At 43.7% G+C, this 104,871-nt stretch overlaps 5 protein-coding genes across 7 annotated transcripts; 2 read left to right on the top strand and 3 right to left on the bottom strand.

Moving 5' to 3' along the window:
- The first annotated feature begins 2,460 nt into the window (after positions 1–2,460).
- On the top strand, positions 2,461–42,353 carry CRAMP1 (cramped chromatin regulator 1). Of its 2 annotated transcripts, none has more exons than XM_088523001.1 (21): positions 2,461–2,587; positions 3,082–3,431; positions 12,099–12,292; positions 14,366–14,519; positions 16,641–16,724; positions 18,439–18,487; positions 24,095–24,180; positions 24,989–25,112; positions 26,181–26,262; positions 27,026–28,294; positions 30,639–30,816; positions 33,555–33,736; positions 34,540–34,614; positions 35,611–35,692; positions 36,426–36,530; positions 36,909–37,087; positions 37,641–37,724; positions 39,089–39,323; positions 39,541–39,705; positions 40,321–40,466; positions 42,175–42,353. In XM_088523001.1, the coding sequence occupies exons 1-21, from the start codon at positions 2,544–2,546 to the stop codon at positions 42,340–42,342; spliced, it is 4,035 nt and encodes a 1,344-aa protein (XP_088379127.1). In that variant the 5' UTR covers positions 2,461–2,543; the 3' UTR covers positions 42,343–42,353. The 2 variants fall into 2 exon arrangements, with proteins under 2 accessions (XP_088379127.1, XP_088379126.1); XM_088523000.1 differs by having other exon boundaries at positions 2,461–2,634.
- A 5,571-nt stretch (positions 42,354–47,924) lies between these two features.
- On the top strand, positions 47,925–54,569 carry JPT2 (Jupiter microtubule associated homolog 2). Of its 2 annotated transcripts, none has more exons than XM_088523065.1 (5): positions 47,925–48,041; positions 51,264–51,412; positions 51,891–52,033; positions 53,553–53,598; positions 54,222–54,569. In XM_088523065.1, exons 1-5 carry the CDS (start codon positions 47,998–48,000, stop codon positions 54,404–54,406), a joined length of 567 nt encoding a protein of 188 aa, XP_088379191.1. In that variant the 5' UTR covers positions 47,925–47,997; the 3' UTR covers positions 54,407–54,569. The 2 variants fall into 2 exon arrangements, with proteins under 2 accessions (XP_088379191.1, XP_088379192.1); XM_088523066.1 differs by having other exon boundaries at positions 53,553–53,619; positions 54,246–54,569.
- A 5,803-nt stretch (positions 54,570–60,372) lies between these two features.
- On the bottom strand, positions 60,373–69,489 carry LOC104567996 (lysosomal dipeptide transporter MFSD1-like). Its single transcript, XM_088522999.1, has 13 exons — positions 69,447–69,489; positions 69,227–69,327; positions 67,795–67,919; positions 67,632–67,687; positions 66,746–66,889; positions 66,425–66,583; positions 65,335–65,450; positions 64,361–64,461; positions 62,308–62,419; positions 61,674–61,811; positions 61,268–61,407; positions 60,998–61,109; positions 60,373–60,723 (listed from the first exon to the last, which is right to left on the bottom strand). The coding sequence occupies exons 1-13, from the start codon at positions 69,466–69,468 to the stop codon at positions 60,607–60,609; spliced, it is 1,443 nt and encodes a 480-aa protein (XP_088379125.1). The 5' UTR covers positions 69,469–69,489; the 3' UTR covers positions 60,373–60,606.
- Positions 69,490–75,207: 5,718 nt separating this feature from the next.
- On the bottom strand, positions 75,208–79,100 carry RSL1D1 (ribosomal L1 domain containing 1). Its single transcript, XM_088522998.1, has 9 exons — positions 79,074–79,100; positions 78,863–78,993; positions 78,641–78,779; positions 78,179–78,327; positions 77,983–78,084; positions 77,289–77,382; positions 77,071–77,199; positions 76,102–76,317; positions 75,208–75,588 (listed from the first exon to the last, which is right to left on the bottom strand). Exons 1-9 carry the CDS (start codon positions 79,098–79,100, stop codon positions 75,277–75,279), a joined length of 1,299 nt encoding a protein of 432 aa, XP_088379124.1. The 3' UTR covers positions 75,208–75,276.
- A 2,544-nt stretch (positions 79,101–81,644) lies between these two features.
- GSPT1 (G1 to S phase transition 1) lies at positions 81,645–104,319 on the bottom strand. Its single transcript, XM_088523028.1, has 15 exons — positions 103,901–104,319; positions 96,227–96,274; positions 95,855–95,896; positions 94,902–95,126; positions 93,871–93,904; positions 92,271–92,348; positions 90,085–90,265; positions 89,620–89,774; positions 88,028–88,168; positions 87,240–87,333; positions 86,807–86,887; positions 85,137–85,310; positions 84,612–84,701; positions 84,155–84,323; positions 81,645–83,362 (listed from the first exon to the last, which is right to left on the bottom strand). The coding sequence occupies exons 1-15, from the start codon at positions 104,190–104,192 to the stop codon at positions 83,310–83,312; spliced, it is 1,857 nt and encodes a 618-aa protein (XP_088379154.1). The 5' UTR covers positions 104,193–104,319; the 3' UTR covers positions 81,645–83,309.
- Positions 104,320–104,871: the final 552 nt, after the last annotated feature.

Here is a 104,871-nt window from a genome sequence, read left to right as displayed (position 1 = left end):
CATTTCCTGACAGCGTCAGTAGCTAGGCAGCCCCCAGGGCACAAAGCACTACCCAACAGCCTGTATGTCTGAAAAAACTCAGGGTAAACAAAGGGCAGCAAGCATTAGCAGGTCCCTTAGTCAATGCCACACAGGTATTAACTGCAAACACTGAGACAGACACTGAGAAGACTTCTTATACCAGTGTTTGAGCTCTCATAGCTAAATGGGTCTCCTCCTCCTCATCCAGTCAGGCTACGCAGCTTTGAGGTGCCAGAACCCCAGTCTTTTAGTCAAACTTACACCTAGGGTCTGGCCCATGAAACTGTAGGCAATTAGAGGGGAAAGCAGCCCCGACACTGTCGCCCCCCTCCCTGAGGGTGCGGGAGGCAAGAGGGACACAGGTCCCAGAGCCGCCACCGCCTCCCTTCCTCCCCCGCAGGCAGCCACCACTGAGTGAGCACACCACGCAAAGGGACATATAAATACAGCACCGCATGCAAATGAACACCTCTTGACCAATGAGAGCCTGGAGCAGGGCCACGAGCCCCGCCCACACGGTGCTCCATTGGCTCTTCCCTTGCGCCAATCAGCAGCGAGTGCTGGCGTTTCGTCTTGCTCCTCCCCTCCATCCCCTCCATCCCCCCGACGGGCGCGCGGCTGCCTCCTCTTCCTCTGCGTCATGCTGGCGTCACCCTCCGCGCGCCGCACGGGGATTGGCCAGGGCCAGGGCGACGGCCCCGCCTCCGCGGCGGTGCCAGCCGGCCGCCGGCCAATGGCGCTCTTTGTTTGGGGCGGCGGGGCGGGCTGTGCGGCGCGCGCTCCGCCGGGCCCGCGCGCGCCCCGCCCCGCCCGGCGCAGGGCGACGAGGAAGCGGAACCGCGCGGCGGGAGCGCCGCCGCCGCCGAGGCCCCGCGGGAGCGGCGGGCGGGCGGCCGCGCTGGGTCCCGCCTCGCCCCGCCGAGCTGGCGCGGGGAGGAGCCGCCGCGGGAGCGGGAGCGCCAAGGCTGCGGGGCGCCCTTGATGCGGCAGGTAACGGCCGCGAACGCGCGGGGGGGTCGCGCGCTGCAGCCGCTGCGCCCGCGCGCGGAGCAGCTCCCGCGGCGGCAGCGCGGCGAGGCCGGCGGGGCTCTGGCCTCGCGGGAGAGTCAACGGAAGCAGCGGGACGGGGCAGCCGGGGCCGCGCGGCGAGGGGCGCAGAGCGGCTCTGGCTCTCCCCTGTAGCCGCCACCGCGACCTGCTCCGGGGGGCAGGAGTTACTGCTGCTCTGTCACCGGGGCTGCTGGGGAGGCAGGAGGTGCAGGGCTTAATTTGCGGCGAGAAGACTCAAATCGAGCCCAAGGAGGTTTACATTCCCCGTGACTGAAGCCTGCGAGCACGAGCCCTGGGGTTCGTGCACTCGGGGTAGCGCCCAGGCTGCGTCTCCCGCGAGCTGCCGGTCACAGCGAGCCTAGCGTCCGTGTGACCCAAGAGTCCCTGTCGCAGGCAGCCCTTGGGCTGCCCCAGGGGACCGCGGCCACCTCGCCGCCCTCCCCGACAACTAGGCGAGGCAAAAGGCTCCTTCCAATAGCAGCAATACAGGTCGTGAGCAAACTCACCCGGAACGACACGCCGCACAACGCCGATGCGCCTGGGGTGTTTCAGAATGCGCTGTTTTGGTGTCCGCCTTATCTGTGGCAATTCTGGCATTTTAGTTGCGATATTGGGAATTTCCTTCTCCTGTTGGTATTTATCTTTTCCCCCTAATTAAAGTTGGACTGTGGCTTCTGCTGTGGTGATAAGGCGTCGCGACTGCTCCCGCTTGCTGGTTTGCTGCAGAAAGGTTTCCTCCTTGGCTTCTTTCAGGTGTGGTGTCAGTAATGTTCTTGCACTTTTTAACAAGAAAGGAGTCATTGGCCTTTAGCAAGTAGTGTGATTTAGTGCCCTAAGCTTTTTGTGTGTGTCTGGTATTTTTTTTTTAAAATGCCATATCGAGCAGGTTGATGTAACAGCACTAGCAGCATGGCATGAGCAGTCCTCCCAGCAGCAGGTCCAGGTGTCAAATTTGGCTTTTATTTGGCTTTTGAGGTGTTCTGAGATGTTTTTGATGTGCTGCAGAGTGTCTGTAAGGGGGTCTTCTAGCAAATAGTGTTTTAAAACTTCTCTTTGACTTGGCGAAGTGGTCGCAGTGCCCCTTGAAGCTGTGCTGAGCTGAGCAGGGAAAATCCGCTGCAGATGCTTGCGGACTTTAAAATAATAATACTAATAATAAAGAATTGGGGGCAGGTTGATTTTGAGGGGTGCCGGGAGGTGCTGCAGCGGCCCCGGGCTGGGGTCCGCGGCGGCCCCGGCGCCGTGCGGAGGCAGTGGGCGGCCCGGGCGCGAGGCCGCTCCGGGGAGGCTCCCGGGGACCCAAAGGGCTGCCCGGGACGAGGCACGGAGGTGCCGGGCCCTCCGCAGGGGGCGAGGGTGCCGGCCTGGGGGGGGAGGCTGGAAATCTTTGTAGCCTCGGCCAGCCCCAGAGAGAGAGACACACGCACAGAGAGAGAGGAGGAGAGGCTGCGGCGGCGGCTGCATCTAGGAATATGAATTTCCCCCCCTCGGCAGGTCGGATCACCTCGGCTCCATGGTGAGGAGAAAGAAGAGCCCCCCTGGGCCCCAGGAGCCGCGCAATGGGTAGGCTGGGGTGGGCGCGAGGCACTTTGCGGGCCCCCGGCCCCCTCGGCGCTGCCCTGCTCCGCCGGCGCTTTGGTGGCTGCTTTTTTCTCTCCGTGTGTCTGTCGAGCGCTTCCAACCGCCCGAGTTTGGCTCGGCAATTTCTCTCCCAAAGGTGCCCCGAATTCCTCCGGGAAGGTGCCAGGGGGCTGCCGAGGGAGCCCCGCTGCCTTTTAGGCCCCTTTGGGGGGGTTCCCGCGGGGCTTTCCCCCTCCCGCCCCTCGGCACAGGTTGTTGGGTCGGGACAGCAAACGAAAGGGGATTTAGTAACAAACAACGGCGGCCATGTTGAGAGGAATTTCTGCAGCTAAACTTCTCCCCTCTCAGCCCAGGGATTTTTCTCCCTGGGTGGGGGGGTCCATGGCCTGACTTTGTGCCCCCTCCTTTTCTCTCTCCCCTCCCCAACAGGATGACAGTGAAACTGGGAGAGAGCAGCGGGGAGGAAGGGGTGAAAAAGCTGGGCAAGCGAGCAGGAGGAGATGAGGAGTCCCTGGAAGAAGAAGGGGCAGGAGGAGGAGGAGAGGCAGCTCCAGGCAGCAGCAGCACAAAGAAAGAAGAGAAGATCATTAACAGCAACACTAACGGCAGCCCCTCGGCGACCCCCGCCGCGGCGCAGGCCCCTGCCTCCCTCCAGCCGTCCCACAGCCAGGACCAGCATCATTTTCTCAGATCCAGTGTCAGACCTCAGAGCAAGAGGCTAAAGAAGGATTCTCAGGCATCCTCCTCGGTTGGCAACAGCAGCACTGCGAAAGGCAAAGGTACCGTGTTTTGTCACACACAGGGGGGTCATCTGTGTTTTGAGGGGCTGTCACCCCTGCTCTGGAGATGCCATCTTTTGTTTGCTGTTTGGGAAGGTGTTTGGGGCTCGTTTCTCACAGTGGCTGAAACCTTCTTTGTGTCCCAAGGCTTCATCTTCTCTGCTGCCCACTCTCATGTTTACGCTCACAAAACTGGGGTTTGGGGGGTATATGGGCCTCAGGGGGGTCCCTCTTCATTCCCGAAGAGAGCTTTTAATTCCTGCATTCTGTCGGTCAGGAGTTTTAGGAAATTTCTGTGTTTTGGTTAGGAAATGAGACTCTAGCAAGCTGTGTAATCAGGTGGCTGCACTCAGGCTTCTGACATGGGGTAACAACAAAACATTTGTTGAGTACTAGTTTTAAGAAAAAAAGAACTTTAAAGAAAGGAATCTTCCCCTCATTCATTTCTGTGACCATTTTAGCAAAAGAACTGTTTTGGAAGCAGCTATTAAGTGCACATATTGAAGCATTTGTTATGCAAGGTTTTGCAAGCCCCCAGCACTACATGACTGTTTCAGAAGAGTTGGGGCTTTCACATCCTATTTGAGATTTTTGAATTACGGTTGCTATGTATACATATATGTTTGTATATTTACATACATATATACGTATGCATGTACATATATATTTTTAAAAACTTTAGCATTGTAGATAGGACCTTGATTTTTGTAGGCTGTTCCCTTCTTCTGTAGCTAGAAGAGGGGAGCCAGCGAGGGTGGCAGGCTGTGCTATTGTGTGTGCTCTGCAGTTGCTGGTTGACACCTGGCACTCTAGTTGAGCTTCATTTTAGTTTGGGATCCCTTGTGCAAACATACTGAAACATTATTTTGTATTAAATTTTGAGGAAAACAAAACTTCCTGATTTTTTTTCAACACTCGAAATAACAAAGTTTACCCTTGTCTATCAGAAACTAAATAAAACTCCACAGTGTATCAAGGTGTATTGGAGAATACCTTGCTCCTCTCCATTACAGTGATCTGCATGTGCTGGACATTAGGTAAACTTTTTAAAGAATTATGGTAGCTTAGTGTAACAGTCAGAAAGCAGTCCTTTGCAAATTTGGATACACTAGATATTGCCATGCAAACAAAAAATTATTCAAATCCATTTTTTGGCATATAGTACATATAACTGACTAAAATATTTTTAATACCTTGGTTGATCATGTTTAATCTCTTAAACTTATTTTTTTTTAAAGTGAAAATCTTATATCTGGAATGTTGCAAGGTAAAACTGAAAGATTTTTTTTTCCCAGTTGCATTAAACCGAATAAACAGATGAAATACCCAGGAGTATTTAGCTGTAGATAATGATTTCAAGAACTGTAAATAGTATAAAATGTGAGCAGAGGTGTCTTTGGAATACATGTAATCCATAATTGACATGTAGAAGATATGAGTGTGAAAATATTCCATTGCTTTGAAAGTGTGTGCACATGTGAACAAGTACACGTTGGTATCTGTGCATGTGTGTGTTCATGTTTGCATATTTATAAATAAATACATCTTTACAATTTTAGAGCAGTGGAATAGTCTTAGTGAGGTGCATTGACACTAAATTGAAAGCAAACTTCATTTATTTCGTAATTCAGTCTCTGAAAGGACAAACTATATACATAACAATTTATTATTTTTGTAATCAGTCGTAAAATAGTGTGTAAAATTTCTGTACCTGACTATGCTGTCTGAGTTGGAGAAAATCTTTAAACCGTTGAGAATGACAGTCAGTGGCAAAATTATGATTATGTTTTCACTTTTTCAATTGGAAGACCAGCCACAACTCGGCCTGGCTTGTTTTGCTGTGAATGTATTGGGGCTCATTTCATCATGTGGGAGTGTTCTTGGAGAATGGAGCCATGGAGTAGGATCCCCTTCTATTTAGAGTTCTTTACACTCAGAGATGTTTACTGAGACATTTTCCAGACTTGTCTGAATTCTCCCTCAGAAACGTCTGCTGATTGCAATTCGTGGGATTTACATTCAAAGTATCACAGGGTTGTCTTCCAGTAAGCAGCTAATTAAGTGATGAAGGTGACTAATGAAGGTGGGGCTAAACTCACTGTATTCCCCCTGTAAGTATCAAAATAATAAAAAGCTCAGTTGCATTCACACTCTTTTGGATGAGTCCTGAAATGCAGGACTTTTCCGTTTTGCGGGCCCCAGAGCAGGCGATAACTGCAAAGGTAATGGTGACACTGGCCTGCAGGAGTGTTTAGTGTTGGTTAGTGGGATGATCTTTCAATAATCCCATGTACCCCTTAGAATATTCTTAAAGAAACACTCCTGTCCAGAGCATCTGTGTGCTCCAAAGTAAAATCTCATTGTAAGGAGGATCGGGATGGATATTATTATGGAGAATGATCATGAACTTAATATCTTTCAAAATGTAGTTACTCAGCAGGCATTGGTTGGTCCAAATTAGGTCTGTTTATTACATATTTTTTTATTTTTGGCACTGGTGCTTTTGGGGTGCCTCATTGTAGCAAACAAATTGTTGATAAATATCACTGTAAATGGCAGGATGAGTTGAGCCACTCAGCATCTGCTATCTTTTCTTCTTTACCTTGCTATATAGTTCATGGAACACTTCGATTAATAATTTTCAAATTCTGCCCAGCAAAATGTATATATATGCCCTTAATTTGAGAGCTTGGGGATTCTGGCTCTTCCCTTTTGTGCACTCAGTTGCATTTTGGGTTTAGGGCATAAATGGTGTAAAAATCAGTATAGTAAGATAATGTTTGAAATTTTTCCTTTCCAAAATCCAAATGTTTTGAACTGATGAAAGGTTTATATAAAGTGCCGCACACATGTCTAAATATGTGCATAATTTTCTGAATATCTAATATCATATTTTCAAGTATTCATTGACTTTTATCATATTTCCAAATTTGCATTCTATGTTTTAATGCACAGCTTTAGAAGTAGCAGTGCTGAACATAAGTCTTACACGAGCTTGCACAAAATCAAAGGAGAAATCTGAAGAAGTCGCTGGGTGGAGGCAGTTAAGTACAAGAGTGCAAAAGCATCAAAGTTTCCTGAGAGTGCGGAAGCAGATCGAGATAGAGGGAGGTTGCTGAAGAAGGGAGATTTCTGAGAGTTTATTTCTCATATTAAATACGTTTTTACCCATTTTTCCAAAAGAAGAATAAAGTCAGGGGGAAATAGTAACAAAAACTTTGGTGATGTTCTGAAGCTTGAAGCCTGTCTTTCATGCTGTTATTCTAAATTTATTCACAAAAATTCTAAATTTATTCACAAAATGTGCCAGACAAATCTGAATGCTTTTTTGGAACCATTTTGCTGTAATAAGTAGTTCCTATTAAAGGAAAAAAAAAAAGTTCCTGTGAAAAGTTACAGTGAAAACATTAACTAATATGTTCCATCTTTCTCCATCTTGTAAAACTCATTGGTCAGTAGCCTATAGTTTGGTTCAACCCTTCCAAGTTGCATGTCCTGTAGTATGTGGGGTAGATTAACTACTGAAGAGGACACATGTTCCAAGATACTTGATTCTACTTAATCTATGAAAATTATTCTTATCGCATCTTTCCCAAGCTTGAGTGTTGCAGAATATATTGTGGGCTTGATGTGAAATGTCTTTCCTCCACCATTATATCTCCAGGGAGCGTGTGGCTGATTAAACCACCAGCACTGTCCTTTGTCCTAATATTCTCTTTAGTTCTGCCCGTCTCATTTGCGGTCGTTACTTCTCCCTCTCTCCCAGTCTGACATGGTTTCATTCACTCTGTCCTCCCGTTGATCCAGACTCTCCCCCCCTTCCTTTGAAAGTGCCTGGGGACCAGAACTCTGCAGTACCTTTCACATCACATCCCACCACGAGAGGAGGATTTTGTGCCATGTGCAGTGGGTACTGAATTCGGCAAGGGGCTTGTCTGCAAATCACATGGCTGCACAACCACCCCATTTTGAGGGAACCACAGGCTTTATTTGCTCGGTGATATGTGTTAGTGTTTTAAAATACTTTAAGTGAAGTAGTAAGCAGAGTTACATAGATAGAAATTTAATCGCTGCACCTTTCATGTTGGCTGGCATAGGAAAAATGTCAATTAAGTTACAGCTTTGGTGCAAACTGAACAGTTTCTTCACTTGTCATACACGTAAAAGTGTTTCCCACACAAGGCTGGTCCCTTGTGTCCGAATTTCTTTTTCTCCAGTGCTAAATTACTTAAACAACTTTGTCTATGAGAAACACACCCAGGTTTTTAGCTTTATGTCTAGTACAGGTGCTTATAATGCATCCTTTTTAATGGATGAGCAAGAGGATATTGATTTACTGGAATGGGGGAATGAGTAAACTTATAATGCACCATTTTTATTTAAGATGGTGCACATTTCAGTTACTTTGGGTTAGCTCAGATGTTGCTGCTTTGATAGTTTAGATATGTATTGTCCATAGAAAAATAAACATTCAGTATAGTTTTGTGTATAGACTTCTCCTGATAATCAACACCGTTGGAAGATCTTCAGCTACATCTTGGTTGTTCAAAACTAGTAAATAGTAAGAGCTAGAAGAAGCTGGATGAGCGTGTACCAAACGTTATAAGACGTTTAGCTGTTGTGTTTAAAGCCTTGGATATTAATAATAAAAACCTAATACAGTACAAACATACCAAATGGCTCGTAGTGTTCTAGACTGAGCCTTCTCAGGAGTTCTTGCCTTTTATTGCTGAAGCAAACAAGCTAGGAATTAGTTTTCCAGTTATGTTAGTTCTCAGAATAAAACACGGACTTATTGCAAAGTGTGTCCCTCCCTCTCTCCTCTGTACCTTCTTCTCAGCTAGAGTTTTTGGAGAGGAAAACAGTGCAGGTTTGGAAAGCAATCTTGTTTGGGTTGTCCTTTCACACACTAAATGGCCTGGCTAAATCCTCAAATCTGGACGTTCTAGGGAATCAGCTGGTTCATTTCCTCAGTGATGTATGTGATGGTCGCTGGCTATTGGAAAGATAAATGCCTAAAAAATGGGGCTCACTTGCCAAGCGATCAAGAAGAAAGTTTCAACATTTGTCGTTGGTTGCTTTTTCAGTAAGCAATCAACGTAAGCAGTTGTAAGCAAGTAAGCCAGCTTCAGTAAGCAAGCAAGCAGTGCTTATGGGGTAAAGCTCTGCCGTGAGAAACTTTCTGACATCTTATGATTGGCCATTCACTTGCCCTGCTTGGAGAAGGAGTTTGTGTTTGATGCTCCCGATTTGTCCGTGTTGTGTACGAGGATCAGTGGAAGACCCGTGCCCCTCACCTGGCTGCTCCCTGATGGGTGTTCTGCTTCCAGCTGACACTTTGCGAACGAAGCCTGAGGAACGTCAGTGCCGACATGAGCAGAGCGCTGAGCTGGGTGAGGAGCTGTGTTGCATTGCAGCTCCTGTGTGTGCGGAATACACAAGGTAGAGCAAACACAAAAGTTCTACCTTGAGCCTAGAGGGAAAAAACTTGTCATCACTGTAGGCACGATGAGACGCTCACAGTAGTGAGCTGTAGTCTTTAAACACCTTTATACATATTTTGCAAGGCTTTATATTTCGCTACAAAGCAAAATTAAACTACTAAACTGCAAAGACAGCTTCTTATGCTAGTACAGAAGGGAATAATGAAAATGTGGCACGAGATGCTGCTATCCCAGTCACATATATCTGAAACTCCGATGGGTAGAGAACATGGAATCAATAAGCTTTTTGTGAAACATTGATACTCTGGTCTATGGTTTTGTTAGAAGTTACAGGCAATTAACAAGAACAGAAACCTGATGTCTTGACACTCTGTAGAGTCAAAACTGAGTGAAAATGCCAAGAGCTTAGCTTCCGAAGTTGTTGCTTTGTACCTGCCATGCAGGAAATGCTTCTCCATTGCATCCTGATTGTCACAGCTATAATCACATGGATGGATGTCCAGTCTTGTGAGAGAGAGAGAACAACTGTCCGGCCTGCAGCGATCTCCCTTTACAGACAATTTTACTTAGAGCAGATTCTTGGAGAAAATCCCCTTGCTCTCTCCAGCAATGGCGGGGGTAGGGCTCACCTGAACAGGCAGTTTTGTTTTAATGCATTACTTTAATTCTCAACAAGAGATGCTTTAAAACTTATGATGATGATTATCAATCATTAATTAGACTGGACACAGTCGCTGCTTGTTGCGTATATAAACAAAAGCTTTATAAAACAAGACTGAAACCATGAATTTGATGAGTGAATCGTAACGATGCAGTACCTTTATTCTGAGCTGCTTTATAATACCATGTTTTAGAGTAAATGGTGGTACTTACTGAGATCCAGTGTACACTAGTGTAACTTTTGTTCATCTACTGAAATAGCACTGTGCCCAATAGTAAGTAGTTAGTAAATAGTAGAGATTATGCAAAGGAATGATATAGCAAAGTCCTTGATTTTTAGAAGAGTTAAATGACATCTGAGATGTCTTTAGAGGTGACAGAATATTAGCTTTTCAAAATCTTGACCTGAGATTCAAAGCAGTTGTCTGAATAGCAATTTATTTCTGTTTAAAACTGGAGAGGCTGTGATGAACTTATAAGGACTACAGTGTGTCATTTGGAGAGTTCAGAATAGAACAGATTATCTAAAGAATATTTAACAGAATAGAAAAGAATATCCAAAGGAGAAGGAGAGTGATTTCAAAATATGTCTTTTGTAAAAATTGAAACCATGGAGCCCCTACGGTGTCCTGAGGGGACTTGATAGAACCATTCCGTTCCCTTTGCCTTTTACATGCAACTCAGAAGAAATTACTGAATGCACTTTCTCTTTTAAGATGTTAGAGGCTTCATGACATATTTGCTTCTTACGCTTTCTAACTAGGAAAACCTTAGAAGTACCATGTATGCTGTAGAATCTCTAGGAAATCTGTAATAAACCTGTACGTGGAAGCTGACTACAGGTCTGTACTTCTTTGAACAAATGCGCATACACAGATTAGTTTATTGTGTTTTTTTAATCAATAGTTTTTCTAAATGATTTCGCAGAAAGTTAGAGGTCTGCGATCAGAAGAGTAATTCTTTGGTGTATGCAGGTCCTAGAGCATCTTGGCGCAAGCAAAGGATTTCACTTTGGGAACAAGTAACAGTGAGAGGGATGGTAGACTGAGACTGAAGGCTGGTATGTTTGAATTCCTCTTTCTTGATGTTTAGCAACAAACATTAACCCTGTATTCCCAGGGTGGTTATTGTTATTATTCTTGTATGCAAGTTCCAATATTCTGATCACACATGCTCACTTGTAGAATAAATCTGTGATTCCAGGTCTTAAATATTCTGTTTTTCTTCTCAGACAGCAATTCACCTTCCTTAACCTTTTATAATGATTTAGTTCTTTTGGGGCCTTACCTTCACAGCTTCTGTGTTAAAATTGCTTAACTTTCAGACGCTCTGGAGATGGCTGGTGAAGGCTCAGGAAACGGATAAGCTGTTTATTTGCGAAGTTGTTCTTAGTTGAATTTTCTTTACTTCTAGTTACCTAGAAGACTCTCTCATCCTTTTTTTTTCCCATATGTGCTTCCCTGTGGTGACTACATTTTTCTTTGAAAGAATCAAAGAGCAATTCCTAGAAATAAAAGAAACATTAACCTTAAAACTGATGCTATGTCATATTTCATGCCAAGTAAATATTCATTGCACACTGAAAAAAAAGAAAGTAAGTTTGGGTGTCTTACAAACTCTGCTCTGGATTTCGTTTCAAATGTTAGCTACTAGCTACTTGAACAAACATTTTTCAGGATTCAGAACAGAGTGGGGTTTTTTTATTATTTTTTGTTATCCCAAGGAACCACTTTCAAAATGCAACGGAGTAGTTAAGATTTGCATACAAATCTTGAATCTCTGAGGCATAGTAAGCCATTAGCACTGGATTGTTCTGTTACTCTCGTCATATTAGGATCGGTTTGGATATTCCAAGTCTTGATTGCGATATATATATGCGTGTGTGTGCATATATTTTTTTAACGCAGACTTTGTTAGGTAAGCAAACTACTTCAAATAATTGAATCTTAGAAGGTAACTGACCATTCTTAACTTAAGCGTAAAACAAATAACTGGGTTGATGCACATAAACCTGGAAAGCTGGTTGAGATTGCTGTATTTCACAAGATAGATTTGTAAGCAGGTAAGCTAAGGCAAAACAGCTTATCATAAAATAAAGAATAAGACTTGAAAAATAGTGTGAGAAGGCCAGTAATTGGATAAAAGGTAAGGGTAGTAAGGATGTCTTATAATTAAAAATGTTTAATATTAAAAACCCTCTTTTTTATGAAATACACTGCTGCCTTAATAAGAGCAATCAAATCTTACATAATACATCATTAAACATTTTAAAAATGTATTTTGGAAGTATAAATCACTGAGCATAGTTACTTTTTCGTAGAAGAACGGAGATCATTGTTTGTGAGTTCTCTCAGATCTCTTCATTAACTTTTTTTTTCTTGCTGCTTGAGATGTGTCTTTTTTAAAAAAAACTTGTCACTTGACTATTTCAGGTGACATACCTTGAAACAATGTGATAGAAATGAAGCTGGCAACGGGGAAAATCCTGAATCCCTCCCTATCTTTATCTGTGAATCCTCCTGTTGGTTTAGTATTCGCTTCAGTCTTGTATTTTTTTTTGCAGCAGCAGATAATGGAGGGACTACATCTGGTAGCACCCCAGGAATTCCTCCCAGCACTCCGGCAGCAAATTCCAAGTCAGCAGCAAGAAACCTGGGCTCCTCGGCTGGAGAGAAGGAGGAAGGGAAGAAGGTCAGAAGGCAGTGGGAATCGTGGAGCACCGAGGACAAAAATACATTCTTTGAGGGGCTGTATGAGGTATGTGTAAAGAAAAAAGGCAGCTTAGGCTTCCTTTAGGTATCTGGATGTTGCTAAGAAGGTTGATTTAATTGGGATTTGCAGGAACACTCCCTTATGCATATATTAAATGCAATTTTTTATATGTATATGTGCATATATATAGTGTATGTGTGCATATATACACACACAATATACAGACACATATTTTCATATATATATGAAAAACATATATGAATATATATAAATATTATATATATATATATGAAATATATATGAATATATGTATATATATGAAAATATGTGTGTCTGTACGATTGTCTATAGAACATCTGTGAATCAAAGCCACTTTTAAAAATTTCTCAGCTTCTTTTTCCTGAATATGCAGGAAATATGGATGAGGGTAGATGGAGCTGAATGCCATGTCAGAAGCCTCCGATTATTTTAGCTTTTAGAATATGTATCATAATAAACAGAGAAATGAAATGCACAGGAATGTCTTTCTCTACTAATGAGCTCTTCAAGGAACCTTAAAAACACAAAAAGTATCTCCTGTGAAAATATCTTGACGATTGTCATCATTCAAGGTTTAATGTATTACCATGTAAAGTGAAAATCAGTTCTGTAATATTAATGCTATAGTTTTATTTAAAGATGTTTATAGTAGAAGCATAATTTGAGAAAATAGTGTAAATTATTTCAAATGAGTAGAAAATAGTGCTTCATCTCAACTTCCAAAACGAGTAAAGTCATGCTGTAGTATTATCAAATAAAAAAATAGGTTCAATAATAATAAGAGTTTCAGACACTGGGTTTAGTCTTTGACCATAAACAGATTTGAACCAGGTCAGTACTTGGATGGAAGATGTGGAAAAACTTAAATCATCTTACCCGTTATTTCATATGAAATGTACAGTCTTTTCCAGAAAGTCTGGTGCTTAATGATTATTTTAAGAGGATTTCGGTTTTAGAAATACATAATAAAAATTAGAACACAAGTAATGCTAAGTCCTTTAGTGGCGTGGGGGGTTCTTTAGATGTGGAGTTTTTTTCTCTTCGTATAAGTATGCTTCATGTGTATATTTGGGGTTAGTGTGAACACTTAGTCTTTTCCCCTTTTTTCTTTTTTTTAATTCCTTTTACTATTCCTGAGAATTATGTAATGTTTAATTCCCTCCATTGTTCAAAGGAAACATTTATTTTTGACTGCTCTGGAATGAGTTCCAAATCCACTGTAGGATGGGTTTGGGCTTCACTTTGGTTGGTCACCCACTTCCAGTCATTTATTTTTTGTCTTTACCATTACCTTTCAGTAGAGATTTTCACACTTTTTAATCATATGTAAATCAACTCCAGCTTTTTTCTGAGTTCTTCAGAAATTCTGTGATAGCAGGAGATCATTGTTAATGTATGCAAAATTTACCTTTTCCTTTTTTAGTCTCCAAGCATTATTTATTTTAGGGAGTTTAAAAGGACACCTAGGTGTCTATTTCTGTGTAGAGAATAAGCTTCTACAGTATGTGGAACTATCAAAATACATTTTCTCTATGAAAATATTTTTATTGCATTTTTAAATAAAAAGGTTCCCCTCATTATTTGAAACTCAGATTTTGTATTGCTAATAACCTGGATGTGAAATTTACTGTAAAAATAAATAAATAAGACTTTTTTTTCATCTTCCTTAGACAGAAATGGAGATAAGAGGAAGAGGGGAAGGGATGCAGGGGAAATTAAAGAAAGCAAAATGACCAAGTCATTATTTTCAATTCTGCTACCCAGAGCAGTTCTAATTAACATAATTTTTAAAAGATTATTTACTTTGAAAAAGTTATTTTCAAGAAATTAGAAAGTAGCTTCTTTGACATGGAATCCTAGAATGCTTAAGGTTGGAAGGGACCTCTATCTGCAGTACTTTTTACCTAACAGAAACCCATGTCACCCTTGCCCTGTTCTAATACCCACGAATTTGGGTTATGACCATTCAAATGTGATTTCCCACAAAGAACCCCCAAATCCCTCATGTTTATGGAGTTGTCTTGTGCCAAGAGAGAGACTTGGTTTTGAGTATTTCACCTTGTTTTCTTTTTTCTTCAGCACGGGAAGGACTTTGAGGCAATCCAGAACAACATTGCACTGAAGTACAAGAAGAAAGGCAAGCCGGCCAGCATGGTGAAGAACAAAGAGCAAGTGCGACACTTCTACTACCGCACGTGGCACAAGATCTCCAAGTACATCGACTTTGATAACGGTCAGTGTGAGAGGACGTGCGCTCGGCACAGAGCTCCCTCTCGGGGGACTGGACCTTTTGGTGCCATTCTGAAGGGTAGCGGGGAGACAAGGAAGAGGAGAAAATGTTGAATAGTACTAAGATAGATGTGAGTGCTTTGTGTTTTTCTTAGCATGACCATGAAGAGATTCATCTTTTTTTTTTTTTTTTTTGAAAATAACTTCCCCCCCAGGATGTTGGTAGTAGCATCATTGCTTCTGTGGTGCTTCACTGCACCATAATACATGTTCATCCAACTGTTAATCTTATGGAAAAGCCAGGTTTAAAGAAGCATTTTTTAGCTACCAAATGTTACAGTCACTCTTGGCATCATCAAGCAAATGGACCCCTGTCCCTGCATTTCACCACCTTGGGGAAAATTTGACCCAAGTATAAACATCTGAAATAACTTATTTACTCTTTAAATAAACCTGAAATTGTGTCATTCATTCACTAACCCAGGAATCCCAAACTACTGAATTTTCCTCTTCCCGTTCCTCTCTGTTCATCCCCAGCTTCTTCAGTGACAAGGAACCTGGGCAGCTGTATGAACTCTTAGTAGTGTTTTGTAACAATAAGGGCAATGCCTGATTTTTGATTCTTGAATTTTATCAAACACAACGTATTCTGGGTCTTTTTCAAGTGAGGATTCAGTTGAATTTCTAGCCTAATCTGAATAGCAGGTTAAAAGAAACCTTTCGCAGAGTGAACAGATACCTCTAAATTCTAACTCTTTGGACTCTGTGAAGCTGCTGTGAAGGATGTCAGTGCTCCTGTTAGCATGTTGATCAGAGAGATGTCCAGGGCCTTCCTGTCCTTCTGATGCTGTGCTCCAAGTGTTTTAAATTGTGATGGTAGTTGCATGGTGGTTGAATTCTTTAGTATGCAAGCAGTTCTTTTATCTTCAGCAAAATTCTGGACAGTAAATTCATCCTGTCAAATCCTGCCTACACCTGTCTTGTTAAAAATACCTCATGCATGAGAAATGGCTTTGACTTGGAGCGCTAATGGCCTGTAAGGTGTATTATCACATACCCCTAGGAAAAGCAAAAGAAGCACAAAGAAAATGGAAAATACAATTCGTCAGATTAGGTTATCTGAGACATTTAGGTCAGAGGATGACTTATATGTCCAAAATACTTTTAAGTTTAAGATTATCTGAAGGAGCACTTAAGTGCTTAAAAAGCACCGTACAGCTTAAGACGTATTTTTTTTCCAAAGCACAATGACATTTTCAGATGAAACAAGCCATTAATATTTTCCTTGAAAATAAATCTCATGGTAAACAGTATTGGAGGAAATTAGTTTTTGTAGGACATGTTAAGAAAAGTTGTGAGCATACCTCACCTGCTGTCTGAATAAGGTAGAATTCTGTTTCTCAGTCTCTGTGTCTAAAATCTGATTTGGTGGAGGAATTTAAGAATTAGTACAGTACTTCGACTAGTGTTAGTGTTAGTATAAATACGTGTGCCTGAAATTGAGATTAACGGTGTTTGCAAGTCAAAAAACACTGAATTCTTAGTTAAGAGAGTAATTTTTTGTCAGAGTTATAAACCACAAGATTTTTAAGTGCTGCTATAGATCTCTAAATATATCAGAAATAATGAGGTCCACATTGACATATGTTGATACAAAAGGAGAAAAGCTAAAGCTGAATAAAATGTGTGTAATCTTATATAAAAAAATAGAAACTGGAATTTGTATCAAATCATTGTGCATTTATGTCTTGCGAAAAATTTGGACCTAATTGTGAATTTTCATGTAAAAATGTTATATGTATTTTCTTGGGACATCAGTATGATTGCTTTAGAAATTATAGACAGTTAAGGGGTACTAGAATTGATTAACTTTATTTTGCATATGGAGCTATTAGTTTAAATTCTTTAAAAGCCTTTTGTTCTTGATTTCGTTGTCCAAAAAATCTGTTGCCTTTCCCAGAAATTTGTCACCAACAGGAAATCGGTGAACCCCTCTCAGTGTAGTTTTCCTTGAACTTAAACTTAGTGCTACCTCCGATGTAGGAGTAGCTTTTGTTCGCAGTGCCCAGACAAGCACCTGCAACGTGAATCAGGTCATCTCACTAACCCTGCTTCTGCTTTTCAGTGTTTTCGCAAGGGCTGAAAAAATCCTCCCTGGAGCTTTATGGCTTAATCTGCTATGGGGAACTAAGGAAGAAAATTGGGGGATGTGAGTATGAATTTCCTGATGACTGATAATTATTTTCATATGGTAGATTCAGAAGTACCTACCATTGAAGCTGGCCATGTCCAGAGTAGTTTCACTGTTGTGTCATTCAGGGTGTTTATTCACTGTATTCTGCACCTATTATCTTTCGTAAAAATTTTCATGAAGTGTATTTTTAGTTTTTATAAGACCTTCTTAGTCTATTGCATGAGTCCTCTTTGTCTTCGGCAGATTTCTTTAGCTTTTACTATCTGCAGAAAACAGCATGTGCAACACCCACAGGTGAAAGGTGAATATACAAGCACTTTAGACGTGTCTGCTCTATTATTTCTGAAAACAAAGCGCTTGAATGTGGAAGTGGTATTATTTGCACCCACAATTATTTTTGCCCACACAATAAAAATCTGGGATTTCTACAAATCTAAATTTGTAGAAGAGAATTCTAGGCTTTACATTTTTCCGAATACTGAAGAACTGAAAACTGTAAACAGAAATAACAGCTTCACCACTAACCAAGATGTGTCCTCACCTTGTCAACCCCAGAGGCTGGGGGCAAAGTAAAAGAACAAGAAAGACTTAGCGAGTGGACATGCATGATTCCTAATGCAATTTCTATATATTGGGAGACTTTTTGCTAGATTATTTCCTCACCTGTTGTTACTTTTTTTTGTTTTGTTGTTACTTCTCAGTAATCAACCTGTCCTGGAGGTTTGCACTGACTATATTTTGTGTGTTCACTGGAGAAGCAATTTCCAGTTGCCCTGCTAATAGAAAACAATATTGGTGTTTCCTCCCTTTCCCTGCATCTTGCCTCCAAAGCATCCATGGTTCTGTCTGGATATGAGGCTTCCTGCAGTCACCATGGCAATGCAGGCACACTCAGTGCTTCTCCCTCTTTATATAACTCATTCTTTTTTTTATATATAACTTATTTTTACTCGCTCTCTTCCTCTAGACCAAATGGACCAGAGCAGCAAGTCTCCATGCCCAGATTATGAGAGATTTCCCCTGTGGCTGATGAAAGTAGTTTTTTCCTCTAATTTTTCATATTTTTTGTAGTATTCACCCAAGCCCAGCTTCCCAGCAGTTGAGATGACTTTATGTAGAACAGGAGAGGAATAAAAGTGTCAGAAATATTCCCAGCATTGCCAGGGCGAGGTTAATTGTTCTGTAAATAGACCTGGACTTTACTGTTGTAGAAAGTAGCAGTTGAGTTACAATAGTTAACTGCATTTAAGACTGTGCAGTATAGAAAGTGTCCCTTACCTGTGCTGTGTTTAAATTGCACTCAGATGCATGAGGGCCTGATGCTCTTTTTTTCTGCTGAGCTGCCGTAGCAACAGAGCCTGAGCCTGAAGAGCAGCGAGGTTTTTTTTTTATAGTGATATGGTGTTAGGTTAGTGCTCAGCCACTCAAGATTTAAAAACTTTGGGCATTTAGTCTGTGAGTAATATGTATTTTTTGTGGCAGGGTTAAAGCTTATGCATTGGGAAAACAGAGTATTTTCAGGAAGTTTATATTGTAGCCCATTTATGCCTGTTCATCCTTCATGAGGATAAAATGCAATAGCTTTGCAAAGCAAGCACAAATGCTCTTGACTGTGTAAGTCATAGATTTATGACTTGTGATTTATGACTTATCATTTATGGTCTTGACTGTGTAAGTCATAGATTTATGTTAAATCCTAATTTACTGTGTTGTCCTTTTTCATGAAAAGGTATGGATGACAAGAATGCAGCTAAACTCAATGAGCTCATTCAGGCTGGGTAAGTATGAACTTCTTCCTGAAACTTGTGGAACTGGGTTGATCCATTGATTGTTAAACTGGTCATCGTGAGTCTAGAGAGCATCTCATGCATCCTTAGAGCTTCACTTTGCATTGACGTGCGTAGGGTCCTTCACTTATGTCTTTTCTCCTCCTTTTCTATAGAGTCATTAATTGTTTTTAGAAGCAAATGATGGATGAATTTTAAGAAAGTCTCAAAATAAGAATTCTTTATAGAAATTATGACACTAAAAAGTTGACTGAATATAGGGAATATAGCTCTTCTAAATATGCTTATGCCAACAGCACTCACCGCTCCTGACTTTCAGACCTCAGACAGCACTTCCAGTGTACCTTGGACCTCAGCCCTCCAGGCGCTTCTTTAAGAATGAATAGTTTCTTTCACTTCAGGAAAAAAATATGATTTGGAGGGATTCAGTTCTGCTTCGCAGTGTCCTTTATACCACAGAAGTGGTTAGAAGTTGTCCTACTGTCAGAAATAAGGGAGTAAGGGAAACCTGAAACATTTGTACGTTAAACAGGTGCTTGATGTTGTGTTGTTTTTTTTTTATTGCTCACCAGCTGAGCTTTCCAGATGAGTTTCTTTATAATTTATTAATCTTCTCTCTTCCTTTATTAATCTTCTCTCTCCTGAGAGCTGGGCTTTGTACAGTTGCAGGTCTCAAATCTGATTGTTTATGAAATCACTTGTTCATTCTTCTGTTAAAGGTGGAATTTGAAATTAGAGCAGAAGTGAACATTTGGTTTGGTGTTTGTTTAATAAGATGATCTTTTTCCTCATCATCCCTGTCAGTAAATTTTTATATAACAAGCTGGTACTTAAAACATTTTTTTTAATTGGAGTTATCAGGCATATTGCTGTTTTTTTGCCTTAAAGCCTGGAGGCTTTGTTTTTTTCTGTCTTCCTCACAGAAATTAATTTCCTGAGGTGAGTTTAGGCTGTGGGCAGCCGTTCTGACCTGTTCTGGGGAGTCCTGCATCATCCAAATAGACTAAACCACAGTAAACGAGACTGCTCACTTAGCCAACTAACACCTCAGTCAAGTACTTGCTGCTTGAGGAACTTCTCGTCTACAGCATTTCCCATGATGAAGTCCTTGGTTCTTCACTCTGTCTCACGTGTCTCCACTCTGTTTTCTCACCTACAGTTCTTGCCCATTTACTGGGAAACTGTCTCCTTGCAAGAGCACACTGTGCAGGGAAACAATATTTAATTTTGTATCTCTATTAACATATTTAATTCTATTTTTTTATCTGTATTAAGACCTGTCTCTTTACACTGTGTGGATTAATCCCATGCATGTGCAGGGAGTTGGGCAGCCCGTGTTTCCACCTGCAAACACATGGTGGATATTCCCATAGATTCCATTTTCTCCTTTCAGTTTGTTCAGGGTCATTAGAACCCCTGATGGCTCTATCTATGCGCAAGCAGCTCTTTTACTTCTGTTCCTGACACATTTCTTTAAGTCTGATTTTTCCTTCTTTTCCTCTCAGGGTGCACCACACTTCGTAAGGTTTGTTGCTATACTGAAGCCCTGAGAGAAACCGAATCCCTATCCCGATTGCTAATACTGCCTTATTCTGATGTTTTCCTGCAGTAGGTAAATGTTAGCCTCATTTGACCATAGGAAGGGTCAGGCGAGTCTGAGATTATGAGGAGCCACCTGGCAGTTATTGGCAGGCTGGCTGTAGCCCCGGGAATCCTGCACTCGGCTTATTTTGCTTATGTTACACATTATCTCTGCCTTTCTGTAAAAAATGTGTGATCTAGCAAAGCCAAATGAACCTGTGAGATGCTGGTAGCAACATTAGACTGCCACTCTTCCTGGCTGAGCCCATCACCAAGGTCACAGGTAGTTAATGGTGCTTGAAGATAGATTTAACTGGCCGTTTCAAATACCTGCCGTTGGTGCTGCTGTTATATGAATCAATGGTCTTTTAGGAAATAGATGATAGTGTCAGTATTTATAAATCCCAGGGAAGGTAAGAATTGCCCTGTCAGCTTCCTCCAGTGCCCAGGTAATTCTGCGTACTCCTATCAGCATGGATCCCCACAAGCTGCTTAATGTTTTTAGGATTACTAATTACAATTAGGGAAGAAAGAAATTATGGGGTATCCAAATCACTTTCTGCCCAGTCTTGTGGTAGTAGCTTTTATTACAGCCATGATGACACATCACGTGCTGGGGGAATATAAAAAGAAAGGCAGTTTTGGGGCAGTACCCCAGCACTGTTGAGAAACAGGTTTTAATAGACTTGAGACCAAAGGTTTTTTGTTTTGTTTCACTCTCAGGAATGAAACCTTTTTATTAACTGAGGTTTTGTAAAAATCTTTGCATTTAATAAGAAAATAAAGTTGAGGAAATATGTGTGTTCTCTGAATATGTTTGTAAATTTTTAGCACTCATGAATGAGACTTAAAAACAGAGAAACACAAAATTTAAAAAATGCAAGTAATACAAGAAATAGAAAATAAAAGAAATAAGCAGTTGTTGTAACACATTGCAGACACTATTCAGAGTCTGTTAGCATTTTTTTCTCAAGTTGGAAGGATCTTGATAACACAAGTAAGAATTACTATTTTTTAAGACAGCTAAAGACAGATGTCTTAATGGACATTAGTCTCTCCATTCCAGTGCTTAGGGGGGATGATCCTCCATTGCCTCTGATTTCCTAGGAAAGGCATATGGTGTACCACTGAAGGAATTTACTGCTCCCTGAAATAAGTAAAATAATAATAAAATAGCAATTAATAATAATAATAAAAGAATAGTTATTTTATTATTAATAATAAATTATTAATAATAAATTAACAGTGCATATTTGGTGTGGTAATCTTTTTTAACATTTAACTTTTACTATTTTCTTCATTTGTACAGATCCAGGACCCATTCAAGAGGTTAGCTAGAGCAGTGTTTTAAGCTGAGACTAGTTCTGTTGCAGACTGTCCTTTTACTACTTTTTACCTTCTTTTTCCTTTAAATTAATAAAACTATTCCTTAGGACCCTTTTATCCCATGTGTTATCAATTAGGAAGCTACAGTATGCAAAGATATCGACTTCTATACTAATTTAAAGGTAGAAAAACTTTATTATCAGGTTCTCCCTAGGTTGCTTTAAACCCACCATGCTTTCTAGAAACGGGAATCCGGGGAGTTATTCCTGACTTTCAAGCAGAGCACCGAGATCCAGGGAGCCGAGGTGCTGCTACTTCTCATGCTGTAGATTCAAGGCTGCAATGAAAATAAAAATCATGATGCCGTAGCCAAATAGCCAGAGGTCTTAGCACGTGAGGTTTTTCATGTGAATTCCTGCATGTTTTGGGTTTGTCTGTTGAGGAGCATGTTTTGGTGCTCATTGCTAAGCTGCTGTTCTTGCCCAGTACTCAATACTCAGCAATAGCTGCTGCTCCCCTTTCAGGACTGTCAGCAGTTTTGCATTTGTCTTTCTTCCTCTATCACTTTCTTCTTTATGGATTTTTTAAAATATCTTTTTCTGTAATATATTAATATGCTTCACATTCCTTTTCTGTGTATTTTTCTTGTTTTCTCTCCATGGCCTTTAAGCACAGACACAAATGCAGCTAAGAGTCTAGGATGCATAATCTTAACATTTGCATGTTCCTGATGTCCTAATGTTTTGCAAAATTAGTGGTATATTGTGGTAGTTTCTTGATACATGTTTTTCAACCTTTGGCTGCAATTTTTGGCTTGAAGTTCCTGTTGAACAATTACGTGTTTGTGTAGGTGAGGTAGAATATCCCTTGTATAATATAAAATTTTAACATGAGTGTCTGCCTGTTTATCTGAAGTGAAGCTTATAGGGATAGAAAATGTGGTGTATTATTTCAGCTGATGTAGATGGATGAAATGGCCTTCTGAGCATTCATGTTCTTCCTTAGATCATTTTCAAGCCCCATGAAAAAAGAAGCTTTTCTCGTTTAGATAGTAAATGAGTTAATCTAAGAAAAAGCAATGCTTCTTCCCACAAACTTTGCCTCTCTTGCATCCTTCCACCATTACAGTTAAAATAATAATACAGTTAAGACTCTTTGTTTGCATGTGGCTACTTCAAGGGCACGATTTGATTGGAAAAAATGCTGCTTTAATTAAACTCAAGGTGCAGGGAAAGCTTCAGCTGGTGTAAGTTGTCCGAAGAAGTTGGTGGCACTGCCCTCAGTGCCCTGCTACAGCTGGACTGCAGACTTACAATTTAGGTGGCTATTTCAAGGTGCATTAAGTTAATTGCATTAATTTTCCACTGGCTTGAGTGGATTTTGTACAAGACTATTATGAAACTGTTTCCTTCTTGAGTAAGCGGAGGGAACACCAGGCATGTCTTCACTCAGAGAGGGAAGAATTACGGTGGTTTTGATGGCATTAACGGCGTGCAGGAACAAGGCAGAGAACCGTAATAACAGCCTGTTAGCAGCACAGCAACGTCGTTGTGCCTACAACCATTCCCTGGCTTTCCAGACTTCCCAATTTCCAGCAGTCTTGCACATTCTCGCACTCGATCATCTCAGTGTGAGCTTTCCAAAAAGCATGAGCAGCATTAGGGGTAGGAATGGAGCTCTCTGATACCGTAACAAGAGATCTGACACTAGAAGCCTGAGATTTCAGGGCGAAGTGAGTTGCATTATTTTTTTTTTTTGCCGTGAGTAATTGGAGCTTTCTGTGAATCCCTGTCGTTAAATGGCAAGGGTATTTGTTACAAACCACTGGGATATTGGGATACCTCCGTGTAAAACAATCAACAGAGGTAACAAGAACATTCCTAGGAACCCCAGAAGAGGGGAAGAGCTGTAGTCCTCTGCCCTTTTTCTATTTGCTGTTCTGGGGAAAACAATGGTAAGTGCTGGAGAGAGAAAAGCAATAGATATGTGAAGGTTTTTATCCGCTCCATGTTCTTTCTTTGCCGTCAAATCCTTCCACGTTTCTGCCAGCTACAGTACCAGTTTTGCACTCTGCACCCATTTCTAATCACTCAGGACCAAGGTTTGTCCTCGGGATGAAAAGTGGAGATTCTCCACCTAGAACTTCAGAACACAGAGTCTGCAGTTTTCCGGATATTCAGCAACTACATTTGAGTGCAGCAGAAGTTTTCTGTCTTGATGTGAGTCAGGGAGAGTGATTCGTACTAGTCCTGTCTTCCCTTGTAATGAAACTTGGTTTAGGTATAAAACATCTCTTAAAAAGTGTTAGCTGCATGCGATTAAACTTGGTTTTAGGAGATTTGTTTTCTAAAGAACACTGACCTTCTGGTAAATCATACTTGCAGACAATACCCTTCACTTACATCACGGCTTCCCATTTAGGGGCCAAGGTGACCGTTTGGTTTTACGTTCATCACTATTGCATAGCTATCCATGTCGGGTGCTGTGTCTTTTAAAAATCTTTTCCCTGATGGAGATTGACTGTTGGACTTGGTGTGACATTCTGTTTGGTTTCAGACAATTCAAGTTGGGCTGAAGTTGAAGAACAAGGAGAAAAAATAGCACCAATGTCTGTTCCACAACTGGAGAATATTGTTGTTCACAAACTTTTTTACATTGTGCTTATAATTGTTTCTTTTTCAATATATTTAGGGCCACAACTGTTCGCTACAAAGGGAGAAACCTTCGAATCAAAGCTCCAATGTGCAGGGCTTTGAAGAAACTCTGTGATCCAGATGGTACGTAAGAGACACTGGAATGTGAAAGAGTTTCAGCAGATGGTTGGAAACATATGAGAGAGATACGTCCCTCTTGTCCTTTTATGACATTTGCTTGTATAGTCCCAGTAAATTTAAGCTTCACTCAGCCTCCTAAATCTTGGAATACAACATTAGGTAGGTGGCAAAAGAAATAACTGCATCACAGAATCATTAAGGTCGGAAGGGACCTCTGGGGATCATCCAGTCCCACCCCTGCTCCAGCAGGGACACCCAGAGCAGGGGCACAGGGCGGCATCCAGCGAGTTTGGAAGATCTCCAGAGAAGGAGCCTCCACAGCCTCTCTGGGCAGCCTGTTCCTGCAGCTCTGTCACCCTCACGGTAAAGAAGATGAGATAATAATAAAACTTTCAATATGTGAAGGCAGTGCTGTCTTCTCTAGTGCCAGTCAATAGGCAGCAGTGTGTTGTTTAGTATTGAGCTTTTCAGGCTTTTCTCACCTTCTTCAGTTCAGCTGTGTATGACCTCACTTTCTCTCAGTAAGTAGTATCAGTGCAGTTTAAAGTTACGAAACAAAATATTTGCATGAAGTTTCTAGATGCTCAACTAGAAGCTGCCAATACCAGTGCAGTTTCCAAGGAAAAACATTAATATATGGGAAGATAATCTAAGAAAGTAGGCTCTGCTGGTGAAGCTGAGCTGCCTGAGTTGTCTCTGGATGATGCTGTGATACCTGTGATGTTTTTCTTCATCTAATTGAGAATACAGCTTTCTGCTTGAGAGAGTTATACTTGGTTTTACCCCTGCCTTTCGCTTCATTTTGCTTCAGGCATTAGCGATGAAGAGGACCAGAAGCCAGTGCGTCTTCCTCTCAAGGTCCCTGTGGAGTTGCAGCCACGGAATAATCATGCATGGGCACGAGTGCAGAGTCTTGCCCAGAATCCACGACTTAGGTAGGAATGGGCTAATCGTGCTCAGTGTGGAACAGGGAAATACATGGGCAGCATCCAAACATCTTCTCTGTCCGGGATGCTGGCTGCCAGCGAGGCAGCACATACCTGAATGATAAGGCACTTTGCCTAAATGCTCCCAGTCTGAAGGTTTTGTCCAACCAGAGTATGTGATTCATGCAGATCACGAGGTCTCAGACTTGAAAATTAGATTACCATTATTCTTTATACCTTTTCATTTGAGTACTTAAAGGAACTGCTAGAGCTGGAGAGTAAGGTCCTTGGTGCCATTTACACACAGTTGTCAGAGCAGAGGATGCAAGTAAAACTTTTGTTTGCATTTATTTGCTTTTGCATTTATTTAGTTCTGCTTAAGTTTGTATTGAATGTGCCCAAGACATAGAGAACGAGGTAAAACAGTGGTTAGAGGAGCCTGCAGCAAAACGCAGAATGTGTCAACCGAAGGAAAGGTGTTCATAGTTTGACCTTGTTCCCACAAAGATGTCGTTGATGCTGCTGTTTCAGTGTTATCCCTGGCTGTTCGTCTTAGTACTTATATTCCTAGCCTGGAACTGGGAGCAGAACACAGTAGATCTTTGTGATGCTGATTTTCTTTCGAAGGGAGTGGTTGCATATGAGGGCCAAGTAGTATTCAGAGAGGAGAATGGGGGATTTTAGCATTTGAAGGGTTTTGTTTGTTTGTTTTATTTTTCTTTTGTAAAATGCATTGAGGACAAAAAGCCCCCTTTCTTTCTGTATTTGGTGTGGTAACCTTGTGCTCTTCCTGCAGATTGCAGTTGTCTAAATCTTCCATTCTTTTCCCTTCTCCTTGCATCTGGAGAAGCTGATATCTTGAGTCACAGCAATCAAAGTTACTTGATAGGCTCTTTGAAATATTTCACAATTGTGAGCCTTGCCAGATAAAAAATTCATCCTTTTGCTTTGAGACTGGGAGCGGGTAGTTGCAGAATGCCAGTGTCTCCCCTGATTCCCACTCCAGTGCTGCAGCAGTGACTGGAGCTTCTGCTGACGCTTCGCTCTGTTGCTTTGCTCTGCGTGTCTTGCACACAGGATGATAGTGGAGCTGCATCGGAAGGTCTCCAGCCTCATTGAGTTCCTCAAGCAGAAGTGGGCCCTCCACGAAGTGCGCATCGTATCCTTTTCCTGCTTAAACTGTGCTGCATGCTGTGTCCCAGGAGCGATTTTCTGTCAAAAATGTGAATCTCCCTAGTGTATTTACCAGGCCATGTTTAATAAAGATTGAGGTCAGTATCTCGGCATCACTGCAGTGAGCAAGCAGGAAACCCCAAGCATTTCACTTCTTCCTAAACTCTTCTCTGCTCTGATGCCCTGAAAAGCTAGTTGGTAATAAAGAAGCTCCCTGCCTTTATTTCATTTCTGTAAAGATGAGCTGAATGGATTCATTTCATCCCTGTCTCTGAACTTTGACTCACACAGTAGAAGGGTTTGTGAGATATCAGCCATTATATTCTCCTGTGAAGTAGCGTGCTGTGTCCTGTTCTCGGTCCCTTTATTCAAGTTTTTGAGCTTTTCTTTTTAATTTGTGTGCCTGGACAAAGTGGCAGTGTAGCATTTGACACTTACATGTCAAAACACTTACAGAAAGTAGAGTCTATTTTGCTGTTTAAAAAAAAAAGTTTTAAAATCGCAGCGAGGCTTGAAGCAGAGATCAGAAATTTTGCTTGGAACATAGATTGAACATGATTGCTGCAAATCTTAAGTGTAGCCCATATCAACACAGAAAGACTTAATTTTCAATGATCAGAGTGTTCATACCTAGCGCTGAGAAAATATCCCTGGTCAGCTATATGTTCTTTTTATTTGCAAACTAGGCTACCAGGTGCTGCTTTTGACAGGACAGATGGTGGTTGTATTCTTTGACGCATCTTTTTTAGCGTAAAACACTAGAGGAACGGCAGCTTCAAGACACCAGAGACGCAGAAACAAGAGGCAGCTTCTCGGAGGAGAAGGTGATGCTCCATCTTTTTCCAGGAGAGAACTGCACCCTCACGCCGCTGCCTGGGGTGGCCAGAGTGGTCCACTCCAAGGCTTTCTGCACAGTGCACTGGCAGGAGACTGGCAAATGCAAACAGAACACAAAGGACTCTCACTTGCTACCCCCGGCACAAATCCTAGGCATACAGAGTGGTCAGGGGACAGCCAGGGGACAACTAAAATACACCCGGGGAACGGAAGGTGGTAAGAGTGTTGGAAGGGCAGAGAGCACTACAGAATCGAGCAGAACCTCTCAGCCCACAGCTGAAGTTTCTGCAAGCACTGAAGAGGCTTCCCCAGAGACTGCTCTCATGGAAGGAGCAGCCTCACACTTTGGCATTGCTAATTCCCTCAACAAGCCCCCTCCTGGCCTTCAGGATCCAGAAGGGGGCCATGAAAAGCTGAGCTCAGCGACCTTCTGTGTGGAAGGCAGGGAGGCCCTGGACAGTGACCAGGCAGCCGGGCTCCCGTCGTGCAGCACAGCCTGCGCTTGCAGGAAGATCCCTGATGTGGAGGAGCTCTCTCTGCTTGATCCCTTCCCACGGTACATGAAGTCCTGTCAGGACCTGATCGTCCCAGAGAAATGTTTTTGCACAGAGAAACTGCATGGAAAAGACTGTACTCCCGCAGCTGGGAATTCTTCTCCTGTGGCCTTTCCGAGTGGGAGCACAGAGGCGCCTGACGCGTGTCCAGCACAGCTGCCCAGGGGCAGCGCGGCCTCGCCCGGCGGCGGCCCGGCCCGGCCTGACCCGCAGGCCAGCCATGGCCCCAGCCCGCAGCCTGACGCGGGGGCCAGGGAGATACCCGACGTGGTAATGGAGGATTCTCAAGAGAAGCTGAGCTCCTCGTTTCCACCTCCACCTCAGGGACAATCTAGCTCAAAGTCTCTCAAGGATGACCCGAGCAGGCTCTCTCAGCAGGTTAGGGAAGAAGGATGGAGCCTACGAACTTCGGAGAGCCTCACGCTGGCAGAAGTCTACCTCATGATGGGCAAACCGAACAAGCTGCAGCTGGAGTACGACTGGCTGGCTGTCCTGGAGCCGGAGAGCCAGGATGCCAGGGAGCAAGCGTCCGAGCCAAGTGCTGTTCCTACGTGCACCACCTTCCACAAGCAGAGACTCCTGAACTGCCTTTTAAAGCTCATCTCAACTGAAGTCAATCCCAAACCAGTAAGTAGCTCCCATTTACGCTCCAGAAGCTAAACTCTTGCTAATGTGACTTGGGGAATGGCTGCCCATCCTTGTTTTCGTAGTAAATCACAGATGTAAAAACCATTTCAAAACAGCTTGCTGCAGGGTGGACATTTCCTCAATATGCTGTATCTGCTTTTTTTCTACTTTTTTTAGTTTCTGGTTTGCCCTGGGTCTCAGTTTCAGCACTGTTACAGTAAACATTTAATATGACTGCTGAAAAGATCAGACATGAGATTAGATGCTTCCTATTCTGTCCAAGATTAATCTCCAGTGTTAATGGAGTTCAAGTTACACTCAGTGTAGGTGTGAAAAGAGCAGATTTATTTCGGATATCCTAGCCAACATACTTTGGCCTACTGCTGTGATTTTTGTAAAAGTGTCAAAATAAGTTTCATTTTTATTTCCAAGATTCTAGATACATGTGTTTAATTTCAAAAAAAAAAAAAATTCCCAGGGCAGACAACTGGCGTTAATGAAACTTTCTAGAACGTCTTTTCAGGACATCCCCTCCAAAGGAGACTGAAGTCAACAGATCTGCCTAGACGGGGATGATGGTGTATGAGGAGTTCAAGATACTCCAGCATAGAAGGCAGATAAATCACTGTTGCCAAACACCTGTGATTCTTTGCTTTTGGTAGAGTAGTATCCTGTCCCCATTTCCTCCTTCCCTAAAGCTCCTGTTGATCGTGATTTTATAAATATAGGATGTAGGATATTTTTAAATATCACTTATTTTATAAATGTAAAACCAGCTTCTGTGAGATACAGCTCCAGTCTGATACAGACTCTGTTTAAATTCTCAAGACTCCTGGTCTCGGATGTCACTGGTGCATGGCAAAGTCTCCTCGCTTGGCAGCCTGTTTTACTCCTGGTGCGACAGCAGGAGAAAACAGGATAGAACTACTGTGGACTAGAAAGAGGAGAGTATCATTAAATTTAGGGAGAAGAAGGAGAGAGAAAAAAATGATATTATCTGAGGCAGTTGTTATTTGCTATTTGTGTTGTTTGTGTCTTAGTCAAAGTAGCAGAATTCTCCTGAAAAATAATGCATTTCTTCCAGGTAGGTACCAGTATCCTCCAGTGTTCTAATAAAAAGGGGAACCTTTTCCTTTATTTGTCAAGTACTAGTTTATACAGACTCTGCTGCAGAAAAATAAACTGAAAGAGTAAAAAAAAAATAAAAAGCAAAACAAAACGAAAAAAAAAACCCACAAATCCGGTCACTTGGGCAGTGAATGTCATGGGACTTAGATGTATATTCAGGAGGTGAGAATGATATTTATTGCCTCCCTGAAAGTAGACTTTTGGAAAAGATTGGCTCTTAAATCTTCTACGTTTCATCAAAAGTAACAGTAGGAAGAGCGATAGTTTTGCCGCCAAGTCCCTCCACTCTCCTGGAGCGTGGACACATCCAGCCCGTGACGTGAAGTCGCTGCCTTCAGGATGGTGTTTCAGGTCTGCGACGTTCCTGCCCGGAGCTGCCGGGCTGCATCCGCGCTCCAGGGCCGGTTCTCCCACCGGAACATGAAAGGCCGCGTTAGCAGGAGCATGAGCAGCTGTTTGGATCCCTGCTGCTTCCTCAAGATGATCGGCAGCGAAGCCAAGCTGTGCTGTGGTTCTTGCCTTCAAATGAAGATTACCAGCATCAAGCAAACTGTAGAGAATTGCACTGCCGTCAAGTGTGGGTGGAAATTTTATGCCTGTGGTTGCACACAGTTTTCTTTAGAAGGCAATGTTTGCTAGAAAACCTTACAAGTAGCTTAATGAAATTAACTGTCTAGTCCTGGAAAATTAATAAAACCCCTTGCCACATGGTTCTGTGTTTTTCGCTGTGATTTGGTGTAAAATAGGAGGAAGAATGGGAAAAAATCAGAGTTTTTTTTTTATCTTTACTTGCTTAACAGGAAAATATTTTGGATACTGCCAACCAGAGGAGCCATGTGGATTGACAGTCAGAGTATATGAATATTAGTTTTACATTGAATTTGTAAACAACCATTTTTTGGTACTGTGGCAGATCCTTGTCTTCCTCTCTAATATTTTGGCGGAGGTGAGGGGATGGTTTTATTTTTTTCCGTCTGGGATGCTCCAACACGCTGTAAATGCTAATATGATTATAAATCAATGTTATTTAAGCAATGATATTTAACCTTGTCAACTATGCTGAGAAAGAATTTTAACACCACTCACACACATAGAGACATAGAGTACCTAAAGATACTCTAGTAAGATCTTTATTTTTTTTTATAGCCATGGCTTTAGCAGTGCAATTATTGTACCAATAAACCGCTGTGTTCAGCTCCTGCGCTTGCCTTTTCAGACCCCTGAGATGAGCTCCGTCGCCACGTCCCCGATCAAGCCCGTGCAGGAGGAGCAGTCCCTGACCCCCCCAGGAAAGGTGATTGCCATCAGCAGCAGGAGCCCGGGCTGCGCGCGAAGCCAGGCTGCCCTTCGCAGCAACAAGACCTTTTCCCCCAGTGCCGCTTCCAGCTCCTCAGGTGAGTGGTCATAAATAAAAAGTCACTTCAGCACAAGACCACTAGTGCATTACAGCAGTGTTTGGGAAGCTCTACCCAGCTAAATGCCCCATATGTCCATATGTATGTCCATATATATGTCTATAGTTCCAGGAGGAGAGCTCCTATATATTATACTGTTAGTTTGGATTAAGGTTGTCATAAATTCAGTATTTCTCTAAATCTTAAAAAAAAAAAAAAAAAAGGCACATCAGTAATGCAGTTCACAGTACAGAAAATGTCCTACCAACTCAGTTGTGCAGAGATGCTGACCCTTGTTAGGAAATGGCTGCTACAGGGCATAGGGCCTCAAGAGCATGGAGGCCTATAGGGCTAGAGTATAAATATACCAAGTAAGGTTTGCTGATTAAAATAGTATTTTACTGAAAATTTTCCCTGCATTCTGCTGAGATAAAATACTGAATGCTTGCTGTGAATTACCTTCTTTTTCTACTGAAAGATCCATCTGAGGTACTGATTTGAGAGCCTCAGCCCTGCAGACCAGGAGTTTCAGTTCCATTCCTCTGCCAGTTGTATCTGCCCGCAAATGCTTTCTGACTTTGAAAAACACAACAGGGGAAGTGTCAGAGTCCCAGAGTTACAGGTGCTGTTCACAGACCTCCCTTTTTGCACCCGTGCTGTAAGGAGCAATGGACTGAGAGCAATTTAACCAGTGCTGTGAAACCCCCTAGCTGCTGCTCTGCATGGTTTCCATTTTCAAATGGTGTGATAGCAGTTTCATCTCTGTGTAAAGCTTCATTGCACTGACTGGCAGACAAGGACACACTTGCTTAAATTGCTAGTAAAGAGCCTGATAATTTAAGAGGTAAAATGTAGGAATCATTACCTTTCTGTGGGACACGGAGGCCAGGAAGGCATATCTTCTTAAATCAGATTCAGAAATAAAATCAAACTTCACTTGCAGCTTGTTTGGTTTTATGAGATTGTACTTTATACCTCCCCTAATGCCTTGAAAATCATTTCTGAAGTGTTTTAAATAAGGATAAGGATCATCAACTGAGAATACCAGGCAGAACCAGCAAGAAGATACAAAGGCTTTCTACCTGATCCCCTGGAAGCAGGCACAGCTCTGTGGTTTGTGCAGACCTCTGTTGATTCAAAAACAAATGGAGTTGTCCGTATTAGTTTTTATACGATGCATTATTATTATTAAGATTGTATGGTTTAATGAAATATGCAGGTTTTAATCAGAGTGAAAAATGTAGAGTCCTTTGTGCAGTACCAGCCAAGGACAGCCGGGTTGGCTGCAGCTGAGCTGTGTGGCTCAAACAGGAGAGCAATAAAAGGCTATTTAATGCATTGCTCTGCCTAGCACATTAATTTTGCACCTTAGCAGCTCTGCCTGGAGTGCCTTTACTTCTGCCTTTACTATACAGGAATTTTAAAGCCTCTTTGTACCCTCACATGTGACACTATTAAATGGCTGCAGTAATTTGGCTATCAGAAAGCAAACTTTTAAGGTTGCTTTTAGGTGGATTTCCTCACAGAATTTGGTCCTGAGTCTGTCTAGCTGCTAACTGCTTTGGTTGGGTTTTGGGTTGGGTCTGTTTAATGAAAATTAATTGATTTGGCCTTTCTAGTAGAAAATAATGATTGGAAGATCTAACTGGAAGTTCTGTTCACTCCGGAGTAATAGAAAGAGCTGGCAAACTGGCAGCTTCACAAGACAGAAAAGGAGATGAGAAGAATCATGCAAAGAGGCTTAGAGAAGAACAGAGCAATAGCTGTGATGCAAAATCACCCATAATACTTAAAATGTAATTTTAGTTACCTCTAACTGCATGTTCTTACTTTTTGCAGTGTAATTTGTACTTTGTGTTCAGTGTAGCAGCTCTCCTTACCTCCTGCTCAGGAATGAGGCCCTAATACATTTGCTTTTGGAACATTTAAACATTTAATTGTTTAATCTATTGTTTCGCATTCTCAGACCAGATTTATTTTAGATCCTTCAGCACGCTGCAGTTTTAAGTAGCCTCTGGTAGAACTGAGCAGAGTTTAGAGCAGCAGAGTGGAGAGTTTCTTCATTTAAACAGGGACCCCAGTGCCCCTGAGCCCATGCAAACCTCTGCTTCTGTGAACACTTCCTTTTTAAAATGGGGATAAGAAGACCTGCATGCTTATCTGTTATGCAAATATCTATTGCATCCATCTTTGGGGAGATATTTTCAGTAAACTGGTCCCCACTCTGATTCCTCTGTCACGAGAATCATTTTACAGGGTTTACACTTTGAATTACCACACTTGGAAAAATAAGTCCATGTTACATGTAAAGATTGTGGAATGAGTTTGTGTCCATGTTATTTTCCCTGACAAAAGCAGGGGATCAAATGCATTACATGTTCTGTTCCGTGGGAAGGGCACTTGAGTATTTCTGCAAGCAGAACAGATAGGCTGGTTAACACTGTCTGCGTGGGGCTCAAAATTGGGTCCCAACGCTCTAGTTTTGGTAGTATGAAATTGCATTTGTCCTCCTCCACCCAAGGATTTTAAAGCAAGTGGATGCTTGCAGTGTCCTTGTGAAGTAGGACCACACCACCAATTTACACATGGGAAAAATTAAGTGGTCGGTCTCATGACTTGAATAAGATCACAGGTGTATCATGGCACAGCCAGAATCCAGAAGTCCCAGCTCTGTCTGGTCCTTCAGTTACTAAATAATTACTTTTCATTTCATTTAAATGGCCCTTAAAATCTTGCAGGTTTGAGAAACCTCCCCAGGCCTCTCTTGGTGGCGGGTCCTTCGAGTTCGGGAGGTGCCGACGCGGACGGGGGCCTCTTTGCGGTGCCGACGACGCTGCCTCCCAACAGCCGCCACGGGAAGCTCTTCCTGCCCAGCAAAGAAGCTGAACTGACCTTCCGGCAGCACTTAGACACCATCAGCGTGAGTGAGGCGAGGGATCCTGCTCCGGGAGGGATTTTGGGGTGTCCTGCTTCAGCAGGACCTTTCTGAAGCCGCTCGTCTGGAGATGTTCAAGCATGGCCTTCAACCTGATGGGACTGGCCGCATTTGGATCATATAATTAGGCTTGGTAGTGACCCCAACCCTTCTGACCTCCACTCTGTCATACCGCCCGATTAAACTTGTTCACTCTGCTCCAGCAAAGTATTTTTGACATGTTTAAAACAGCTGACATTCTTCTCGTGCAACAAAATTTAATATATCCTTGTTGCTGAGATTTAATTATTTATTTTATTTTTATATATAAAATCGCAATAACAGTGTCACACCAGCTACAATTATTAAGCATTTAAATAGCTTCTTTGGGGAAAAGTTTTGTCTCAATAAAATAAAGAACAAAACGTACATGTTCCTGGTGGGAAAACTTCCCTACCCTAGCAGAAGCAATGGGAGATGAAGCTGAAGTTTTCATTTTTAGCTAAGGAAGATGTGCTTTGCATAACCCACGAGGCTTGACTTTTACTGGGCTATGATTTCGAGCAGCTTTCAGTTAGAAATAATATCCATGTTAGTGCTGGAGCATCAAAATCAAGTGAGATATATTTAATCTAAAGGTAGTTTTGCAAAGAGTAAATTACAGTCTAAAATGAAGTATTTTCCTATATAGTTGCAAGTTTTTTTTCCTTGGAGAATGGAGCTTGGGGGTTATCATTTGTTCTGTGCCTGTGTGTTTGAAACACTTAGGAATTGAAATACTTCCTAACGCATTTCCTCTTCTCGTGCAGATGCAGTCAGACTTCTTCTTGCCAAAGCCCAGGAAGCTGCGGAACAGGCACTTGCGGAAGCCGTTGGTGGTTCAGGTCAGAAAAATCTGCAGGGTGGGGAATGCCTGGGCTGCACGTCCCAGTTAGGTACCGGCTAGTTAATAATGACTTGAGCCTAGCTGAACTCCCCTCTTACATCTGCTGGAAAAGTAAAACCGAGCATCTGACTAGAACAAGTGGTTTATTCTGTATTTTAAGCATCCATAATATATTCCCTATGCGAGGAGTGTTGAAACCAGCAATCCAGTGTGTGGGGTAGCTTGAGGATGGAGGAGGCCCCTCACCTGAAAGCAGCTTCTGCTGTTTGGCCCCTCCTGGTACTGACACACAAGTGATGTGTTCATCTGATCTGTCACTGCTACTGCAACAAATAACAATGCAATTGCAGTGCAGCAGGATCGCCTGTTAGATATACTTTTTCCTGCTTCTTACTCACTAATTGCTGTGAAATTGGGGTGGGAATAGGTGGTGTAGTGAAAGAAAACATTCTCTGTTTGAAGGAACGCAACATACCCTATTTGAGGGAACACTGATTTACAAAACAAACTAGGATTTCTAGAGGAGATTTAAGTAGGAGGCAGCCTGTTAGCCACGTTTCACACACTAACCTCTGTGCGACTATGGCGATCCCAGCGAAAGGGCAGATGCTGCTGTTAAACCGCAGACATTCCATAGGGATTTGCAGCAGGTGAAGAACATACATGAAATGGATTAAAAACAAAATAATGGAACCATCCTTGGGGAAAACAAGGTGCTTCAGCATACTCTTTGGTCTCCCATGTTCTGAGAATGGAATCTATGGTTTGCTTACAAATTACATACAAATTATTTTTGGTAATGAGATATTCTGCTCTGTGCAATATACATGTTGCTGTCTCCTTAATTCACACTTGTTTAATCACGGTGGAAAATGAATTTGCCCAATCTAGATCCAACCTTAAGTTCGATTGTGAATCTCCAGACCTTAGAAGATTAGCTTTGTCCTCTGCTCTGCATTTAAATATGTTCTGTCTGTTGTTGCATCTCGTACAGCGAACACTGCTCCCTAGGCCATCTGGAAATCCGTCCCAGCACGTCTGCTCCTTTTCTATCCTGTCCAACTCATCCATAACAGGTGAGTCTGCACATCTCCCATCACTGCAATGCTGCCATGACAGGGATTCGAAAGTGTCTCTTAACACTGCACAACGGAAAGATTTTTCAAAAGAGGAAAATATCTTATCAAAACCACAAGGTCATTTACCAGTTGATTGAGTCACTTCCTGCAGGATGATAGGTTTGTGCTCCTGGATAGGAAATCGTGATTATAGTGGAGATAATTTTCTTCCACCTCTCACTCCTTCCCTTATTTCAGTACTGTAGAATTCTCTTCAAGGAGAAAAAAACTTTGGAAAAAGTTACCAAGATAAGAATGTCTTTCTATGGGGAGGGATGTAATCACTTACTCTAGTCTTCATATTGAACCTTTTCTAATATCAGAGAGACTGTAGATTAAATGTCATACATTATAATCAATTCTGCCTAGTTGTCCTTCCTAACGATTCACTGTTAATCACAACAGTAGTACAGGTTATCTCGCATCTCAGCATTAATGTAAAAATCTATATTAGAGGTTAAAGTTTGTCTTTACTGAAAATAATGAAGGAACACAGCGGCACCTGCATTTGCCTTTTTTTGTGGAAGGGTACTGGTTAGCTTTTATTACTGTTTCACATCTGCTTCATCATTGTCTCTCCTAAAGCTCTCTGCTGCTTGGAATGTATTTTCTTTCCACCAAACTGTTTTGTATTCTGCTTTAAAGATGTTAGATTTCATTTGCTTGAGAGTTATTTAATCCTCTGTCCTAGGGAGAGGTTCATTTCGACCAATCCAGTCCTCATTGAATAAAGCTGCGGTTTCTCGTCCCATCGTGCCCAAGGTTCTTCCAACCCAGGCTACCAACCACCTGTCCAGTAAGTTTTCCTTGAACACGAGGAGAGTTGCAGTGTGTCTATAAGATATCGCAGTGTTTCTTTTTCCTAGCTACAAATCATTAGTGCCTTTGGAAATCAAAGAAAATGGTGCTTTCTTCCTGATATCATCCCAACTAGTGCCTTGCACTATTGGAGCAGGGCAGAAGAGTTCCAAATGTTCAGCTGAAAGAAATGTTGTCCTTTCTAAACAGAAACCGCTGACATAGCTGATCAGATGATCACCATTTTTGCTCTTTGCATATGTTAGGTTTCGGCTATCTGGCCAATTTTTTAAAAATGATCTTTTTAAAGAGTCACAACAGAGTCACCATGCAAAGAAAAGACTTCTAATGTGTTTTTCTTTCTGCTTCACAAAAGGTGCTATTGACTTGGCAGCTAAAAGTGCCGGGATTATCCCTGGTAGCCCCTTGCCCATCCTGGACACAGATGGTTTGTCAGGGGTGTCTCCACTGTCACCCGATGGAGTGACCGCGGTGGTCACAGGGCAGGAGTCAACGGTAGCACATCAGAATGGAGGCTCCATCACCGCCGTGGAGGTCAGTAATTCTTGAGCATGTTTTCCTTTTGAAAGCAGTGAAGTGTCTTGTTCTTTCCCTGTGTGAAAAGCCCTATTATTAAGGACTCTTCTGTAAGCTTCCCCTGGGGCTTGTTGTTAGACACGCGTATCATGGCGAGCCCGATCTCTGTGGCGTAGCACGCGTTGAAGGGTTGAGGGATTCAATCGTTGCACAGAATAACAAATTTCTGTCCTGTAGAGGAGATTTCAGCTGTGAGACAGTGAAGTTGGCCATCCAGAAATCTGCATTCAAAGCAGAAGAGTAGCCTGTTGAGGGACGAAGACTCAGCTGAAAATATGGGGCAAATTCCTGGGGATGTACCTAGGATTGCGCTATTTTTTTACTGTCCCTTTCATTGAAACCCAGCCACATGTTAAGTTTCTTTCCTTATCCCACAGAGTTACGTGGACTGTTTTGAAAGGCAGGATATGCAGTGCAAACAGTAGCTGCCCTTGCCTCTTACATCCCTGGGTGTATTTGCAGCACCTCATGCAAAATTGGGTCACTCACCTAATTTCTCTTGTGCTTCCAGGGCTCTGGCAGTGGGTGTCGGGTCCCGTTCATCAGCCTGCCCACACGGCACGAGCAGCAGGAGGCAGTTCCTGGCGGCTTCCAGGTAGAGTGTGTGTGGAATGGGGAGCAGTTTCCAAATGCCAGTGAGACACCCTTATCCTACATGATTATTATTATGTGTCATGGAAATGGAAATCTCCAACATTTGATAAAATTTAAAGAAGAAGAAGAAAAAAAAAAAAAGACACCTAAATTTTTCTCTGTGCCATTTTATAGAAGAGCAAAATGAAGCTGACGAGCTCTGACCTCTGAAGGATGAGCAGGTCTTGATCCAGGAGAGGAATTTAGGATAGGCATATACTATATAGCAAAGCGCTTATAAACACCACAAAGAAAGATTTCAGGAATTGCCCATCCTGCTTGCTGAAGAGGGAATGTTAAGACTAAAAGCAGGATTGTAGTGCCTGCATCCTCTTAAGAGAATCCCTCATCTTCACATAGGATCCATAAGTCATAAATACTTAAGTGTGGCAGAGTGCAAGTTCTAAGTGTCTTGTCTTCCTGTTCCCACCTCCCTTCTCCAGTGGGATTCTGACCTTGTCTTAGCTACTTAGCCCCCATGGCTTTTTTTTTTTTCTTTTTTTTTAATGGAAGCACTTTCTACCTTTCCTGTGATGGGAATGTACAAAAAGAAAGTTAAAACTATTATGACAAAGAGCGTAGAAGTGAGGAAGATTTTATAGCACTTGTGTCGAGATGTTTATCCAGGTGTTTCTTTAAGGTAGAGCGGTATCGGGTTTTTGTTCCTGCTGTCAGGAATGCCTTGCATGTACGACATCAGATAAAATTTGGACAGAGTTGGATAAAGGGGAATTAGAACGAAGATGCCTTGAAACGAAGAAATGAACAAAAAAGAGCTTGACTTTTTGGAAATCTAGCTATATAGAGACTTTAATATTTTAAAATATTCATATTATTTAAGCATTTGTAGGGTTCTTGTCTATATAAAGCTAAATGCAATCCTTCAGAATTAAGAACTGTCTTGTAGATTCCACAGAAAAGACATGTTAATTAATTTGCTATATATGAGTGCTTGTTTTCATTATGTGTCTTAAATTAAATGTTATTTGGTACGCTGCAAACTCATGTTTTTTCAAACAATTCAGCAGGATATGGGATCAGGAATATTTATCTATGCTTACAGATACTATTTCTGAAAATGATACAATTTCCATTTTGTAAATATTTAAAATTTGGACCCACTTCATCTTTTATATGAGAAGAAAAACACTTGCAAGTGTTTTTGGATCCATGAAAAAAAAAATCTTAAGAGTATATTCTGCTGGATTTAGTCCTTTAAAAAAAAAAAAAGACTTTTTTAATCCAGCGCCTCAAGCGCTGAGCTGTTGCTTTTCAGACATGTATCCCAGTTCTTCATAAATTCATGAATTATGTTTCTTGTACCAGGGCACGTCAGTGCTTTCTCTGTCAGAGCTAACCAAGACTCCTCTCCAGAACGGTCTTTCCACCCCTCCGCTTCCCTCATCAGAGGCTTCCAGTACCCGTCTCTCTCCTCCCAATGTCTCTGCGCTCTTGGATATTTCTCTGCCCGGGCCACCTGAAGATGTCCTTTCTCAAGGAGAGCCTGCCACTCAAATCAGTGATTCCATCATTGAAATAGCTATCAGCTCTGGTCAATACAGTAAGTCTGAGCTTAGTCTTCCTATTGAGAAATTTAAATGTTAGCAGAAACTTGCAAGTTCTTGTTTTTTTTTTTTATATCTATTGAAAAGTTAATTGTGTGAGTGACCTCTCTGTTCTGATGTATATGATTTTGTGGGATTTTTTAACAAAAATAATTGGTGCAGTGTCCTGTAACTTTACCATGTTGACTGAATCAGTGACTCATTGGCTTACAGGTGAAGGTGTTTCTCTTTCTCCTGCAAAGCTGAATGGCAGCGACAGCTCCAAAAGTCTTCCATCTCCGTCCAGCAGCCCTCAGCAGAACTGGATTGCCTCTCCCAGCCACGATCCCCAGTGGTACCCCAACGACTCCACAGACTCGTCTCTCAGCAGCCTGTTTTGTAAGTGTCTGCTTGCAGAGAACTGCAACAAAAGAACTTTTCCCTTTCCAAAAAAATTGTTTATTAGAAGTGAACCTTTTGAAAAATAGGACATTTAGCAGGATCTTTGTAGAATTTTTCCTGTGTTTCTTGCTTTTGTTTTGTGATAGCTTTGTCTTGAATGTATTTGCTCTTTCTTTACAAATCTTTTGCTGAAATTATCCTATTGCTAGATTGGGGCAAGAGCCTATACCCTGGGGCACGTAATTCCTTGGCACTTCTTTGTAGTCTGCTTGGAGCCTGACTCATGAGTTAGGCTGAGACGTTTTGGCTGTTCTGCCAAAGCAGAAAGATGCCCTTGGCTCTGCTGTGGGATCACAGGCTTCACTCTGTGCTGTGAGCATGGTCTCAAAGAGATGAGATCACTGGGTTTGTCTGGGGGTTTTGTGAGTTAACACTTGATGGTGCCAGTGAAATGGGGGTCTCTGTGCCCTGAACGGAAGGTGTTCTTGTTCTAACTTTCAGGGGAGAGCAGAAACAGATAGTTACCCTTCATTTTCTGATCCCCTGTCATCCTTGGCCTCTCAGTTACAAACAGTGAGTGCAGTGACTTACTGGGGTGCCTGTTCTTTACAGCAAGTTTCATCTCCCCTGAGAAGGGACGAAAAATGCTGCCCACTCCTGTTGGCAGCGCGAGCGGCACCTCCTTGCTCGGCCCCAGCCTCCTGGATGGAAACTCCCGGGACTCTTTTGTGTCACGCTCCCTGGCAGATGTAGCAGAGGTACGTCACTACGTTACATTCATCCGGGCTTCTTTTTTAGTGCAGTGCTCTTGCATATTATTTATCGTATGGCACTGTGAGGAGGAGCCGAGGGTACTGGCTTGTTCAGACGGAGAGGAGAAGGCTTCAGAGGGTGAAGGGGAGCCTCACAGATGGCTTCAAGTTGCACCAGGGGGAGGTTCAGGTTGGTATTGGGAAAAATTTCTGCACAGAAAGAGTGGTGAAGCATCGGAACAGGCTGCCCAGGGGAGTGGTGATGTCCCTATCCCTGGCAGCGTCAAGAACCGTGTAGATGAGGTACTTGGGGACATGGTTCAGCAGGCAGGTGGTGACGAGTTTAGGGATAGGATGATCTTGAATGAACTTGATGATCTTGAAGGTCTTTCCAACCACAGTGATCTATGATGCTGTGATAGCAGCTTTCCAGTGCCTCCAGGGAAGTCATCAGGAAGGTTCAGGCCCGCACAGGGCTATTTGAGGGGAGGAAGAGAGGCAATGTGTGTAAGCTGAAACGAGGGAGGTCTGACTCAGCACAAGGGAAAACTGCTTTATTTGAGGTTGGATTAGAGACCTCTTAAACTCCTTTGTAACCTTAAATTACCCCATAATTTACACATAATTTAACATCAGGTTACATGGTAACTCCATGGGGGCTGTGCCCTGAGGAAGGGAAAAGTCGTTATTCCTCCTTTGTCCTTTGGACACTGGGAAGGAAGTTGTATAGACACCTTGCAACTGGAGGCTGCAGCAGATCAACGCTGATGTGATGTGGCCTTGGCAGCGTCAGCCTTCGTGCCCAGCTCTGCTTCCAGCATTAAATAGGAAGAGTGCTAACTTTTAGTGGCAAGAAACTGGCAAGCAGTAGGTGTGTTAATTAAAGAAGCATAGGATAATCTTTTTGTGTGGATTTTATGTGATAGTGCAGCCCTTGAGCTAGCAAACTGCCTGTCCAGGAAGATGGGATGAGGCACCATCTTAGGCACAGCCAAGCAGCTGCTATTTTGTTGCTGTTGTGGCCAGTGTGGGTTTGTGTGGGAGTCAGCAGAGGAAGCAAGTCTCGTTTACAAATAGCTTAACGAAGGGAGAGTTTTGAAAGAGTTTAATTGTCCTTGCTTGCGTAGATTTTGTTTTTTACGGCTATATAGCTTGTCTTGCACCCTCTCTTATTGTCCTGCTGAAAAAAGTTTTCACAGAGTCACAGAATGGTTGAGGTTGGAAGGAACCTCTGGAGATCATCTAGTCCCGCCCCCTGCTCCAGCAGGGACACCCAAAGCACGGGTCACAGGGTGGCATCCAGGTGGGTTTGAAGATCTCCAGAGAAGGAGCCTCCACAGCCTCTCTGGGCAGCCTGTGCCAGGGCTCTGGCACCCTCACATGGAGATGGAACTTCCTGTGTTTTAGTTTGTACCCATAGCCTCTTGTTCTGTCACTGGCCACCACTGAGAGGAGTTTGGCCTCATCCTCTTTATATCCTCTCTTCAGGTATTTGGACACATTGATGAGATTTTTCAAACACAGTTTCGTACATAAGAGGCAGTCCCAAATTAGGGAATAGTGGCAGTGATGTGTGGATGAGGCCCGATCAGACTCCTAGTGTCTTCAGGGGGGCTCCCATTAGGCCATAGATAGAAGCCCTTCTCTCTGTCAGCTAAAGCAACGTGAATCTGCACTGACGTGCGGCTGCTCTTTCCTCTCACCTCTGTTCCAGGTGGTGGATTCCCAGCTGGCTTGCATGATGAATGAGAACAGCATAGACTACATCTCCCGTTTCAATGACCTTGCCCAGGAGCTGTCCATCCCCGAGCCGCCCCGCAGGGAGGTTCTGTTCGACGGCAGCGCCGGCAGCGGCCCCCCCATCGGCGACCTCTCGCAGTGAGCGCGGGAGAGCGGCCGCCCGCGGAGAGCCCGCGGCTGCGCTGGAGCCCGGGCGCTGGAGCAGAGCCAGGGCGGAGGGGGGGAAGCAGCGAAGGCTCCTTCTGAAAGAGCAGCATCGTCTTCAGGGTCTGATAAGTACTTGCAAGTCCTGGGATGTGCAATATGCTGGAAACAACGAAACAGGGAATAGTGGGATAGGAAATGGTGTCCCCTGCATCAGTGATGTGAGGTGGTGGGTTTAGGGGACGGTGCTGGGCTTGTACTGTGCAATGGCCAAGGAAGAAGTGGCTCAAGCAAGAAAGGGTCTTGCCAGAAGCTCCACTACAGGAATTGCATTTTGCGCAGCAATCCAGGCACCGTGATTTGGGATTCACATTGAAGTTGTGGAGGGTGAGGGGTGGGGGTTGGGTACGGAAGGTGTTTTTCATCTAGAAACGCCCCAGTTGGCACCGGTTTGATGAATCAGTCAAAGTGAGGTTTTCTTGCGCTCTCTTCAAAGGCGCTGTGACTCTGCCATGCTCCATGTTTATGCACCCTTCCTTTTCTTGGCCACGTCTTGTTCTCTGAGCATTCCTGCAGGGACACGTACCTGCTCCCTTGGCTTGCGGGGAGCTCTGATTCACCCTACCCCCAGCTTGCATGAAACCCTGGGCAGCTTCCTCTCGTTCCGAGCCCCACCTCATGTCACGATCCTCACTCTCCTGGCTGCACTCATCCTCGCCGTCTGTAAGGGAGACTCATCATCACATTTCACTGTTTTCCCACTGGTGGGGGAGTGTTTTCCTGCTTTCCCTGAGGGATGTTTGCTTTTTCCATTAGGAAGCACTGCAGAAGAGCTCTTACAGGAACTGCTAGGAAAGCTTGGTCGTAATTTGTCTTGGCTTTGCTGGAAACAACCTGTATATATTGCCATCTTTCTCCACAAAAATGCGAGATGCAGTATCTCCTGGAAGAGGAAATAGGAAAGAATATTGTAATGTATAGATACAAATATTATTTTAACGCTAAAATTGTTGAAGCCTGTCTTGTGTCATTAAAAAAAAAAAAAGGCTTAATCCCCTAGTCCCTCCTTGTTTCTTCCCTCTCCCGCTAATTCCAGGTGCTCTGTTGTACCTCAGGGCATCATTTCTCATTGTAGTCACTTCTGGGCACTGATGGATCTGGCACCCCCTCTGGGAAATCCCTATGCATTTAATGGTAGTGTTTTAATACCTAAAGACCCAGATCTCGATTTCAGCAGAGTCAAAGGAGTCTAAAGTTACTTTCTCTATGGCTGATTTTCTTTTGTTTCTGTCTTTATAACTCAGGAGCCTTTTCCTATTTCCTTTCCTACCAATCTTGAGAGAGGATATTTCTGCTGTGCCCCTTTTCTAAGCACTGCTCTGCTTCTCCAGTAAGAGGATGTCCCTGGGCTGTTTTAGGTAGCTCTGAACCTAGCCAAGGGGCTAGTCCTGTATAAACCTCAACTTTCTGTAAGAGCTGTTTGTTAACAAATAACCACAAGTTCTCCGTCTCTTAGGCTGTTATCAGGGGTTCATTTTCCCGACTTGCACTATACTCGGTGGATGTAGTTCTACCTGCCTTTAGCTACTTTACAAAGCTTTTGACTGGGAGTTTCGTGTAACCTTGCTCCCAGTGCACTGACTGGGCTCACTCATTTCCCAGTCACTTTACCCTGCTTGCGTAGATTTTGTTTTTTACGGCTATATAGCTTGTCTTGTACCCTCTCTCATTAGGGGAAAACGTTATGCTTTTCTGATGCTTCTTTTCTGCACTCCAGAGTTTATTGGCTTCACTGTGCAGGTAGTGGGATTTGGAAGACATTCCTGGGATTTGTTCTGTAAGGACCCCCTGCAAGGTTACTCTGTTCAGAATCAAGCCTGTATCACTAGCAAGAAAACAGTCTGTAACAGAAAGGAGAATTGTCATTCCTATGGGTTAGCTTTCTGTTCCTGCTGCATGTCATGGGGGTCTTCAGTTCTTCTCTCATTATTTCGCTGTTATCCTTGTTGAGCCGTGTTGCAGTTTTCAGGAGATCATGTAAACCTAGAAGAAAAGAACTTGAAGGCTGTCAGGAGATGAGTATTAAGTGTATCATTTTTATAGTTCGTGCTTGGTATGACAAGTCGAAACTTTCAGGTTTTTCTTAGAGCTGCGATCTGTTTTGGTTCGGCCTTTCCCAGAGTGATTCCTCTTGGTTTTGGCTACTGCCCTTCGCAATGCTGTTTATCCTGTGTACTGTACCTCCCAAATTCTTCCAGCTTTCAGGACACACAGAGAGGATCTGGCTGTCGCTGTGGCCATGGAGTACAGGACATGCAGGAGGAGATGTCATATACTCTAATCAAGTACTGACAAAAAGTCTGAACTGGTTTTCTTAAGAAAGATGAGGCTCGTGCTCTGCGGTGTGTTCCATGCCCCAGCAAACATTGCCATCCTCTGCCCAGGCTGGCAGCCGGGTGGCCGTCCTGCGGCCCCGGAGCGCGGGTGCTCCGGCACAGGCGCTGCTGCGTGGCCGGACGCTTCACCCGGACACGGGGGAGTTTCTGCCGTGCGATACGGGGAGCTGAGCGGCCGCCCCACCGCCGGGGACCGAGGGTGCTGTAGAGCGGGTGGCACTAGAGCGGCTATTTTTAGTGATGCCCATGAGATCAGGAGATTTTAATACCCCGAACCTTGGCAAGGGGACTTGCACGAGGTTAAAAGTGGAAACGACCACGGGACTCGTTCAGCACTCAAAACTTTGTGATTAAAACTGTGTTTAGCATCAGTTTCTTAAAAATTCTTATTATAAAACAGATTTTGAAAATGCGTTTCTTGTTTCTTTCACTGAATTCTCTTATCAGCTTCCTGTCTCTCCAGCCTTGCAGCCTTCCTCTATTTGGCTTCTGATTTCAGAAACACAAAAGGCAAACTGCATTTCAGTAACAAAGCCCATTCAGAAAAAGTTACTCTTATCAGGGAAAAACTGAAAACAACTTAAATCATTGTAAAAATTTTGAATTGATGCAGAGTTTGTTATCCTTATTATGTGAAAAGTCACCTCAGAACCCTTTTGACTCCACCACTTGCAGATGGCAGGTTGGTGTGCTTCACTTCATCATCATCATCATCATCATCTGTGTGGCTAAGACTGCCAAGTGATAAATTAATATCTTAGGGGTTTGGGTTTTTTTTGGTTTTGCCTTTTTTAATAAAGTGTAAAACTTAAAAATAATAATAATAATAATTTCAGTTTCACCAACTGAAATAACAAGATCTACTTCTGTAGTCACATCAGCTTATCCCAAGCAGATACCTACCAAGCAAGTTGATACTGAAATGCAGGCAGGATTGTGTCTAAGGAAAATAAAACTTTATCTTCAGAGCTGCCTGAGGCACTGAAAAGCAGTTGGAGAGGACAAATGGACACTAACAACCTGGTCTGCACTTCTGATGTTCGTTGCTCTAAGACTTGTTCCTGGTTTTAGGTTTTGCTGGGTTTATTTTGAAGCCTCTTGCCCTGTGCTGGTTTAGTGACCATGTCTGTGATAAGGAAGTTCTGAGGAGCTCCCTGTGGAGAAAGGCAGAAAAGTTGGTGGTCGTCGTGATCGTGGTGTGGGTGAAAAGCAGTGCCCCGTGCTGCGGGTTGGATCTGCCGCTGTGGTCGTGCGCGCTGGGTTGGTTGTCTGCTGCGGGTTGCATCCCGATGAAGCGCACAGTTCGTTTTATCCCTTATCGCTAAATCTACTAAGCATAGGAATATTGTTTTTAATGTGGCATCGTTTTGCCTTTTCTTGACACCCTTCTTTATATTTCTAAATTCAGTTAAATAGCTTGGATCGAATCTAAAGAGTTTAATCTACTGACTCCATGGATGCCGGAGTGGAAATTTAAGTTGCATTTTATTTTGTACACTCGGACTTCGGATGCATTTATAAGGAAAGTACTGCACTTTTTTTAACCTTTTCAAACCTTTGAATCTCTTAATTTCACAGCAATTTGTAAATGTTAACTAAGTGAAACCTTGGCAAGCACTACGGCAATAAGTTATCATTAATTACTGAAACATGATAACTGCTTTAGAGCTTATGGTTCTGGCAGCAAAGTTTAATGCTGTTTCTCTTAATAATAGTTAAGCCATATCATCTGAGGTTTCTGGCTTGTTTGAGATGTGAATTTGTTTTATAGATTATAAATATACCTATATAGTGTATGTATAAAGCAGAATGCCTGTCCTTACTGATTATTTTTTGTACCATATTGTAAATTATATTATTTATTCTTTACCAATTTTGGAAAAAGGTGTTTTGGTTATTTAATATAATATACAAAAGCTGTTAAACTTCCTCTGTTTAAATTTCCAATTCAACTTGTAAAGCTGTTTTTATTCTTGTGCATAAATACATACTAATACTTGGTTTAACTTATGTCCCGTGTATTATTTGCAGTTCCTGCCTTATCACATTTTCCATTTAACTTTTTATTTGTGTAGCTCTGACCTCAGGAGCATCAAGGGGATCAACACTTGTCCTTAATTAAGACTCTTTTTGAGGGGAAATTCTGTTTTTTGGTAAGCTTGGTGGCACAATTTCCATCAACTTAATAATCGCAGAATTTCCATTGTATTCCTCATGGTGAGAAAATGGTGGCTTTTTTTGTTGTTTCTCCTTACACCTTTCCGTCCCAGCAGCGTCCCCCACCTCCGAGTTTAGGAACTGGGTCGGACCAGCAGCCTGGCCGTGTTGAAGCTCCTCTCCCGCAGGAGCCCCCGGCTGCACCAGCCTGCGGCAAAGGAAACGCCTGCCCTCATCTTCCCCCGGCACCGCCTCGTTCATCACATTACAGACCGTGGAGTCTTACTTCCCTTACACTGCTTCTAGGGAAAAAATGTAGCACCATTCCATGCTAAGCAGTAGTAAATGAAGGAGGACGAAGATATTTAGTTGTGAGTAGAAGTATCATTAATCTCAGACTGCAGATGTATCTAGCTGGAAAACTTAATTCTGTATTCACTTTAACTAAAAATACGAATTCCAAGTAAGCTAGTTAAGCCATGCAAAATCCCTCATTTTGAACACTCTCACACTGAATTTAGATTACCATAACTTGATATTGTTTTTGCAATAAACCATATCAAAGTAAAGATACTTCGATTCCGACTGAGAATATCCATTCTCGGGCAGGATTACTCCCATCAAATCCAAAGGAACAACGTGCACTTTTTCGTTGCAAACTTGCAACCCTTTCGTTGTCCAAGGAGCCTACCCGAGGGTCTCATCGGTTTTAAGGAGCGTTTTCGCGGCGCGCACAGCGGGAGGCGCCGCCGCCGCCCCTCACACCCGAGCCGCGCGCGCTCCGGCCGCGTTACCTGCCCCTTGCGACAACGCCCGCCCCTCGCCCGTCCCACCCGAGCTCTCAGCCAATGGCGCAGCAGCTCCCCCTAACGGACAGGCCGCTCTCCCAATGGAAAGGCGGCTAGATGTGTGGCAGAGAAAGCGGGCAGGCGGGACGCGAGGTGGCGACTGCCGCCCATAGGCTGTTCGGCGTGACGGGCGCGCGGCTCAGCCAATGGCGGGGCGGGGGCGGGCTAGCTCCCTGCGGTCGGGGCGGCTGAGGAGAGCGCCGCGCGGGCAGCGCAGCCGAGCCGAGCCCGCCGCCTCCCGCCGCCGCCACCATGTTCCAGGGCCCCGAGAGCGACGCGGCCAAGCCGAGCTCCAGGTGCCGCGGCGGGGCGAGGAGCGTGGGGAGCCGCGGCGCTTTGTTCAGGGCCGCGGCGGGAGGCAAGGAGCGATGGGGGGGCCGGGCCTCGCGGCGGGGCCGCGCTGGGCGGCCCTGCCTCCCTCCGCCGCCGTTCGAGGCCGGGCGGGCTCGGGGAGGCGCTCGGGTCGGGGCTCCGCTCCCGGGCCGGGTCGCGGCGGCTCCGCGGGGTCCCGCGGGGCTGGGCCCTGCTGGCGAGCCGGGCTGGGCAGCAGCGGGGCTTGGCCGCACGGGTTTCCTTTTGTCGCCCAAAGCTCTTCCTGCTCGGTCTCCCAGCGCAGGTTTGTTTGCTGATAAGGGAAATCTCTTTGCCGTTCTTGAGGTGACAAAGTCCTTTGTATTAGGCTTGTTTCTTAATTCAAAATCCCCAACAACCACTAAAAGCCGTAGAAGTGGGGGGGGGGGGGAGGTGGAACATGACTAATACTGAACCTTCATAATTCAGGCAAAATCATTTACAATGAATAATAAACACGTGCTGTGCCCTTTTTCAGTTACTGCAACGCAGGGATATTGCTGGTAAGAATAAATAATGTTAAAAATACTCTAAATAGAAGCCACGATTTAACCACCCAGTGAGTTGACTCTTCAGTCATCCAGTCACTGTGTACAGTGATAGGGAATAAATACTTTGCTGGGTTAAATTAGACCCAGTTAATTTTAATTTGGTTTACACAAAGTAAATTTGTAATTTGGGTTTAATTTGGGTTACACAAAGAGGGAGCAGGAGCAAGGGGAAAGGGGGAGAAAGGAGGAGAAGGGACAGCAAGGTAGAGGGGTGGAAGTAGCAGGGGGAAGAGGGATGGGGACCAGGGAGGGAAAGGGGAGCACAGGATTGACAGAGAGCTGGAGGGAGGAGGCTGGGAGAAAGAGCTGGAAGAGCAGGGTCCAGTGAGGGAGATGGAGTGTAGGAGACGGAGTTAAAGAGCTTCAGAGGATCCCCATGACAAGGAGAGGATTCAGCTTCCCTAGATAGAAGACACAAAAACCCTCGGTGTATGTAAATCTATATAATGCCCATCCAAAGTTAAATGGCGTTATATGCAAAACGCCCTCGTGCACTGCTGGAGCAGCCCAGGTTGGCTGATCTGGTTCATCATGCTGTAGCAGTCCGTGTATCTTATTGCTGGGGCAGTAGACCCGCAGGTCGTGCTCCCGTCTAGGACGAGGGAAGTTGGGAGCACAGGGAGTCGGCGGTGCTTCCCGGCCCTGCGGTGAGGCCAGCCGGCGCACACAGCCCTGTCGCCTCCGCTGTCATAAGAGGAAGAGCCGATTGCTCAACTTCCCGATTTGCTTTTTGTAGTTCTGATGAATGATTTAATTGCCTGGCTTTGCATTAGTTAGCATTTTATAGACCCGCTGTCGTTACTTCAAGGAGTTCAGTTCTGGCAGATTATTTGGGAGGTTCCTGGCGACTAGAGGCTCCGGAAACCAAGGAGACAAATCCACTTAGTGTGTGTGCGGATTCCAGGCGCGTTCCTTTGGGTGATGTGTGCAGAAACTGCCCGGTATCGTGCTGCTCCCAAAGTGCCTCTCAAACATCTCAACTTGTGTCTCCAGCTTCTTGTAGCAGTGGGGTTGTATTGACACTGAGCTGAAAAAGTGAGGATGACATAAGATTAAGCCTCAGTGTTACATTTCTCTTGATATTTAAGTTCAGCTGAGTAATCAACATTTTTAATCTTAAATGAAGCTTCTCTGGTTTTTTTTTCCTTACAACAGGTCTTAAATCTAAGAATCTACTTGCAAAAACTAGAAGCAATTTGTTTCTTATGATTGTTTTCCTTAAACTAAAAAAACCCACAAATTTAGTTCCTCTGTTGTTTCCACCTATGTTTCTGGCACGTGTTAAAAAGGATGGTAACTGTGAGGAATCTATGCTAAAAAACTCCATCTGCACAGACTGCTGTTTCTCTTCCTTTCAGTCATTTTGTTGGTATTCCTAGATTAACTCAATGAAGAGTAAAAACATAAAAAAGAGTGCCCGAAGTCAGAAATTGCTTTCAGGATGTGAGGACACTAGCAGAGCTACTTTCTGAACAATCCCTTCTCAAAATGCTCTGATTTGTTTGCTCTTTCCTTTTCTCTTCCATCTCCAAAATTTAAATATTCCAATTACCTTTTTTTTTTTTACCCTCAAAATAAAGGAGCTAATTAAATAACCATCTGTGCAGGGGGCTGTTGTTTGGTTTGGTTTCGTCAACGTCAGGCTTCTGCTCCTCTAGAGCAGGATGATGATCTTGCAGCTTATAAATGTGCTTTTGGGACTAAAACTAAGGTTAGTTTAGGGTCCAGATTAGGGGGGTCGGCTTAGGAAAGGCGTAACTCTGCTCAGCTGCACTTGTGGGCAGTTGGTCAAAAAGTAGATGGGACTTTGAAGTTTGTATCTGATATATCAGCATTCATCCCTTCCTCATGTTTTTCTGGTTCCTTTCAGAATAGGACCTGAAGGCTGCTGACTAAGGCATAGGTGGTAGCTGTAGACTCAAGGGCAAGACTAACTTAGTAGGTTTTCAAGAAGTTGGCCTAATGCTATTACATCCTCCATTCTTATTAGGATCCATTTGATATATATCTGTTGAAGATATAGTCTGTAGTCTTAATGCATCTTAACCACTAAGCATTTGGCTTCTTGGTGGTTCCACCTTTTCATCCTAAACTCTACAGCAACTAATAAGGTGTTAACTGATTGAAACTAGCAGATTTTTAGTGTTTGGCACCTTCTGGCTGCATTGTTTGCTTTTATTTAGAAGCCACTGGTTTTGAATCACTGATGCTAAATAAAGTATGTGAGGTTTAGCAAAAAGTCTGATGCTGTAATGATTATTTTTAAAATACTAACCTGAGTCATAGGTCTTGTTTTATCTGTGGTGTTGCAGAAGCAGCAGGAGATTAACTGTTTGTTCTGAGGGTTTTGTTATGCTGTAACTGTTTCAAGTAATCCTAGATAATGTGGTGGTCAAGTGTACTGACAAGGAAACTGGCAATATTTATGTTAAGCTTGGAAACACCGAGTTAGGAATCTTTTGAAAAGTAGATAGTTCATAGACTTAAAATCACCTTAGGTATGTTCCAGTTGGAGTATTTCATTGTAATGTACAGGAAGGGATATGATAGAGAGGCTGAATGCTCTAGATTTTCAAATAAATTTTAATTTCTTGCTTCTCTCATTTTACCTTGTAGGGTATTGAAACCCCCTGGAGGTGGTTCTAGTAATCTCTTTGGCAATGCAGAAGAAGTTTCTTCTTCCAGCAGGCCACACCGGATGGCATCTAATATCTTTGGAGCATCTGAAGAACCTCAGAACATTCCAAAAAGAACAAACCCGCCAGGTAAGAGCAGCCACCTTGCTCAGGGTGACAGGCCCCTGAGTTGCAGAACAGTGCTGGTTTGTGCCTGTACAACAATCTGTCTTTTCTAAATTACATTTTGCAAACTTGACTGCTTGGGCACTAAATCTCTTGACACTTTTGAGGATGTTTGCGAGTGAGCTGCATGTTCATAGACATTTAGCACTTCATCTTGGTCTAAGTTTTCCCTTGTATTGAAATGTAGGAAATTATGAAAAAAACTGCTTCCATTTCTAGAGTTCTGTCATAAGTTAGCTGCAGTGCATGAAATACAGCTGTGAATTTCAGATCCTCTAGTGAATTCTTGTTGCAAAGGATTTCAAGATGTATCTTCAGACAAGCAGAAGTAAGTCTGTAGGCAGTAGGGTCGTGGAAGTCTTCAGATGTTCTTTATTTATTTATTGTTGTTGTAGGGTAGTAAAACTAAGTAATCTAGAACAAAAATCTTACCACCTTGCAGGGGGTAAAGAGAGTGGCATTTTCGAGGATCCCAGTGCGGCACAGCCTCGACCACGTGTAAATCCACCTGGTGGGAAGACCAGTGATATCTTCGGGTCTCCAGTATCTACCAGTGTTGTGCGAGCACATCCAAACAAGCCGAAGGTATTTGTACTTTTTTCCACTGTCAAATGAAACTAGCAGTTCAATGAATCATCATACAGTCTTGTCAGCGACGCAACGCCTGTGATCCTTTTAAGACAAGGAGCTTCAATTATGCATATTGTAATTTCAAACTAGACAGTGTTATTCCTGGCCTCTTTTTTTGCCAGCTTGTTATCAGCTTTCAGTGAGCTCCATCGTCTGCAACAAAACTATTAATTATGTTGTGGCTATGTAAGAATAATGAAGGCCAAAGGGCTTCAGCGCCAAGTACAGCTGTAGGTCTTGACTCACAGCCAGGCGGCATTTAGAATTGTCGTCCTCAGCAGGAAGGAGATACCTCTTTGTTCTGCAGTTCAGCAGAGGAGATCTGACACCTGCTCAGTGAGTTACAATCACAAATCAGTCAGTGAGTTACAATCACAAAAGTGTGTGAATTGGCTGTCCTCTTCATGTGTCTAATACGTGTATCCCCATTCCACAGGAAAGCACATTAGCAAGAGATTAAAGTGATCAGCAGTGAAAAAGCTCATTTAAAGATCAGCCTTGAGTTTCAGGTGCAGCATGTGCTTGGATTTATGAGGTCAGATACAAGCATTTGTCACTGTATCAGGTTTTATCTGTCAGTCTTAGAGCCTAGCTGTATAAAATTTAGAGGTGAGTGTAGCTATTTCTCTCCCTCTCTTTTTCTTTTTTTAAACAGAAAGAAAGGTTGCCAATTATTTGTTTATAAGTGCCCTATATCTGTCGTGTAAGCTGCTGCCTTGCACTAAATACATACTATTAAGTGAGTAGCTCCAATGTTGACAACGTTCCTTATGTGTCAAGAACTTCCAAAACTTAGCATCAGTGGCCTCTTTCAGCAGACTTTAATTTCAAAAGAAGTAGCAGCCTCTTTTCTTCTGGGATTTTAGGGTAAAGCTGTTAGTCCATTTTGACTCCTTTTCTCTCCCTTTTTTTCCCGCATTTGAGGGTGCTAATATTGTTCTTTTGCCTATTTTTTGGCAGATTCTAGAATGTTTTGGGGGATTCAAGTCTTGACAGAAACAAAAGACTCCAGGAGCTAGGTTTTGGGGAAGTGCTGCTTTTAGAGTTAGGAAAGGATTTGTCTTTGTTTTATATTTCTTTCTTGGCTGATCCCTGTTTAAGTGTCTTGCTTTTCTTTTTTTTTAATGTAACATCTTAGTTCCTCGGTGCTCCTGGCTAGACAGAAGACAACACTTTGGAAATTCCAATGAATTTAGCAAGAATAATTGTAAATGCAGAGATAGAAAGAGAGATTGCCTATTTGCAACAACTACTGCAAGTTGAATTTCATGAGTGGAAAAAGATGCAAACTTTTCTGAAGCACTGCAATGTGTTTCTGACAATTAATTAGGATGACTAGAAAAAAATGGTCTTAAAAGGCTTCTGATTGCTCAAAACCAAAAGTTTTAAGCCATTAGATCAGAAACAAAGCAAGACCTGGAGGACTTTATGACAAAATTGTGAAATACTAAGAAAGTTTTTGGTTTTATTGCAGGATCACATTGTCTTGAAGGAAGATGAAACACCAAAGAAGCTAGAAGGTGAGCAAGAGAAACCCTTTTCTCTGCTGTTTTTTGAGATGTTAGCTAAGGAGGAGTTTGTGCTTCCTCTTAAAAATATAAGACTTTTATTAAGACTTAAATAAGCCTTAGCTGATGTTTAGGATAATGTAACTGAATGAATTTTTGACTAAGCAAAACTTACAGTTTGAATTCTGGGAAAACAGTTCCCTTACGTTGATAGATGGATGGGTGGACTCTGTGTAAACAGAAAAACCACCTGTCATATTGCACCTTTCTCCCTTGCCACCTCCTTCAAATGTGCAATTTTGACCTGCAGTATTTTGTAAGCACCAAATAGCTGACTTCAGTACAGTGCACACTGCTCTACTTGCTAGTGTTGAAAGAGCGATGGCAGCATTGCCCTTGAGCTCGTATGACAGCAGTAACAGGCACACTGCATCTCCCAGTTGTCAGGAGGTGCCAAAGCATCACTGAATGTGCGGGTTTCTCAAGGAGGGGAAACGGAGAACAAGAGAAGTGAGATTCGTGCTTGTGCCCTTCAGCCTTTCAGGAAAATGAACAGGCTCTGAGAAAGTATTTTTAATGTGCTGTGAATGTAAGATGTAGCACTAGAGTGTAACAAGTTTTTCTTTTTAATTCAGCTACAGAAAACAACAAATCTCAACTGGAAAGTGGAGGCGAGAAAAAAGATGTGGGTAAAGAGGAGCGACTCAAGGAAGCAGAACCCAAGCTAGACAATCATGAGCCCAGATTAGGGCCAAGGCCGCGCTCGCACAACAAAGTTCTCAATCCCCCTGGGGGGAAATCCAGCATTGCCTTCTACTAGGGACAGCTGTTCACTAACTGAGTCTGCACAGAAACTCTTGTCTGTGGTTGTGAGGTCAGTTTAGAGACTATTGCTTGTGGACAGATTCTTCTTAAGGCAGATGTATGAGGGTTATGCCAAAGTGTGTAGAAAGGATAACCTGATGATTTGGGGAGGGAGGGCTTTGGGGGAAAGAGGGGCATGTGGAAGACTCTTGAGGATCAGGCTGCCTGGGTGGGTTATGAAGAGGGACGTTAGTGTAATGTTGTGGGAAAAAAAATGCTGCTTTGTCGTGAGTTCATCAGACTTAGGTTTGTAGCTAGCTAGTGGCTCGGGATGCCCTTGTTGAGTCAGGCTTTTCCGTGCGTTCCGTGTGTAAAATGTTGTGAGTGGGTAGGGACCTGGAGGCCAGGTTGGAAATAGTCTTAAGTGCAGCATAGGCCGTGTTCTAGGCAAAATAACACAGCTTCTCAGTGCGAGTTGATTTGCAGTCACTTTAATGTAAATATGTTCTGCTGGGACAAGTAGTGACATTGTGTTTTTGAGCATCTTTAGTCTTTGGTTCTTTTCCTCCTTCCTTCCTCCTCCAGAGTACGTGATTGCTGAAATAAGGACAAAACACTTTGAAAATTTCTTTTATACTGTCAGAAGCCATCATGTATTAGTGAACATTTTGGTGTTCCTCTCCTATTCACAGACCTTTCTGCTGCCTTCAGTCATCTGCCAATCAGTCTGATAGACCATTTCACGTAGGTGCTTCTAGAAGACTTATTTAAAAGTCCTGGTTGAGTGCTTGGAGATTTCTTGGTAATGATTTGGGTGCAAACAGAGCTTTATGGTTGTCTTTGAATAGAAGCAACTTTATCCAGTTACCATGGAGAATGAACGGAGGTGTCTAGTTAGCTTTGACCCACTGTATGAAAATGCCTTAGCTTCTGCAGGAGCTTTTCCTTGGTGCCCTGCAGAAACCAGGACTGACTGTCTTCACCACAGTGCAATTTTTTGTTTGTTCGTCTGTGCTGACTCCGTTAGTGAATTCTTGCGTCTTTAGTCGGCCTTACGTTTGCCTTTGACTGCCTCAGACTTTGGTTGGTGAGGGGCGAGAGCAACTCGGATTATCCCCAAGCCACGGCTGTAGCTGTTTGGAGACGTTCTGTAGACTATCCTGGTCACACAAAGATTTTTAGCAATACAGACCTTTTGGGCATGCTGGTGCTGGCTCCCTTAAATCATGTTTGGAAGATGTGCGTATAGTTTTTCATAAACTATGTGTTGGGGAGGGTTGCTCCGACATTCACTCTCTGAATGGACTTTCTGAGCGTATTGAGCTCTGATACTTGAATGTTAACATTAGCTGCTCAGACTGCTCAATGTATTCAATGGTGACTTTTTAAATCTAACATACCAAAATGGGAGTAGTTCAAGTACACCAAAGAACAAGTGGCCTTATCCGTATGTATTCACTGCTTCTCTAGCCCAAGCTCCCTAAAATCGTTCCTGTTTAGAGGGAACTGTGGCTGGGCCAGGTGCTGATCATCCTTTGAGTGCAGAGCTTGCCTGGCTGCTCTGCTTGGCCCCTGGCAGGTGCCTTCACGAGGACCTTGCTGCCTTCTCGATGTGTGAAAATATTTTGTGGCAGCAGGAGGGGTAGGAATGTCCCTGGAAAGCAGAAATGTCAATGCCTTTGTACCTTTCAGATAGACGTGGAGCTCCCTGTTATTTGTACCCCAGGAGAATATCCCGACTGCAGCCCCATACTGGAGTTACGTTGCTTCCCAATATGTGTTTCCTACCAGCCATTCTCGAGTCTCACACCTGGCTGAGTCCCAGAGGTTTCTGTCTTTCAACTGTGTTTCGGTGCTGACAGGGTTTTAAGAGGTAACCAGATAGACAAGTCAAGAATGTGTTTGTTGAAGAGTTTAGCTGTTATTAGTACTACGATGCTCACTTTAGACTTGGCTTCATTTAGGACCTTAAACATTAGGTAGAAATGCTGATGTGCATTGGCTACAGTGCCTGTCTTCTGAACAGCAACTTCCAGCTGGGCCTTAAATTAGCTAAACTGTGTTCATTTTCTTGTATATCCTTCTTCAGAATCAAAACCCATGCTTTCAACTCATCAAGCAAGTTTGGTAAGAACACTTCTTTTCCCTAAACAAGGGGCAGAAGGGGATTGGAAATCAACTGATAAATCATGAACTTGTCAATAAACCTCTGTATTTTGTTACTCCACCACGTGCTGTATACGCCTGTGTGTTATTAACAAATCCGTAGCCTATTTCATCAGAAAAACACTGGTGAATTTTGTTATGTGCAATCTAGATGGGCGACCTGCTTGAGGCAGCTCAGGAGATGAGCGCCTGCCATCCATCCCTGGAGAGAGTGAAGGGACGGGAGGAAGGGCAGGCTCTTCTGGTCCACGTGCCGGTGGCGTTTGTGGGTCATGTTCTGCTTTGCTTTGCACAGCGCAGGGATGCTCTTATTACGCTCTTCAGTCTTATTACAGTTTTTACACACTTACACATTCAAATACTTTTATTTAAAGTCACCTCCAAAGGAGGATCTCCTATTTAAGAAATTATATCCCCACTTTTCACGACACTTCTAGCAAGTGCATATACTTTTGTGCCAACCATCTTAGGCAACAGGGCAGAGGTAACCACAACTCCAGCAGGTCAGCTGTGTACAGGGGAGAGCGATTCTAGGCTTCACTGCTGCTTAGTCCCCGACTTTGCCACTGTGCTTATCCAGTACAAGGCCGCGCTGTTCTGAGAACAGACCAGCTGCAAGGTGGTGTCGTCCCTCCTGATCCCTGTAAACCCGATTAGCCCGGATCAGCGCACGGTCCCACTGCTAAGGCTGATGCTCCTGTGCAGCACCTTTTTCTCAAGCAAGTGCTTGTTAGATCACTGCGTAATGCACGATGAACAGGAGATTTTGCCACAGTAATGAGGAAGGTCTGTCTGTTTTCAGTAAACTGTATGAAAATTTTTTGATTTCTGAATTACTTGTAGAGGTTGATCAGAGTTGGAATATCTGAAGTTTATTCTTGCAACTTGTCTAATGGGAGAAGCTTGTCTTAATACAGGATTGTATGGACACAATTCTTTACAAACTAAATAACTGCTATTGTGAATTTCCTATTAATTCCAAGATGACCGAATAATTCTTGCAGTTGCTTGTATGTAATCTCACAGGGGTGCAGAGAAGTCTGAGTATCCAGGTTATCTGTCCAATATTTTATGCTATGGAGGAGAATTTGACTGTGCTACCTCTCTGTGAAGGTATGTGGGGTGCTCACTCACATCTTCAGAGCTGTGCTGCAGCCATCTGGCCACCCAGCATTTCATTCCCTTGATGTGTCTCTTAATGAATTGTGCTTGAGGCTCTGATGAAATTCTGTATCTATTTATTTATTTATTTATTTATTTATTTATTTATGGGGTAAATTTTATCCTCTCGAGTCCAACTTTCCTTTTCTTTCAGTTGCAACCCTTCATCTTGCAAACATGCTTTAACACAGAGCTGTTTATTGCAAGCAGAGTGGTCTAGCTGAACTAAGATCTCAATGCAGTGCCTGTTTCTTCATAACGTTGATGGCTTTTCTTGCACGATTTCTGTAAACACATGCTGTACTGTATAAAAGCACTTAACATATTTCTGGGGAGCATAGACCAGAACAAAACAACAAATGCACCTTAGTGCAAACTGCCTGAATCCTAGCACAATGTGCCTGAACCTGAGTTCCCTTTCAGCTGTCACAGAGTTTGTATTTCAAGAGTTGTTTCTCACTATGCCTCATACAGCAGAAAGTTGTGCCAAAATGTGGCAGCAAAAGTGCTCCCTGCTTCCAGGGGTGCCTGAGGCTCGGGAGAGGGTGACTCCATTACCCATATAAATGATCAGGGTGGCACCATGGAAATTACACTGTGACTAACTGATTGCTGCTCTCCATTTCTTTCGGCACTCTCCTTCATGAATGTCACCCTTTAATCTTTCTGGCAAGCTCAGCTGGGGGAACTGCGCGATGACTTTCTCGAAAGTCTGTCTCTCAGCAGTGAGCATTAGCACCCCAGAAGCAGCTGGTAAACAAGAACCAGGAGGACAGGAAAAGTGCAGGTAGCTTTCTTGTCAGCAGTGCAGAGTGAGTAATGAATGAAAAAAGTAGTTAAAAGGGAGCAACAGGAAGTCCTTGATATTGCTTAATAGAGATTATTAGGTGCTGTTACAGGAAACTTTATTCTCTACCTCCTCATTGCAGTTATGTATGTCAGCTTCAAGGTTTATTAGCGTGACCTTTAAGACATGAGCAGCCTTGCAGGAGCAACTCTCCCCTGTAAGAGGCTCTAACTGCTCTTTCAATCAGCCTAACCCAAAAAGGGTCTTAGAGCTCGAGGCTTGAGGACCACTCCAATTTCCCCATCTTTAGAGTATACAAAAGGGTTTATAAAACATGTGCCTTCATCTTTGCACAGATATTGACAAAAGACTTTGTAGTCAAAATAAGTTGTATCTGTTACAGGTGTGTGTCCATATGATAAAAATGCAGGAAACCTCATAGGGAAACCTAGGAAGTTTCCAGGGCTGGAGTACCAGGAGCACTGTGAAACAGCAGCAGGTTTAAGGGTGCTCTATCACACACTAAAGTTTCTTATAAGAGGGAATTAAATCATGGGATGGTAAATGAGGAAGAGCAGGGTTGGGGTTTCTCCACAAAGCACAAAATACAGGGTTTCTAGGGGCAATCCTGGCACAGGAACAACCCCTGTGAGGGCAGCTGTAGCAGCATGGAGCTGCTCTGCAAACTCATGAAGCAGAGGACCCCCTGCCAGTGAGGCTGGCTCCAGTAGTAGGCATTGCTTTTAAAACAGATAATGGTGATATTTGGCGCACACAAGCAACACAGCTGGAATTTTTCTAGGAAGGGAAAAAAAAAAAAAAAACACCAGGCTAACATACCAGCCTAGTGAAAACACCAGGGGTGGGTGGCAGGTGTAAATGCTACAAGCTTGCATGAAGTTTTAAACAGTAGCAGGTGGTTTCTCTAGCTGCATCACATTGAAAGGTCAAGTACTTATCTAGTGCTGTTTAATCAGTGAATAAGCACCTCTATGGCACCTGCTATTTGACTTCTCCCCCCACCCCCAAGTTTCAGCTGCATTTGAATCCTTAAGATAAATCCTTTAATTGTCTGTCCTAGGAAATGGATTCACTATATGAACAACTTGCTTAAAATAACTTAGTTAAAAGCAAAGTTCTCTACAAGAGAAGGTTTGTCTTCTTTCATAACCACTAAAGCCACATGGATGCTGCCAGTACCTACCTTTTAATATAAATGCTAGTAAACTGAAAGCATCTTGAACAGAGCTTTTCTTTCTCTTTGAAATTTATAATTTACTGCTTGTACTTGGCTACATTAAAGTTTACTTCATTCTAAATCATCCTTTATGCTTTTGTAAACACTTTGGGAGATGGCATAGCAGAAAGGCTCAGTAAAACAAGCTTTAGCATTCATGACTTAAGACTAACTTGGTTTAAAACACCATTGGAGATGAAAACTTCACCTGCTTTTGAGAGCAAATGAAGATGTGCCTTCCAGAAGCATTTCTAATAAGGTAATTAGCAATTAAGATATGCCTATATGTGTAAAAGCTGATAGTTTGAGTAACTTAGTCTCACACTCCTGCCTGAATGATAGTGATGGTGTTAATTTTATGCATATCTAATTTGGAAGAGAAGAGTGATGATCCAGGGCAATTACTGGACCAGGAGTCTATGGAAGAGAGAGCTGCTGCTGTGCAGGATGGAGTCTGGAGGCTGAGGAACAGCAGCAGTCCAGCCAGGTGCCCCTCATGGCGGGGAGTTTAATGCAAGATTGAAAAAGGGTTAAAGAAACTATCTAACAGCTTATGAACAAGCTTCTGCTGGGCTCATTTGACTTACTGGAGTGTAGCTCCTGAAAAGCATTTCCTGCAGGTTTCTGTATGTGGCAGAGAACACCAAGAACGGTGCCTCAGCCCTGTTCCACTTGTGTTGCAGACACAAAGAACCGAAAACACTCCCTTTGTGCAGACAGCTCCCTTCACAGATCTTAATGGATGACAGAACGAGGTTTCTCTTTAAGAATGTTTAGAATGCACAAGCTAAAAATTCCCTTTCAAGTAGAAATGATCAATAATACTGTGTCTGGCAACCATCCCTGTTCTTGCAGTGCAGCAGGTTCATCCGCTGGAGCCTTCGTTCCTGGTGTCATCCTCAAGGAGCGGTGCCGTATCTGCTCCCTGCCTCTCCTCCTGCTCCACGGGTGCTCCCTTCCGCGTCCGGTTCAGCGTCCCGCCCTGGAGGGGGACAGACACAGTGAGTGACTGAAAGGACACTGCTTCTCCTGCCCACGTACATCACTGCACCTTCTCCCACAACACTACAGCTGCCCAGAGCCTGGTACTAGGAGGGACGAGCACACACTGCATCAGTATTTTAGCAGATACTTTATGCAGTCTTATTTTTGTGGTGGGAGAATTAATTATAAACACATCTAACAGCCATGACATCAATCAAATCAAGTCAGGAAAACTTCACATAAGGTTGTTTTTCACCTTTTGTCACACTTACCTGCTTCTTGTCCACCACATTGAGGCTAACGGAAGCAACAATACATGCAATAGTGTTGGCCAACATAAAGATCATCATCTGCTGCCAGCGCCACAGTGGGATCTTTAATTCACTAAAAAATAATTAAATAAAAAAATAATAGTTACTTCATGATCCTTTAGACATTACTTGCAGCTTCAGATTGCAAAGAGACTGTTTACAGTTCACAGCTCTCCTCTGCAGCACCATGAATGGTCTCTGCTTTGACAAAAAGCAAGAGAAGCCTCTCACCTGGACTTCGTCCCTAGAATGTGTCCAACAATGAGGTTGGAAAGGCCAACTCCAACCATCTGCACGGAAGTTGCAAGTCCCATTGCAGTCCCTAGTGTTGCTTGGGGCACCACAAGTGGTATGGATGGCCACATACTGGCCTGGGAGGGGTAACAGAGGCAGGAATTAGCTCAAGCCTAGTGTAAAGATATGAGATAGTCATCAGTTTTAAAAAGTAATTATTCCCACTAAATAAACACCCACGCCTTCCCCTAGAACAGCCTGCTGTTTGTCCGCCTCAGCCTAGCTGAAGGTTCTTGCCCCTTTCCAAGCCTTTTCCAGCAGCTTAAGGTAATAAATGTCAGTCAGCCTGCAAAAAGGGCCCAGACATGAACCACAACTAGAGCAGGGTGGGTTGTGAACTTACAGCAGCAAAAGAGTAAGTAACCCCCAACCAGATGGTAGCCACTAGTGGGGGGACGAATGTGAACGCCAGGAGAGCAAAGACTGGCAGAGTAAGCACAGCACAGCCAACAGCAAAGATGCCTCTCAGTCCAACATAGTCCTGTGGAAGGAAACGGAGAGAGGCCTATTACAAGGGACCCTGGCATTCCCACAGGAAAGACACAGTTGTATCCTTGCAGTTATGGAGATAAGGAGATGCAGAGTTGGGACAAAACAGAGACTGATCAGGTGCAAGTTGTCCTCTCCTATCCACCCACCAAGCTTATCCCGATCCCTTTCTATACCAGGCTCAGACTTCTGACAAAATACAGCTATTTCCCCAGGTTTAGGACCATGTTGTTTGCAACCAGAGCAGAGTTAGGGAATGGAAGGGAAGAGGTTACCTTAATATCTTGTAATTCAGACAGAAGAGCATTGTGCAGGTTGCAAGAAATTACAGACCTGCTTGTTTGGCAACAAGAGGCGAAATTCTGGGTATAGGGTTGATAACAAAGACATTTTGGGAAAAAAAAAATCTCAAACGCAAATAGTTTTCAGCAAGTGAGCTCTTGCACTTCGGTGTGTGGCTACTCATGATTAATTGCACGGATACTCACAATTAATATGCCAACTGCTGCAGAGAGAACAAGGGAGCTGTCGTACACTGCCCCAGCGATATAAGCGGCTGCCTGTTGACTGTAGCCAGAATATTTATCCTGGATAAACTTGCTAAAAATAAAATGAAGGGGGAAAAAGTTACATAATTAGGATTCTTGGTCTGGTTACTTTGGCAGAAAATAAGTCGGAGCACAAAAATGAACAAGGGAGGGTTTTGAAGAAGATGACTTGCAAACAAGTTCAGTTGGTTTGTAGGTCCAGTCATTTGTTTTCTGGTTTGTTTTTGTTTGCTTTTTAATTGGTGCTCATCATAGAGAAGTTGTCAGCTTAAACAAACACTTTCAAGACTCCTTTGCAAGTTTAGAGTAAAACTGCAGGTTAAAATTGAGCATATGTGCAATTACATCAGCACCGCTCCCAAGCAGAACTGCAACTGCCCAGCCCAAACACGCAGGCTGATTTTTGTGTGTGTGTGTGTGTGTGTGTACGTGAGTTTCTCTTTGAAGAGGCAGAAAGCTTTCTCAATAGTGGAGTGAGAATGCTGAGAAGCAAGAAAATATTTAGAAATGTCAGATACATTTAAATAATCCATCAGAGAAGATCAACAGTTAATTCTAACAGTTGTTAAGAGTACCAGGAACTCTCTCTCCCTTTTGCTCTTTGGCACCTTTAAGAAGACCTGGTTCTAAAGCAGAAAACAAACTTAACTTTGTTCTCATTGTCAGGATGTTAGCCTTCCTCCTTCATTTGTGATGCACAAAAACAAGCTAAGAACTTACTCAGATTCTTTATGGAATTTACAGTCACAACTCAACAGCTTTGAGAGGCTGGTTTATTTAGAAATCTTGTATCTATTTAAACTTAGCTTGGTTATTTACATAGTTACTAATTGTATTATTAATACTAAGCTTTTATAGTTTGTGCTGTCACCAAAGTAGGAGACAAAATCACATTCCCTGAAGATTTATTCTAATAGATTTATTCTAATAGACAATTCACCGGATATCAGTGGCCGTAGCACCGTAATTTTTCCCACTGGAAAGCAGTATGGCAGCACTTGCCAGAAAAGACATTAAAAACATGGTTCTTGATGCATGGATTTTTGCTTGCCAACAGAACACATACAGAATTGCAGTATTTGGGTTTTTGTGCGATCGAAAAGCACTACTTCCAGCTGAAAGGACAAGGCAGCTCGCAGACAGCCCGTCTCATTGAGGCCTTGATGATCCTTACCATTTTTCATGTTTTTAAGAGCCTACCTGCTTGTTTGTTAGAAACACTTCTTCATTCCAGACTTCTGCGTGACTTCCTATACATCACTAATGAAATGCTCCCCCCAAAATATCATGTTTTCCTCTGTGACTTTTGCTAGTATCTATAGTATACATAAAAATCCACAATCATTATGTGCTAGGAGCTGCATCATCCACGTTTTACAGACACAGAAAGGCAAAAATGACAGTTTATGGCCAAGCCAGGCCCAGAAGCAGCAGTCCTGATTCACGCAAGTTGCTGCTCCATCTCAAGCAAAAGCAGCTGAACAAATGAAGGCTGCAGGGTTTGCACTGAGGTGCAGGGGGTTCCTCACTCAGAAACCCAGGCTGATGCAAGCTTAGCATTGGTCTCCAAGGCAGAGCTGCATGGTGCCTGTGAAACTAAAGCTCCATCATCTCTAAAGGCTGCCACTTTGCTGGATTTTTGCAAAAAGGAAATGTCTGCAGGCTTTAAAAAAAAAAAAAAAAGAAAAAAAAAGAAAAAGAATAAAGAGTTTCCTCTCCTATCCAATCTTTCTGTTTCCCCTTTAGCAATTTTCACAGCTTGAAATATTGGATACAGCTTTTTGAGATACTTCTGCTTTGCTTTAAAAGTCTTGTTTATCTTGGATCATCTTTGAAAGGAAAAAGAGGTCAAAGAGTCTTGATTGATAGTCTTTAAATGAGCATTAAAGACAAGTTTCGTGTTTCATGAGCAGAAAGAGCAAGCTGAAAATCAAGAGTTGCAAGGCTCATGGGCTGAAATCCATGAGAGGGACGACGGCCATAGGGCCAGTACCTGGCATCCGCCACGAAGGGGAAGACCCCGTTGTAGAAGAACATGATGGTGAGGACCAGGAGCCAGTAGCGGAGGGGAAGGCGACGGACGTCCTGGACGCGCTGCAAAGACAAGATGCACCCTCACTCAGCAGGAAAGGGGCTGCACTGTCACACAGACGTCCCCTCCTGAACACTAGCGAAGGTCATAAAAGGCTTAGGAGGGAACAGCACATAACAGGGGATGAAAAGGCTGCTTGTGCACCTCTAAGAGAAATTTGGCATCTGCTGTGACTCCCTTTTGTAATGCTATTCAGTCAAACAAAACAAAATAATAAAAACTCTTTATATTTTTAAAGGTTATGGCTGCAAGATACTATTCTGAGCAGGCTCTACTCAGAACCTACTGCAAATTCCTATGCAAAATACAGGGAAAAGACAGTAAAACTGCAGCCACAATACTGGGATACAGAAATCACTGAGAACTGTCATGAGGAGGAAGCTGTCTATTAGATTTTGGTACTATAAGAATTGCAACTGGTGATGCTTATTCCTCCACTGGGGAATGCCAGCCAACAGGGATGGAAGATAAGGTCTGGCAGGGGGGTCATCTAGTACTGAACCCAACAGCTATTTTCTGTCTCAGCTCTGTGAACTGGCAAGCAGTTCCACAGAGGCTAGTACCCAGTTTTACGCATAAACAAATCCTCACTTGAGCCACCTACAGTCAAGTACTAAGTGGCTCAAAAAAGTAACATCATGAGAGTGCCAAGTCAGCTCTCTGAAAAGCCAGAAATACAGGCACTGTAAACAAAAAATAATTTCCTGCTGGCTTGCAGATGCAATATCCTCGGACTTGAAGAACAGCTATGCAAGATGTCACAAAGCACCATTAGTGCCCTCCTGCAGCCCTGACCAGCTCTTGTTCTCATTTCATGGTCACCCACCTCAGCTATTCAAAGACCAAGGGGGCAAAGCCGTCCGTGCGCCACGTACCACTTTCTTGGATTCTTGCTGGATGACCCCATCCAAGCCAAGCTGCTTCATGCCCACTTTATCTAGCACACTGACTGCAATGGCTGAAAGGAAGCCAAGCACACAGAGCAGGGTACCTGGAAAACACACAGCAGGTCGGGGAAATTCCTCAGGCTGGAGGGAGCTGAAGGACAGAAGCAACTGCACTCAAGGTGCAGAAAACTCTGTGACTCACCTTCCTGGCTTCTCCTAATGTTAACAGTGAATAGGGGAACTATTTGCCTCGTAACAGCTCTCAGGCACAGTCCTCGAGCTCTCTGGCCACTAAATTCTACTGCCCTTCATCAGTCACCACTATCCTGCCTTAAAGGTGTTTACTTATCCGGCGTTTTAGCTTCATTTGCTTAAAAAAAAAAAAAAAAGAAGTCCACAAGACTTGCATCCGGGTGCAGGGTTCCCATGCTTAAAATCCCAGGCCGATGCAAAGTCCAAAAACTCCTAAAATCATCCCGAAAGGGATGTCACAAGGCAGGTCTCCCTAACACCACCGCTCCCTGCTTTCTGAAACACCAGACAATCTAAGTGCTGCCACTTAGCTGCTCTGTGACCCTGGATCATCCCTGCCACTAGGGATGGTTCCCATCTCACTGCACAGGAGGCAGGACAGATGCCCAAGCCTTGGAAAACTTCAAAACAGATTCATAGGAGAAACTTGTAATGCAGATTCTGCTTCCCACAGTAATTTAAACCTACATCTTAGATGTATGTAAAACATCCACCTCCCTATGTAAAATAACTTATGCTGAGACCAATATAAAGACTACTTCAGGAGCCAGTGGCTTTGCCAGAAGCTGGCAAAATACAGAAGAACAAGTGCATTATATTCTTCTCTCATTTCAATCTCTTGTTTCCATTCAGTCAATGGGAGTAAACCTACACTGAGCACTGATTATCCATGACTGCAGATGTTAAAACATTACAGAGATGCCACAAACACAGCTGCAGTGCAAACACCACAGCTTTAGTGAGGATTTTCAGGCAGCAATGCAGAAACTAAACAGTTTAGTGTCAGGCCTAGAGGACAGAAAGCCAAAGACCCAGAGGAACTCACCGCCCCAGAGCGTCCACTGTATTCCAAAGCGTGTCTCAAACTGCTGGGTGAAGAAGAAGTTGAGGACACTTCCAAGACGGGAGAAGGAGAGGGTCAGTCCAAAGGCCAGTGCCAGCTCCTTCCCTTTGAACCAGAAGGCTGTGATACGATTCTGCACAACTTGGAGAAGACAAAAAAATCCCTCTTGAACAGACAGACCTAGTCAGGAGCGTTACACTGTAGGGGTGAACAGAGCTGCTCAGGCTAGAGGCATCTAGGAGGCAAAATACGGATATGTCATGACTCTCTGGTGAAGCCTAAAGAAAATATGAAATTCCTTACTAGTAAGCGATCCATTTCCAGAGCCGAAGAGCAGTCTCCCTGTCAGCATCAATGGCAGGAGATATGGTGAGCCCTTGAAATGAGAGCCCAGCGCAAAGATCGATGATCCCAGCACAGTGAGAAGGGAGAAAACAAAGACACCAACTAGGGAGAAACAAAGAGAAAAGGAAAAAAAAAAAAAAAAAGCAAACCTCAACAGACGTGCTGAAAATCAAGACAAAGGCATTTTTTGACTATAAATAAATAAATAAATAAATCAGCCTCAAAATAGGAGCTAAACCTGAGAGCTTCCATCAACTTACATGTTGTTTTTAATTTTGTAAGAAATTTGTGGGAATATTTAAAATGACTAATATACTACTAAGGCAGAGGCAGAAGAGAAAGGAAGGACTCCACAGTTGCAATTCCTACCCCGAGCTCCACTATGGACCGTGGCCTGGAGCAAACCTTTTCTCTGCCTCCGCCTCATCTCTAAGAGGCGACCTGTGAACAGAGCCCAGCTGCATTTGTGAGGATTGCACGGCCCGAGAGACGACTCCACACGCCAGAGCAGACGCCAGGGCAGGGAGCACGATGCTATCAGCCTGTCCCATCCAAAGCAGGCAACACTGTCCCATCTGTGCCAGAGGAAAGCAAGTTTACTGCCCCACTGTGTAAATTCAGATGTCAGCAGTAAAAGGATGAAAAGGCCTCAGTTGCCAAATCTACTAAAATCTACAGAGCAAATCTACTAAACCCCTGGTCCCCGCCACACAAAGCTGCAGCTCCTCTCCCACTCCCACAAGATCTCACTCAAAGGGAACCTTTGGTCATTCCTTGGCACTGACAGAACAGCTTGAAACACCACTCCAGTAGGAGAGTAAATTAATTGGTCCTCAGAACTTACAGCGATTTCCCAGTTTATCGATCAGGAATCCAGCCAGAATCACCACTACTGCATTTCTAGAAGCAAACAAGAACAGAAACATTTGGGGCTGGGTTCAAGTGAAAAACAACCAGCCCCCTCACACACACACACACACAGACAAAGTAGGAGAAAAGTGACTTACGTCCAAGCGTAGATGGCATAGAGCAAGTTGTACTGTGCAGGTGTCATTCCTAGGCCCTCGACGCAATCCAACGTGCTGTTTTGTCCAGTGCTGTTCTGATGGGTTCCATTGGGGCAGGTCAAATTCTGCAAAATGAGTCCAAGAATCCCTGTTAGAAAGCGGACAGGAAAACGCAAGTGTTCCCAGGTCCCCTTTAAAGATGAAGGAAGTTCTTTCTCACTGGATTGTTATTTCTCAGTTCCTATTTGCATGATCAGGAATTAGAGGACTTGTCCTTTCTCCCTGGACAACATCCTTAACACCCGAGAAATGCCTGACCAGCGATACCTCTTCTCTGTCCTTCACTGTGGCAGTTGCTGCAGGAGCTCAGCACTTTCCTACATACATCAGAAAGGCCAAGAATAAACCATGAGATTTATTTGATTTGTCATCTTCTTGGCTCCAGTTTAGCTTGCTCCAATTCCTCATGACATACTATAAAGTTTTAAGCAGCACATAAATGTAGCATATAAGAACACTCCATTTTAGTTCACAACCATAAAGCTTTTGCTGGGCAGTAGGAAATGGGTAGCCCTGGCATGATTTAGAGAGGTTGGTCTGCTCTTGAAAAGAAACATCTCCTCAGCTTTACAGGGTATGATTGGAAAAGGAAAAGCTAGATCTTCCAGCTGCTAGAGATCTACCCCTCCTAGCAGATGAGTGCTAGACTTTCCACACCAACTCCCCGGAGTCAATAATATATATTTTACATATCACCTCTCCTTTACTCTGTAAATAAGTGATTGACTATTCTTCAACAGTCCTATAGAAGCTGTGGAGGAACAAGGAATAAATACTGGCCTAATTTCTTCCTTTTTAACCCAGTACTTGTAAAGCAATGACAAACTGCACTCAATTTAGCCTGAAGTCCACTGTCTGAAGAGTTACGGATTAACCATATCTTTAAAAAACTGCTAACATTTTCCTGAGCCTGTCATTCCTGGTTGGAGAGTAGAAACAGCAGAGGGGATATCAGCTTGACCCTGAAGAAGAGCATATCTCAGTGCCTGTGCACACTGCTCGTGTTTACCCTACACATCCCAAGGGACCGCACGTGATGCCGTGGCACCCTATGCGTCCCTAGGAATGGCACATGATGCCGTGGCACCCTGCGCAGCCCCAGGGACGGCGCGTGATGCCGTGGCACCCTGCGCAGCCCCAAGCACCGTGCATGATGCTGTGGCACCGCGCTGCCTTTGGAGAGGCAGCGCACGGGAGCTGCGGTGCCCGTGCACGGTGCCGGGAGGCCTGCAGACCCCGAGGGTCTCTTCCGCCCTCCATCGCGCCCAGACCTTCGGGCTCGTTGGGCTGAGCACGATGGCTCCTGGCACCTTGCCGAGGGCTGAAGACCCCCCCGCACTAGCACCGCGCTGCTACTCGGGGCCGCACTCACCCCTTGGAACTGGTCCTGCAGCACGCCCGGGATGTCGAAGCAGAAGTAGGAGCCGAAGGTGAGGAGGCAGTTGAAGAGCAGCACCGAGAAGCGGTAGGCGGCTGCGGGGCACAGGGAACGGGCTCCGTCACTGCCCCCCAGCCGCGGCACCGCCTCACACCGGGGGCCGCTGCGCCGCCGCGCCCGACCGCAGGGCCCGGTCCCCCCCGGCGGCGCTCACCGCTCTCCGCCGCCACCGCCATGTCCCAGCGCCGCCTCCCCCGGGGCCGCCTCGCGCCCGGAGCGGGCCCCGCCCCGCGGCCGCCGCTGCCCGGGCGCCCCCTGCCGGCCCCTCGGCCGCGGGGCCGCCCTGCGGGCGGGGGCGGCTGCGGCCGCCATCGCGGCGGGGCGGCGGCGCTGCGGGCCGCGCCTCGGCGAGGCGGGAAGCGGGAGCGCGTCCCCCCCGCCGCCTCCGCGCTGAGGCGAAGAGCGGGCGCCGCCCGCGAGCCGCCCGGCTGCAGCCCCGCGCTCCCGGCCCCGCCGCCTCGGGGCGGCTCCCTGCACCCCGCGAGTCACCGCCGTGTCCGGCAAGGGAAAGGCCGGGCCTGGCCTTCACCTCCGGCTCCGAGGTGAGCCTCCGCCTCCAGGTCCACCTCCGAGCGGAGCCCCGGGAGAGGTTAAAAACACACGTGTAAAGACGAAAACATCCAGCGAGTGAAACAGCTTTATGGAGGACAAGATTTCAGCGCAGTCCCTTCGTGCGGCACCGATCCGCTGGCAGGCGGCTTCTCCGGGGAAGCCCTCAGGCGCCAGAGCTGCCCGTGGCCGCGCGTTTCCTCGCGCGCGCCCGCAGGAGCCCCTTGTGCCTCACGGTCTGGGCGGCCACGGGCATCCACACGATGCCCGTCACCAGGAACATGAGGCCGATGGAGAGGCACACCGGGCCCAGGGCGTGCGGGCCGGCGGCGCGCCGGGCGAAGTGGAGCGCGCCCATGACGGCGCTGCCCACCACGAGCAGCCCCCCGACCACGAGCAGCGTGGCCGGCCGGCTGTAGTAGCACCAGGGGCTCTCTGTGCCCCACGCGGGATCTGCCTCACGGATCTCCAGCCCCACAGGAGACGGGAAATCGGGATTTGCCTCGTGGATCTCCAGTCGCACAGGAGACGGGAAATCAGAGCGAGGTGAAGCCGCTTCCTCAGCAGGGGCTGTCTCTGTTACAGACATTATCCCTCAAAAGGTGCTCTTAAATACCCCAAAGGGAGGTCCTGTGAAAGGAAACAAAGAACAAAACAGAAATACCCCACGCTATTGATTTCCTTTGGTAATAAATTACTCTTCACTTTGGAACGGGCAGTAACAAACCCATAAAGACTTTTTTATCTCAAAAATAATCACTTTTAGGACCTAAAGCCCATTCTGCCATTCCCCAATTATTTTGTTAATCTTACAGCTTTTAAAGTTTAAACGTAGCTTCAGTAAAAGACCCGTTATGATGTGTTTCTATTCCTGCCTTGCATTAGGGAACCAAGTAACTATCTGACTTCAGACCTCTCAAAAGCCCTGGGGAAGGAAGATAACACTGCCTGTCACCCAGATTCCCAAAGGAAGTTCATATGCCCACCTAATTCTCGTTATTCCTACTCCATTTGGTTCAGGATGGCTTTTGGGCAGTCCAGCTAACGTTAGGATCCTGAGTACAGCAGGCTCTGATAATCACATAGCACCCTACAAGAAACAGCCATGACTGGTTTGTTTAATTAGGTTACTGGGGTTAAAAGTCAGACCTAATTGCACCAGGATAAAAAGATAACGTAGAAGGAATTTTAAGCAAGTCAGTATTAACCATCATAAATTACTTGGAAAGCACAGGATCTATAAAGCAAGTTTAAGTTCATATGAAAGATGAGTTAAACACTTTTGGCTGAAGTCCCTATTTTAAATTCAGAATTACAAGACTCCCAAGAGAACTTATGCTACGTTAGCTTTATTACAAGATTCATACCTCTGATAGCTGCTCCAAAACATTCTTTAGTTAGCTCCTCCTATCTATCCATTCATTTTTTGAAGAAAAAAAAAAAAAGAAAAAAGTGAGGTCAAAGATACAGTACTTTAAATAATGATTCAGATGCCTATTAAACCCTTCACATTCTATTTCCAAAGTCAGCCAAATCAGTACAGGAATTGCAGGAACAAAAATGCTTGGTCTATAAATATCTATTAGTATTTACACATGAACGTACCTGATTTATTTTAGTGTCTTGATGCCTATTCCCAGAAATGTCCTTACATAGGCTCAGCCTTGACTGTTGCATGCTGGCTGCTCATTTAAGACTGAACTTCACACTCGCTAACATGTCTTGCAGAGTTAAAGCAGCTCAGCCCCTGGGGAGGTGTTTTCCATCTTGCCACTGACAACCCACAGAAAAAAATCACTTTTTTTTTTTTTTTTTTTAATCCACAGTTATATTAAGGTAGTTAAGTGGTGGTTTGACCCTTACCGGTGGTTGCCTGGAATTAGCAAATTGCAAACAGGTGTGTTTTACACCTGGTTTGATTCTGTAACACAGCCGCACTCAGCACAGCTTCAACTTACTTGGAATAAATGGTGGTTTTTCTTATTTCCTCCTTTCCTGATTAGCAAAGTGGCGAGATCTCCTAACCCTCTTAAACACACAGGAGAAACATTAATAAGAAATAGTTTCCTGAATCAAAAAAAAAATGAATTTAACTCCTTCGCCAGCCAATGCTGATCTTCAGTATGTATAATTTGTTGGGAAATTGGGGAGTATAAGTCCCTGTAACAATGGTAATTTGCTGCCTGTAAACAGGAGCGACTACTGCAAATGGCTCTAAGTGAACATCTGCAATATTTGTGTCCAATTATTTCTCACTGATTTTAACTTCTTTTAGCTGAAGGATATGCTGATTAAAGGAAGAGGAAAATCCCATCAGTAACGCTGTATCTTACCTATTTAACTGCCAGAGTCCCAGGTTACGCTGCAACAGAGAAAGGACAAATTTGGCTATAGCAGTCTCTGTGTTTCTGTATTTCCTCCCCCCATGGCGTAGCCTGTAGCTGGATCAGCTGCTTCCCATGTCTAACCACCTAGTTGTGTGGATTCCAGAGGCATGGACTGCCTCAAGCTGCCAGGGAATTATGTTCCAAGGCGGTTCCTGTTCATTTTTCTAACGTGACGGGGTTTTTTTTTTTTTTTTCTTTCCAGTCCCTGCAAACTGCTATGTTGCCCTATAAATTACTCATACAGACTTTAAGATCTTCATATCATAATCTCTGCTCATCCACAAACCAAGAAACTAAGGTTTTATTTTCGCGTGGGTGACGGGAGCACGAACACGCCGCTCGCGGCTCTGGTACTTCACAGACAGCAAAGCTATGGGTAAAGGATGTCCTAAGCAGGAAATGGATGGGATAGGTTTTTCAGGACTTGGCAAACTAGGCTGGTTACAGACTTGCCTAATCTTTTTTTTGTTAACATTTTCCTCATCCGAACTTGAATAAAGTCTCGTTAAGAAAGCTTTTTACGTCACTATCTGCTTTTTATTCTCACTCTGAGGAGGGCAAATAAATCACGGAGGAAAACAACTATCTACTTACTCTGTCAAACTTCAAATATGTGATTTTTTGTTTCTGCAATGTGTTTTTTTTTTTGCCTCTGTGGCTATTCATATAGCTTGCATACTCCTAAATCCATAGATCTTTCAGTCTTTTTCAGATGGAGGAAACAACTGTATTGAGACCAGCTTGCGGATACCCTCAACTGCTCAGGCAGCAGAAACAAGTCCCGTGAGTGAAGGTAAGGAGATCTTGTTTGTGTTTAATAAGAAGCTTTAAAGCTTAGTAAAAAGGCTAATGTGGTAGCTTTGGAAAATGTTTTTAAATTTCTTTCAGAAATGGAAAGAAGTATGTAAGAGATTGCTGTAGAAACAACATGCTAAACGGATTCTCTCAGTTATTGGAATTAGTCCTTTTTTAGTGTAAGAGATTATAAAAATCACTTTCAATGAATAAATATTTATATTTTACATGTCATTCTCTCTGAAAAATGCGTTATTAAGAATAGTTGACTAAGAAATGGAAGGAGCTAGAGAGATATATATGGTAAAGAACGCTGTAAGTTGCATCCCAGCCTACAAACAGGGACTTAAGATAGATTGCACGGAATTTCCCTAAACTTGTGTTTAATTTCAATCTAACCTTCTACGAGCTACTCAATTCCATGGCCAGCATATAGCTGAAGTTTAACAATTACCAAATATTTCAACGTGTAAGAACCACATCTGCTGAATGCTCTTAAAAGAGTACATAGGAAATAAATTTAAAATATGAAAATGTAACTATAGAAACATTAAATGTAAATGCATTTGTGATTTATTTTTGATACTAAGATGGTGTTCAGACTCAAAATACTTTATGAGAAGAAAAATATTACAATCAGTTTGTTATTATTTGTATTACAGCAGTGTTCAGAAACCCTCATATCAGAGCCCTATTCCCCTAGCTGGGGGTACGAGCAAAAATTAGTCTGGCTCGGTGATTTTAAAGCTTCAGAAAATAAGTAAATGCAAATATGTGATAAGACCATAGTAATAACTTGCAAGGTGACTTTTATCCTTTGAGGTTCAGGAAAAAAGGAAATACACTTTTTCTCTGGAATATTATAGACACCATAGAAAAACCCCGGGAAAAGTTGCCTTTTAATATAATGGACTTTCCAAACAGAAAGCCAGTATCGTAGCAGTACATGAGAAATGCTAAAAAAGGATTAAAACAGCTTATGACAAACGTTGCAAAGTAAAGAAACCTTATCTGGTAGGATAGGAAGGGGAAGACAGCCTAAGCAGTGGAAGAGGACAGAGATATAAAATATATGCTGTTTAATAATTTCACATGTATATTTTAAATTGATTAGGCTGCATTTAAAATTGTAAATCACTTTGCTGACTGCGTCAGTGAAGAGGGAAAAACAGGAACATGGATCGGAAGGAGATCAGACAGATCCCGGTTCCCATTACGCAGCCGAGCCCGGCACCAGAGCCAGGCAAAAGTGTCCGGACAGGAGCGACTGTTCAACAGGACACAGAGGGGCGAGGGAGCGACGGCAGGGAACAGCCGGGGGCTCCTCTGGGACTGAGGACACCCTGCTCTAACACAAGGGGAAAATAAACAAGTTGTGCCTGGAACTGTTTGAGCCACATTTTCTTTGAACGTAAGGGAAAAACAGGCTTACTGAGAATAGCATGTATAGTTCTTGAGCACGTGCCCAAAAACAGAGGAAAAAATCAACAAAAACACTCCCAAAACCCACGCAGCTTCTTGTACTATCCAATGCTAAAAAAAAAAAAATCCAATTAAAAAAAGAAAATGCAGTGTAAAAAAATCTCTACCAACACATTTTACCACCTTTCATAGATATGACTAAAATCAAGAGCTGGCAGTTTAAAAATGTTTTTTATTTTGAATAAACATCCAAATCAACTAAATTGTCCATACTTCTAATCTCTAGACAAATGCCAAGGTGAAAATAGCTAAAAATACATTAATATTTGCTTGTAGTCGAGCTGCTGGTCTTCCACACCAGGAGTAAAATTGATCCAGCTCCCTGTTTTCATTACATTGAACAGTTCAAGAAAACCCACAGCAGCGAGACTGAATATTGTAAATTGGTACTTTCTTTAACCTGTAGTTGCTCCGGTGCCAAGCCACACTGAAGAGGCTCCTCTATGTGGCATTTCCTCAGCTTTTGAAGAAAGCCCCATCCCCACCCTTTGATGCTTATATGTTATATGCTTTTATTTTAGACTACCAGAAAATGAAAGTTAAAGAGAGAGTACCAAGTTAGGGTGTTAATTTTTTCCACCCTCTCCAATAGAAGGAAACAGTAATTAATCAGTGAAGGGAAAAAAAAAAAAAGGATCAGATTTTACTGAGTTGTTACTTTTTTTTTATTAATGTATTTGCTTCCTGAAAAGACATGCTTCAATAATTATATGAAATGTTACAACAGACAATACTCAGGCTGGTTGTGGTCTGAATTTTTTTCTTGTGTTTCTATTTTGGTGTTTTGGAAGGTTTCTTCGCTGACTGTACTAGTTTTCCAGCTTTAGGTGTTGCAAAAAACTTTGCTTCAGGCTTTTTGGGAGTCTTTTTGAACTCTTTTTTCTTTATTGCCTCCTTTGGCGTGTTGAGCTGTTTGGCTTGTTTTTGTGTTGGTGATACTGGCAGACTTGCCTGCTCTGCAGTAACTTTATGTTTCGTTTTTGGAGTCTCCTGAGGGAACGGATTTTTCCTCTTACCAAGAGGTGTTTTCGTTTTCTTGCCCAGCTTGCCACCTTTTCCTAGACTCTCATTTGGTTCCATTTTCTGCATTAAGAGAAAATTAAAGAACTGGATCAGTAGAGCTGATGTGTAAAGGCATGAACTGACTGCACTGCATCTGTGCACTAAGCCTAGTCCTCCCTCGAGACTGACATGCATTCTCATGTGATGATATATAAAAAAAGCAGTGGAATTAATTATTACAAGCAGCTTTTAATTAAAAAAAAAACCAAATACTTATTTAAATATCAAACTGTTTCTCAATCACTTCACTTCCTTCTGACTTCAGACCTGCCATTCTAGCTAGACCAAACCTCCCCTGCTCGGAAGGGCAGTAAGTCCCGGCCTCCTCTGTCCGTAAGAGAGGTCCATCGAGAAGCTCCCAAGGCCTCCTCCCCACCTATACTCAATCCTTGCTTTAATGGTATTCGACAAAAAGAACCTATTTCACTTGAAGTGTGCTGAAACACACTGTTCCCTCAGAAGCCAAAATTTAGTCAGTTTGAAATATTCAGTTTTAACCAAAATGTGGGTTTCTCACCATTACTAAGCCATTACCTTCAGCTGAGCGACGCCGGTTGTTTCGTCAATAGGCACCAGTTGTGGAATTTCTCCATCATCGTCGTCTGGCTCTTGAGCCAATTCTGCTTTTTCCTTCACCACTGGCTCTTGCTTAGCAGCAGTAGTGTTAGTTTCAGTTGTCACAGCAACTTCACCTGAAGTCATTTTTTCACCTGCTTTCTTTGGTTTCTTTACCCTTTTTTTCTTTTCTTTCTAGAATTAATTGCAAGTTTATCTCAGACATATACCCATAGCATTTCTAAGTATACAGCAATCTGTTTTAGTATGGGTAAGACATAACGACATTCTAGCAACATCAGTGTAAATACTGTTGTTCTAATTGACTGACTGCTCAACCATGTCAAAACATCAAAAATGTCTAACTGACAGAATGAAAAGGGATTAAGTACCCCACAAATGCACAGCAATAATTCAGGATTACAGTCTGTACACTGAATATGTATGCACCTAATTTATTTTAGGCACAAAAACACTGTAAAAAATATTTGTGCAAAGAGTAGCTGATACTTTTTTTTCCAAGCAGGTGAAAACCCAAAGGAAGATGTAAATATTTGAGTGTGTGAATTATTCAGATGCTACTGATAACCTAATGAGTAATGGATGCATAATTTTACTCCATGTATATGTTAATGAATGTTTTTTTCAGATAGAAAATGAGAAACATTAAATTCAATAATAATTCAAGAAGTTCTGAGAAGAAACCTCAGATCCCTGCAGTTCAAGGGCAGAAACTTGTAGCTCTCTGAAGAGGCTATTACTATTCTGTTTCTGGGCAGCTTTTCAGCCTATGAGGGAGCTTCCATGATCTTGCAACACTGAGCATTGGTACCTAAAGCCATTTGTAGACACAGATGCCTGAGATCCCATGTCATCATGTCCAAAATCAATATATTAAATACTATAATGCATAAGAAGTACCCAGAAAACTTTTTTTTTTTTAATTACCTTTTCTTTCTGTTTATCGACCAACGGCTCTCTGTCAAGCTCATCCAACTGGGAGATTTGGGCAGTAAAAATTGGAAGAGCAATCGATTTAGCTGTTTTAAGGTGGAGAATTTTGACATTTTTCCAGTTCTGCAACAAAAGCAAGGTGTATTATATAAAAACAACGCAGCTGAAGCCACGGCACTTCGGAACTCAGCGCTGTCAGCCGGCAGCGGTACCTTTGGTAGCTTCTTTGCAATCACCTCGGCGGCAGCCACGACGTTTGCTACTATCTCATCAGCCTTCATCCCAGTGTGTCCTATACGTGCTGTACTGAAAGGAGCCAAGAGTGATGTTTAGGTATGGGTAAAACAAACTAACAAACTTCTCATCGGTTGACCTGTCCTTAGGCACTTCCAGGTATGAAAGCCCTACTTATCTCTACTTATCATAATGTAATAAATAGCTTGCTATTACTGTAATCTTTTGTAGCAAGTCCCAACAGTTACCTGTACTACATTCACCTTTTTTGGGGGGGGTCTGGATATGTCGTTTCTACCTTACATTGCTAAGCATGTTGCAGATTTAGATGATTTTAGATGCAAGACAAACAAAAAAAAGACTATGAAGAATAAAATATTTTGCAACAGTTTTTATCCAATTTAACAGTAACATTTCTAAGATTGTATTTGCAGTTTGATAGTGACAATTGCCAGGAAATTCCTCAACTATCACGAAAAAGTAGTGATGCCCTACAGTAGGACTTACTAGGTAAAATTACTCATTTCTTGATTATAGCTGTTATGATTCATCAGGGGCCTATATGGTGACTCTCAACCTATTTTATTATATTAATATGTGAATAAAATAACTCGGTGTTCCTACGGCTGAGGTACAGCAGCCCAAGTGAAGCATTAACACCCTGGTACTTACTAACAGCAGCCTTTGTTGGTGACCGGCAGCACGGATCCCTGGATGTACTTGTTCAGCTCCTTAGCGAGGTTGCTGGCTTGCAGGTTAACGGACAAAGGAACCCTGAGGAGAGAAGGGCAGGGAGGGCAAACGCTTTAACAGGACTCGCTTTTACAGGACACGCCGCCCGTCGGCTCCGCAGAGCTCCGGGACTTACTTCTTACTCCGATAGAAGTGTTTGCCAAGGTGCGAGGGCAGCAGCCTCCTGATTCGGGCATCCGACAGGAAGAGATCGAATCTGTTCATGAGCCGGCGCTTCGCCTCGAACGGTTTGTACTCACTTTTGAGAGTTTTGTATGAGATGATCTGCAACGTGAGCAACAGCTTAGTGTCGGCCGCCCAAAGCTGCCAGGAATACTTCTTAAAGCAGCACGGAAATAACTTGTGGCATCGACAGTCTGCCCAGACACCCTGCTTTGCCTTCCCTCCTGTTGAAGGGTGAGAGATGGAAGGAGGAGGATCCTGTTTTACTGAGAGGTCGAGCAGGGGGCTCTCTTGCTCAGTACCTGCACAGCCCGTACGGGGCACTATGAGGGACACAGCGGAATAAGAAGGGTCTCCGTTTCCCCTCCCACGCAGGGGGCTCCTACCCCTCACCCCGCCCCGGCGGGTCGCTCACCCGGGTGACGCCGGTGACGCCGCTGCGCGCCAGCAGCTCGCGGTACGTGCGCTCCGTGTGCTCGGCCGAGGCGCGCGGCTCGTCGCGCGTGAACAGGCAGACCTCGGCCGCGTCGCCGCGCACGCCGTGGGGCAGCGGCCTGCGGGGACAGCGCGGAGGGGGCGGTGAGCGGCGGCCGCGGAACACCCGGTCCGGCCCGCCCGCCGCCCCCCGCTCGCTCACAGCGTGATGAGGCGCGCGGCGCGCGGGATCTTCCACACGGTCAGCACCAGGAAGACGCTGTCGCCCTCGCCGAGCAGCCGCGCCGCGTCGCTCCGCGCCAGCGCCAGCAGCGCCTGCGCCGCCCTGCGCACCTGGGGAGCACCGAGAGCAGCGCCCGTGAGGGCGGCGGCAGCGCGAACCGCCCCGCGCCGCCGCCGCGGCCGCTCGGTACCTGCGCGCGCTCCAGCCCCTCCGCCATGGCCGCGCCGCCACGTGCCGCCCGCGCCTGCGCGCAGCCGCCTTCCGGGGCGGGGCGGGGCGGGGCTGAGGCCGGCGCCGCTCGTTGCACCCGCGCGCTCGGCAGCGGCCCCGGCCCGTCCGGGAAACAGCCGCGCGTTGCTACCGTTATTTGTAAAAAACGCAGAAAAACCCCCACGGAGGCGCGCGCGGGGCACAGGCCGCGGAGACCGAGCAGCGGGGCTGAAGCAGGAGGGTACCGGGCAGCAGGGCCCGAATGAGGTAAAATTAAAAGACTGTGACCAGGGGCTCGGCATTTTCCGCAGAGCAGCGTCATCTGGTTGCATTTTGTGCAAGCTTTTAAGTCCGCTGTGGCTGCGTTTCAGCAGGTGTGATTTACCTGGCGTGTGATGCCGGTTTTCCCTTGGAAGTGTTTGACATCACTAATAGAGCTGCCATGGGGGAAGATCCACGTCTCTGGATAAGGAGCCCGTCTCTCGCTGCCCTTAGGGCTGTCTTTGGCACATTGTAGCCAGCAGAGGGTAAAGGCAGAAGAATCCACCTGCGCTGGACTGGGGGACGGAAAGCCCGCGAAAGAGCCTGTGTGGTAAAAACTGAAACATTCAACAGATTCTGCGTTTGTTAGCATAAATTTCCATTTTATATTAAGACTAGACTCCTTTCTAGCATTTCTTCAGAGGAGGAAAAAAAAAAAACATTTTGGCAGATTTATAGTGCACTAAAATATACACAAAGAAACAGGTTCACAACATAAAATCTTCAGTAGTAACTCCAGGTTTGCTGGTATATTTTTTCTTTACCAAAAGCTCTCTAGGGTATACAAAAACAGCAGAACAAGTAAGAGCCTTTAAGTACCAGTTTGGGAAGAAGACAGTCTTGTCTGGAGTACATTTCATCTGCTTTCACATCAGCATTCACACAGTCTGCATTAGGAGCCAAAAAAACAGAGTAATTACAGAATAATTACTTAGGACAGTTGAAACTTTTTTTTTTCTTATGCAATACTCAATAATAAACACTTAAACATTTTTCATAATTGACATAGTATTTAACGTTTGGACTGGTGTCATAAGAAGTCTAAAACAAAGTTTTTGCACTAAGCAATCTTTTCCTTTATGTCACTGAAAACAAATCTGGGGCAGGCACAGAATTCATTACCAGCAGCTATCCCTGCAGATGAAGCTGTTTTGCAGATAAACCTGCATGAAGACACCATCGTGTTGTTCAGAATACAGTTTACTGCCAAAGCAGCACGCGAGGAAACCGCTGCCATCGTGGCACAGACACGCGCCAGCCTCCCCGCGCCAAAGCGTGTGGCTCTGTTTCGAGTGGATTCATTCGGTGCGTTTGCTTCTTGTCACCTGCAGAAACACTTATTTCCTTGTTGCAAAATCATCAGTACTACTTCACGTTCAGATTATTTCACATTTAATTCATGTCACACCAGCTGCTGTGAACACAATCGTGCTGGGGGAAAAACCTCACTCCCCAACTTTCCATTAAAAGAACAAAAGCAGTTTTGCTGGTGTCAGTTGCATCCGCCCCGGGAGCGCTCTGCCAGCGTCGCACGTTGGTGACATTGGTGCCCTGCTGGCAGTGCCCCTGGCGCCGCAGTCCAACCTCCCTTCCGGCTTTCCGCCTGTTTTAAGTTGTTGCGGGCCCCAAAGCCGGGTGCCCTGAGCCTTCACCGTAGGAAACCGGTACTCCAAAGGGACATTACAAAAGAGTTCATTACATCAATGAATCAGCAAATTCTACTTCAAACCATACCACACCATCTTTTTTTTTTTTCCCCTTAGATCTAAACTTAGCTATATTCAATAGCAATAAAAATAGGACTATGAAACATAGAGTGCAGATGTAATAATAATAGAGTTGAGATGCAATCTGAGGGTTTTCCAAATACTATGTTCTTTTTAGGTCTTATACCTAAAATGCAGCCAATTAGTGTAGACTTATGCTTTATAGTGTGTTTAAATGTTATGTAATGCAAATAGTTTTTACCCTTAACCCACACACACACACAATCTCATATTGCTCAGTGTCTTGGATTGTAAATTGTGAATTAAAATTTTATTTAAGCTTCCCTTTTAGACAAGGTGATGGCAATGGGATTTATGGAAGTGGTAATCAACAGCACCAGATGGGATGAGTTATGGAGATGCTAAGACTTTCAGCCCACCAAATATGTTTTTTTTTTCCAGTTTTGCAATGAACTGTCCTGCCCCAAACAGCTACATTTGCTCTCCAGTGAAAATTCCACTTGAACATCACATAGGCTTGAGACTTATTTCAGTGCTTAGCTTTTAAAGTTTTAACAATTTATGAATTTTAGGAATTGCAAAAATCCTCCAGTGACGGTCTTGGAGAATTTTCAAATCCAAAAGCTGCCTCCATAACAGGAGGAACACAGCAGGTTTCCTTGGCTTTTGCTTTCTTCATGAGTTTAAGATCCAAGGAATTGTGGGGTTACTTCAGTTGATAGAAAACAAAACAAAAAATTACTTTAGAACTCTGTTTTACCAGAAAAATAAAAGCCCAGAGATTTGCAGACATAATAAAATTTATTTAAATTCCATGCATTACGGTAGCTACAAGTGTAGTCATATGAAACTGAAGGACAATAACTTCTTCTGTCCATACAATGTAGCTGTAAGTGAAATGAATGGGAGTTCCACAGTTACAAAGAAACAAATGAAACAAAAAAAAGAAAAAAAAAAGAAAAAAAATAAATGTTTCAGTTTTGAGTTCTGTGAATTCAGATACAGCCACTAGACTGTAAACTTTGGGGGGAGGAGATGGGCTCACCACAATTGTACAACCGAAAATGTTTAAGACATTCTGAAGAAGCTCTGAGGATTCCTTTTAATAATTGCTAGAAATACTCTGGAAAATGAAAAATCAGCCTTCATCCTAATTGCTAGAATCAGGACAGCAATTGTACTTTCAAAGTGCAGCTAAATAGGGTTTCATTATGCAGCTCCTTCAAGTTGTACTGAGTAAGCTTTATTTTGAACCAGTTTTGCTTTTAAATTTCTCAGCAAAACAGCACTGGTCCTCACAAGCTTCCATTGCTTTGATATGCAAAAATTTACAGACTGTGCTTGATTCTGACCCTCCCATATTTCAGTATGTGCAAACTCATAGGGATTTAAATAGTCCTTCTCCCTCTCAGTTCAGACTGATCTTTAACACAGCAAGGATTATCCAGCCCTCTCAATTAAAGACAGAGTGAACTGAGTAACTTACATAACTGGCACTTTTTAATTGGCCCAGTTCTCCCACAAAAATGTAGCTCTTATAAATACTAACAGGCACTACTGCCACAAATTCTCTTATTTTTGCCAGTTTCACTGATTTACTCATCGTTAGCATTTTCTGCGGTTAAGAACTTAATAACGCTGTATTTTAGAGAGACACAATATGTAGTTCTAGCCTTCAAAACCGACTTACTGTGTCTAGTAAACATGTTAAGTCAACCTAAATTTTCTGTAGGTATTAACAGATGTAGAGCTAATGAAGGTGCCACATTTGCATGAATGTTTTTAATTTTAAGAACGCATTCAAAGGGAAGGGGCAAAACTAGTTCCTGTAATACAAACTTGGTTGAGTGCCTAATTGCCTCATTTAAAACTGTGTGTGTGGGGGGAGGCTGAGGAGTTTAGAAAAGCCCAAGTAACCAAGTATCTAGGTTACTGGGAAGTTAAAAAGCTAATGCAACTGCGTTACATCCAGATAAAAAACATTATTCAAAAGTAATTCAAATACCGAAAAAGATTTCAAATTGAATAGTTTATTAACATGGTAGTTGTCTTTGTAACATGTGCACACACACTCGCACACTCTGAATGATCTGCCTGGAAAAAAAGATGTCTTAATATATGCCTGGGAGAAATTAAACATTAAAAATTCTTTAGATTTTCATAATTATAGGCAATTATGTCCACATCACTTACAAAGCTATTGCCGAATCTTTCCAAGGAAGCAGAATTTGGGAGAAAAAAAAAATTCTTTGGGGGGAAATTCAACAGTGGCATAGCAGAGCTCTCAATATGAGAAAGCTGACATAATGTGGACCTTTGCTGTGAAATTTGTCTTTGCAAAATATGGGAGAAGTTTATCAATGGGCAGAAAAGAAGGCGGTGTGACGTAGGCTTTTGCAGAGTCGATTTTCCTCACAGTTTTGTGCGGGGGTCATTGAGAAAAATGCTTAGTCCTTCTCTGGAACCAGTTTCAGAACTTTTCCAATTGCAATGGTCTTGCCTAAACCAAGGAGACAAACGCAGGCATTAGACGGATTGTTGGAAAGATGCCATAAGCCTCTGGAGAGGGCGAAAGCTTCCCTCAGAACACAGGCTCTCCGGCACATGCTAACTTACACAATGCAGCAATTTATGCCTCCCATTGCTAAAGCACTATGCACTTTAAAAATAAGGTAAATTCTTAAAATAGCACTCATATATAGGTGTGTGTATTTTTTTAATATATATATACGCATACACATAAAAAAGCTATAGAAGCTACTTTTTCTTATCAAGATATATCATTTAATCATTGTTATATAAGGAAATTTCAACTCCCATTTTTGTAGCTTTTAAATATGTTTAAGCAGTCCTGTGCCATGTGCTCTAGGTGACCCTGCGTGTGCAGGGGGGTTGGACTAGACAATTTCTAGAGGTCCCTTCCAACCTTAAGCATTCTGTGATTCTATGATTCTATGATTTTAAACATGGCCCCAAAGGCCCTAGGGATTTTTACCAGGGGAAGTATAAATTCAAGCCCAACATACAACACCCCCCTGATTTCCCTGACATACGTTTTTCTAGTTCAGCCTTTTGCTTCTGCACATTATCCCTCTAAAACATTCTTTGCTACTTAGCAAAAAAGCACAATGTACAATGACATTTTGTTTAGATTTCTTTAAGCAGTGCTATCTATATAACAACTTCCCACTGGATACCAGCATTGGTGACACCTCATTGCCATGCAAGACTTTCTATTTTGAATAAGGGTATTTTTGCAGAAGTTAAATTAATAATCAGTGACCAGTCTTACCCTCATCTCTTAAGGTAAAGCGCCCCATCTGAGGGAAGTCTTTGAATGTCTCAAGGCAGATAGTTCCTGCTGTCCTTAAACGGGCAATGCAGACTTGATCTTGTTTCACAAAACGGGGCCGTGTCTTACTTTTTTCTCCTGTTTTTTTGTCTACCAAGCAGATTAAGGCCTGAATAAGAAAAGAATTAATATCTGTGAGCGCTAGTTCTTTTTTCCTTTCTAAAAAAAACTGAAAGTGGTCTAAGAAAGAAAATATCCTTCTGTAAGATTTATTGCATCAGAGAATACATCATCATTTCTTCCAGCCATTTTTTGGCTCTGTTTGGTACTGACCAAAGTTTCCAGTCGAAGCCAGAACTTCGCTGTATTAGTTGCTCTACTTATGTACCGAGAACCCTCCTGCCCCCAGCACTGTCTATATTCGGATTATTCATATCCTCATCTAAGAGATGCTTACTGTTATCTCAACTTCTTCAATACAGGTGTGGATGTGCAGCACAGCGTTGTAACCTGGGCAGATAATGGATTTGTGCTCAATTATCACTATCTGCAAAGCAAGCAAAAAATAAATGATAAAAGAATAACTGGAGAACAACCAAGCACAGTTCTATATTAGAGCGTATAGTTGAACAATATACCCACATTTTTTAGGGAGGGGGAAGAAAAAAAATGTGGAAGCGACTTAACTGCTTATCATATAAAGTATGAGATGGAAGAACTGGCCATAAAAGCCCTGCTTTTAAGATGAGAGGTTTATAAAACTTAATGTAGTGGTTGCATTCAGAACAAGTGATTGGTATTTTTAGAACTCGTATTTCTGACCCGAGTCACAACGATATATGCTTTTGTCATTTACAGATACGATAACAAGGCAAAAATCTGAACTGAAACCTGAAACTACAGGCATTGTGATTGTTTGAAACACAGGTAAAACATTTCAGTGCTGTTTACCTATTTATATATTAAACATTTGTTCGTCTACCTGGGCGTCAAACGTGCGTCCAGAATGACACAGGTTGTTGGGATCACAGAGTATAAATCCCGGAAGGATTTCCTCCTCTTCAATTCCCTTCAGCCGGATCTTTAGATTTTCACCTGGGGCTACTGAATCGGTTTCTACATCATCAGAAAGGATTCCAAGAACTTCCACGTTGTGCTTAAAGAAAGCATAAGTAAAGTTTCCCAACATGAATATTTTAATGGAATTGCTTTAATACAACATTATTTCAGTACATAAATCCATATTGGTTTATAATCCGTGATATTCAGTTCTACAAGCTTCAGGACACGTAAAGCATCTGAATAACATAATAGAACTTCCCATTATTCCTGTTCCTAGAATATAATACAGCATATTTATTCAACAGATTTCAATTCATACAATTCTGTAATATATGTTCAATGGAGAGAAAGTGTAAAACACATCCACTATATCTATGTGTGAAGTCACTTTAAAATTTATTAAGAGATGAGAGAACAGATACATATTATTTACTAAGGAGAATGCAAATCACATTGTTATACAGAGTCATTACATTCAAACTATTACAGTCTGAATATTAATGCCATCTAGGAAATCCTAGAAATTCCAAATTCTTTAGTTTTCCTGGAGATGATCAAAATATATATATATATATATAAATATATATATATAAGAATATATACACACACACACACACACATATATATAAAAACAACTTCTGCCCACATAAATAGTGAAATATATTTTCTTGTTCCTATATACTCTAACTTCTCATCTGGTGCTGTATCCCTACTCACTACTAGATACGAACAGGAAATTAAAGTAACAATAGCAGAGAAGTTAGAGGGATAATTTCAGATATAGTGTTATTGCTCCAACTTCCTGAAGTTGAAGTTCCCATCTTATTAACTGCCAAAGCAGCTAATAAAAGCATGCCATTGAAAGTGCTAGAGAATTACTAAATATAAATTCTGTATTATAACAGTTGGGTTAAGGTTATTCTCCCAATGAACTCTAACTGGATCAGATACCTATCAAAAACAGTTTTGTAGGACACTAGAGTTTGTTAAATTACCTTCAAAACTGAAAAGTCTATCTCAGATGCTCTATGTTTAGCTTTAAGATGCAGCAGCTCTCGATAAAGGTGGCAAGGAAGTCAATTTAAGCTGTTGTCTCATTTAAGAAATATCATTTTTCAGTGAACAATAAACTAATTGTACATAGGAGTATTGAGACATTTTCTAGTCAACTGCTTCAGTGCCCAAAAGTGGGAAAAGTGCCTCAGTTTACACCAAGATAAAGGAAATAGGTAAGAATGAGCAAAGTTTCCAAGTTTTTTTTATGTATGAAACTAATGGAAACAGACACCACCATTTGCTGGGAGCGCTCGTCTTCGCTGCTGCCTCTCTCTCACACCACATTTCCACATCCCTCAGGAGAGCCTAATGCTTCCAAAGAGTGACTGACCACAGGAACCCTTCATCATGGAGCAGCTCCTGTGCAAAAACCTGTTCATTAACCACACAGCCAGAAACATCACCCATGGAAAATGTGGAAGGATAGTTCTGCTCGACTGAGCCATGGAATTTTTTGATAGAGAATCATTTCTGTAATCATCAAGCTTTTTTCTAGTGTAGTCACACTTTTAAAATACATAAACCTTACCCTACCTTGTTTGGCATCATCACAAGCTGTTGTCCTTTGCAAATAGAGCCTGATTCCAGCTTCCCAAGGACCACAGTGCCCATATCCTTCACAAAAATAATTTATTACATAAAAATTAAAAGACATTTTTCTATATAGTTTGCTCTATTTACTATTTAATACTAAATATGGTCATTTAACCGTATTAACTAACTATTGAGTTAATTAGTGCTGTTGCACTTAATATTTTGGAAGCTGTTCTCATGAAAGATGACAGATTTTAAGAGCCTCATATAATGCCCAAGTGGCTTACTCCCTCCCCCATTCCACAGTTCAAAAATGTGGATGACCCACCATATTAAAGGGGGGAAAAAAAAAACATAAAAAAAACCCACGTCTGTTTAGTGCTTTTTGAAAACAGACCATTCATCCTTTGAATCCTGTTCTTTTGATTCGTACCTTATATTTATCCACAATTGGCAGCCTGATGGGTCCATCCACGGAACGGTTGAAGTTTGGCAAGTTATCCAGGTATGGAATGAAGGGCAGGCCGCTGGAAGGGCAGCAGGGATCCATTCGTTACGTGGCAGCCGCAGCCACCAGGAACGCGCAGGTGCTGCCCGGTCTGACCCGGCGCCCCGTCAGCAGCATCCCAGCTCCCGGGAATACCCGGGAGACACACATCCCTTTTAAGCTATGGCATAATTCACACACACACAAAAACCCACCATCCTTTTAAAAATCTGGCTAGATACACTTAATATGTTTTGGAAGTACCAAACACAAGGTGTTTCCAAACATGATTTTCATTAATGGTTTAGCTCCCATGAATGATATTGGAAAATAAGATAAGAATGGAGACAGGGTTTGCAGCTCACTATAATGTGGCTTCAAGCAAACACTTCTCAAACTATTCTTTTTCTTCCTCCCAACATATCCAGTGCAGCATCACTGGAAGTTTCAAGTGTTGGCATTCACTCTCTCATACAAAAACCAGTGAATACTGCTAATACTGTCATGGAGTCTGTGACTTTCATCTTCCATAGTTACTGAATGCTTTTCCTTGGCTGATTGCAGAGCTCTGTGTTCCTGTTATCTCCATCATATTCCCCCAAATACCTTAGCCACTAATTTTTGAACATGGCTACAAATAAAACCAAGCTTCACTTCTCCCCAGCTTTACTCCCCAGCACTGACTTTTATTAAACTATAACTGTTACCCAAGTTGTTGGGTTTAAGATACATACATATACCAGGGGCAAAATTCTGACTGTTCTTTAAGGTTTGCTCCAGTCAATCCTGAGCAGGGCATGAAATGAATATCTTTTTTGGGATTGAAGCCAACTTTCTTCAAGAACGGCACCAGCTTTTCTTTACATTCCTCGTATCTATAAAAATAACAAATGGATCAAGATAGATTTAAATTATTTCAGTATGGCACAATATTGCGTTTAAATAAAAATAAATAAACTATATGTATTTCTATTAGACTTTTTCCTCTCAGCCAGTTACAGCTGAATTTGATGATGGTGAAAAGTTTGGGGAAGGTTCAGACTGAACCAAGACAGCCTAACTGGGCAGGTCTCCCTCTCCTAGGAGCCCAGGCTGACATTTTAAGGCTGCACAAGCTCTCACAGCTTCCTCAAAGTCCTTCGTGATTTTTGAGAATGCAGCAAGTCTCTAGGAGGGAGAAGTCCCAACGGATCTGGCCAAGGACACGTGTATCTCAACAGTCAAGATGACTACGCGGTCAAACCCACGGGCAGTGTGGGGCTAAAATCTGCTTTTAAGAACGGCACGAGGCAAAATGAGCAAAATGAGGCAGATTCTCTCCAGAGCACTCGAACAAACCAAGAGCAGCATCGTGTGCGCGGCAAGGCCAGAGCACTGACCTATTTCCTCTTTTATGGCATCTCTGCGCCCTGCCCCAGGCTGAGGCACACGAGCGTTCAGCAGCTACAGGTCACTTGAGGGATAATTAAAAGCAGAATATGTGCATACCATGACAATATTCATACGCTCTATATACAGAGTATCCTCCACTTAAACAGAGATCTCTCATCATTCCTGTGCAAAGGAAAGCAGCGACCCTTTCCAGGGAAGGGCTGAGGTGTGCTTTTTAGCATCCAGCTTACAGGGAAAAAGCTAAACACCAAAACATGAGTTCTGACGTCTGGGAAAGTTAAAGCCCTTAAGTAATGTTTGAGCGTGAAGACAGAAAAAAACAGCTCTCTCTTTACTATTTCTATACTTCTAAATATTTTTTTTAGTTATTTTTACCAGGCCTGGGTCAAGGAAGACTCCTTCTTCCCAAACCAAATGCTATCAAGAATCACTTAACATATTATTTGCTTATTCATTTCAGCTTATCATGAGAGAACAACTGCAAATTGCAAATACTAGAGGGTAGGCGCACATAAGGTGAGCGAGATAAGGCTGTTCTCCCCAAGGCTGGGCTAGGAGCTGAGCGGGAGCACGGCCAAGCACTCGAGAATTTGGCAAACTAAACTGCTGACAGCAGAGTTGCTGCCTCTCACTTTCAGCACGCTCAACACGTCCAAGCCAACAATTAAGCTATGTAGGAACGTATGGATCTGTTAGATATGGCTGCATACAGCCCGGCAGGAGCACTATGTCCTCTGGCAGTCAGCGTCTTGAAGCAATGTAGAACTAAGAGCTTAGTCAAGATGCATCGTGCTAGAGACTATACTGCTGTTTCTCCTGCAATTTTGATAATCTCTGTCCTTAGCTCACTTATTTCATCAGAAAGGAGACTTTGGCATACAGTTACTTTAATTCAATATCACTTGATGAAGTTTTTTTTAATATTAAAACTCACCGTTCATTACTCCAGTTTACGGTGGGATCATCCATTTTATTAATAAGAACTATTAAATGTTTTACACCTGCTGTTTTTGCTAACATGGCATGTTCTCTTGTTTGTCCACCTTTTTCAAATCCAGTTTCAAACTCTCCTTTTCTTGCAGAAATAACCTAATTAAAAATACACATTTAAAAACAGTTCTCTCAATACAAGAACAGACAGTGAACAGCACAGCCTTATTCAATAAATAACTTTGGGTAGTCGAGATTGGTACAAAGTTAGGAAGATATCCTGGCCTAACCTCAGTACTACCCATCAGTTTCTGCTCTGACATGTATAAAACTCCCACGACAACTGCAAACAGTTTCATGGAGCTGGTAGCGGTAACTCCAAACTACTCGGCTTGCCAGACACTGTATGATTTGGGAAAAAAGAGGCAAGGGAGAGGGAAGAGAGAGAGATGATGTGATTTGTTCTCACCAGCACAGCCAGGTCGGCCTGCGACGCGCCCCCGATCATATTGGGAACAAAGCTCTTGTGGCCGGGAGCGTCCAGGATAGTGAAGTGTTTCTTCTCCGTTTCAAAATAGGCCCGTCCCACCTCTACTGTTTTACCTTTGTCTCGTTCTTCTTGGTTTGTGTCTAAGGCCCACGAGAGGTACCTACAAAAAAACACCCCACCAGTCACGGTTGCGTTCATTGTTACTAAGATTAAGTTTGAAGATTAATTAGTGTCAAAATAGCTTTTTCCTGCTCAAAGGTTTTAACTCTGTTGGTGATACTGAGAGCTGCAGCGTTTTCAGGACCGATGCTGACCCCTAAAAGCAGTGCCTTGTACAGTGAGCTATTTCACCCAGGGCTTCTCCTGTAGCTAAAAGGGTGCAATTCTCAACACCCATTTTCAGTTACTAAGTTCTCCTTAAAATAAACTGAAATACAGTCCGCTATGGAACTGAGACTGCCTGTAAAGTAGCAAAGACAGCATGAACAGCTTTTTTTTTTTTTTTTTTTAATTCTTTTTTTGGCCTACTTTCGAGCATTCGTTGTTCCTAAGCACTATTTGGAAAATAAAATCTTGTTCAGTCTTTCATGTATGTCCTCCCCTACATCTTTAAATACAAGTGACAGAGCAAAGTCAAATAAATGAACATTAGTTTCCGATTTTCACACCCACTACCCCCGACCTTCCAAACTCCTGGACCTGGTCATCTGACAGATCTGAATGTATGTTACTATTCTCAGTGGTTCAAAGACATTAATATTTTAATGACAGCACTAGTTTGGTCCCGGAATTCTTTGTCAGCAAAAGAAGTGGAATCCGATTAAGCAGGGGAATAACATTATCCTTAGGCTGACAAAGGAGTATTCTGGAAACTGCTCATATGTCCTTGTACAATATTATTTCCTTTATGAAAAGGAAACCAATATTTACTCTGTAAAGGACATCTCAATCTTTATAGGAGTCCTGAGTACTTTTGCACACTGAGTTTTTTTTTTTTTTTTTGGGGGGGGGGGGATGCATATATATATGTGTGTGTGTGTGTGTGTGTGTGTGTGTGTGTGTGTATACATACACACACACAAAGTTTTTTGATCATGAAGTAGAACTACCTGAATTTCAGGACTCTTTACCTGTGAAGCAAGCTAACAAAATCTTTGATGACAACAGAGATAAATATTATATTTTTGTTGCATATTGCGATATATTTTAAAGAACAAAATTAAGTAAACAAGAAGTTGCTTCCTTCAACTTGCTCCTTGGAACAAAACAAAACAACACAATCCGTTTCCTAAGCTGGCCGGGATTTTTGAGGAAGGCTGCTAGAAATTTACTACCGAGACCCATTCCGCTCGGGGGAACGGTGCCTGCCCACGTGCGCCAGCCCTTCCATGTACCGCGGTCAGCGCAGGTCGGCGCCCACGTCTCGACCCTGCAGTGCTGCTCTGCCTCTGCCAGTCCTGCCTGCTGCTTCTCCATGCCCCACTCCACTCCCTACTTCCCCAAACCGACCGAAAATAAAAAGCTTTGAGGAGGGAAACCAGCTTCTCAGAAGCTTTTGAGGGAGAAAGACAACAAAAAGGCATATAAAAGATATCTGCACTGTATACACACATTAAAACAAAAACAAAACAAAACGAAAAAGAACAAAGCCTCCCCGCTCCCGAGCGGCATCTCTTTCCCTGGAAGGAACCTGAGGACCAGGGACCTCATCTCATTTCTCATTCCAGGAGTTTTTCAGCCCCATCTATTCAGTCACTCTTTCCTGGTGTGTCCTGAACTGACAGCTCCCATCTGTCCTTAACCTGTAGCCTCTCTACTGTGTAACAGCTAAGAGACATAGATGGAGCAATTGCAAAAGACGCCCAAGAAAAGTTCGTGCCTTGCCATCCCATTACCAGACAACTGGTAAAAGCACTGGAAGGAAAAGCCCTGCTCTCTAGGGGAAGAGGAAGCAGCAAAACCTGTTCCAATGCGAATCACGCTGCTTTGGAGTGCTTTAGTTAAAGAGATTCTGCAAGAGAACAAAATAATCTGCCCTTTTGCTCTTGGCAAACCCAAACCAGCAAGATGCAAGTGCTACAGGGACAGCATTTAATAAATACATTTCCAGTTTCCATCGCCGTGTTAACAGAAAGCCATGGTATAGGTTACAATAGGTTTCATACCATGTTTCTCTGTTTTTTTCTTTAGCTTCTCTTTCATATTTTTCAAGTGTTCTTTTATCAACCATTCCTGTCAAATACCTATAAAGAGAGAGAAAAAAAAAAACAATTTTATATTAACTACTTGGAGCTACTTCTCTGTTTAACAGTTACACAATCACTACAGATTATTTGGAAAACCAGTCTGGTAGGAGCAGCCGCAGAATTATCCACCCCACTGTCTGCTATGGGAAACGCCGCCGCCGCGGCGGAAGCAGGAGAAAGGTGTTTTTTCAAGTCCCATTATAAAGTGCTCAACAGAGACAAGTTTTGAAAGAGAACAACATTTGTTACGCATCTCTCGGAGACTGATGTATTACAGCTCAAAATTGAATAAAATTTGCGATGGGAGAATTTTAAAAACATAAAAAGGAAGTATTCTTAAAAACGTTTTTGGCTACCATTCTTTTTAGGTAGAGTGTGAAGCTAGTACTTAAAAGGTGTCTTAAGATATACCTTAAGATATTAAGAGTGAGATGGGTAAGTAGTATGCAGCTTTCTAATATTGCAGCTTTCATGTTTTTCCCCTCAGCTATTTTTATCTGAAAAGTCATATTTTGTTATTATCTACATTTATCATATATTTATCTAATAAGAGTCATCCACTTAGTCTATAAGTAAGAGTTATAACAATAGTAGACAAATGGCTAATGACAAAGGCAGTCCTGGCTCTCTTTTTCATTTCCTTGCAACAAAAAGGGATATCCTCCAAAAACGGGAGGCCGCAGGAATCTTCCTTCAGAAACGCTTCAGGAACATGAGTATTTGGGGCAGAAACACCAAGAACAGGCCCCGTTCAGGGAGACACTCGAGATGCACCACAGAATAAAATGCTAATTTGCCCAAGTACAAGCTCGAAGATTAAATGCACCGTGACAATTCCAGCATTCCCGTCTGGTTGAAACGAACCAAGACAAAAAAGCCAAGACAAAGACCTCCCACTTTTTCCGAGAGTATTATTTTAAAATTATAGCAATACTTGGCATCGGCAGGATAGCGTTTATTCCTTCATGCACTAAGTAACACTGCTTGTTCTTGACAAGCTGTAAGAGCTAATGGAATTTCTTTAATTTTATTGCATAGGATTATTGCAATTGCTAGAAACATTTTTTTTTAAAAATAGACTTAAGAGTTAACTACTCCAGTTTCACACTTTAGAATAAAATTATGCCCAACAATGCTAGCAGCAGGGAATAAATATATGTACATATATACATATATATATTTAATTCTCACAAAATGGACAGTTTAAGCATGGGTATTAAAAACATAGTGAAAATGGAGTTTTATATTCTTAAAAAGGGATTGATTTTTTAATTTAATAATGCATGTTTTTGTAAAGTTATTTTCAATAAATGAAACTCCCATAGAAATAAGGTACTGGTACTAAAAATGTCCAAGGACAAGGAGTAACTAAACAGGCAGAGTATGATTTTGTCATAAAAATATTAATCTATGCCAATTAACCCTCCCCACAAATAAATTACACATTTAATTTATTACTAAGTCACAAGACAGAACAACAACAAAGAAAAACTAGAATCTTGTTGAAAAGTCTCCTTACATTATTTGTCCTCCAATAGTTGACTTGCCAGCATCTAAAAAAAGCAAAACACACACACATGTAAAAAGTTTAATCAGTCACAGATAAAAAGAAAAACCTAGGGGGAAAAAAAAAAGGGCAATTATGAACAAGGTCATATAGGTTATTTCCAAAGGCAGATTTTCTGCCTGCTTTGTAATCTAACTTGTTTGAGGCATCTCTCAGCTTGCCCTGAAAGATTTTCCATGAGGGCAATATCAAGGAAATGATACTGAGTTTTGAACACCCTATTTTCATACTTAGAAAAGTGGCATTACCCCTAACAACAACAAAAATCTGAGTGATGATCCAGCAGGAGCGGAGCTTCCTCATGTCCTGGGAATGCTGCAAAGGCCCCTTCCCGCCTCCCTCGGTCTCGGCCCGCCTGGGGCGGCTCCTCGTCGAGGAGCCTCCGCGCGGCCCCTGCTCAGGACACGGCTACGCGACGGCGCTTTCAAGCGACACTTTAGGGACATGAAAACAGCCTTTATCCCCCGCCCGACTCAGGAGCCCTGCTGCTCTCTGACGCCGCTTACGATTTTTTTTTTTTTTGAAGCCTGTTGAAACTCTTCTGCTGGGACGTCAGGCTGTAAATGCTGAGCTTTTAATGTGGGATTAGCTACGCTTATTGATTGCGGACTACAAACAACATCTACAACATTTGGAAGAAGTTTTTCAACAATTAATAATCACTTGAAAATATCTAAACCAGGCAAAAATAAGAAGATTATTTTCTGATTTTATCCTTTGGACCATAAACACAGTTACATCGCAGATACTCAAAAATCGTGAACATTGCCATTCTGACGGGCAAGAGAAGAGAAGCTCTCTATTCCTTCCTCAACATTAATTTTTCCCCTGAGCAGCTTCATTGGGATGAAATGCTACTATTAACCTGAAGTCAGGATGAATACTTACATCCACCGAGAGAATAGGATTAATTTCTAATAATCCTGGCTCTAGGTAATACATAAAGCAAACGTCCAATTATTTGATGCTCATTTACAACTTACCTACGTGCCCGATGAATACTACGTTTACATGTTCTTTTTTAGGAGCACCTGGCGGTGCTACCACAGATTTCGGTTTTGGTATTTCCTCCTCCTCTTCCATCATTTCCTGAGCACCTTCTTCAGCGGGACCTGCATCCCCTGCCGGACCACCGAGCTCTGCTTCGCTTGTTTCCTCTTTGTGGTCCCATGACTCTTCAGGGGACATCTCTGTCTCTCCGTTTTCCACTAGGAGTTAACCAAGCAAATACAGTTAGAGAGACCAAGAAACTGAAAAAGCCACAAGGAAGGTTCCCCCTCATCCTCAGAGTCGCAAGATCTCAGCTGTGGAGCCTGACACTGGCTTCTTATAAGAAGAGGCAACTGCTGCTTGTTTCAGAACTGGTTATTCCTGCAAGTTGTCAAACTAGCCTGGGCACTGACATCAGAAAACTGTGATTCACAGGGACTTCCATTTTAAACAAAGGAACAATTTTAGAGAGGGGAACAACTCTGAAAATTGACTCAGATCATCATGCTAGTCTGAAAGCACAGATAGATAAGCACTGTCATAATTTTTGCAAGAAAAGGGGACCTCAAAAGCCACAAAAATTACAGGAAGAAAGATCCATTTTCCATGCTCTGCTTGTTCATATTATTGATCACTTTGGGGTTTTTTTGTTAATCATCATTTCACACATATTAATGAGACTATCTTGTAATATGAAATGACTTTTGAAGGAAGTGCAGACACTTGCTCACTCTGCAAATAATACATTTGCACTTGCCATTGTACCCTAATGGTCAATTATCTCTTTTCTAATTTATGTATAGAAACAAAGTGAAAACTTGTAACAACAACAAAATCTGCAGGCTCAGTAAGGCTTTCTTCAGGTTAGTTTACAATGAATCAGCAAAAGCCTGAAATTAGTGTTTTATAGCAGTTTTACAGGGAAGTCGAGCAATTCTCATCTTACCAACAGATTCTGAAATTTCCATGTTAACAGCAGCATTTGAACCTAGAGGAAAAAAAAGAATGATTAAATATACATACTTCTCATAAAAATGTCAAAAAATAAGAGGAAAAATAGTAATTAAATTAATAAAAAGACAGTTCAGCTGTTTGTGCACTTGCCTCTGCTACTTAAGATGCAATTTTTATTTTTATTTTTTTTAAGTTTAAGGCTAAAAAAATATGGAGACAGACATACTGACTTCTCTCACACTGGTAATAGCATAAAGATTGGGAAATAGTTCATAGCTGTATCTTTAAACAGGAGTTTCTTTGCAATTAAATGTCATATTTGGTGGCCCTGCATTGTGTGACTTCAGAACAGGAAAGCAGTTACCTTCACAAGAGGCTGTCTGCTCCTCTTGAGAAGACTCTACAGGAGCACCTGCAGCAAAATTGGAACTTTAAAAATACATCCATGTAACTGACTTCAATATTTCGTTATAAATGACCATTCTTTAAACGTTATTACAAAAAGGTATTGCAGAAAAAAACTCCCTCTGAAAACAGAGCTAAATATAAATATAGCCTACAAGCACAAAGAAGTCTAAAGAAAGTATGTGTCTTAAAAAACCCTCTGAAAATAATACACCCTTTCGGGAAGCAGCTCTATTTTTTCCACCGAGCATCATACGCTAAAGAAAGCTGAAAGGAAGCAGTTTTTCTATACATTGTATTTTACCTGTCCACCCTTTTGGGGCACTCTGGCTATTTTAGGTGTATCTAAGTGATGTTTAAGGAGGACACAGTGGTTTCATTGTATCCAGCCTGCAGGCAGAGGCTCTGCCGGCTTCTCCTTCCAGGCCTCCCACAATTCTTACGGATTGCACTGAAGTTTGGAGCAGAAACTTGGAGCCAACTAAGAACAACAGCGAGTAGGGCTGAGCGGAAAGCCCATTCATAGGCTGAGCTCTGACATGCCAGAGCTGCCTTAGGTTCCTCTTCTTCATGCCTCCCCCCGCAAAAAGACATCCCAAACCATCCTTAGAAGCAAGTTACGTGTTGGATACGCTCGATGAGTTGGCTGAAGTCGCTCATGCCTCCCGCGCCGGTAGGAGCCACAACCAGGCGTTTCTGACAGACCGTGCAGCCCTCTCGGCGGCATCAAACCGCAGCACTGCACCACATGCCGAGGTATAAATTAATATTAAGCCTACTTTGAGTGACATGTTTCCATTTGCAAACGCACACCCGATGTTTCAGACACTGTTGCACAGGACACAGAGGCGTTCTTCAATTATCCCCAAAACTTCAGCCTCCTTAGTGTCTTACTAGTGTAAATTCAACTAGTGTAATTTACTAGTGTAAATTTAGTGTAAAAATCTTTGGAACAATCTCTTCCCCCCGTTTGACTTTTGTCCCGTGCCAAATTCGCATTCTCGAATGGCACTATAGAAGCCCAGATCACACAGCATTTCCTGCTCTATATGTATGAGGAGATCTAAAGCCAAAGCGAATCCTGCCTACAGAGCAGAGCGCGCAGGGAGAGACCTCCTCGGCTGCTGGGCCCCAGCTCCGCCGCGCGTTTGCTGCAGGCGCTGCACGGGGCCAGGCCCGGAGGGCTCCGACACGGCGCCCGTGAGGAGACCGCCCTGCTCCCGCTCACCCGGCTCCCCTTGTCGGCAGCCTCGGTGCAAGCCCGCGCGCGCAGCGCGTAAAGGAAGAGCTTCCTTCCAAAGCACTGGGGAGGAACCTGCAACTGCAGCCTAAGGACTGACACAAAGCAAGAAAAATAACCCCCCTTCAGAAACCCTTGGTTTCTAATAAACTGCGTCCATTCGGATTAACTTCTGGACGCTGGTACTCTGCAAACAAACGCATACAGAGAAGGAAAAGCCGCCTGGAGCAGCTCTGTGAAGCGAGGTAGCACCTGAGCAGAAACGCACCCGGCAGAGCACCCTATCCCCAACAGGCCCCAGGGACGTGCAAACGGCTTCACCTTGCATTTGCTGGGGGTCAGGAAGGCACCTAGCAAGACTAGGCAGGAGTCCTGTTACATGGGAAGGCTTCGAAGTGCCTACATGAAATCTGTTTAAATTTAAAGTCAGAAGGAAGTCTTAAGTTACATCGCACTCCCCACGCTGGCGTTTACATGTGGCAAAGGGAACAACTCAGGTTGATGTAGAATCCTTTAGACTTCCCAAACAGCAGGGTACTGAGTCCACGCTCTCTTCTGTCCCAGCTCATGAATTTACTCCGTATTATGTTAACTTTTGTACTTGGGCAATTTTGTTTTACACTTACCAAGGTTGCACAAGTAGAATTGAATAAAAGTTATCACTCGGCCTCTGAAAATATTGTTTTAAAGCAGTATAAGCTGGGAACTTAGCAGCATTAGTAATCTGGAATACTTAAAAGCAGAAAATTGCTTTAAAACAAAATTTCGATTATAACAAAACAAGATTTTTATGTATGGAAAACAAGTGCATTTGGGAATCCAGGAATCAACAGTGAAAGCATCACAGTTAAAACACAATATTAATGTCACTATACGTAGCATAACTTCAGAAATAACCAACTCCCTCAGCACAGACTCCTTAAAGCGCTAGGGGAGTGGCAGGCATGAGAGTTACCTCAGCAAAACCAGCGTTTGGGGCAGTATTTCATACCTCAGCTCCTTCCAAATGGCTTTTATACAACAAAACCTTCCTGCATTTGTGCTGCCTTTGCAGAAGCGCCCCGCGCAGAGACACCCAGACTGTGTGTGCACAGGAGGGCAGCACGAGGAGGAGCCCAGGAGGCTCGCGGGGATCGCGCCGTGCGCTCGTGTCTCCACTCCAGCACTGCCGGATGCGCCCAACGAGCAGTTAAACCGTGCGAACGGGCGCTGTGCGAACGGGTGCCGCGCGGGGCAGCTGCTTCCGAGGAGGCCGGTTCCCCAGCGCCGCTGCCGACGCTCGCGCAGAGTCGGCCTCAGCCTGATGACCGGCAGCAGCGTCGGCTGTGCCGAGCGCCCGCAACACCCACCGGAGCGGGTGTGCACAGGAACACAAGGACAGAAAGCAACACCTGGGCAGGTTTAACTTGGAAGAAGTGCACACGTGTAAAACACAGTCGTGGTGAGGTGGTTGCCCCTGCTCCAATCTGGGCATCAACTTCCTTCACCCCTCGGCCTTCTCGCTGTGTGAAGAACCGCGTGACACCCACCTTGGCGTCCCCGTCACCCCTGCACGTTTGTGATTTGAACACCCGAGTCTAGCACACATTTCCACAATAGCCACACGCTTGCAACAGTTTTCATGGATTACCTAACAGATATTTATCCTGATTTTGAAAAGAAAGCAAAAGAAAGGAACTCAAAACAGAGCATGAATTAAAGGTCTGAGCCAAAAGCTGAGCAGAAGCATGAGTGCCAGGAGACAGACATGAGAGATTTCTAGTTACCCAGGTACGGAAAACAGCTGCTACAGCTGCACAAAATATTCCATATTCCGTAATTTAAAATATGCCAGAGAGGTTATCAGGAGGTCGCTCTTTAAAGCGGTCACTTAGAAAATTCACTTATACCTAAAACAATTTCCTTATTGTGCCTGCCCTGTCTCCTAGGCCAAGCCTTGGCATCAGCAGGGACAGGGACAAGGGCATATGTCCAGCTCTTAAAAGGTACCAATACAGGGGCTGCTTTAATAGTTTTAACATGATGTGGTAAAATTTGTGTGCTGTAGGTCTTGTGTGGGAAGCATTTGCCTTGTCTTCATAGGATTTTACTGCACTTTGTGGCCCATCACAAAGGTGGAGAGAAAGCTGAACGTTTTGGGACCAAAATTGCAAAACCAAAACTGCTGACAGAAGCCAGGCGCTACTGCCAGGAACTTGAACCTTGGGTGCTCAGTCAAAACGGGCACAAAGAGAAAAGCATCCTTTTAAATAGATCAGGATGGCCAGCATACGGACCTCAAGTCCCCAGCCTGCCCCAACGTGTCTTCTATTGGGCTCCTCCAAAGGCCACAAATTGAATGAATTACCCAGAAAGGAGCGACACAACCACGGCCACTTCCCCAGAGACCGGGCGGGAGCAGATGAGGACATCCGTGTGCTGCCCCTGGGCTGCCTCACATCCGCACCCAGGGCCTCATCGCAGGGCAAGGCAGGGCCAGAACGGTCCAGTCTCTCCCCACTGACCTTCTGGGGACGTTGTGCGACTCATCTGCCCATAGAAGCTGATAGGGAACAGCAGGGCTCTGGATGAATGCAACTATCACACAATTTGGGGCACTTTCTGATAGCCTAACAAGAATTTATACTGTACTTGGGTATTTACATTATGGCACTGATTTGCTGTTATGTAAGCAGCAAGAGCTGCCAGTTCACTTTTACAAACATGAAGTACTTACACAGCGTTACACTTCTTTTGAGGAAGTTGTCACAAGGCTATTCAAGTATTGGCATGATTAACCCATGCCACTTTGCAATCCTTCATTCCTCAGCAGCAAACGGCTGGTTTTGGACAAACAAGTCATGCTTAACATGGCCACGTGCAAGGCAAAGACCGAGTTTTTGAAGACAGGCTTAAACACAGACTACGAAGACAAGCAGAGCAGGAAAAGGAGATGAAACAGTTTTGGGGAACAGTGGCACAGAAAACACATCATCCTATTATGGAAATCGTGGAGTCCTCTACAAAAGACTGAAGCATTTTTGTCCCTGTTTGGGGATGGGAGAGAGAGGGAAACCCCCCAGATGGATGCTCTACCCATTTATTTACAGCGTGTTAAAGCTGGGGATGTGCAGCTGCTTGGCCATAGCCCATTTCAAAAGCGGCGCGTGCAAGCCAGTGAGGACAGCTAGGGAGTGAAGCAATCTAAAGGGCATTGAATCTCTGGCCAGATGTTGCTTTGCTCAAGAGCATGGATGCAAGTTGTCCAAACTGCAGTCATTGCTAAATGTGCTCATAAATTTGCTAAGAGGCGATCAAGAGAGATACTAAAAGAAGCAGTGGCACTAATGTTAACCCGAGAATAAGCGTGAACTTTCCTTAAACCAGCTGCTATGTGCACATACCTTCTAGTTCTTGTTACTTTTGTATTCTTGACACTTTTCTTACCACAACCACCACACACTTAGAATCACAGAGTAAATTCAGGTTGGAAAGGAGCTCAGGAAGATCAACCTCCTGTCTCAACACTAAATACTTAAAAATGACTTAAAAAGTAGACAAAGTACCACCACAGAACAGACTATAGCCCACAAAAGGAAACCCTGATGAATTTTACCAAAACTCCTTTAAACATTCAAGAACTATGACAAAAGTTAACCGCAAGAACGAGAGCAAGTTGACTCTGCATTCTCAGAAATATTTCACTTATTAAAATTGTTTGGTTCCCATATACACGAGAACAGAAATCCTATTAAACTGGCGGGGGGGAGTGGGAAGGCAGAGGAGGGTTAACTAGTCCCTCATGCTTCTAAACTATACCTCAATATGGAAACAAACCCCCAAGCACCTCCTTTATGTTTAAGGAAGTAATAAAGCTGAGTTAGAAGTTAAGTCACAGATGTTACCGAGTGGTGACGGTGCAGGACGGTGCAAGACAGCCCGTGGCACTTTGACTGCCTCCCACCCCGGCTCATTTCAGTCGGGTTTGCCACTCCACAGGAAATGGATAGCTGTGACCAGCTAAAATAAGTTTCCCGGGAGCACAGCTTGTCCAAGGCGCGCTTGGCATGCTTGCTGGGAGGCACCGGGGTACCGCCAGGGCTGGAATTTAGGAGGTCTCCATTTCAAATTCTGGATGGAATCCACCAAAATGAAATTTTAAGCAAACCAGTTGACTGGGATACAGTCTGGATACAACAGCTAAGAATGATGAAACAAACCAAAAAGCCTATTCCCTAGGTACAGAAATTTAAACATGCCCTTTTTGTATGTAATTGAGCAATAATCTTAATTTTACTTCAGAATTCATCTGAGTTTGATCTGCAAGCAAAAGTTACACTAGTGAGAAAAAAAAAAGATCAGATACTCTTCCTAATACACAATTTGCAATCAGAAGAAAATCCACGCAAAACTAAAGTTTTAAGGCCAACTGCTTGCACTGGAAGCTTCAGGAGTTTCCCAGGCTTGTAAAAGTTAACTTTTATGGAAGCCATTTAAGAAACAAAATGCTATGTCAGGGCTTTTAATATAGGTAACAGGAATTTTAGACAGAATGTAAAAACAATCACAAAGTTAGTGTGTAAAAAAAAGCTACTGAGACCCTGCGCTTAATACTCTCCCAAAGACCTACATGATATCCAAGTGAATCACTACTTGTACAGACCTCAATGTAGCTGATAAATAGAAATATTTTCTTCCCCAAGTTGGGAGCGAACAAGTGCCAGGGAACACCTAATTGCCTGTGGGAGCAAGAGCAAAGTAGGTTGCTCAAAAGTCACCTATTCAGCACCACTGTCTAATCACACGTTGTTCTGACTTATTTCCAGGGCAAGCTCCACCTAGTCCTCCTGGCCAGAAAAGTAGTTGTCACATTTTATGAGCATCTGCAAGGACAAAACTGTCTATTACTTTCTGTAGCTAAGCACATCGGATCTGAAAAAGTATACAGTAAATATAATACATCAATTAAACAATATTTTTTATTAGTATTTTTGTTGCAGGCACCTTAAGCATTTTTGTCTGCTTAACACTAGAGGTACCCCAGGAAGTTGTTGAAACTTAACCATAAACCTTAAAGAAGCTACAGAAGCGAGAGGAATTCAGGTCAGGCAGATTATAACCCTCTGTTGGCAGCGGACGCGGCACAGAGATGGAGAGAAAAGACATCCTGACCGCTCCGGTGCTAACGGGCATTCGGGAAGTCTCCTCCAGCCTCCGGAAAGCCAGAAGCTGTTTGTGAAGCTCAGAAGAAACAAAACTGTGGTGAGAAGAAAGGCATGAAGAGATGAGTGCGGCAAACAGGTGAGGAAAGGTATTCTCAACCCTACAAAAATGAAATTTGTGACAAACCTTGCAAGAGCAGACGGAGACAAAAATGTTATTCCTGTAACATTGAGAACTCCAAGAAAGTTTCCAGTCACAGTCTTGATTGGGAAGTTAAAAAACAGATTTACAGGCAAGCTGCAGGAACAGCTGAAGACGGGTACTAGATCGAGTTTTAAAGCTGACTCCAATGTACAACACGCGTGCGTCCCACGCTGCTGGCTCTGCCATTGCCTCTGCACACCCTAATACGCACATTATTCAAAGAGGAACCCAGGAGCCCATCCAAGGCTTCTTGAAAGTGTGCTAAAACCCATGCTTGCCTATTGTGGCCCACACCATGCATAAGCCACAGTTTCTAACAAAATTTGGGAGAGCTGAATAGCTGTAGAGAGCACTTAGCTTAACGTTTACTCTAATGCATTCCTCCTTGTGTACATTTTAAAGCCCCCCACACGAAAGCTGCAGCTTTCAGACGTTACCAGCAGGCAACACGAGGTGCCAGGGAGCAGAAGACAAACCTATAACATTAAACCAGCACGCACTAAATAACGAGCCATATTCCACAGGAAACCGCGGCACACGCCGAAACGAGGGGCAGGTTGAGCGAAATCCACCCGCGCGGGCCCGGGGGGCGCGGGGCCGCGCGCGGGCTGAGGCGACGCTCGAGGCCTCGGCTCCGAGGCGGGCGCTAACGCGGCGCCCCGGTGTCCCCGCGCCAGGCGGCGAGGCCGCTCCGTGCCGCAGAGATGCTCGGAGAGGGCGGGCGCTGCGCGCGGCCGGGCCCGACAGGCCCCCGGCCGCCCCGCCGGGGAAGGTCCGCTGCTGCACGGGCTCTCCGGAGAGGCGGCTGCCGGGGCACAAATAGCGCCCGTCCCCTCTCCGACAGCGCGGAGGGCGACGAGGACTCCCCGGGGGCTTCGTTTTTAAGAGATATATAGAGTAAGCGGCCATAACCGCGGCCGTAGGCGGGGGGAGGGGGCTGTGCGGGGCCGGGGGTCCCGCGCGCCCCGGCGAGGCCGCGGACCCCGCGTCCCCGCGCCGCTCCCAACATGGCCCCCGGGGCGCCGCCTCGCCCGCTCCCTCACTCACCGTGCGGCGGCGGCGGCGGCAGGCCGGGCGGCGGCGAGGGCGGCGGCAGGCCGGGCGCGGGCCCGCCGCGCAGGAACGCGGGCACGAACTCGGCGGCGTGCACGTTGGGCACGAAGGGCTTGGCGTTGACGTTGAGCTGCCGGCTGAAGGCCGCCCCTAGCAGCTCCTGCTGGGCCTCGGCCTCGGCGGCCGCCGGGGCACAACCAGGGCCGCCGCTGCCCGGCTCGATGTCCGCCTGGTCCCAGCAGTCGGGAGCCGAGTCGCTGCTGCTGCCGCTGCCGTTCGCCTCCATTTTGTGGCGGCCCCACAAGCCTCCGCGGCCCTGAAGCGTCTCCCAGCGCGCGGGGGGAAAGGGGGAAGCCGGCGGCGGCACCGACTCAGCACTCGCTCCGCCGATTCCGCGTGTACTCCGCCGCCCCGACGCGCAGCGCAGTATGGCCCCCCGCAGCTCCCGTACCCCCCCCTCCTCGAGGCCGCCCCGACCGCCATCTTAGTAGTCGCCGGCCGCCCGCCGCCCCGTCCCGCGGCATGGCCGCGGCCGCGCGTGGGGACTACAATGCCCGTCATGCCCCGCGCGGGCCCGCCTCCCCGTCCTGCGCACAGGGAACCACAGCTCCCGACAGACTTTGCGCCTCCCTTTCCGGTCCGCGGCCCCCGCCCTCCCCTCCTGCACGGGTTGGGGGGGTTGGGGAGATGGGAGATGTAGTTGGCGCGAAGGCCTCGGCGCGACGGAAACTACGAGTCCCAGCAGCCCTTGCGCGGCGGGCGCCAAGCCGGCGCTCGCTTCACGCCCGCAGAGCACTCTGGGAAACGTAGTTCGTGTGGCGTGAGGGGATGGCGGGCGCCGCCGAGGGGAGGCACGGGGCGCAGCGGCTCCTCCCGCCCGGCGGGGCTTCCCCTTCGCAGCCCCGGCTGCTCTGGCGGGCCCGCGCGGCCACCATGAGCTCCTCCGGGTGCCGCGGCTGCGCCTT

Source organism: Tinamus guttatus, unplaced genomic scaffold, assembly GCF_059628265.1.
Source record: "Tinamus guttatus ecotype Peru unplaced genomic scaffold, ASM5962826v1 Tinamus_guttatus_pri_ptg000172l, whole genome shotgun sequence".
Lineage (NCBI taxonomy): Eukaryota > Metazoa > Chordata > Aves > Tinamiformes > Tinamidae > Tinamus > Tinamus guttatus.
Note: the sequence above shows the minus strand (reverse complement) of the source record. Positions and strands in the feature narration are given on the sequence as shown.

Bases quoted from the DNA above. Each gene is read 5' to 3' on its own strand.
- RSL1D1 (XM_088522998.1), bottom strand. From the start codon at position 79,100: ATGGCGGAGGGGCTGGAGCGCGCGCAG. The intron at 78,085-78,178 runs GTAAGTCCCGGA...TTCTCTCCTCAG, and splicing joins CACTTCTATCGGAGTAAGAA to GGTTCCTTTGTCCGTTAACC. The intron at 77,200-77,288 runs GTACCGCTGCCG...CTTTTGTTGCAG, and splicing joins TTGCAAAGAAGCTACCAAAG to AACTGGAAAAATGTCAAAAT.
- GSPT1 (XM_088523028.1), bottom strand. From the start codon at position 104,192: ATGGAGGCGAACGGCAGCGGCAGCAGCAGCGACTCGGCTCCCGACTGC. The intron at 88,169-89,619 runs GTGAGTTTTAAT...TTATTTTTATAG, and splicing joins GTAAACTGGAGTAATGAACG to ATACGAGGAATGTAAAGAAA. The intron at 84,702-85,136 runs GTAGACGAACAA...CTTGCTTTGCAG, and splicing joins GACGCACGTTTGACGCCCAG to ATAGTGATAATTGAGCACAA.
- JPT2 (XM_088523065.1), top strand. From the start codon at position 47,998: ATGTTCCAGGGCCCCGAGAGCGACGCGGCCAAGCCGAGCTCCAG. The intron at 48,042-51,263 runs GTGCCGCGGCGG...TTTACCTTGTAG, and splicing joins GCGGCCAAGCCGAGCTCCAG to GGTATTGAAACCCCCTGGAG. The intron at 53,599-54,221 runs GTGAGCAAGAGA...TTTTTAATTCAG, and splicing joins AACACCAAAGAAGCTAGAAG to CTACAGAAAACAACAAATCT.
- LOC104567996 (XM_088522999.1), bottom strand. From the start codon at position 69,468: ATGGCGGTGGCGGCGGAGAGCG. The intron at 62,420-64,360 runs GTACTGGCCCTA...TTTTATTTTTAG, and splicing joins CCCTTCGTGGCGGATGCCAG to CAAGTTTATCCAGGATAAAT. The intron at 60,724-60,997 runs GTAAGTGTGACA...GTCCCCCTCCAG, and splicing joins ATGTGGTGGACAAGAAGCAG to GGCGGGACGCTGAACCGGAC.
- CRAMP1 (XM_088523000.1), top strand. From the start codon at position 2,585: ATGGTGAGGAGAAAGAAGAGCCCCCCTGGGCCCCAGGAGCCGCGCAAT. The intron at 3,432-12,098 runs GTACCGTGTTTT...TTTTTTTTGCAG, and splicing joins CAGCACTGCGAAAGGCAAAG to CAGCAGATAATGGAGGGACT. The intron at 12,293-14,365 runs GTATGTGTAAAG...TTTTTTCTTCAG, and splicing joins TCTTTGAGGGGCTGTATGAG to CACGGGAAGGACTTTGAGGC.